Genomic DNA, 144,179 nt, shown 5'->3' on the forward strand with positions numbered 1-144,179 from the left:
AAAATACCCACAACATGGGTGTAATTATGAATTTTTACCTTTACATTTAATTATAACAGTCTGGTATCTGAAGAAGTGTGCATGCACACAAAAGCTCATACCAATAACAAACTTAGTTGGTCTCTAAGGTGCTACTGGAAGGAATTTTTTTATTTTGTAATAACAAAGGGATCTGTGTTGGTCCATAAGGGAAAAAACACACACACACAAATCTGCAGTTGGCTAACATCTATATTAAAAGGTAAAGGGACCCCTGACCATTAGGTCTAGTCGTCGATGACTCTGGGGTTGCAGTGCTCATCTCGCTTTATTGGCCGAGGGAGCCGGCGTACAGCTTCCAGGTCATTAAGATACAACAGCCTCATAGTTATACCTTCACAATTATTTGAGAGGGCAAGATTTTCTCTGGGTTATCCAAACAAGCAAAAAGGGAATGTTACGGGGGACAATAACCTCTCAACTCAGGGATCAGGGGCTACCATGTTACTCATCTTTTCCTGTTTAATAGATGAAGGTTGCATATCATTAGCACCTGCAAACAGGCAGAAAACAAGAAATGAATATAATAATAATAATAATAATTTATTATTTATACCCCACCCATCTGGCTGAGTTTCCCCAGCCACTCTTGCGAGCTTCCAATCAAGTGTTAAAAACAATACAGCATTAAATATTAAAAACTTCCCTAAACAAGGCTGCCTTCAAATGTCTTTTAAAGAGAAGATAGCTGCTTATTTCCTTCACATCTGAAGGGAGGGTGTTCCACAGGGCGGGTGCCACTACCAAGAAGGCCCTCTGTCTGGTTCCCTGTAACCTCACCTCGCAATGAGGGAACCGCCAGAAGGCCCTCGGTGCTGGATCTCAGTGTCCGGGCTGAACGATGGGGGTGGAGACGCTCCTTCAGGTATACAGTATGGGTGTAGCCAAGGGGGGGCAGGGAGGGGCAGCTGTCCCCCTAAATCAATAAAAAATACATAGCAAACTGAGGTTCTGCCCCCCCCAACAAAAGGCCTGTCCCCTTAACAAAAATCTAGGCTACCCCCATGCTGAAGCCTCTCATTGCTGGAAAAAGCTTCACCTGTTGATATTCCGACTATTTTCATGGGCTTGCCAATCAGAAGGTCAGCGGTTCAAAAACCCACGACTAGGTGAGCTCCCGTTGCTCTCTCCCAGCTCCTGCCAACCTAGCAGTTTGGAAGCACGCCAGTGCAAGTAGATAAATAGGTACCACTCCAGTGGGAAGGTAAATAGTGTTTCCGTGTGCTGCTCTGGTTCGCCAGAAGCGGCTTAGTCATGCTGGCCACATGACCTGGAAGCTGTACGCCGGCTCCCTTGGCCAATAAAGCGAGATGAGTGCCGCAACCCCAGAGTCGGCTACGACTGGAACTAACGGTCTGGGGTCCCTTTACCTTTACCTCAGACATTAGAGATGGAGGTCCAAAAGGTGCCAGAAGCTACTGTTAGGTCCATCATGAGACATCCGCCAGCTTCTAATCACAGATACCTTCAAGCAAGCAAACTTGCCTTATTATCACTCCCTAGCATCCCACTGCCAGAGGATTGCCTCCTTCCATTCACCACTTTGCCTCCTCCAAGTGGAAGAAACCTGGGCAGTGCTGATTGTCACATCCATTGCCAGGTGTGTCCTGCTGGAAATAGAAAAGGGCTTTCCCCATTGTCCTGCCTTTATATCCACTCAGTTGCCAAGTGCTTTTGTGACAGCACAAGAAACCCACAGCCAATGGCAACAGGTGGGGAGGCATCATCTTCATTGTTTTGAGTCTCACAATGGCAAGTGGACCTATCAGTGATTGTGTGCTTGTTAAACCATTAAGCCTCTTGGGCTTCCCAATCAAAAGATTGGCTGTTCGAATCCCCTCGATGGAGTGAGCTCCTGTTGCTTTGTCCCAGCTCCTGCCAACCTAGCAGTTCAAAAGCACACCAGTGCAACTAGATAAAGAAGTACCGCTGCGGCGGGAAGGTAAACGGCATTTCTGTGCGCTCTGGTTTCCGTCACGGTGTCCCGTTGCACCAGAAGTGGTTTAATCCTGCTGGCCACATGACTTGGAAAGCTGTCTGTGGACAAATGGTGGCTCCCTCGGCATGAGAGCAGGATGAGCGCTGCACCCCATAGTCACCTTTGACTGGACTTAACTGTCCAGGGGTCCTTTACCTTTACCTTTATTTTCGCAGCAATTAGTGAGGTAATCATAATGATCAGGGACATTCTTTGGAAGCTTAGTCTGTGGATTGCTGACTTTTCAATCAGCTGCAACAGTGCTTTTCAATGTAGCTTGACAGTCAGGTGATGACATTTCTCTTTCTGCTGAGAAAGGCTTTCCCTGAGAACTCCTACTTATAGAGCCATTGTGAAAGGCACAGCAAAAAAAAGCTGACTGAAACATTGACCATCCTATTATCTGTGATCTCCCTCCCCTGCCTTTTGACTCAAATTCAAAATTCATTGCTTAAAATGCTGGACTTGGATTTATAGTTAATCATAGTGAAAGCAGAACATAAAACTAGTTTGCTGTGTTATGTTGACAAAAATCAATCAATCAATCCTGTAATCACGGAACTTTATCAGTAGCATAATATAGTTGACAGTGCGATGCTCTCTGTGCAATTTCTGAAGTGGTGCATTATCATTCGTCTCCGTTTACATTCAGTCGCCAGAGTAAAGTGCTCACTCTCAAATATACATGAGAAAAGCTCATTTGAGGCAATATGACCTTTGTACATTTTGAGTAATTTGAAAGCTCAGCTTTGAAACCATAATCATAGTTCCTCGGCTGACCCAGACTGTCTGAATGTTCAAAATAATAAATCAACCCTTAGAAATCAAGAAATAAACAAAAATAACGAGATCTGCAAATGAGCTTCTCTCCTCCCCCGCCACCCTTTGCCTCCTGGGTTACTGAATCCTTCAGACGCACAACCATCAAACTTACCTCTGCAAACATGAAGGCTAGAAACTTGCATCTGAGCCTTCTAAAAAATAAAAACCAGAATGACCTTTTAGCCTTGTGTAGTAAGTGGCTCATATTGATTCATGTTGCTGTGGAAGAGGGGAATGCACAGAAGCCATGATCCAGTGGAAGACATTTCAGCTGATTTACTGAGTTGATTGGGATGAAAGGCTAGAATTTGATGTGACACCAATGGCCTCCTCGTATGTTCGGCTCCTTCTCTAATGAAAGAGGCCAAAGGTTAGCTGGTGGTTGGTGACATTCTCACTACTATGCTCAGAGTAACTGATTCTATTGCCAATAGCAGACATGGGAGATGGGGAACACAGTGGGGATCGGAGGGTTAAAGCTCCCTGTAACCTTCATGCTGGGTTCCCAATCTATATTGTGGGGCCTCGGGTTTCCTAATGACTTTAAAAACAGCAATTCATACAAGTGCTAATTGCATGCGTGGCACTGTGCCTATTTTGGGCTGTTTTACAGCTGAATAAGAAGCTGAAAGGGACGTGGGTGGCGCTGTGGGTTAAACCACAGAGCCCAGGGCTTGCCAATCAGAAGGTCAGTGGTTCGAATCCCCAAGATGGGGTGAGCTCCCATTGCTCGGTCCCTGCTCCTGCCAACCTAGCTGAAATATACTCAGAGTCGCAAAGTGATTTCATGGTCTTTATTCAGCTCATAGTGGTGAGGAGGAATGAAAGTCCCCTCAAAGTATCTGCTTTATATACATTATTTACACAATGGGCTGCACGTGATTGGCTAATTCCGGACTTCTCTCCTGTAGGCCAATCAGGTTGTGGATTCACTTCTATCTAGAGCTGGATTGGGTGGCTCCTGCCGACCAGTCATACTACTGCATTGTTCTAGGACCAATCAGACTGCTGCATTCTGAATTCTATTGTTCTAGGACCAATCAGACTGCTGCATTTTGGATCCTATTGTTCTAGGACCAATCAGACTGCTGCAGTTTGAATCCTATTCAACTCAGTACATAACCCTAGCAGTTCGAAAGGACGTCAAAGTGCTAGTAGATAAATAGTTACCACTCCGGCGGGAAGGTAAATGGTGTTTCCGTGCACTGCTCTGGTTCGCCAGAAGCGGCTTAGTCATGCTGGCCACATGACCCAGAAGCTGTACGCCGGCTCCCTCGGCCAATAAAGTGAGATGAGCACTGCAACCCCAGAGTCGTCCGTGACTGGACCTAGTGATCAGGGGTCCACCTTTAAGAAGCTGAAATCAGCAGCTGCAACTTTCCTCTGCAAAGAAATGCAGTGACGGAGGAGGCAAAACCCCTTTCTTTTTTTTTATAATGATATTTATTGAAAAAAAGAATTTTTTAAAAATTACAAAGAAAAAAGACAAAATTACAAAGAAAAAAGACAAAAGCAGAAAAAGAAAAAAACCCCATCACTTTCAAATTCTCCACTTTTTTTACCTTCTTTCCATGACCTCCTCCTCCTCCCATCTCTTGTATCTTGATTAATAACTGTCACAGCAAACCCTTTCCATAATTCATAATATTCTGTCATTACAATACCTTACTCTATTTTCATCTAATCTTATAAAAAACCTTAAAACTTAAGACTTAAATCTTATTTTTACCAGCTTCTCATAACCATTACCTTTTTACCTAATTCTTTAAACATTTTTACAAGAGCCAAGTAATTTCATTTCAACATTTTTCCAATGTTCATAAAACATTACTGATGATAAAAAAGAGAATAAAAACAATCCAATCTTCTTCCAGCGTCCCCTCCCCCCGGTCCCGGGATTGTCAGTCCTTTTTATCCCTTTAGTCTGGCACATTAACCTGGTGATCTTATGTCCGAGGCCTTCAAATCTCTTCCATGTCCCTTCCGCAGCCCTTCTTCATATTTTCCTTTCACTTGTGGGAGCTCCAGCTTGGTAGTGTTTTTGGCCCTTTTCAACAAATCAGCCCCTTTCTCATAGTCCAGACTAGACTCCATGTGGTATTTTAAGACATGTTTCAAATTCCCTCCAAGATTGAAAGTCCCAACAGCTCCAAACCTCTGACGGCCCATTGCCAGACTCGGAAAGTCCAAACATCCCTGCATAGGGGGGTCAGTCCAACCCCCCATTTCCAAATCAATCCAAACTTTGTCTTTCCAAATCTGGTTTTTCCCCAAGTTCATTTCAAACCCCTTTCTTTTCTGCCTGTTGTGCAGTGGGCAAAAGCTCGGCGCTTCAGCACACAGACAACGGTGGCAGCCTTCTGCAACAGTCTTCTGTTACAGCCCCGGCAACCTGTTTACTGAGAGTCCTTGTGTGCTTCCTGGCACAGCTACAGTACTTCACATACATTTCAAAGTGGCTGTCTCACAGATGAAGGCCTGCCAGGAAATAAAAGTTGGACCTGTTCCTGAGAGCTCTCTTTGCGACTATATCAGGAAGCACAGAACCTGCCAAGTTCAGAAGGGCAGTGGCACCTTTTCCTCTAAACAGGGAGCGTGTCTGGCCAGACTGTTTTGTGACTAGGTCCCTCTCCCCAGCTCCTGCTCTGCAACACCACTCAGGTCACCCTGTAGCCATGACAGCTGCAGGTACTTTCAGTTCTCTTTCTCATTTTCGTATTTTATTAAGAGGTCTCCAGACTGAAGGAAATTAATTTAATTCTAACAGCGTATCAAAAAACCAGAAAAAAACCAACTTGGCTTCTTTCTTCCTGGAATAACACTCTGGCACCTCTGTGTGATTTTAAATAACGCTGGGACTACAGGTCAAAGGAATGTTGTTTTTATCACCCTCGCCGAAGTGCTGTTAAGATGCTTAGCCTATTAAAAGTTCATTTCTTTTATCTGAACAGAGCTTTGCAGGGCTGATATTCTATCATGTCCATGGCTGCTTTCGAACCGCAGATCATGTTAGCACATTACAAATATAGAACATTAGCAAATCTGGAAGGCCAGTCACGCTGGCAGGTTTAAACAAACAGAGATACTGGGCTGACCAAGGGCTATGTTGTCGCTGTAAACAACCTCAGAGTTTCCAGTTTTCTTGCCACACAGGTACACCGAGGAGCTCAGAACAATAGTGCTCTTAGGTGTAGGTAAGTGGCCGACTGTTTTGCTGGCTCTTGAGATTACAGTGCTTCTGATCTGCTGGGGATCAAACATGCAAAGTCATCAGTGATGATTGATGGTGCTAGTTGTGTTTTAGTGCCTGCCAAAATGTGTGTGTTCGCGTGAGAGAGAGAGAGAGAGACAGAAAGAGAAATTAAGAAAGAAAGAAAGATATAAATTATATATATAAAGTTTAAGCCTGAAACATTATGGTTTTCAGGTACACCTGGTGTTTCATATACAATGATAAGCTAACTGAACACATTCATTACACCGACCTGAACTTGCAATGTATATAATGAGAGGTTTTTTGGTTTTAATTAAAGCATACTTGACTGCAGTTACTAGTACTCTCTATGTCTCCACTGTGGAAAACAAAACAACCCCTGCCTCCTAAAAACTGTACTATTCTATCTGAAGGGCATAGGTTGGAGTGAAAATGATTTACTATATTAAAAAAAAGAGTTTTGGGAGATTGGCTATTTATCTTCATTGCGTGTCAGGATCTTGAGTGATGTTTAAAAGAGTTATAGAACGTCTGCTTCTGAAGGCCACGTGCCAGGTATCTAATGGACGTAGAGCAGATCTGGTAAGCTGAGAGACATCTGTGTGTGAGAAAGTGTTGCTGCAGATCAAAAGGTTACGTTGCAGATGAACACGTTATCACCTGGCGCCCATCGCTGTAAGAAGAGCATGCATGTTAGTTGAAAAGCGAAATACCTCCAGGGAGTAAATATTAAGGCTGGAGGCAGATGTGGAAGATAGGGTTATCAGGTGCTCCAGGTTCGGAGGCAACATGCCTCAGTTTCTGGAGAACAGCCGGAGGAGAGGACTATTGCTTTCATGTCCTGCTAATGTGGGTTTCCCATAGGCATCAAGATCAATATTGTCTATGCTGACTGGTCATGGCTGTCCAGGGTTTAGGCTGGGAATGTTCCCAGACCTACTTGGAGATGGTGGAGATGGAAGCTGGGACCTTTTGCATGCAAAACAGATGCTCTATCACTGAGCTATGGCCCTTTCAAGGCTTGAATACAGTGTGGGTCGTGAGAGATGAGGCACAGGATCCAGTTTTGGATCTGAAAAAGTTTGGTTTTTTTGAGTTTTCCTTTTTTTAAAATTAATTTTTTATTCAGTTTTCCTTTTCATTCATTACATACATCTCATATCCATAACATTTTCTATTCATTCCTTCTTCCCTCCTCTCCTAGGCTTCCCCCAACTTCCACTTCTGGTTTGTTTCCCCTTTCACCCACCTTGCTACTTCCTAAAAGAAAAAATAATAATAGTATACTTTATACAATAACATCTAACCTAAAAACATAAAAATGAAAATAATTACACCATATTATTTCCCTATCTTCTACACACTTTCTAATACTAATGATGTGAATGTTTATTTAAATCCTGCCATCAAGTCTACAGACTTTCTTTGTTTCTGCAGATATAATATAAATGGTTCCCATTCTTTTTCAAAGTCACTGTTGTCTTTTTCTCGTAGTCTGAGTGTCATTTTTGCCAGCTCTGCATAGTTCATCAACTTCTCTTGCCATTGTTCTTTAGTTGGTATTTCTCCAGTCTTCCAGTTTTGTGCAATCAGCATTCTCGCAGCTGTAGTGGCATACTTAAATAGAGTCCTCTTTTCTTTTGGTATATCTTGACCTAAAATGCCTAGTAGAAAGGCTTCTGGGTTTTTTTTGCAAAAGTTATTTTCAACATTTTCTTCAACTCATTATATATCACTTCCCAATAGACTTGTACCTTTTTTCAATCCCACCACATATGATAAAATGTACCTTCCACTTCATACCTCCAACACTCTTTCTTTTCATTTTTATACATTTTTGCCAATTTAACCAGAGATATATACCATCTCTACATCATTTTCATATAATTCTCTCTCAATAATATGCAATCTGTAAATTTCAAATTGACTTTCCACAGTTTCGGATCCGAAAAAGGTGAATGGTATGGACTCTGGCCTGGCTCCTCACGCCTGTTATTTGAGTGAGGACTAGGCATAGTGGGGAAGGACTGGAGCTCAGTGGCAGATCATGTTTTCCTGCAGACACCCTCTGTTTCTGGTATGGTTGGGAGAGAACCTTGTCTGAAACCTTGGAGAGCTGTTGCCAGTCGTTGGAGACTCAGTGAATGAGAGAGGCCAATGGGCTGACGCAGCATACGACAGTCTTAGATGCTCCTAAGCTGCTATCAAACCATTCATTGTAATTATGATAATTATTCATGAAACACTGATATTGTGGCAATAAAATAAAGATGAGAAAGATGAAGTAAAGTCAGCAAGGAAGGAAGGAGCTTCAGCCACATGACAGAAGGAGGAATCTGTCTGCGGAATGGTTTGGGCATCTCAGTGAAGAGAAAGGGGAATACATCTGCAATAAGTCCCTCTCCGCGTGTAGCTACAGTAGCATCCATCAAGTTCGATGGGAAACACATTAGTGCTATGAGAGCAGGGGAAGTACAAAAAGTACTTTCAATTGACTACTAATTAATCCATAATTAAAGACGTAATTAATGAACATCCCAAGAGGAGCTTAGACTTTGTGGGAAAAGAATACAGCAATAAAACAGAACCTTCTCGATAAGATAATTTCTTTTGATGAGTTATAGAATACAAACCCTACTGGATTTAGGGTGCTGCAGGCGATTCCCTTAAGGGACGTGGGTGGCGCTGTGGGTAAAACTACAGAGCCTAGGACTTGCCGATCAGAAGGTCGGTGGTTCGAATCCCCGCGGCGGGTGAGCTCCCGTCGTTCGGTCCCAGCTCCTGCCCACCTAGCAGTTCGAAAGCACTCTTAAGTGCAAGTAGATAAATAGGTACTGCTTTATAGCAGGAAGGTAAACGGCGTTTCCGTGTGCTGTGCTGTTGCCGGCTCACCAGCTGCAGCTTCGTCACGCTGGCCACGTGACCCGGAAGTGTCTTCGGACGGCGCCGGCTCACGGCCTCTAGGGCGAGATGAGCACGCAACCCTAGAGTCGGACACGACTGGCCCGTACGGGCAGGGGTACCTTTACTTTACTAGGCGATTCCCTTACACAGGGCGCCGAGCTGAGAGGGTGCAAAACAGAAACTGTCCGTAATTGAGAAGATTAATTTGTGGGAACCAAATTATAGTCTTGCATACGGCGCCGTATTATGAAAGTCTAGCCCGGCCTACTGTGTGTTTGAGGAAAATGACAAGTATCCACAGGTGATGTGTTGCTCACCTTTGGGGGCCAGTGGGCATACCTGGAATTTTGTGAAAGTGCCCTGGGTGCAAATGAAAGATTGGCTGCTTTGGGGGCCTGGCATAACACAAAATGGCCGCTACAGCTAAAAGAGCGGGAAAAGAGACAAGCTCACACAATGGCGAGGGGCCTCTCTCCATTAGAACCCTGTCAAGTTGCAACCATGACATATAGTGGTACCTTGGGTTAAGTACTTAATTTGTTCCAGAGGTCCGTACCTAACCTGAAACTGTTCTTAACCTGAAGCACCACTTTAGCTAATGGGGCCTCCTGCTGCTGCCGCGCCGCCAGAGCACGATTACTGTTCTCATCCTGAAGCAAAGTTCTTAACCTGAAGCACTATTTCTGGGTTAGCGGAGTCTGTAACCTGAAGCGTATGTAACCTGAAGCGTATGTAACCTGAGGTACCACTGTATATCCCAGAGGATGTCACTACCGTCCTTTCCAGAACTGGTGGTCCCAAATGTAGGGTTGGCACCTGTCCTATATAATACAGGATTGTCCTGTATTTCAATTCAAAATGCTACGTCCTGTATTGATACAGTTTTGTCCTGTATTTCAGGTCTTCTCTCTCTGTCTCTCTCTCTGCCAAGTTAGGGATCCTGCCCAAATGCATGTGTTTTAAAGGGTGTGTGAAAGGTAATCCATTTAAACTCTGGGTAGCCAAGCACAGATAGATTTACAAATTCATGTGTATGTGCGCGCGCATGTGTGTGTGTGACAAATTCCCGAGGGGCCATCCTGTTAGGCCGCAATAGATTGTAATGGATTGCGTTGAAGTCACTTCAGCACCAGATGAAGAAGAAAAAAATCGCCCCCAACTGCCCTGCCCTGTATTTTGCCAGAACAAATGTGGCAATCCTACCCAATGGAGATTTGGTGCTAGTTTGTACAGTGGTGCCTTGGTTCTCAAACGCTTTGCTTCCCAAACACTGAAAACGTTTCAATCGTTTTTCAGAAGCCGAATGTCTGATGCGATTGTCAGCTATTGTTTCTGGGGCTCCTGCACCACTCAGAAGCTGCGCCTTGGTTTTCAAACATTTCGGAAGTCCATTTGACTTTTGGAACGGATGAAGTTTGAGAACCAGGGTACCACTGTTTCTGGCGCTTTTGTCTTTGCTATTTATTTTGCATTTTTGTTTTTGAGGCTTTTTCGGCTAAATTTCTTTTGTGACTGTGTGGATCCCAGTTCAGCTACTGATTGATTGATTGTGTGATTTTGGAAACGGATAAAAGCCCCCCATCCAAACAATGACCACCATCAGTTTCAGGTAAGAAAAAAAATTTGATTTTTATAATCTACAATACCGTCTCATTTATTTTATAGTACGGTACATTGATTATTGCTTTTATTTTATGGATCAATGGTCTCGTTAGATAGTAACATTCATGTTAAATTGCTGTTTTCAGTTGTTTTTAAAAGTCTGGAACGGATTAATCCGTTTTGCATTACTTTCTATGGGAAAGTGTGCCTTGGTTTTGGAACAGACTTTTGGAACAGATTAAGTTTGAGAACCAAGGTACCACTGTAAAGTGTTTAACTGACACAACCCATGTGCCTACTGCTTGCATACATTGCCACTATGACAGGGAGCCATGATCACATCGCAGCCACAAGCAACAAATCAGATATATTCACATGAGACACAGGACTGTGACTGTTATGCACTTCATGTCAAACCATGTTGTGGGCATTTGCTGCTGTGCTTCAGGCTGGCACTGAGAGCAGACTCAAACTTTTCTGGGAAGCCAGGGTTGCCATATTTCAAAAAGACCTCGATATTGTTGAGCTTTTTAAAGGACCCCCCAAAATTTTTTTTTACAAAAAGGCTATTTTTCAATTGACTTGCCTAAGCGCCACCTTTTGGAAATCCCCCTTTGGACGTCAATTCCGCTTTTGAAATCTGAGTAATGTTCAGGAAAATCTGGACGTATGGTAGCTCTAGGTGGAGGAAGAAAGGAACACCAGAGGAATGTTGTGGAAAAGGCTGAAGCATGATACTTAGAGACCTATCAAATCTATGTTTTCTAAGGCACAGAGTGAGTTTTCATGGGAAAAGTGCTGGGACAGGAGGGAAGAGCTCAGACACAGAGCTTTAAAGTGTGGATCTGTGCCTTGAAACACAGCACAAAAGGAAGCCTAGATGAGCTTTTAGTTAATGAGTGCTGCGATGACGTACAGTTTGCGAAAACTACATTTCAACAGAAGATTCATCTTGAGAATGTGTTAACCGTGCACATTAGATTCAGTCGAACCTCAGCACACCTACCATCTCTGGCAGAACTGGGTCTGCAGGCTTCCTTGTAAAAGTAAAATAAATGGAGGGGAAATATGTAAATTGTATTGGTTTCCACAAAACAAATACATAAAGCAAACCAGGAAACCAGGACCGATGAGACGTGCAAATAATAAAAAATCCATTTCTGAAGCCTGAAACTGTGAATAATGTTGGAAATATAAGTAACACTAATGTGGCACGCAGTGACTGTTGAATAATAAAAAAAGCAGCTCCAGATCTGGCCGTTGTGCAGATGGTAGCAGCTGCTTTGAAAATGCTCTGGAAAGCAGAAAGGGATTTTGCAGCAACCCTGAGTTATGGCTGATGCATTGACTCATTCCTTTTGTAAATCTGAGGTAGCCATTGGAGAGGCACTGGCATGATTTTAGCTCAATCTGTTAAACACAAGCATATTGATTCAGGCCCACTAAATTCTCCATGTGTAAATAGGTATTGCAAAAGCTAGGATATGGAACAACTGATTGGTTCAAAATTGGGAAAGGAGTACGACAAGGCTGTATATTGTCTCCCTGCTTATTTAACTTATATGCAGAATTCATCATGCGAAAGGCTGGGCTGGATGAATCCCATGCCGGAATTAAGTTTGCCGGAAGAAATATCAACAACCTCAGATATGCAGATGACACAACCTTGATGGCAGAAAGTGAGGAGGAATTAAAGAACCTTTTATTGAGGGTGAAAGAGGAGAGCGCAAAATATGGTCGGAAGCTCAACATCAAAAAAATGAAGATCATGGCCACTGGTCCCATCACCTCCTGGCAAATAGAAGGGGAAGAAATGGAGGCAGTGAGAGATTTTACTTTCTTGGGCTCCATGATCACTGCAGATGGTGACAGCAGCCACAAAATTAAAAGACGCCTGCTTCTTGGGAGAAAAGCAATGACAAACCTAGACAGCATCTTAAAAAGTAGAGACCTCACCTTGCCAACAAAGTTCAGTATAGTAAAAGCTATGGTTTTCCCAGTAGTGATGTATGGAAGTGAGAGCTGGACCATAAAGAAGGCTGATTGCCGAAGAATTGATGCTTTTGAATTCTGGTGCTGGAGGAGACTCTTGAGAGTCCCATGGACTGCAAGAAGATCAAACCTATCCATTCTTAAGGAAATCAGCCCTGAGTGCTCACTGGAAGGACAGATCCTGAAGCTGAGACTCCAATACATTGGCCACCTCATGAGAAGAGAAGACTCCCTGGAAAAGACCCTGATGTTGGGAAAGATTGAAGGCACAAGGAGAAGGGGACAACAGAGGACGAGATGGCTGGATAGTGTTCTCGAAGCTACCAGCATGAGTTTGACCAAACTGCGGGAGGCAGTGGAAGACAGAAGTGCCTGGCGTGCTCTGGTCCAGGGGGTCACGAAGAGTCGGACATGACTAAATGACTAAACAACAACAACAACAAAGCCAGGATTACCTGCTACTATAGACTCCAACATACGGAGCTTGTCACAGGCGATACCGTTGTAAATTAGTCATCAGCTCCCCTTTCCCCAGTATTGGAGTCTTTTTTCTCTGGTCGAAACACTCTGCTTTTTATAGTGTATTGCCAAAGAGACCAACTTTCATGATCTCTCTGAGTAATAGATCATAAAGCTGAGTGAAACAACAACGATGTATCATCTCAGAAAGGTGGCCTGTGACCTCAAAAATAATTCAGAAGCAGGCGGCCTTCAGGAAAGATGGGCTTCGCCAGCAACAGATATAGCATAGAGTCGTGCAGAAACTGCAGCTAAATGCCCTTCCACCCAGATCCTGTGAGCTGTGTGTGGAAAAGCTCATCCCAGAGAGGAGGCGTCATAAATCAGCAAGGTGCTTTCTGACAGTTTCCCCCATAGCGTGAGCAGCTAAGCAAGGAGGATTTATCCAAATATGCCTTATTCACATATACGTAATGCGAGCGCTTCCTTTGCCAGCACGGAGCTGGGTATTTATGGGAGATGATGCAGGTGATAAATTGTACATGAGTCAGAAGGTGGAAGCACGGGTGGTAGAAAACAAAATGAAAGGCTTGTAACTGGAGGAGGTCGGTGTACACATTTGTGATTTATACCTGCCCTTTCCCATGCAGTAGGAGCGTATCATACAGAAGTGACACGAGAATTAGTCTTCATTATGGGAGTGCCCTTGAGTTTCTCGTGAGGATGCCCACTAGCTTCCCCCAATCTCATGCCCTCTATACTTTTGGACTACAACTCCCATCATCCCTGACCACTGGCCATGCTGCTTGGTGCTGATGGGAGTTGCCATTCTAAACACCTGCAGAGACCAGGTTGGGGAAAACTGCTCTAAAATGTCCCTTGCAGGATGGAGTAAGGTAGTCATAGCCCTTCCTGTGCTAGCTTGCCTTCTATTTATGTGTGGGCATGCATGTGGTTAGGGACGTGGGTGGCGCTGTGGGTTAAACCACAGAGCCTAGGACTTGCCAATCAGAAGGTCGGCGGTTCGAATCCCCGCGACGGGGTAAGCGGCCGTTGCTTGGTCCCTGCTCCTGCCAACCTAGCAGTTCGAAAGCACGTCAAAGTGCAAGTAGATAAATAGGTACCGCTCTGGCGGGAAGGTAAATGGCGTTTCCGTGCACTGCTCTGGTTCGCCAGAAGCGGCTTAGTCATGCTGGCCACATGACCCAGAAGCTGTACGCTGGCTCCCTCGGCCAGTAAAGCGAGATGAGCGCCGCAACCCCAGAGTCGGTCATGACTGGACCTAATGGTCAGGGGTCCCCTTTACCTTTATGCATGTGGTTTCCAGAAGGCCACCTGCCCAGGCATTGACCATACCCATAAGAATATAGGAAGCTGCCTTATATTGAGGTAGATCATTCATCTATCCAGCTCAGGACAGTCTACATGGAGTGGCATGAGCTCTTCAGAATTTCAGGCAGTGTTCTCTCCTGGCCCTACCTGAGGATGCTGGGAATCGAACCTGGAATCATCTGGATGCAAATCAGATGCTGTACCGCTGAGCTACAGCCCCTCCTATTTTCATTATACAGTGGTACCTTGGTTCTCAAACTTAATCCATTCCATAAGTCCATTCCAAAACCAAAGCGTTCCAAAACCAAGGCACGCTTTCCCATAGAAAGTAATGCAAAACAGATGAATCCGTTCCAGACTTTTAAAAGCAACCCCTGAAACAGCAGTTTAACATGAATTTTACTATCGAACGAGACTGCTGATCCATAAAATGAAAGAAATAAACAGTCACACAATCAATCAGTAGCTGAACTGGGTTTCACACAGTCACAAAAACAAAACAAAAAAGCCGCAAAAACATAAAATAAATAGCAAAAACAGACAGACCTCAGTCTAAATGAAAGTGTGGCAGTCAATTCAGAAGCGTAACACTCAAAACGGAACATGTTCAGCTTCCAAAAAAAGTTTGCAAACCGGAACGCTTACTAACGGGTTTGCAGTGTTTGGGTTCCAAGTTGTTTGAGTCCCAAGGCGTTTGAGAAACAAGGTACCACTGTATACAGTATATATATATATGGGGCGGGGCACTAATTTTTAAAATTGTAGCCAGAAAAGTGCTTTACTGCTATCAGTTACAAAATTTAACAGAGTTATAAAGTGGTGCTCAGTGCAAAGAGTGTTAAACTGTGAGAGGTCACTCTCCATGTCCCTTCAAAGAGATGCAAAAAAAGTTCTAAAGACATAGCTGGACGATGGATTTTAAGAAAGTCGGCTTCAAAGACCCCAGATGAAAGCTGAGTTCCATGGGGAGAGATTCTGGATCACAGAAGAGTTCAAAAGGGATTTCCTTTACGTTGAAATGAGTGTAGGTTATGTAACAAGTTTCATAAATTATGTAACCCATGTTAAATAGTGGACAGAGAGATGAATAACATATTATTTGGTGGAAACCACACTGCAGCAGGATGGAAACAGTACTGAAGTCTTTACCCAGGGGTGCGGTGCACCCAGGCGCCGATTTCTGGGGGGTGCCAAATGTATTATGAGGGGTGGCAAATGTATACCTACTGTATACTGGTCCCTGTGATGGCCTGGGAATCTGATTCAGAGGCTGAACCTGAAGAATCCCAGCCTGCACAGGAGTCCCCGCCTCCAGGGCCGGCTGAGCCGGGGCAGGGGCTTGAATCTGAAGGGCCCGCACCTGTGCCGGATCCTCAGGAGCAGACACCAGATGAATCCACTCTGGCTCCGAAGGTGATTGAGGACCCATTGCCTGCAGGTGCGCCTCTCCCAGCCCTGTCAGGGGAAGGTGAGGCTGCCTCTGGGTCCAGTAACCCTCCAGCCTCTCCAGAGCTGCAGAGACTCAGGGCAGAGAGGCGGAGGGAACTACCGTAAGCTCTCGGAGGAGGAGTGCTCGCCTTAAGGCCAGGGGAGGCGAGTCACCTGTGTGCCGGGACCGCCCCTGGCCCCAGAGGAGATAAAGGCCAGTCAGCCCAGTCCCAGGTTGCGGGAGCAACATCGCTGGAAACCTGTTCCTGCCAGCACCCTGACCTGCTCTTCTGCAGTTCCTGACCACGCCCGGCTCCTTGCCTTGGACCCCGCTTCGCCCTTGTCCAGATCCTCAACCCAGGACCGGACTCAGACCATGCCGCACGGTACCCCCCCCCCCCGGGACCAGCACAGTCCCTCTTGATCGGTGGCAGTGAAAAGCAATGGAGCCCCTCTCCTCTGTCGCTCTGTTACTCCATAGCATCAAATATTTCCGACAAGTTAGGAAATAAAAGCATTTATTTCCGCTGCGTTGTCATTACAGGTGAACAATTTTCCTCCCCACGAAAAGGTCAACAACCTTGAGTTCTCCCCCCCAAAAAAATTGGGGGGTGGCTAAACTAAATTTGGGGGCACTGGGTGGATCTTTGCACCCCGGCAGCACATATGCTAAAGACGGCCCTGACTGAAGGTGATGAATACAGAGAGGAATATGGATTATTAAAACTATTGCAAATAATAACTCTAATAATTTTCTGTTTTGGTTTGATTGTCATGTCCTCATATGAAATGAGGACTGAAAGGGTTGTATGCCAATGCCTAACTATAATATCTGCTTTTTACCCTTTAAGTCATCGGCTTCTTTTTCCTTATAATGACGCCATGTTAATAAAATTGTTATTGCAGGAGAATCTTAATGTCAGCAACATGGGGCATCAGGTGATCATATTAGACTTTGCGGCCATCAGAGGATTGTGGGAGATTCGGGTTAAGAAGCACAAAGAACGGGAAAAAAAGGAGAAGCAACGAATAGCCCAAAGCGCATTAGAAAAGTAAGGAAATGTATCATTCTTTTTAATATTAATCTGATAAATTGCCTGAAAAGTGAATTATAAATCAAGCTGTCGATGAATCATTGTCAACAATAGCCTGTCTGCATTATTTTATTAGATAATTTCCCTTTTCCTAGGGGGACGCACGCTAACATCCTGCATTCTTAAACACACTGCAGAAGTTAAATATCTCTTTGCGTTTATGATACCGGAGCCAAGCTATTTCAGACTCTACCCTGAAATTACCTCCTGATTTCAGCACATCGCATTACATTTATTGGGATGGCTATAGCTGCATTAGGACATGAGCAAAACCGTGCAAACTTAGTATAGCACTGAAAATAAAATAAAACAAACTCCATGCCTGCAGCTATGGAAACTTGGAAAGAGACTTGATGAAACAGGCCAAGGATTCACCTGGTTGAGCGGTGAACAGCGGTGAGCCAGAAAGTTCCCCAAAGACTTTGACTTTTATTTGAATGGTTAACCACCTTGGACTTTTAAATGCAAAGTATCTGAAACAAACAAACAAACCTCGCCAGCCCTCCCCTATTGTTTTCCCTCAACAGCTGCTCTTGAGAGGCATGAGTTCTGTGGGTGCATTTAGGGGAATTTTTGACTCTGGTCTTAATGGTCTTTGGGGGAAATCTGCTTCGTTATGTGAGTTATTTCATTTACTTTTTAAAAAAGCTAGTGAGCAATCCGGCTGCATTTGTGGGCCCAGCTGTTCATTTGTCTGAGGTGGGGCCAGAGGTGGAGCAAGGTGGGAGTGGTGGATGCGGTCTGCTCCGGGTACAATCCCGGAGGGTTTTTTTTTGACATCGCCGCGCCGCCCCCAGATGCCGTGGACGATGCACCCCCTGGGACATGCGCGGCGGCCCTCTGGGATGCTAGAGCACCTAGCTCCATCTCTGGGTGGGGTAGAGGTGGAGCTTTGTCCTAAAGTTGAAGCTTGACAGCATTGGTAACAGCCATTTCTAGGCATTTCCTCCATGGCATCACATGGCAAGCAACTGTGGCATTCCCAAGCTTGTGGCAACTATGTCGACGGTGTGAAAAAGTACTCTCTTCTGTCTGTCCTAGCTACTGTCAACAAATTTCATCCAGTGACCCCAGGTTCTGGCATCCGGGGTGAATAGTATCACTTTCCCTAAAACGTGCATAATTCTATAAACCTCGAGCATGCCCTCCCTTAGTTGTCCTTTAAAAGAAAAATTAAAAGGTACTTACCCTTTTCTCGCTGAGGTGTTCCAGACTCTTTATCATGTTAGTTGCCCTTTCATGTATGTCAGGGAACTGACATCGGAGCTAGAGGCGGAGGGAAGGCTCTCAAATGATGCTGGAGAAGGGCCCAGCAGGGAGAGAGGCAGCTCCGCAGATGGGGAAGCAAATCAGCGCAACACCAGGGATAAAGGGGGGCCGATGGGGGAATCGGAGAGAGGGCTCCAGGACTCTTCACTGGACACCAGCGGGGAGAGCACGGGTCCTCCGCTACCCACGCCCACCCTGCGCAGAAGACTTCCGCGCAGAGAGAGTAGGAGGAGACGGGGTGTCAAACAACTTTTATGTTGGAAAAGATTTAAGAAACGCCACTGACGGATTCTGCTAGCGACTGAGGCAGCCACAAAGTGAAGGGCTGTCCAGACTGAAAGGTTTAGCAAGGCAACAAAGCCTGGAGAGGCGGCAACTTACGCACGAGCAACCCATACACATTACAATGTATCTCTGCGTTGTCATTCTTTGTCATTCTTTTAAGACAGTAAGACAGGAAGATAAACATACGAAAATGTCCTTTAAAAATGTGCTGGGATGGGGCATTATTGGGTTGTTTTTCTTTTTCTTTTTATTGTGTATTTTGTGTATTTATATTGTGATTTTACGTTGTGAACTGCCCTGAGGCCTGCAGTTATAGGGCAGTATACAAATTTAATAAATAATAATATTAAATAGTAATATATCAGGTTGGACTGATTGCCCATCCACCACATTATTATTATTATTATTATTATTATTATTATTATTATTATTATTATTATTATACCAAATTGCCTAAGTTTTAATGTTTTACCTCAGAGTATGCTAAGAGGCCTTGGCTGTAATAACAAGCAAACATTTTCACATTTGACAGGAAATATCTTTAATACCAGAAATCTACAGAAATACTTTGTTAGCTGCCACAAATCTTCTACAGAACATAGATGCATCTGATGGCCACTCTTAAATTCTGTCCGAATTACCAGAGAGCTAGTTGCATTCACTTTCCTATTACAGCTGCACAGCTTCATGTTTACTCAAACTGAACAGACTCAGGTTTTCATCAGCTATGCATGAGGAGGACACAGGCTTATATTAACATTTATTTCAATTTGCTGAAGAGTTTATGAGCCACCCAGTGGTATTTGGCATGCAAGAAGTCAAAGAGTTTCTCTGTACAATTCTCCTCTTTACGGGACTTGGATGACACTTGAGCACTTCACTCCTATAAACCAGGGGTCAGCAAACCTTTTCAGCAGGGGGCCGGTCCACTGTCCCTCAGACCTTGTGGGGGGGCCGCACTATATTTTGAAAAAAAGAAGAACGAATTCCTATGCCCCACAAATAACCCAGAGATGCATGTTAAATAAAAGCACACATTTCACTCATGTAAAAATACCAGGTAGACCCCACAAATAACTCAGAGATGCATGTTAAATAAAAGGACACATTCTACTCATGTAAAAACACACTGATTCCAGACCGTCCGCGGGCTGGATCCGGCCCCCAGGCCTTAGTTTGCCTACCCATGGTTCTCGAGCTTTCACACATTTCTCAGTCTGTTCACGATGCTCCCGGACAGTAGTTAAAGGATCCACAAGCTCTTCTTCCTCACTTCAGCCTTCCAGCACCTTCTCATCCTGCCACCCCTATTTCTGCAAATTTCCCTCAAACCTCATGCAACTTCCCCCATCTAGCACAGTATGGTCTGCTCTGACTGGCAGCTGTTCTCCAGAGCCTTTCTCATTATTTGATCCTTTTTAAATTGGAGATGCTGGGACCCTTATCAAAGCAAAGCACATGCTCTTCCATTGATTTGTGGCCCGTCGCCTGAATTACGGTATGTCCAGAACTGTGCACAGTATTTCCCAGACATATCATAGGCTATGCACATATTACCATTTACTCTGGCTCCAGTGTGCTCATGCCACTAGCATTTGAAGCTGTGTATACATGGTGTACATAATTTTTTTGAATTATGGTGCTGGAGGAGACTCTTGAGAGTCCCATGGACTGCAAGAAGATCAAACCTCTCCATTCTTAAGGAAATCAGCCCTGAGTGCTCACTGGAAGGACAGATCGTGAAGCTGAGGCTCCAATACTTTGGCCACCTCATGAGAAGAGAAGACTCCCTGGAAAAGACCCTGATGTTGGGAAAGATGGAGGGCACAAGGAGAAGGGGACGACAGAGGACGAGATGGTAGGACAGTGTTCTTGAAGCTACCAGCATGAGTTTGACCAAACTGCGGGAGGCAGTGGAAGACAGGAGTGCCTGGCGTGCTCTGGTCCATGGGGTCACGAAGAGTCGGGCACGACTAAATGACTAAACAACAACAATAACAACAACACATGGTGTTAGTCACAATCTATATCTACTCCATCAATTGCGAGAAACACTGCTGATTGATGCATTTTCCCTCAAACCAGCTTCCGTCCAATTTGAAAAAAATAAGCCACATTCACTTTGCAGCGAAGCTGAGGTGTTGCTCATGCCCAGATGGCAGCTTCAGGAGTCTGCAGGCACAGGGAAACCAAACTGTTAATGTGCATTGGGGGAAGACAGCTCTGTCCCCTCTTTGATGTGTACAGCAACATGCAAATACAACGTGAGACACAAGGCAGATGAAACAACCTCGCTGCCTTTTGAAGCAGTAATGTGTACGTATCCATTGATTGGGAAGACTGCACTTAAGCAGTGTAGTATGGTAAAAATCATTTGACAACGCTGCAGTGATGATATGCTTTTAGGCTTGACAAAGGCTGCAATTACGTTTAAAAATGCTCCATTTGAATTGAATGTGGCATATTTCATATCAACCCAAGAGAAAGAAAGAAAATCTTTGATAAATTGAGGGTTTGATGTGTCAGAGGTAACAGTGTATTTTGTCAAGTGAGTTAAATGGTTGCTTTTCATTTGATTATATTGGCTAAAAGTGGCATGTAAAATCTTGTTATTGTGAGCTTTAAATAGAAGTTGTTGAAGTTACTTTGAGAGAGGCTAAAAGAGTCCAGCAGGTATTCTCAATGGAGCAGGGATTTGTTATGTTACAAAGGCTTTCATCAATGTGTTCTCCAATCACAAAACTGTTTTGAAGACACGCTGAAGAGGACTTTTCTGTTGACAGTTGGAGTCTCTCTTCTCCAAGGCCGTGCTATTTGGTGTTCAGTTCCCCTCACTCCGTAAGATCTTATGAGATTTCAGCAAGATCTCATGATCTCATGGAAGGCTCCGGGCGTGGTGCTGCTTTGGCATGGCATGGCAGAGGCGGGTGAGGGTGGCAAGCTGATGCTGGGAGGTGCCGCGTCCAGCCTCCACCTCTTCCCTGGCGCCCTCCAGAACTTGGCGCCCTGGCACCCCGCGCCACTAGCCTCTATGGGTAAGACGCCCTTGCTCAAAGGTCCTCTCTTGGCCAGTGGCCATCACACGGCCCCCTCCCCCCCCCTTTGGGGGCAAACTCCTGAGTCATCTTTGCAGAGGAGGAGGGGGGGGAGAAACACCCCTCTACTGTGCAAGCAGGAGGGATATTGACAGGGAAGAGAGAAAGAAAAAAACCCTTTTTCCATCAGCCAAGTAGATGCCACATGAGGTTTTTTGTTTTTAAAAATAGATTATTGTTTTTAAAATCCAAAACACTGGCTGTTGGATTAGGGAGGCGAACTGACTGTGCACACTCTTTCATTTCAAATAGTTAAGGTTAATATATGCAACAGCCTGATTCCAGCATCCTCCTGGGGTTACAACAGCCGCATGGTTTCTCTTACCTTCCCGGTAAACCCAGCACTTTTCTGTGTTAGCAAAGCATTCACGAAGAGACAGCAGTACTTCCATTTTACAGGCTGACTTAGAGTAGAGCAATGAACTCCGGCTTAGACATAATGAGCTTCTACACATTCGTTTGGTCATACCTATGGCATACAAATTTCTGATCCATCTCTAGAGTTAATCAAACAACATCAAAATTCGTATCACAGTTTTTGGCTTTCCTCGCTTGTCCAAGGTTTAGAAGTACATGTTGAACGAGACGGCCGGCAATTGATTTGGTTGCTACTTTTCCGGGCCAGGAAGGCTACATAGATTCATTGAATCAGTAATGATGCTCAAGTGATTAGAGTTATCTGATCTTGAAGTGCATAACATACTTATTCAGAACAAATTAGCTATCTGCCTTTTTGAACAATCAGAAGCCTCCATATTTTGTCTCTCCTGGCACTGCCTACAATTCCACTATCAGTAATGCAGCAGCCTATTCCCCATATCATGCATAAGAAGATAGTCTTGTCTCAGAGGGACAACTACAGTGGTACCTCGAGTTACATACGCTTCAGGTTACAGACTCTGCTAACCCAGAAATAGTGCTTCAGGTTAAGAACTTTGCTTCAGGATGAGAACAGAAATTGTGCTCCGGCGGCGCAGTGGCAGCAGGAGGCCCCATTAGCTAGAGTGGTGCTTCAGGTTAAGAACAGTTTCAGGTTAAGTACGGACCTCCAGAACGAAATAAGTACTTAACCTGAGGTATCACTGTGTGCTACTGTTTGCACCCCCTTTTAAATGCAGTGGTACCTTGGGTTACAGATGCTTCAGGTTACAGACGCTTCAGGTTACAGACTCCGCTAACCCAGAAACAGTACCTTGGGTTACGAACTTTGCTTCAGGATGAGAACGGAAATCACACGGCGGCAGCGGAAGGCCCCATTAGCTAAAGTGTTACCTCAGGTTAAGAATGGTTTCAGGTTAAGAACGGACCTCCAGAATGAATTAAGTTCTTAACCCGAGGTACCACTATGGAGCTATATGAGTGCTCAAGCCTCACTGCTCTTTGAACTTAGGAGCAAAACAAGATGGGCACTTCCCCTTTTTTGGGTGGCACAGCATGTCAACACAAAGGCACACATACCCTTTTTAGAATCAGGGCCGTCTTAAGCATATCCGGCGCCATGGTGCAAAGATCCCTCTGGTTTCCCAGAGTTGTTGACCTTTTCCCAAGCTTCTGCGGGAATCGCTCTCCTCCCGCGGAGGCTTGGGAAGGAAGCTGCATGCCCACCAGCCATATGGTTGACAGGACGCAGTTGGCGGGTGTGCAGGGAAAGGGGAGGCCGCCAGCGCCGGAAAAGCCGCGCAGCTCCCCCACTCACTGGGGTGCCCCTGGGAGGGCGGCACCCTGGCGCAATGCGCCAGTAAGCCCAATGGGAAAGACGGCTCTGTTTAGAATTCATAAAATGGTGTGTGTGTGTGTGTGTGTGTGTGAGAGAGAGAGAGAGAGAGAGAGAGAGAGAGAGAGAGTTAGTAGCTGTGTCTCTTACTGCTAATGATGCCATCTATATTATTTAACAGATGCACATGACAGAAATGGGCAAAACAGGGAATATTTTTCCCCAGCAGCAAAATATTCTAGTCTGAATTCTGGGAAGTTGCTTGACCCAGGGCTTCTGTGTAAGAAATCAATACAAGCTCTCCTTTCTTACTCATTTTCTTACATTTATTCTGATATTTCTTTTATTATAAATAAATAATCTGGAATTTTGCTTAGCTCACTTCAGTGAGTTATAGTAACTACCAGTGGTGGGCAGTGAACACAAGGTTCACCTGGTATATGTAGCTTTTGGAAGGAGTCTTATCTCTTCCAGGTTAGCTCTGTGTCTTTCCAGTTAGATTAGTTATTCAGAGGAAGTGGTTGTGCATTTAATTTATGGAAAAACAGAGGCAATTCTTCCTGCTGCATGACTGTTTTTAAGTACAGATAGGGCGAACCGGCCAGCTGCAATCAGCCCTTGGGAACTTTCTTTTCTATTAGAGCAGCTAACTTTAAAGTAAAGTGCTGGTGCTGTTTTTTTTTTATTGTAACCTTCTATATGTGATCTTTCATATGTAATTAAAAAAGAAAGAAAGGAGGCAACAGAGCTACTTGGGAAATTGTGGACTGCCTAATCCCTCCGAAACCCCTTTTAACAGAAGAATTCAATTTGGCAATGTGAAAGACTTCGCAATCACCATGATTATTCAGAATAGAAGCAAAGCCAATGCTCAGCTGTACCGTTTGACGTCAGCGTAGCTATGCTTATTTAGAGACAATGAATATCAAGTTTCGACAAAAAGTGTTGCTAAGACTGCAAAGAAGAATAGACTGTTTCTGACTCTCTCTCTTCTTTGAGCATGGAGACAGTTTTCACCTGTGTACATTCAAATAGTTATGTGATAATGTGATGCTACATGGTGGTATAAGAGGACTGAGAACCATGATATTCATAGAATTAAGTTGAAAGGCATTCCAATGTCCATCTAGTTCAGTCACAGCTAAAGAAATCACAGATAAAGAATCGCCTGACAGATGGCCAGGAATCAGTGTGTTTTTACATGAGTAGAATGTGTCCTTTTATTTAAAATGCATCTCTGGGTTATTTGTGGGGCATAGGAATTCATTCATTATTTCCCCTCCCAAATATAGTCTGGCCTCCCACAAGGTCTGAGGGACAGTGGACCAGCCCCCTGCTGAAAAAGTTTGCTGACCCCTGGTTTAGGTTAATGGGCAAAAATAGGCCACAACTTTATTGGTTACAGATGTGAGCAGTTTGGCTTAGGTACTGGGTGAAACCAGACTATATCCTGACTCCTGCCCGTCTACAGGAAGTCTTCTAAAGGTAAACCACCAGTAGGGGGAGCCCTATGATATACATCAGGCTTCCTCAACCTCAGCCCTCCAGATGTTTTGAGACTCCCATCATCCCTGACCACTGGTCCTCCTAGCTAGGGATCATGGGAGTTGTAGGCCAAAAACATCTGGAGGGCCAAGGTTGAGGAAGCCTGATATACATCAAATCAGGGCACCCCCAGGGTCCCCAATGAGGTTGTGGCATGGCCCTAGCCCATGCCCAGGCTTCGGACAGAATACACACACACAGAGATCCCTTTAATGGGATACCCTTATTCAGGAGGGGCAGGCAGAGGCAACAACCTCCCCTCCCATCACAAAGGCTTAAAGGTAAAGGTAAAGGGACCCCTGACCATTAGGTTCAGTCACGGACGAGTCTGGGGTTGCAGTGCTCATCTCGCTTTACTGGCCGAGGGAGCCGGTGTACAGCTTCTGGGTCATGTGGCCACCATGACTAAGCCGCTTCTGGCGAACCAGAGCAGTGCACGGAAATGCCGTTTACCTTCCCACTGGAGCAGTACCTATTTATCTACTTGCACTTTGACGTGCTTTTGAACTGCTAGGTTGGCAGGAGCAGGGACCGAGCAACGGGCGCTCACCCCGTCGCGGGGATTCGAACCGCCAACCTTCTGATTGGCAAGCCCTAGGCTCTGTGGTTTAACCCACAGCGCTACCCTTGTCCCATGTCACAAAGGCTTATCCAATGCCTAACCTTACAAGTCCAGGTATTATACCACTTGTGTAAGATTTGCAGTATTCTACATTCTCAGCCAGTTGTAGACAGTAAAGGCTTGCACTAAAGACTTCAGCCAACTTCTGAACTGGACGAATGGCCCTGTGCCAGAAAGCACTGCAGCATAAAATTTGCTTACTTTGGTCTTTTCCTTGGATGTTGAGGATGGCAGAGTGAAAATGGTCTGCGATTAAAGAAGGTGCTATTGATGAAGGCCATTTGCAACTTGCTGAATTCTTGCAATAAATGGAATACATAGCAGCACCCACCAAACAAGCTGCCAAAAAACAAAAGTAAAGAGAACTGCGGAAAAACAAGCATGAGTAATAGGGAATATAGCTTAGGAAAAGCCAGCTACGTTATGATAGTATAGCAGCATTTGCGACTGACAATTGTGCAGACATTACTGGGTACAATTCAGCTCAATTAACATTGAAGGGGAATTTTCTCTGACAAAAATAGGTAGGTTATACCTGTTTTTAGCATTATTGACACTGGCTTTTCACATACTACCTTTGAATATTTGTGAACAAATGCCAGCAAAAATGGCATTCAGCAATAGTTATCTGGACCTACTACCCTCCAACATGGGCAACTTGCAATTCCACTGACCTGGTAACACAAAGTTCTTCAAAACACTGCGGTCACATGCCTGTAAAAGGTAAAGTAAAGGGACTCCTGACCATTAGGTCCAGTCGTGGATGACTCTGGGGTTGTGGCGCTCATCTCGCTTTATTGGCCAAGGGAGCCGGCGTATAGCTTCCAGGCATGACTAAGCCGCTTCTGGCAAACCAGAGCAGCGCACGGAAACGCCGTTTACCTTCCCACCGGAGTGGTACCTATTTATCTACTTGCACTTTGACATGCTTTCGAACTGCTGGGTTAGCAGGATCACATGCCTGTACCTATCCACAATTCCAGTGAATAATGCTCTGTGCTGTTTCCCGCACCCCAAGGCTCCAGAACCAGTGTGTGTGTTGCTGCTGTAAGGCTTTCTAAGACAGTTATAAAGATGCAGTACTTCCCCCCCCCTAAAAAAATGCTTAGGGGTACTTTCATTTTCCTACTCATATTGAAATACTGCCCCTCAATGAGGCCAAACTTAGATTCACAAAATGTTTAGGGGTATGCGTACCCCTACGTCCCCCCAGGAAAAAGCACTGTATAGATGGATAGAGAAGTTGCAGAGGAACAGGAAAATAGCCTAGTCCTGTATTTCCGTTTTCCAATACAGTGGACGCTAGTGTTGCAAACATGATCTGTGTGGGATGCACATTCACAACCCACAGCGTCTGCAACCCACAGTGATGCATCTCTGCACGCATGGGTTGAGATTCGGCACGTCTGCGCATGTGCGAAGCACGATTTACCGCTTCTGTGCATGTGCGACCGCTGAAACCCAGAAGTAACCAGTTCCGGTACTACCGGGTTTCATTGGTCCGCAACCCGAAAAAACGCAACCTGAAGCATCTGCAACCCGAGGTATGACTGTATAGTAAGATCCAACAGGATGTCTTCTGAATTTTAGAAACAGGGTATGTGTATTGCATATGATTTAGTTCAGTGGTTTCCTATCTGGAGAGAATTCTGAGAAGGCTAAGTGCCCTCAGGGACTATGGAAATTAATAGGAACAGTTAGGCTTGCAGATAAAAACGTATTCGTCTAGCGCAGGCTTCCGTTGAGCATGTATTGTTGCCTGCCAAGTGCTTCACCCTCTCGTTTCTGCAGCCTGAGACAGAAATTTGACATCTTGGGAAGGTGTGCAAAAATGCAGTGCACTCCACATGGTAATTGCAAATTGTGTGGGCTTGGTCTAGATTGAATGGCCAACATCAGAAATAAACCAGGATATCTAACTTACCCACATTGTGTAAACCCTTGACTGAATGTTTTGCATGCCTTTGACGACCTTGGGGGATAATCTGGTAACTATTACAGGAGTTGAGTGCTGCCCTAGGATTTCACGTCCTTCAACATTTCGCACATGGAAATAAGAGCATTTCTGAGTACTGGCAAGACCCTCATTCCATACCATGAGTTGCTCCCTGAGGCTCTCCCTCCCACCATATACTTTGCTGAAAGCTTTTCTCTCCCTGCAGTACATTATATTCATTAGGGATGAGCGCTGGCCGTACAATTCACCTTATATCTGTAGCACTGAGGCCCAGTTTGTCTCGGATCCACTCTGCGTATTTCCGATTTGTCTTGTTATGTGAGTCTCAGTTTGACTTGTTAAATCTGAAGCTCTGTTTTGCCTCCGCTGCTTAACTATTACAGGGAATTTGGGGCAAACGCATGTGGTCCGCTGCTCTTAAAATGCCCTGCTCACGGCCAGAAACACAGGCTAGACTTAGCTATATGACCATACAGGATCCTACTGAACTCACTGACTCCAACATCTCCCCCCCTCCAAAAAAAAAAAATTATTATATTGTATCTTGGGAAGATATTTCCCTGCAATTAAAACCTAGATCTTTCCACCAAAATGCCCCACCTCTCCAGCCCTTTCCTCGCTTGTGCTTATAGGATGTGTCAGGGAACTGACATCAGAGGAAAGGGAGGTGGTAGGGCTCCCAGAGGCTGGGAGAGAGTCAGCAGCTAAAGCAGGGACCAGCAGGGGGAGCGAGGGGTCTCTGGAGGAGGATCTCAGGAATGCTGAGAGAGACGCAGCAGCCAAGGCAGGAACTAGCAGGGGAGAGGAAGGGGTGAGAGACACGTCCAGCGAAAACAGCGGGGAGGTGTCAGAAGCAACCGTAGGGAGACCCATGCTTCGCCGGAAGCTGCCACGTCGTGAGTCCAGGAGACGCGTTTCCGTTAAGGAGCTTCTTTGCTGGAAGCGCTTCCACAGGCAGCCACTGTCAGACTCTACGAGTGACTAGAGCAGACATGTCTGAGGAGCTCTGTCACACACAGAGGTTTGTGGAGCCGCACAAACTCTGAGGGAGCACAATTTTAAGCACAAGCAGCTAATCATCCCCTCACAGCAGTCTGACAGTCTCTGTACGCTGCCTGTGCAGGAGAAAGCATCATGAGCGACCCAGCCGGAGCCGGAGGCGGAGGAGCAGGGGGTGGAGCTGGTCCAAGCTTGGAAGAAAGATACCGAGCATTGGAGGTCCAACTTGTGCTGCAGACGGCGAGGCTCGAGGAGAGAAGGGCTCAGGATGCAGACAAGAAGGGGAGAACCACGCAGTGCCCCAGAAAGGTACCAGGATTGGTGCAGAAGTTTGGGGGGGACCCCAAGGATTACCATGCCTTTAGGACAGAGATGCAATATGCCCTTAATGTGCAGTTTGATGAGTTCCCTGATGAGGAATCGCGAGTTGCTTTCGTAATTGGGCATCTTGAGAAGGGGGCGCGGGACTGGGTTCGACCCCTGATGGCAACGCACAATGACATCCTAAAGGACACTATGAAGTTCTTTCGTGCAATGGATATCATGTTTTCCAGCGATATTGAGGAAGGGGTGGTGCACAGACAGCTAATGGCTTGCAAGCAGGGAAGCCGATCTGTCCGTGAGTACTGGACTGAATTTACCATGCTGATTCACAGATTGGGGTGGGATTTATCGGCGGCACCCATTCAGATGCTATTTGAAGAAGGTCTTTCTTCGGCTGTGAAAGACGAGCTGTCCCGGAGCCCCAGGGCAGTGTCTATGGATCAGCTGACCAAATCTGCGCTGACCATTGGAGCGCGCCAGGAGGCAAGAGCCTTGGAGAGGCGGGAAGGGAGAGGGGAACGTTGGAAGGAGTTCCGCATTCCAGACATTCCTGGGCCAGCTTTCCCGCCGGCAGAGCCGATGGAAATCGGAACAGCGCGCGCTCGCGCAGTTTCAAAGCCCAGTGAGGGGGCTAAGAAGGAGGGAAAAGGAGCCCGGAAATGCTATCTCTGCCAACAGCCAGGCCACTTTGCCAGAGTCTGCCCCCAGAGGAAGGAATGGCAAGGGATGGTGGGAGCTGTTGAGGGGGGAGAGCAGGGAGAAACGGAGCAGGTAAAAGCCAACGCCTGGTTGCCACAGTCGGGGCACTGCAGCCAGGCCAAAGAGCAGTGAAAGTGCCCGTGCCAGAAGCTCCTCGACCTGCTCTAGTGATTGAAGTGTCGCTAGAGCTGCAAAATGGACACTCCCTAAAAATAAAGGCGCTGTTGGACTCAGGCAGCTCCTGCAATTTTATGAGCAAGGAGTTTGCTGCTGAACACCAGATACAGACGATCCCTTTAAGCAACCCCCTGCAGGTGACCACGATCGATGGCAGGGAACTGTTGGGAGGAGGAGTCAGCTTGCAGACCGTCCCAATGATAATGAGGGTGGCAAGGCACACAGAACTGATAGCGTTTAATGTGGCCACCTTGGGAGGCGCTCCCATTATTTTGGGAATGAGCTGGCTAGCCCTACATGATCCGCTGGTGGGCTGGCATCAAAGAGTGGTTTCCTTCGGTTCAGCACATTGCTTAGAACACTGCAGGGGGGAAAAGGGTTCAGCAGGGGCCCAAGCCACCCTGGCAGGGACTGAAGTAATGGAGAAGGTGAAGGTGCCACCACAGTATGCAGATCTCAGCGACGTGTTCAGCGAGAAGGAAGCTGACCAACTACCCCCGCATAGGCCCTTTGATTGCCAGATCAATTTACTCCCTGGAGCACAGCTTCCTGTAGGCAAGTTGTATGCCATGTCAGACAGGGAAATGCAGGAGTTGCGAGAGTTCATTGACAAGAACCTGAAGAGAGGCTTCATCAGAGAGTCCAAGGCAGCGGGGGGTAGCCCAGTGTTTTTTGTGGATAAAAAGCACACGGACAAGCCGAGACTTGTATGTGATTTCAGGCGGTTAAATGCAGTGACAGAGCCGGCGGCTTTTCCTATGCCCAGGATTGATGATATTTTGACCAGGGTGCGGAAGGGAAAGATTTTTACAAAGCTGGACCTAAGGGGGGCGTACAACCTGATACATATAAGGAAAGGGGATGAATGGAAAACCACCATGTTCACCCCTTTGGGGGCATTTGAATATCTCGTGATGCCTTTTGGATTACAAACAGGCTCCGCGTGTTTTCAATCATTCATGAACCACGTACTGGGGCCTTTGCTCTACAAGAATTGCGTGGCCTTCCTAGATGATGTGTTGGTGTATTCGGAGAATGAGGAGCAACATGTGAGAGACGTCAGAGAAGTGTTGAGCAGGCTGCAAGCCAACAGGCTGTGGGTGAAACTGGAGAAGTGTCAGTTTCATACCAAGGAGGTGGAATTCCTGGGGTACCGCTTGTCAGACAAGGGGTTGGCCATGGACCCCGGCAAGGTTCAAGCAGTGCTGGAATGGAAAACACCCAAAACCAAGAAGGATGTGCAGAGGTTCCTAGGGTTTGGAAACTTTTATCGTAAGTTTATCCGAAACTTCGCCCACCTGACGGCGCCCATCACGGACTGTCTCAGCAGTAAAAAGAAGTTTGTTTGGACGGCGGAGGCGGAGCGAGCGTTTGAGGAACTGAAAAGGGCCTTCGCCTCTGAAGAACAACTTCTGCATGTGGATTTACAAAAAAAGCTGAGGGTCGAAACAGACGCATCTGACAGAGCCATAGGGGCGGTGCTTCTTCTGCAGCCGGGGAAGGAGGAGTCAGAGTGGCGACCGTGTGCCTTCTTTTCGCGAAAGCTGAACAAATCCGAGAGGAACTACACGGTGTACGACCGGGAACTTCTTGCGATTCATGAGGCTTTCCGGAGATGGAGGCACCTGCTAATTGGTGCACAACATAAGGTGCAAGTGTGCACGGACCATAAGAATCTAGAGTATTGGAGAACTGCGCGAGTGCTCAACCAACGGCAGTTGAGATGGGCCCAGGAGTTCTCCAAATTTAACTGTGAGATTTGTTACGTGCCAGGCCCAGAGAACGTTAGGGCGGACGCTCTCTCACGCAAACCTGAATATTTGGAGGGGGAGGGAGCACCCGAAGAGACCCATGTCATTCCAGAGGACCGCTGGGTGTGTGGGGCGGCATTGGTGGGGCAAAGGGAACTGGTAGAGGGAACGGTGCAGGATGAATACGCCCAGGACAAACTCAGGGGTCTCAGGAGGGAGGGAGACAAACCCGGGGGTTTTGAGGAGAGAAACGGGGCGTTGTACTACAAGGGAGCGTTATATATACCTGAAGGGGAATTGAGGGAAAAGGTACTCAAGCAACTGCACGATAGCCCCACAGCAGGGCATTTTGGGCAACACAAAACCATGTGGCTGGTTACCAGGGAATTCTGGTGGCCCAAGGTCAGGGAAGATGTGCGGGAGTATGTGAGAGGGTGTGACCAATGCCAACGAGCCAAGGGGGAGAGGCGGGCACCGGCAGGTTTATTAGAACCACTACCCACGCCTGAAAGACCATGGGAAGCAGTGGCAATAGATTTCATGACTGATCTGCCAAGGTCCAGAGGGAAAACAGCCATCATGGTTGTGGTAGACCTGTTAACCAAGATGGCCCACTTTATAGCCTGCTCACATGCGGTCACAGCAGAAGAAACCGCTAAATTGTTTGTAGAAAATGTGTTTAGGCTGCATGGCGCCCCCTTGAGGGTGGTTTCTGACCGAGGGAAACAATTTACTTCCAGGTTCTGGAGGAAGCTCATGAGCTTACTGCATGTAGAGGTGAATTTCTCAACTGCCCGTCATCCAGAAACCAACGGGCAGGCGGAAAGAGCTAATGGTGTCCTCCAGCAATATTTGAGGTGTTATGTGAATGACAGAGAGAATGATTGGGTGGAGAAGCTGGCGTTGGCAGAATTTGCCTACAACAATGCAGAGAACGTGTCCACGGGGATGAGCCCCTTTTTGGCTAATCACGGGTGCCATCCCCGAGCCTTCCCAGGGGGGGAAGGGGAGAACTGGAGCGTTCCAGCTGCAGAACAGTTCGTTGAAGAAATGGAAGCGATCCATCGCCAGCTCCAACTTAACTTAAACAGGGCTAAGGAGGAATATAAGAGGCAGGCAGACAAAAACAGAAGGGAAGGGGAAAGCATTAGGGTGGGTGACCAGGTGTGGCTGTCCACCCAAGGGTTACCATTCAAAGGGGGTTGTAAGAAGTTAAGACCCAAAAGGCTGGGCCCATTTGAAGTCACGCAGCAGGTCAACCCAGTGGCTTTCAGACTCCGGTTACCGAACCACATGAAGCTGCACCCAGTGTTCCACAGGTCGTTGCTGTCACCGTATAAAGGGGACAGAGAAGGGAGGGTCAATAGGGGACCAGCTATGGAGGAAAAGGAACACAGCTACCATGTAGCGGAGATTCTCGATTCCAGGTGGAAGGGAGATCAAGTAGAGTATTTGGTAATGTGGGAAGGGGAGCCGGAGTCGGAAAACACCTGGGTCATGGCAGAGGATGTAGATGACGAGGTTTTGATAGAAACTTTTCATCAGAGATTCCCTCGTAAACCTCAGCCAGTGGCGAGGTTCCGGAGGGAATACTTTGCCACCACCGACGAAGAAGAAGAGTTGGAGGGGTTCTCTGATTCCGAGGCGGAGGAGGATTCAGCGAGCCGGAACGAAGACCGATGGAGGGAAATGTTCGAGACGTCTGAAGATGAAGAGGATTCTTTTCGGGGTTTTAGCTCCTCACCGCCCAGAGGAGAGAGTAGGGGCGGGGGGGAAGGGGGCCCTGGAGGGGAGGTGGATGTCAGGGAACTGACATCAGAGGAAAGGGAGGTGGTAGGGCTCCCAGAGGCTGGGAGAGAGTCAGCAGCTAAAGCAGGGACCAGCAGGGGGAGCGAGGGGTCTCTGGAGGAGGATCTCAGGAATGCTGAGAGAGACGCAGCAGCCAAGGCAGGAACTAGCAGGGGAGAGGAAGGGGTGAGAGACACGTCCAGCGAAAACAGCGGGGAGGTGTCAGAAGCAACCGTAGGGAGACCCATGCTTTGCCGGAAGCTGCCACGTCGTGAGTCCAGGAGACGCGTTTCCGTTAAGGAGCTTCTTTGCTGGAAGCGCTTCCGCAGGCAGCCACTGTCAGACTCTACGAGTGACTAGAGCAGACATGTCTGAGGAGCTCTGTCACACACAGAGGTTTGTGGAGCCGCACAAACTCTGAGGGAGCACAATTTTAAGCACAAGCAGCTAATCATCCCCTCACAGGATGTTTCTTGCAAAGCGTGTTCTCCTTCATGGACAGCACGTGTTGTGGAGGCGGCTAGCAAGACACCTCACTGTTGCTGGGCAGGAAAGAGTTTGGCAACCATTAGCAGAGGCCTGGCTGTTGCTGGAGAGAATTATATGTTGCCATTTTTTGATTGACAGCCCTAGTCTTTAAATGCCCTGCACGCAGCGTTGAGCTTCCTCTTTTCGCTACATGCATCGGATCACCCGCCGGCCCTCCCTATTTTAGGCTGTTCGCTTGACCTTGCTATGCCTGTCATGGGGTCGTCTGCTTTTGGGGCAGGGGCCTAGTAGGAATTTTGTCCATTTGGCTGATTGGCTGCTGCCATTTGGTTTTGCCTAGGGCGTAGCAAATCGTCACAACTTGTAAGGTTGTGGTTAGGCATTGGTTTGGGAATTGGTTGGTGGAGGGGTATGGATTTGGCTGTGCCTGCCCCTCCAAAAGTGCTGCTGCTGCTGCAAGGGTTTTCCGTTAAAGGAATCCAGGGGCTCGCTATGCTTTTGTCCGAACCCTGTCAAGGGGCTAGGGCCACACAAGAGCCCCTGGGAGCATTTGGGGAGAGGTGAGGCATGGTTCCCAGTCCTGTCTCTCTCCCCGGGTGTCTTACCCTTTTCTGACTTCGCAGGCGTGCGAATGTCAGACTGTCCCCATGAGGGGTCAGATAGTCGCAACCAGTGCCCAAGCAACCACTCACATTGCTTGTAATTTAATAAAGTTGAGGCCAAAATTATGCCAAAAACCTTAAACAAAAATAATGTGTCATTTATGTTTTATTGGGGGGTGTCTTGGGGACCTTGACACGCAACAGCTTGGCTTCATTTCAAAGGAGGGGAAACGCAGTGGTCTTGAATCTTTCTTTTGAGCACCCAAATCCACAGAACCTGTAGGAACCTGCTCAGCAGTTGCAATAATTTTTGGAGGCCATTCTCTGCGTTCCACCACCAACAGAGATGTGATGGGCAGAAATTCAGGACAGGGCTTTATAGGGACAGCACCTTGACTGTGTAATTTCTTCCCAAGGTTAGCACGACCCATTCTCAGATATCTTTTAGATGGGTAGTTAAGACATTTTTATTCTGCCAGACTACTTGCGCTGCATTTTAACCTTGTGAGCTATAGATTTGTTTTGCTTGATTTTAATTGTACTGAAATTTTAGGCCCCTCTAAATGTCATTTTTATTGTACGTTCATGATGATTTGTGCTAATGATGTTATTGGGATGCTCATATACAATCCTGCTTTCAATTCTGTTTGAAAAGGTTTTGGGTGGCTGCACTGCTTCATTTCCAGTCAATGCATATCCTATAACTTTCAGTTCTTTGTGACTCTTTCAGGGTTGTGTTTCGGTTTCAACTTCTCTTTCAACTTTTTCTAGATTTCCTATGGGGTTCCTCCCTACGAGAGATATCTATATCTATATCTATCTCCATGAACTTCACCTCCCACCCACCTTCTCTCCTCAGTCACATCTCAAAAACCTTTGCAGCTCATTAGCAGCACTGGCTTATTGAAGGTTTGCCAACAACATCTATGCATGACTCTCCAGGGGTCTATTTTTATCCTGTAGCTTTTCCCAGTATTGCCTGCATGACCCCTTCAAATAGCCATTGTCTTGCTTGTGTGAATTCCCAGTTGCACTGGTGATCTGTACTGTTTACATTAGTAACACCACTTGCAAAGTCATTCTTAGCAACCTATTGGATGGGTGACCTTTGGCTCTTGACTGTTTAAAACTTCTACCATTCTGTAGTATTTCTTTGGTGCCAAACACTGTGTTAGGAATGGAAAAGGTGTCCAGGTGCTGATCCCCGCCTGATCTTCTACTCTTAACTGCTATGGTAGAAGAAGTAGTACATTTCACCTACTAGAGTGACATCATACAGAAGGCAAATAGGAAATAAAAGAATAAGTGCTGGCTATAAAATGCTCCCGGTCTACTTCTAGGTTGCTGGCCTCATCAAACACTGCAGACCTTCCAATTGTCCCTATTTTCCAGGGACAATCCCAGATTTACAGTTTGGAATGTCTCAATTTTCCTCAGGATCTCCCTATTTTCATCAGAGAAATGTTGGAGGGTATGGAGTTAACCGACCCCATGAGCCAAGGAGATAAGTAACTATGCAACCTTTAGAAGACATATGAAGTCAGCCCTATACAGTGGTACCTTGGGTTAAGAACTTAATTCGTTCTGGAGGTCTGTTCTTAACCTGAAGCACTGAAACTTTAGCTTAATGGGGCCTCCTGCTGCTGCCGCCGCACCACCACCATGTGATTTCTGTTCTCATCCTGAAGCAAAGTTCTTAACCCGAGGTAATATTTCTGGGTTAGCGGAGTCTGTAACCTGAAGCGTCTGTAACCTGAAGTGTCTGTAACCCGAGGTACCACTGTATAGGGAAGCTTTTAAATGTTTATTATGTTTTTATATATGTTGGAAGCCACCCAGAGTGGCTGAGGTAACCCAGTCAGATGGACATTATTATTATTATTATTATTATTATTATTATTATTATTAAATAAGGTAAAGGTAAAGGACCCCTGACAGTTAAGTCCAGTCGCAGACAACTCTGGGGTTGCGGCGTTCATCTCACTTTACAGGCCGAGAGAGCCAGCGTTTGTCTGCAGACAGTTTTTCTGGGTCATGTGGCCAGCATGACTAAGCCGCTTCTGGCGCAACCAGAGCAGCACACGGAAATGCCGTTTACCTTCCCGCCGGAGTGGTACCTATTTATATACTTGCACTGGCGTGCTTTCAAACTGCTAGGTTGGCAGGAGCTGGGACTGAACAGCGGGAGCTCACCCCATCGCGGGGATTCGAACCACCAACCTTCCAATCGGCAAGCCCTAGGCTCAGTGGTTTAGACCACAGCGCCACCTGCGTCCCTATTATTATTAAATAGGATGTCCCTATTTTCATCAGATAAATGTTGGAGGGTATGACACTGTAGCTTCACATGATACACTGAAGCTCACTCACAGCTTATTTATTTCTTCGTATGCTGCTCAATACACAGCAGTAGAAAAGTGTTGTAGGAAGGGGAAGGACCAGAAGGAATAACTTGATGGTGCAGCCCAGGTTTGCATACAGAAGGTCACAGGATCAGTCCCTGGCATGTCCAAAATTGGTCTGTGATATTAGAATGACATTTTGCAGCTTTTCAGCATAATGCCTGTGTGAACTCTTCAGAGAGCCATTGCCCTGCTCATGTTAATTCCCAGTTGCCCTGGTGAAAGACGCCTGGTGAAACTCTGGAGCAGGGTTCAGCAAACTTTTTCAGCCGGGGACCGGTCCACTGTCCCTCAGACCTTGTGGGGGGCCAGACTATATTTTGGAAAAAAATATATGAACGAATTCCTAAATAATAATAATAATAATAATAATAATAATAATAATAATAATAATTTATTATTTATACCCCGCCCATCTGGCTGGGCCTCCCCAGCCACTCTGGGCGTCTTCCAAAAGAATATTAAAATACTATAATACATCAAACATTAAAAGCTTCCCGAAACAGGGCTGCCTTCAGATGTCTTCTAAAAGTCTGGTAGTTGTTGTTCTCTTTGACATCTGGTGGGAGGGTGTTCCACAGGGAAGGCGCCACTACCGAGAAGGCCCTCTGCCTGGTTTCCTGTAACTTGGCTTCTCGCAGTGATGGAACCGCCAGAAGGCCCTTGGTGCCAGACCTCAGTTTCCGGGTAGAACGATGGGGGTGGAGACGCTCCCACAAATAACCCAGAGATGCATTTTAAATAAAAGCACACATTCTACTCATGTAAAAACACCAGGCAGGCCCCACAAATAACCCAGAGATGCGTTTTAAATAAGAAGGACACATTCGACTCATGTAAAAGCACGCTGATTCCCTGACTGTCTGCCGGCTGGATTTAGAAGGCGATTGGACCAGATCCGGCCCCCGGGCCTTAGTTTGCCTACCCATGCTCTGGAGAGCTGCTTTCAATCAGGGCTATGTGGTCTGACTTGGTATATGGCAGATTACAGACCCTCCAAGTGTTCCTATTTTCCTTTGCTTTGTTTAGTCATCTTAGTCGTGTTCGACTCCGTGACCCCATGAACCAGAGCATGCCTTGGAAACTCTCACTTTCTTCTCAAAGCTTCTCCTTTTTTATGTCCATGGAGTTTTCTTGGAAAAATACTGGAGTGGTTTGCCAGTTCTTTCTCCAGGTGGATCACATTTAGTCTAAAATCTCGGCTATGACCTATACATCTTGGGTGGCCCTGCACGGCATAGCTCAGAGCTTCCTGGAGTTATTCAAGCCCCTTCGCCACGACAAGGCAGTGATCCACGAAGGGACCTATTTTCCTTAGGATGTCCCTATTTTCATTGGAGAAATGTTGGAGGGTATGGAGTTATCCCAAGCTGTCTGAAGGCAATCCTGTATCTGAAGGCAATCCTGTATAGGACAGGTTTTTTAATGTTTAATGTTTTATTATGTTTTTTTTTGAAATACATTTTTATTAAAGTTTAAACAAACACAGAAACACAAACAAGCACAACACAAATAACAAGTATAATTTCAAATCCTTATTTTCTTAACATCTTTCCCTGACTTCCCCACACCTCCCCTTCTTGTATTCCAATTCCAATAGTTAGCTCAGCAAGTTCTTGTCCCCAACTTTTACCTTATTATTATTCATCTTAATTAACCAATTTTAACTTATAGACCTCAATTTAAACAACAATACTCATTCTTTACACCCTTTTCTAAGGTCGACCCCAATTCCCTTCCACAAATTTCCCAATTTTTATATTTATTACAAAATAAAATAACAAAAAGACAACATATAGTTATATACCCTTTGGATTCCAAAACTCTCACCCCCCCTTTCCCGGTTTTGATCCCCCCAAAATGTCCCTCAGTCTATCAAACTATCAGCCTGGAGATCTCACGTCCGAGGCCCTCGAATCTCTCTGTCTATCTCTGCCGGTTTTTTTGGTAGTCCTTTATATTAGACATCAAGTCTCGGAGAAGCTCTGTCCCAATAGGGTCTATGTTTCTTCCAACCAGACCTCCATATTCAAAAGTGGAGCCCAAATCTTGTTTCTTATTCCTTTTAAGTCCTAATGTCCCAAATGTCCCAAAAGCTCCAACTTTCGCCTTGATCAGATTTGTAAACCATAGGTCTTCAGATCTCCCCATAGGGAGATCCCTCCATTCTTCATTCTCCGATTCAAACCAAATTCTCATAATCCAGGTCTTGTTTTCCTTAGTGTCCATCTTAGCAGGCCTCTGGCTCTCCTTTGTCATCTGTTGCATTTCAGCTCCTCCTTCCCACTCCTCTGAAACAGCATATATCTCTTCTTGTTCAGCTGCATAGGTTTCTTGAGTCAAGTCCTTGACAGATTCAGCAAGTTTGTTTACTTTTAAATTCAAAGTTGTAGCATTTGTAGCCAAAGCTTCACTCTGACCAAGAAGAAAGCTTCACTCTTTCCCAAGAGAAAAAACATTTTGTCCAGCTCAGCCTGTATTTTTCCACCTGCAGCCATTGTAATGACTCAGAACTCCCTCTAGAGGGATTCTGGTTACTTAATATTCCTTCCAACTCCAGTCCAACAGTCAAGTTAATTTGTTTCTATTCTTCTTTGTTTTCAATAGTTTAAAGTCAAATTGTAACAAAAATAACCAGCAAAGATAACAGAAGCCCAGTTTTCTTTCCCCCCCAACTTTGACAGCTAATTTGACAGCTGTCAAACTCTTTATGTCTCCTCAACAGGCTCTCTCGCAGATCGCTCCCGGGTCCCTGGGGGTTGCACTTCAGCTCTTAAAATCAGCTCTTATCCTCCAGCAAAATTACTTATACTGCCAAGTCGTGGAATTAGTAACTTTTATCCAATAAAGAAAAGAAAGTTCTCTCAACCTTAGTTATCTGCTTCTTGCTTTAATATATCTACAAGACGGGGAGACGGACTTCCTTTTAGCACCTCCCCCGATCGTGCCTAATTCAGAAAAAAAAATTTAGTTCCAATTTCCGTACTACTCACGGGTTGTTACTTTTAAAGTCCAAATGTTCCAAGAAAGAAGTCAACGCTCTCCGGCCATGGCATGCAGTTTCGCTCCGTAGAAGAAGCGGTCTACTCTCAGCACCACGCCTCACCCCGTCCCCCGCTCCGCAGCCTTTAAAAAGGCTCCTTCGTGGGTCGGGGGGGTGCAAATGGTGCCTGCCGAGTCACCAAGTCCACAGGCTGCAGCGCCTGTGGTTTCTGAGGGTCCCCGCGTCGTCGCCGCGGCAAGACCCGTCTTCTACAGAGCCGATTCCCTCCGGAGCTCGGAGGGAATCCGCCATTTGCCGTTCGCACTAACCCGGAAGTCTCCTATTATGTTTTTATATATGTTGGAAGCTGCCCAGAGTGGCTGGGACAATCCAGTAAGATGTGTGGGGTATAAACAGTAACATTGTCATTATGGAATGGGGAGTCCCTATTTTAAACAGAGAAATGTTGGAGGGTATAAGCTTACTTGTTACAGAGCATCTCAGAAATGAATGGGAGTCCATCAAGAGTGAGTTTGGCTTCCTTATGGTGCCTATTAATGAACAACAGAAGGCCCAATGGATATTCTTTTCCTTAGCCAAAGAACATTAGTTCCACATGCAGTCACAAGGTTCATATTTCTCCCTGTGTTGTGGGCACAATCATATCCACTTCCTGTCTTTTAAGCTGTTGATGTTGCTTTTTTACAGTGGCAGAAATTATACGATCTCATTTGGATGCTGAATGATCTTGTCTTTTTTGAAACATGATGTTATTACATGGTTTTTTATGGGGCGGAGAGGGAATAAGAAAGAAAAGAGAAATGCTTTCCTTTGTCCTGTTTCAGGATAAGGCAAGAATGGGACATTATCCTAGAGTGCAGAAGAAATGGCATTCCACAAGCTGCATATCTGAATAATGGTGTCGTAGATACTAACAAAATTTTGGACACGGTTGAAAACAACTCGCCGCTCATTAAGAAGATTGCCTTGTTGAATGAAACACAGAAAGAAAGAAACAAATTCATTTTTCAACTTTCAGGAGAACACTGGACAGTAAGTGGATAGAATATTTGGGTGGTGTGACACTTTGCCACAAATGATATTGATATTAGAGGATTAAATCATTCCCCCCCACCTTTTATTTAATCACATTGGTCACAATCTATCAGAATTAGTTGTGCCAAAATCCGTTGACTTCATTAGACTTAAGCATGCCTAAACTTTGTTGAATTAGAGCCTTTGCTTGTAGGCTTGCAACATTTTCTTCTCTAGCCTTAAAAAAATAATGAATTTCAGTGCCTTGTGTAAAGCAAAAGTTAGCGTGATACAACAACATTCATACTTGAAAAATAAATAAGAAAAGGGATCAAAAGAAAAGCAGAAAAAATGAATGTGAAAATATGTTTAAAGGACACTTGAAAACTTATTATGACTGGCTTTTCAGAATTGTGCTTCTTGCCATGCATGTGGCTATAGACAGGCTTATATGGCATTTTAGTGCTTGGTTTACAAACCAGCTTATGATAGGAAGTGAAATTTACACAGGCTTCCTTTTGGCTCTGCTCTTCAATTCCCTCATGTTCTTCAGTAATCTTCAGAAGCCAGCAAGAAGCTGATAAATTGTTCCACAAAGACAGCCACTAGAAAAGTCTAGTCTTCATCTTTAATAGGAAAGCAATATGGAAGTCCCCTGCATTTCCAACATAATTTAAAGGCAGGGTAGGCTGGAAAAGTCTCCAGAGTAGCTTTCTACTACTAAAGGTTGCCCAAGAGAGAATGTGGCTGAAAAAGTCACAGGGGGAAACCATTCGTGGACATAAGCACTACTCAAACTTAATTCATCTCCAAAAGATGGCCCTGTATTACAGCCAGTTCCAGGGCTGAGAATGTCCAACCCAAAGTAGCCTCCGGTGAGGTTGGGCAGGCCTATCTGGCTGTGCTGACAGCACTTACAAGCAAGGAGGGTGTCAGGTGGCCTGGGGAGAACTGTGCAGTCTGAATTCTGAGGCCTGGTGGTCTGAATTTGGGCTGAGATCTGGAAGGTTCCCTTTCCTGTTCTAGAAGATTGTCACTTCATCCCTCTGAGCTTCATTTCTTCCTTAACTCTTGACTTGTTACAGGGAGAAATGAAACTCAGAGGGATGACAATCTTCTAAAACAGGTGAGAAACCACTGGAACATGGTCCAAATCTTTGCCAGTTTTGGTTTCTCATGGACAACCTTTTGCCCTGTGCTTTTTGCCTCATGTAAATCACACCCATCTCACCTGGCTGTTTGCCTCATCAAGGAAAACAAACATGGTGTTCTGCATTGAGGGGTGAGGGTCAGCCTGAATGATGCCCTGAGCACCTTCCAGTTCTTGGCCTCCTATATCCAGTGAGAGTTAGAATCTAGGAGAGGAGGTTGCTGAACCAGTCAGACAAGCTTCTTTTTCTGTAAGACAATGACCTTAGCTGGCCCTTTAAGTGTCCTCATCAGCATCCAAAAGATTGAGGCAGAGAGATATTCCCACCCCCGGCTCTGTGCTGGACTGTGGGGCTCCCCTAGCAACCATATGTGGGAGCAAGATGTGTTAATGCTGTGAACACCTCCATCTTATGCCCAAGTTATATATGTGTGTGTAAACAAAACCATCTATCCTATGGGCATCACAGTCTCTGCTGAACTTTGTTCCAAGGAAACCAAACCCTGGAAAAGTTCTGAAACCCCTGGAGACTCTCACTGCCCGGAGATTGGGGTGGCTTGTATGTTTTCTTTAACGGGAGAAACAGCTGGTGGGGAATGATTTATATTGGGAAAATGGCTGGAGGCAAAATGACTAAGACGCCCTCCCTCAGTCACCGCAGTACCTGGGACTGTTTTAAAAATAAATTTAAAGAGATGTGAGATCTGATCGCATAGTTCCAGCACCTTCTCTAGTTCAGCACTGTGTATTAAAAATACATGTATTATTGGCATTATGAATGGGGTCAATGTGTGTAAGTTGCTGCTCTTCCTTTTAAAATACATGAGAGGAGACCAGGAGAGAACAGCCCTCTCCCCTTTGCATGCATCTTAAATTTGGTGGGGGGGGGGCACGTGGGATTGTGCTTTGATAGAAGCATCGAGTTGGAAGTGCATAGTATAATGAAACATATGTTCATAGCACGTTTAGTAACGTCAGCTTGCATCTGAAAATACTGACAAAATTCTGTTTGTGAATATTCCTCAATAAAGACCTTATGTGTATCTCCTTTTCTTAGGAATTTCCAGATTCTCTGAAAGAACAGACACATCTAAAAGAATGGCATATAAGCAATACTATGATCACAACCATTCCAGCCTACATTGCCTTATTTCAGGAGCTGAGAATACTAGAATTACCAAGCAACCTGATCACAGAGCTTCCGACTGAAATTGGTAGGTCTCCCGCTCCCCAGACATTACCTTTGTTGTTTATCATCACATTCAGGGCTGAACTGAAAGGGAGCATGCATTTCCTTCACATTTTTCGCCTCCTGTCAAATGCGCTCTCTCACTATTAGGTGACTTTTTCCATTTCTTGTTGGGGGGAAAGATGCAGTTCATCACAGTCCTGTCCCCTGTTATTTGGGAAGGAGGCAGGAGGACTCTCAGAGCCTGTCAGAGCCCTCATGCCTCCTTTCCAAAGCCCAGCACTTACTAGGCTGTAGGAAGGAGGCGGGAAGGTACAGTACTACCTTGGCCCTGTGTGGAAGAACCGGTCATGATGCCCTAATCCCACCTCTGATAATTGACTGACTGCCTAAACAACACTCAAGTGAAAGTAACACTGGTGGATGGGATGATGGCTGTATCCAGATTCACACAAGGTTTTGCAATGGCAGTACTTTTGGGTGGTTTCAAATTTGGTAATTTGGGGCTTAATTTGCATACGAGTCATTGAGATATTGCAACTGGGTTGTTGGCAACAAGTCACACTTCCTTTCCCATCCCAGAAATGGCAATTCTGGATTTTTATTTTCTTGAGTTTGAACCAAGAGAGTTATGTTTTGCTGTTGTCAACTTTTTAAACCCAAGAATCTTGGTTCATTACAGAAGAGGGAAACAGTTCATTCACTTAAAACTAGAAGTAAATAAAATTACAGTGGTCTCTTCTTTTTTTCACTTTTTTGGGGGGTGGGGTTAAATAGCAGATCATAGCGATATTAAATAGTTAACTAAATAGTATCTCATGCCAGGTTAGGTTTTCCCAACTGTTAAATTAACACTAATGCATATGATTTATTTATTTATGTACATTATACTTTATGAATATAATTTCCAGCTGATATTAGGATATATTTTATGGGCAATCTGAAAGCTAAGTGCATTAGAAAACCACCCACAAGGCACAAACATGAAATTTATGGGTATGAAACAAAAAGTCAAAGTCTGGCTGTTTTATTGGTGTTTTGATCTTCGGGATGAAACAAACCAGCAAGCTTAATTGCTTTAAGTATTCCACAAGGTGGCAGTGGAGAATAGAATAAAAATGGAATCCTCCTCCAAATTAGATTCTATCTCAAGGTCTCTTCTTCTTCTTCTTCTTCTTCTTCTTCTTCTTCTTCTTCTTCTTCTTCTTCTTCTTCTTCTTCTTTTAAAAAAGGATTCTTGTTCTTTGAGCTGATAGACGCAACAGGTGTTCTTGGAAATATGATTTGCCATATAAAAATGAAGAGCGGGGGGTAGTTAGTTGCATAAAATGCTCTTTGCTCATGTGTTACTCCCTGTCCTGAAGAAAGTCCTCTTGAAAAATCGTTGGCCTACGCACGCTGGCTAAGCTAACAGAAATTACTATGATGAAGTGCTTGTTCCAAATCAAATGAGTGCATTTGCTGGAGATGAATGAGTTGCATACTTGCAAGTCACCAGCATGGTAGCAGAGGTGTCCTTTTCAAAATGTTCTCATGTCCTGTTAGAATAGTTGATGCTCATATTCTATGCTTTGAGTTGTAGCCAATTAAGTTCAACAGGGATGTGGGTGGCACTGTGGTCTAAACCACTGAGCCTAGGGCTTGCCAATCGGAAGGTCGGTGGTTCAAATGCCCGCAATAGGGTGAGCTCCCGTAGCTCAGTCCCAGCTCCTGCCAACCTAGCAGTTCGAAAGCACATCGAAGTGCAAGTAGATAAATAGGTACCACTCTGGCAGGAAGGTAAACGACGTTTCTGCGCACTGCTCTGGTTTTGCCAGAAGTGACTTAGTCATTCTGGGCACATGACCCTGAAAAACTGTCTGCGGACAAACGGCTCCCTCGACCAGTAAAGTGAGATGAGCGCCGCAACCCCAGAGTCGTTCATGACTGGGCTTAGCTGTCAGAGGTCCTTTACCTTTACCTTTAAGTTCTACACAAAGTAGACCCATTGAAACAAATGGCCCATGGTCATGCCCATTAATTTTAATGGGTCTGCTCTGAGTAGGATTTGTGTAGTATCAATAATTGCAGCAGTACAGAATATGTGAAAACTTTAACAGGGACGTGCTGTTTATTCATGTTGGTGGCAGTCCTAGACTGTCATTGTGTAGGGAGAGGAGATGTATATGGACAGCCAAGGGCATTTGGAAAGTTTTTACTGAAGCCAATCATTGACTGAATATGGAAGTTGTTTTTAAATAGAAAAGTGCTTTTATCCCATTGTCTCAAGTGATCAGGTGCGCACAGATTTTCAAGATCCTCCTTGCGTGGCAGCAGGGAAGGAGAGCTCTAAAGTTAATGAAATTTGCAAAGGGAAGGGTTGAAGTAATAGAGTTGATTCCCTGAGATGAAGGACAGACAATAAGGAAGGAATGAGCTAGTTCAATCTTCTTCTTCTTTGGCGATCCCTCGTAGCCAAGTAAGATTGTCTTCCATAAACACGGTTTTAACAGTGAGTCCTCAAGTGATTGTGGAGACCAATTCTTATTCCACACCTCCTTCCACAGTGGGGACATTGGTTTCCAGGTGAGAGCTGATCATGATGATTGTTTGCCAAACATGACTTCCTCTTAGCACATTTCTCCCTTTCGTCCTGAGTTCGAATGTCTTCAAAGCCCATGACACCTTTGGTAAAGGCTGTTCTTCAATTGTCTGTGTTTATACTACTTTTTTTTAGATTTGCCATGTGAGAGAGTCTTTGAACTTCCTTTGTTGACCACCAGCATTATGCTTTTCATTTTAAAGTTCAGAATAGAGTAGTTGCTTTGGAAGATGATAATCAGGCATCCATGCAACATGACCAGTTCAACAAAGTTGATGTTGAAGAATCATTGCTTCGACACCGGTGATCTTTGCTTCTTCCAGTACACTGGCATTAGTTCGCCTGTCTACACAGGTCATAACCAGTCAAAAAAGGTCATTGAAAAGCTGAGCAACAGGTCCTCTACCCACCTCTAGGGAAATTGCTCAAGTGTGTGTGTGTGTGTATTTTAAAAAGTAGGATATTCTTAACTTGGAAAAAAAGAAAAGGAAGGCAAAGAAGGAAAACATGAAAGGAGGATGTTTTGCTCACAAGATCATGCAAATGTTTTATAGAAAGTGAATGAACAAAATGTGGCTATGTCTCACACCTGGTGTAAAAGCAGGTTAAGAGATCCACACTCTTTTAGGATGTTCAGTTTTGGTTTGCAATTCCAGATAATGTTGCACACATTCAGTTGCAGTCCTGTAGACTTCTTTTCTAGAGATATCATGCTTAACGTGTACATGTTGGGAACCAAAGACAGCAGCCATGCCACTACTTTCCTGTATGCTGCAGTGTTCCTGTACCCACGGACTCTAATGGCCCTTTGTTCATCAACTCATTTGCTGCAAGGAGCATAATTTTTTTCCTGTCCCTAGAGTCGGTGTAAACTTCCCCCCTTTGCGTATTCCAGCCAGCCTTTCTTCAAATCTCTTGACTAAACTTTATGCCCTCCCTGTTTCTCTTTCTCTCTTAGGCATCCATACACATCTTTCATCTTTACCTCAGCTGCATGAAAACTGAAACGTGTGATTTTCAGCTGCGCTGCTCCATGAGTTAGTTGGTTCATGCAAGAATGCAGCACAAAAAACAACAACAAAAACATATGCCAGCTCATACTCCTCTCTGAGCTCAGTGGCAGCACTGGAGGGAGAAAACCAGGACATTCCAGGATCAAATCAGAAGCTGGGTTGGCTTCTGTAATTCAGGGAATGTTCTGGGAAAATTGGGACACTTGAAGGTCTATTGTATATTTCTTTCTGGAGCCATTTTTTTTAATTACTCTCTGAGTTTCTTAGTGTTCACTCCTCCAGTCTTTCCACCAGGCTCTCCCTGTGTCTAGGACTAGGCCCAGGCCTCTTAGTCAAGCTGGCCTTTTTTTCTTTCATAGAAAATGCACCATCATCACCACCATCAACATTTATACCTTTACATAAGATTCTTCTTATATAATGATTAGGTGGTGTTGAACCTTCCGTGACATCATAGCAGCTCAGTAAATGGATTGGATGGGTGAGGTGCTCATGGGCAATAAGCAGGAAGAGTCAGTTATTAGCATTCATGGGGAGATCCGTTACCTTTCCAAAGGGCTTTATGCACAAAAATGGCTTTATAATGGTCTCTACTTACAGTTTTCTTAACAGCCACTTAGGAACTCTAATGCAGCTTTGCATTTCCACAATAATAACACCCACTGCCTATTAAAAATTAAAAGTTGTACTTTAATTACTGGTTTTAACGTGTTTAATAATGATTTTTTAAAAAGGAAGAAATAAAAATAAGAATAAATCATGACTCAGGAGTGACTGGGATGGTGCTGCAGCTACTAATTAAAAGTAAAATATTCTCAGGCATGAAATTACCAGGGAAACTGGATTTCATTACTGCTTTAACTACTTCCACTCAGAAGGCACAAAAATACATTGGTTGTTTAATTATTTAATTTAGATCTTCTTCTTTTGTACAACGACACAAACCATTGGATCAAATAACGGCAATAGTGGCCCAGCTGCACTGGCTGCCAATTAACTTCTGGGCCCAATTCAAAGTGCTGGTGCCTTGGTTCCATATCTTTAGGTCGCGAGGCAAAAATATTCCTATTTTCTCAGGCCTTTGGCCAATTGAACAACCTATGGCCTTTAAGGTGTGTGTGTTTGTGTGTGTGTGTGTGTGTGTGTGAAGGTTATTGTTCTTGTTTGTTATTAAGGCATGTATTTTTGTGTCTTTATATTGTAAACTGCATTGAGATCCTTGGATAAAGAGCGGTATAGAAATTGAATAATGATAGTAATAATTTATGTCAGAATCTTCTATTGAAACCAATGTAGTGCCATTGACCTAATTGCAGACATAGGCAAACTCCAGCCCTCCAGATGTTTGGAACTACACTTCCCATCATCCCTGACCACTGATGCTGTTAGCTAGGGATGGTGGGAAGTGTAGTTCCAAACATCTGGAGGGCCGGAGTTTGCCTATGCCTGCCTTAATGGATCACAACTCAAGAAGCATGGCTGCAGAAGCTTGTTTTTCCATACTGCAAACTTCCAGGGCTTGAGGAAGACATTTTGATATCTGAGACAACAGAGAACAGTTGCCTCCTCCCTTTTGTGGGATGGGATAGTAGCAGTCAAGTACAACATTCCTTGTTTGCCTAGAGTGGACACGCAAAGGGGATGTTTGTTCCAGCCAGTCGAAAACTTCCTGTTTCCTCCTGGCCTGGAGCATCCTTCCTCTTGCATGTGACTAGAGGGGGGCGCGACCTTACCTGTCCAGGTGACAAAGGCACTAGGCACGCAACCATCTTTCCCTCTTCTTTGACTTCCTCTCTTTGTTGGAGCAGCTTTTTTAAAGCCAGAAATGCTTTCACCCAACAGAGGAAAAAGAGACTATCTCCATATGGGATTGACTCACATGTATATATCTGTAACTAAGTCTGCCTTTAGGGATCCATCTGTGAACTGATGATGCTGTGAGTAAACTACTTTTATATATCTTAAATAAGATTGTGACATGCTTATTCTTTTAAGAGGGAAAATAGGGATCTTGCCAGGAATCTATATTGAGAAGCTTAAACAAGCTTGCAACCAGCTACCCGCTGTGCGTTAAAAGGGGAATGTTTAAAACTCTGCGAAGTTATAGAATTTGCTAGCATAAGTTACGAAGGACATTAATAAACAATATATCCTTTCCTGCCTCCCTGAACATTGCCACACCTTTGCACTGCCAGCCTCCTCCTTGCTGGGAGGTAACTTAATAATAATAATAATAATAATAATAATAATAATAATAATAATAATTTTTTATTTATACCCCACCCATCTGGCTGGGTTTCCCCAGCCACTCTGGGTGGCTTCCAACCGAATATTAAAAACAATACAGCATCAAACATTAAAAACTTCCCTAAACAGGGCTGCCTTCAGTTGTCTTTTAAAAGTACAATAGTTGCTTATTGCCTTGACATCTGGTGGGAGGGTGTTCCACAGGGCGGGTGCCACTACCGAGAAGGCCCTCTGCCTGGTTCCCTGTAACCTCACTTCTTGCAAAGAGGGAACCGCCAGAAGGCCCTCAGCGCTGGACCTCAGTGTCCGGGCTGAACGATGGGGATGGAGACGCTCCTTCAGGTATACAGGACCAAGGCTGTTTAAAGGTCAGCACCAACACCAACTTACACGTTTGAGATATATTTATTCACCCTGTGTCTAATGAATGATTTACACATGGCCTCCTTTTTTTTTTAACATTCCCTATTATCTTGGACTATATATGCACCAAATGTCAAAGTTTTGTGGGGTCTGCAAGTGGTCTATTTATGATGATTCCTTAACACTCATGAATGGCTCTGTGTGTGAGAGGTCTGCGGCTTTCCTTTTCCCTTCCGCCTTCAAAGATGTCGGGACCAGAGTGAGCGGAGGCCTTAGAGCTATTACAAAAAGCAGTAATAGCAAGCAGGTGAAAGAGCTGTCCCCCAGGGGTACAAGGGTATGAGAATGCCTGCCTCTTCACCTGTCGTTGCGGCTGCTTCCTTAGATCCCGGCTTTACGCCATCTTTTGTCAACATCTGAACTGTTGCTTCTTTGCAGAGAGAAGGCAACCACAAAGCTTTCATGTGTCCTAGAAGAAGTAGCTTGCAGGGAGTTTCTGAGAGATGCTCTGTTGAAGAATGTTTACAGAGAAGGGTTATAGCTCATTGACAGAGCATCTACTTTGTATGTGGAAAGCTCAAGGTTCAATTCCTGGCGTCTTCAGGTAGCGCTGGGAATATCCCGTCTGTTTTTTTTTTAAACAATTTTTCTTGGTTTTACAGAATAAATCACACAATTCAATTTTGAAATCAAACAAGATTCACCCAAATCTTAGGACTTCCCTTCTCCCCTCCGTGAGTCCTTTAAATATCTTAATCAACTGCATATTATAGTTCAACTGAATTATCGTTCTCCAAAATACCCAAAGTCTTTATAACATTGCAAGAGTTATTCAAAGATTAGGGAAGTTTTTAATGTTTGAGGCATTACTGTATTTTAATATTTTGTTGGAAGCCACCCAGAGTGGCTGGGGAAGCCCAGCCAGATGGGCGGGGTATTATTATTATTATTATTATTATTATTATTAATAATAATAATAATAATTCAAAGCCTTCCAAAGAGTTCAAGTGATTACAGTGTTCTTTTAAATACAATCTATATTTGTTCCATTCTCTGTTGAAGTTTTGATCCTCCTGATTTCTGATTTTCCCAGTCCATCTCTGCATAGTCAGTTACAGATAGGTAGCCGTGTTGGTCTGCCATAGTCAAAATAAAAAAAATTCCTTCCAGTAGCACCTTAAAGACCAACTAAGTTAGTTCTTGGTATGAGCTTTCGTGTGCATGCACACTTCTTCAGATACAGATGTATCTGAAGAAGGTGCTACTGGAAGGAATTTTTTTATTCTGCATAGTCAAGTAGTTTCATCTGCCAATCCGCCTTAGTCAGTATCTTATCCTCTTTCCATTGCTGGGCAAGCAGCATCCTTGCAGCTGTAGTCACGTACATGAAGAGTCTTCTCAAATCCTTCGGTATATCTGCACCTAAAATTCCTAAGAGAAAGGCTTCTGGTCTTTTGACAAAAGTTATTTTAGAGAGACCAATGGTCTGACTCACTATAAGGCAGCTTCCTATGTTCCGATGGGGCCGGCTCTGCCATTAGGCAAAGCGGTCCACCTCAGTCATCATATTTTGGATGCTGTGAAAAGGCAGCAAATAGTTACCTGCTTAATTTGTTGTTATATTTTCTTCGTCAGGGAAAGAGAGATGTGCATGTGGGATTTTCTGCCTCGGGTGCCAAAATAACTTGGCTGGACTTGGGTGCTATGCACCTTGATTTTGTAGGAGGGGATGCCATTTTACTACTTTGCATCAGGCAGCAAGATATCTTCAGAAGCCACCCCCTGTAATAGGGCAAGGGACCAAAAGGGGATTTTCCACTCTAGAATAGAGTCACTTGTTCAGCCTCATCTCTGCCTTTGGCCCTTTATAGAAGTGGATCTTCATGGAATAGATAGTTCTTGGTCATAATTTAGTCCTTCACTTCATTATAGTTGCTCCTGTTCTCAGAGCCAGAGAAGTTTAGCGCTTGGACAGCCTCGTGAAATATGCTTCCTTTTATAGCCTTAGGGATGCAGGTAGCGCTGTGGGTTAAACCACAGAGCTTAAGGCTTGCCGATCAGAAGGTCGGCGGTTCAAATCCCCGCGACGGGGTGCGCTCCCGTTGCTCGGTCCCTGCTCCTGCCAACCTAGCAGTTCGAAAGCACGTCAAAGTGCAAGTAGATAAATAGGTACCGCTCCAGCGGGAAGGTAAACAGTGTTTCTGTGCGCTGCTCTGGTTCGCCAGAAGCGGCTTAGTCATGCTGGCCACATGACCCGGAAGCTGTACTGGCTCCCTTAGCCAATAAAGCGAGATGAGTGCCGCAACCCCAGAGTTGGTCACAACTGGACCTAATGGTCACGGGTCCCTTTACCTTTACCTTTATAGCCATAGTGACCCAAATTTGCTTCCGATACAACTTTACAATTTCCCACAGCCCCGGAGTATGGTGTGCCTCATCACATGACAGAAAAGAGAGAACACCAGGCTTTTATATTTCCTCCTTTGTGCTAGTCCAGGGGTCGGCAAGGTTTACCAGCCATGGGCCGGATCACTCCCTCGGAGATTGTCCATGGGCCAGACTGGCACAGCGCAATGCCAGAAATTGCGTATGCGCATGCCCAGATGCCGAAAATCGCACCTGTGCAGAATCAATTTTTGGCGTCTGGTCATGCGCAGATGCGATTTCCAGTATCTGTGCGTGCGCAGACGTGATTTCTGGTGCCACTCGACGTGTCCCCGCACCGCACCATGTCGGTTTAGCATAGTGCGTGGGGGACTCGCCGTGCGGGTGGTTCGGTTCAGGGGCGGCTCATGGGCTGGTAAAATGATCTTCATGGGCCCCTGCGCTAGTCTCTTCTTCTGTAGTTTTTGTAGATGGCTACAGCAGGCTGATGTGGGATTGGTGAAGCATCAAATGTTGCCTTTGTGAATTAGTATATGCCAGGTAATATGAAGTATAACATTCAAGAGATGCATGGCATGTTGGACTATCGCTGGGGAGATCTGAGCAAACCGGATTCAAATCCCTACTAATACCTGAAACTCAGGAGGTGTCCTTGGGCCTGTCACTTTCCCTCTTCTGACCTAATTTAGCTCAACCTGGGATAGTTGTTTGTATCATCTTGAGCTCCTCAGTGAAAAGGCATTGTGAATAGGCAGACAGACAGACAGATCAATAATTCAAAATTAACATGCACTTTTCATATTCTCCAACACTAGAGAGAATTGTGCTATCGTGCAGTTGTCTGTTATGAGAAATGATCTTTTTTAAAACAAACAAATAAACAAAAACATTCTCAACCCACTAAGAAGACGCTCCAGGTTAACTGGGCCAGCCAATTTAATTTGGTCAGTTATTATATATATATATATATATGTGTGTGTGTGTGTGTGTGTGCGCGTGTGTGTGTGTGTGTCTGGTGTCAAGCACCATTTTATAATTAACATATTTATTATCCTAAAAGAGGTATTCCCTTCCATTAGAGAATGGTGAATCCTTCATTTAAGATAATGTTTGTGTTGTGTTTAATCTAAAAGTGTAATATAAACATGTGCATCACCTTTTTCTTTAGAACTATTCCCTCACATGGAAATGTGTACATTTAAACCGTTAATTAATTAATGCAATTTATTAGCAAATTGCATTAGGCTGCCCTGATTCCTCTCTCTCCTCCTCCATGAAATCATATCAGGTCTGTTTTCCCTGTCTGTATTAAGCTGGCTCATCCAGATTTCTAGTTGCTCTGTTGCTTTTGTCTGGGAAAACTTGCTCCTTACCACTGAATTGGAAAACCGCTTGGCCCCATGTTTTCCAGGGGCCTCTTGTTGTTAGCGTAGTTTCTCTTGTTGTTACCGTAGTCATTGGAATCACTGCACAGCTGATCTAAGCTCACTTTATTTTGACAGGTTGCTTAAAAAACCTGCAAGAGCTCAATGTGAGTTTTAATCGCTTGAAGGCTGTCCCTCCAGAACTGGGAGACTGTGAGAACCTGCAAAGACTTGATTTGTCTGGAAATCTAGAACTAGCGGAGCTCCCGTTTGAAGTAAGATTTTTGATCTCACTTTTGGTAATCAGTTTGGGTGGTGAGATGATGATGATGATGATATTTTAAAAACTCATGTGACAAAATTGACTTTCGCAACTGTAGTTGCGGCACAAAAGTGTTTCAATGGCAGTTTTAGACTCCATAAAACTGAAAATCCTTGTTGCTGGAAGAGTAGGCCAGAGCAGATGAGTATCTGTTTTATGTATGACTATGTTACGGCTCTCATTGCGCTAGTGAAAAGGAGAGCAAAATCATGCCAGGAGGTACTGGGCTAATAATAGTGTAATGGATGTCTGCCAAGAAAAACAAAATTATGCAGACAGCTGGATGCATGCAATCTACTACTACTTAGGCGTGGCCTATTAAAAGCACATGGCCAGGTTCCAAGGCTGCCATCCACAGCAAAACCAAAAATATTTGGCAGAGGTTCAGTTACATACATTTATGTCTGTGGTCCAGCTAAGATTGTTCTACAAATTACAGAGACATCTCACAATGGAACATTCAGCTCTGTGACGAGATTAGGTGTATATGCTTAATAGAAGGGGAAGGGATTCATCCTTGTCTGGTCACATCCATGGGGGAGTGTAGAATACTCAGGAATAGAAAGGATTTGCATGTAGAGAGGCCTTCAGTGCCAATCAGGAGAGGCAGGATTGAACCACATGGACCAACAGTTTGATTTTCTGCAAGGAAGATACAGGCATCGGAAAGAAGTTAAAGTCCTGAACAGAGAAGAATGGCAGATTAAGCTGATGAATTATGCCGAAATGGCAAAAATGACCAGAAGAATCAGAAATCAGGAAGACCAAAATTTTAATAAGGAATGGGGGAAATTTATAATCTATTTTAAAAATCATTGTAAACAGTTAAAAATGTTAGTAGGATTGGAACAACACTTGTAGTTTAATGGTGAATTTTGGGATATAATGGAGATGTAAAAGATTTGGATTATTATAAAAGATGCAGGAGGAAATGATTAACAATAGGACCCACAAAGGGGAGGAGGGAAGTCCTGGAGATTCTGTGGAATCTTGTTTTTATGACATATGTTGGATATGTGATTGTAAAATCTTAAAATTGAAAAACCAAATAAATAAATTTGTAGATAGATGCATCCATCTATACATGTAGAGCAAAAGTAGATGTGAAATCAGAGATATCAGATTTGCAGATCTCCAACATCTCACTTGGTATATGCTTTATTTGTGTACAATATATGTAATACATTGGAAATTTGTTTAAAGACTGACACCTTAAATAGCCTTCTTAATACCGTATATTACTAAAATTTGCTGTGGAATAACTGGTATTTTAGACTTACGCTGACACGTAGCTATTTGCGGGTTGGGGAATTCATTTTGTCAAAAGCTCCTTGATTTAATGCGAACAGTTTTTAGTTGCCAAGCATGTGGCTGCAAGCAAGTAAGATTTTAAGGAATGTGTTTGCAGTCACTACAATTACCCTTGGAACAGTGCCAGGTGAGTCTAACAAATGTAGAAGACAGCAGTAGCAGCAACAAAATTGCCATTCTGCTTCCTATTTCCACAGGGAATGCAACACACATTTTCCAAGGGTGCTAAAGCAGTGGTCTGTCTAAAACAGAGCCAACATGGCAGAATGCTTTCTTATGAATCAAGATTGCGGGAGTCAGTGCGTTAATTCCTAGAAAAATAGCATTTGCCCTATAAGGGCAGTTCAAAAATTCACCCTAGCATACAATTCTAAGCACACATCAACTAGGTGTAACAAAAGGTGTATCTTGGCTCCCTTGAACCCTTGGTAAGGAGATGTATTGGTGCTCTGAAGCTGAGACCATAGATCAGAAACTTGAGAAGTTCATTTCCCACCTGCCTTATTCACTCTACCAGTGACTTCTTCCATGGCCATTGGAGTCACATCTGCCTTGCTCTGTCCTCCTTCCTTCTCCTTTGTCAGTCCATCTGTCTGCCTGACTTCCTCCCTCCCAGCCACACAGAGCTAGAGTGTAGAGGCACAATTTTTGTGCCTCCCCCCGGCCTGCACCCTTGCCAGGGGTAACCTCGCCAACCCCTAGGTATGCCTCTGTGTGGAACACATTTCGAAGTAAACCTATCGGTCCCTCTGTGTAATTTGTGGTATTTGTAACCTTTTAAATCTGGGATGCAATTCTCCTGAATGTTGTTAATAGGCCATTTTAAAGCATTCTAGTGAGTGTGGTTCTTCCATACAGGGAATTCAAATGCTGATTTTAGAGTCACTTGTGAAAATGTATACTTCAACCTTCCCAGAATATTATTAATGTTACATAGGATCATAGAATTGTAGACTTGGAAGGGACTACCAGAGGCCATCTAGAGACGTGGGTGGCGCTGGGATCTAAACCACAGAGCCTAGGACTTGCCAATCAGAAGGTCGGTGGTTCGAATCCCTGCGACAGGGTGAGCTCCCGTTGCTCTGTCCCAGCTCCTGCCAACCTAGCAGTTCGAAAGCACGTCAAAGTGCAAGTAGATAAATAGGTACCGCTCCGGCGGGAAGGTAAGCGGTGTTTCTGTGCACTGCTCTGGTTCGCCAGAAGTGGCTTAGTCATGCTGGCCACATGACCCAGAAGCTGTACGCTGGCTCCCTCGGCCAGTAAAGCAAGATGAGCACCGCAACACCAGAGTAGTCTGTGACTGGACCTAATGGTCAGGGGTCCCTTTACCAAGGGCCACGTAGTCCAACCCCTTGCAACACAGAAATCTCAGCCAAAGCATCCGAAACAGATGGCCATCCAACCTCTGCTTAGAACAGGGGTAGGCAAACTAAGGCCCGCAGGCCGGATCTGGCCCAATCGCCTTCTCAATCCGGCCCACAGACAGTCCGGGAATCAGTGTGATTTTACATGAGTATAATGTGTCCTTTTATTGAAATTGTATCTCTGGGTTATTTGTGGGGCCTGCCTGGTGTTTTTACGTGAGTAGAATGTGTCCTTTTACAGTGGTACCTCGTGTTAAGAACTTAATTCGTTCTGGAGGTCCGTTCTTAACCTGAAACTGCTCTTAACCTGAGGTACCACTTTAGCTAATGGGGCCTCCCGCTGCTGCCGCGCCGCCACCACTGCATGATTTCTGTTCTCATCCTGAAGCAAAGTTCTTAACCCGAGGTACTATTTCTGGGTTAGTGGAGTCTGTAACCTGAAGCGTCTGTAATCGAGGTACCACTATATTTAAAATGCATCTCTGGGTTATTTATGCTGCCTGATGTTTTTACATTAGTATAATGTGTGCTTTTATTTAAAATGCATCTCTGGGTTATTTGTGGGGCATAGGAATTCATTCACTTCCCCCCAAAAAAATATAGTCCGGCCCCCCACATGGTCTGAGGGATGGTGGACCAGCCCACAACTGAAAAATGTTGCTGACTCCTGGCTTAAAAACATCCAAGGCAAGGAAGGAGAGTCTCCAACTTTCCAAAGGAGATCATTCCACTGTCAAACAGCTCTTACTTCATAGAATCATAGAATCATAGAGTTGGAAGAGACCACAAGGGCCATCGAGTCCAACCCCCTGCCAAGCAGGAAACACCATCAGAGCACTCCTGACATATGGTTGTCAAGCCTCTGCTTAAAGACCTCCAAAGTAGGAGACTCCACCACACTCCTTGGCAGCAAATTCCACTGTCGAACAGCTCTTACTGTCAGGAGGTTCTTCCTAATGTTTAGGTGGAATCTTCTTTCTTGTAGTTTGGATCCATTGCTCTGTGTCCGCTTCTCTGGAGCAGCAGTAAACAACCTTTCTCCCTCCTCTATGTGACATCCTTTTATATATTTGAACATGGCTATCATATCACCCCTTAACCTCCTCTTCTCCAGGCTAAACATGCCCAGCTCCCTTAGCCGTTCCTCATAAGGCATCGTTTCCAGGCCTTTGACCATTTTGGTTGCCCTCCTCTGGACACGTTCCAGTTTGTCAGTGTCCTTCTTGAACTGTTGTGCCCAGAACTGGACACAGTACTCCAGGTGAGGTCTGGCCAGAGCAGAATACAGTGGCACTATTACTTCCCTTGATCTAGATGCTATACTCCTATTGATGCAGCCCAGAATTGCATTGGCTTTTTTAGCTGCCGCGTCACACTGTTGGCTCATGTCAAGTTTGTGGTCAACCAAGACTACTTGTCAGAAAGCTTTTTCTGATGTTTAGTCGGAATCTCCTTTCTTGTTACTTGAAGCCATTGGTTTGGAGGTTGTGGACTTTCCTTCCTTGGAGGATTTTAAGCAGAGGTTGGGGGGCCATCTGTCCTTGCTGCTTTAGTTGAGATTCCTGCATTGCAGGAGACTGGACAGGATGAATCTTGGGTTCCCTGCCAACTCTACAATTCTATGATGCTAGGAGGAAAGAAAGTCAATCCTGGCATTATGTGTATTTAATTTATCTGGGTTTGCCTTTCTGTATTACATTTCCTTTGGAGAGAATGTAGTTCCATCTTTGTTGAACCCATATTCCCATTGCTTCCACAAAGAGGGAAGGCAGGGTCACGTAAACCATCTGCCAAATACTTTCACTTGCCCCTGCAATGTTTGCCGAACGTCTGTCAATCTAATGAAAGCAGCAGCTGTGTTCTTTTTCTGGGGGAAGGGCGTGGTTTTGGGGTGGGGGAGCGGCTGATATTGGCATAGCATACAATTCCCAATATTAGCAGGAGGGTGTGAAAATGGAAAGGGCAGGTGGTGAGGTGTCAGTTGTCAGAGGAGATTTGTGGAAGCATTAGCACTGCGTGAGCTTCTATAAATGTTTGGGAGATGCTAGGGCAGGGGTAGGCAACCTAAGGTCCGCGGGCTGGATGCGGCCCAATCGCCTTCTCAATCCGGCCCACGGATGGTCCGGGATTCAGCGTGTTTTTACATGAGTAGAATGTGTCCTTTTATTTAAAATGCATCTCTGGGTTATTTGTGGGGCCTGCCTGGTGTTTTTACAGGAGTAGAATGTGTCCTTTTATTTAAAATGCACCTCTGGGTTATTTGTGGGGCCTGCCTGGTGTTTTAACATGAGTAGAATGTGTCCTTTTATTTAAAATGCATCTCTGGGTTATTTGTGGTGCCTGCCTACATGTATGGCTCTGCTTTCCCTTGGACCACATTAGTGAGGCTTAGAGAGGCGTATTGGTTTCTGGGCAACCCAGGACCTCCATGCACGCTGCCCAGGCTTGCGCCCCGGAGAGGTCACTTCGGTGCTGCTAACACAGCAGTTTGACTTCAGCCCCACAATAATAACAATACCTTTATTGTCAATGTACAACATGTGTACAATGAAATTAACCAAGCCTCCTTCCCCCCACAAAACACTCAATCTCATTGCACTCTGTGTGCTTGTCGCACAACACACCAACCCCGAATGTCAGTTGCACTATATTATTTTCCATTCAGCAGCCTAACGGCCCACAGATAGAAACTGTTTCTTAGCCTGTTGGTACGGCTGATTATACTTCTATATCTCCTGCCTGAGGGTAGAAGATTAAAAAGGTGCTGGCCGGGGTGTGAATCATCCCTGAGACTTTTTCTTGCTCTCCTAAGACATTGATCCCTTGCGATGTCATCTAGCAGGCTCAGGGGACAGCCCATGATATCATGTGCTGTGTTCACCACCCTCTGTAAAGACTTTCTGTCTGCGGCTGTCAAGCCAACGTACCACATTGTGATACAATATGAGAGGACACTTTCTATTGTGGACCGGTAGAAGGAGGTCATCAATTGATGTTTAACATTGTTCTTTCGCAAGACCCTGAGAAAATGGAGCCTTTATTGGGCCTTCCTAACCACTTGAGTTATATTGTTTTTCCAAGTGAGGTCTTCACTAAGGTAAACTCCCAGGAATTTAAAGGAAGAGACTCTCTCCACACAACACCCCCTTGATATACAACGGGGCTTTCCATTGAGACAGAAGGATGACAACAACAAATAGATCTGTTAGTGCACTACAGAACAAAGGTGAAATTCACCTTCGTTTCTCCACCCAGTTTTGCCTCTGCTCATGCCCACCACTGGCACGCAGACCATGGAAGACTATCCAGAAGAGAACATGGCTCTCAACCTGAAAGAGCAATTCACCCCTTACCTGAGAGTAAGCACTGAAAATGGGTCCTACTTCTGAGTAAACAGGTGTAGGATTGTATAGAGACAAATGGGTGTGATGCTGACGGGTCCATTTCAACAGTTCCTTGTCAAGTTTTTGCAATTCCTATAACGGAATTCTGAATGTATTCTTTCCAATACCTGTGTGAATCAGCCGTGTTAGTTAGCCTTTCAGGCCACATACCTTTTTATTTATGGCAGGCATCTTAGAGTTGAAGTTCCTGATCTGGACCTTGTACAGAGTAGAAATGAATGCTCTCTACCACGAAAAAAGAGATCCAAAAGGTTTGATGGCAAAACGGTCTAAAACTAGTTACAGAATAAAACATTGCGAAAATACAAAGTAACACATGCACTTAAACAAGCCGGCAATACAGTCCAGTCTTCTTTAAGTCCTAATACAGTCCATCAACTTTCTTCTCTCTGGTCCCAGAGAGAGATCCTATGCAAGCAACTTGCTTGCTCAGGATAGCTGAGCTGAACCACAACTGCTGCTGCCTCCAATGCCTGCTGAGATTATGGGTTTTTAGGTTTCCCAGGGATGAGTCATCACTTAGCACACACACTGAAATGGAAATACTGCTGTAACACACCCTGGCCACTTGTGGCGAAAGACAAGTAAGAAATGATGAGGTTGCTGATGCACTTAAAATAGTTGATAGTGTCTATTAGGAGCAGAGGGAACCATCTTGAACCAGAAATCCAAATCTTAGGCATGAACAATCTGAGACTCACCAGACCAATAATATATACTGGCACAAAAATGGAAGCAAGAAGAATTACCAATGAAAGAAGAGTGGCAAATGAAATGAATGGACTATACAGAATTAGATAAATTAACAGGAAGGATTCAAAACCTGCGGGACCAGAGATTCTTAGAAGACTGGAGTAAATATTTTAATTATTTAAAAAGCAACTGTAATAAACAGATTATGCTAGTAGGATTGCAAGATTATGTGAAATATTGCAAGGAGGATTATGAAGAGAACTATTAGTTAATGATAATGAAAAGTTAGAGAGAAATTAAGAAATGCAGAATAAGTGATAAAGAACGGAAAATATTCAGAGGTTGTTGATGGAAGTCTAAAATATTGTATAAGATAAGAATTTATGTTAAATGATTGTTGGAAATGATATGTTAAAAAATTAATAAAAATGTGTGTATATATATATATATAGAGAGAGAGAGAGAGAGAGAGAGAGAGACTCACCAGACCAAACTCCACCTATCTCTGCCTTCTGGGCTTGTGCTCTCCAGCATTAAAAACCAGTCATGAAGGGCTTTTTCTCACATTCTTCTAATGTCCAAGAATTGGCCAAATTTCAAGGAGCAGTCAGGAGCACATCTCCAAGTGCTAATTTTCAATATCAACAAAGGCAAATGGAAACGAAAAAGATATTTAGAAAAAATTTGCTCAGTGCTTGTGAATATTTATTGGATCGATTAACTCCCTTTCTTTCGGGGCTGTCAAGGAACAGCTCTAGTTACGCATATCTGTGGGGAAAACTGTGCCACCCGCATAAAAGAATTCTATTCCAGCCAGGACTCTGCTTACTTAACAATGAGATTATTTCTTCTTCTTGCCAATAAATGTCAAACTTTGGCTAGTATCTTTCAGAGGGTTTCTTTCAGTCCCAACAACCATAAAAGTATAAAAGTTGGATTGAAAGTTCATCATCACGTGTTATATTCCAAAGGCACAATGCTGCTTTATGGCAAACCGAATCTGCTATTAGCTGAAGGATAAAAAAAAAGTAGCTTTCCCAGTTGTGAATATATGATTCAGTAATGCTACATGTAAGCAATTGCCATTCTGCTACACCAGCATCCATCAAACAGGCAGATAACATCTCCAACGTATCAGTCATTGAAATGTTGCTGCTATAATAGCACATTGCCAAAGATCAGTGTCTTTTAGCTATGCCTTAACATTTACCTCCCATCGTTTCCCTTGACATTTATTTAGCATCTGCCATTGCTATCCTATTCCAGGGTTCCATTTTACTGATATTATCTTTGAAAATGTTCTCAATATTTTCCACCCTGAAGTGAACAATCACTGATTTTCCCCCCTCTGAGGGGAGAAAGCAGCTAACTAGTGTTTTATAGTTTGCAACATAACTGTATCTTTTTGGGGTAAGGTGTGTGTGTGTGGGGGGGGTTATATTTATCAAATATGAATGTTTGCAAATAAAATTACCTCTGTAAGAACTTCTTGCTTTATGTTTCAGAAAGGTTTTCTTTTTTTAAATGGCAGTTTATGTCAAACGAACCAATAGCTTACATTGCAGTAGTTCCTACTTACATCAAAATATTGTTCTTGTTGTTGTTTAGCAGTTTGGTTCACTGGGAAAACAATTCCGTATTAGCTGGTTCTGCAGCCTGCAGAAAGGACACTGAGAAAAAGCAGCAAATAAAGGGCAGACAAACAAAATTATTGGCAGGCCTTGACATCTTATGCTTCATGGGTGGGCTAAAATCATTCTTGCTTACTTTGTCTGCTACATTTATTTGCATGTTTAGACCTTTAACCTTCCCCTTAAATAAATTCAGACAAGACTCAAATTTTGGTTTGGTTTTTGGCAGAATTTAGGCCACAGCTTTATTGATTACAGCAAGTGACTGGTTGCATAGGCTCTGGTTCGACTCGCTCCCTGCACCGTTGCAGGTAGCACTGACCCAGGGCACCAGCATAGGTCAGCCTAGGGTGAACACCTGGAACAGTGGAAAGCCGGGAATGGGCTAGTCCACCACCCAGAAGTCCCCCTGGACTCAGGCATGGGCAAAACCCCCTCTCAGGGTTGACCAAACCATTGAGTCCCTGGATTCCTTTAATGGAATACCCTTCACATAGGGATTGCGAGAGTGTTGTCACATCCCTATCACCTGAACCAGAGCCTATCCGCAACCTTACAAGTTGTGACGATTTCCTACGTGGCAGGTGAAACCCAAATGACACCAGCCAATCAGCCAAGTGAGGAAAATTCCTGCTGTGCCCCTGTCCCAACAACCGACAACACACAATGGCATAGCAAGGTCAAGCGCAAGCCCTAAATATAGGGAGAGGTGGGTGGGTGTTCCGATGCACTGGCCCAAAGAGGAAGCTCAGGGTCACGTGCATGGGCATATATAGGTTCCTCGATCCGTTTGGCTAGCGTCCCATTGGCCTGATTAAACCCAGCATCAAGGGACCTACCAATAGGGTGTTGTGGCTATCCAATTGTACCCACCTACAACACAGGGTTTGGTTGTCAGGTCGCACTGCAACCTGAGGGAGGACACAATTTACTGTATTTTTTGCTCTATAAGACTCATTTTTCCCCTCCTAAAAAGTAAGGGGAAATGTGTGCGCGTCTTATGGAGCGAATGCAGGCTGCGCAGCTATCCCAGAAGCCAGAACAGCAAGAGGGATTGCTGCTTTCACTGTGCAGTGATCCCTCTTGCTGTTCTGGCTTCTGAGATTCAGAATGTTTTTTTCTTGTTTTCCTCCTCCAAAAACTAGGTGCGTCTTGTGGTCTGGTGCGTCTTATAGAGCGAAAAATACGGTATGTATTACTAGAGTATCCATGGTTGATCTGTGTCCTTTAAATTTGCATACCCAGGAAGGACCACTTAATAGTTAAGGCGCAACAAATCTATGTTAAGTGGTTCTTAGTACACACTTTTACTTAAGAGCGTAAGGCGTGCTTTGTTGAATTATACCAGTGTCCCTTTAATCCAGCATTCTTTGCAAGAAACAGCATTTGCTACATGATCCACAGCTGCCTATCTCCTGCTAATCCCTGATTTAAACCTTGTGTCGGCTGTTTATCCGTGGCTTTCCTCGCAGGCTCTGTCTAACAGTGTTGGACACGAGGATAATTCACTCCTATAAAAATGTCTCTGTGCCCTACTTGGGGCCAGCTGAGTCATTACAGGCCCAGATGGAATTGGCCAAAAATTGTTACCCTGAGCCAGCACTCCACATAATGGCTTTAAACAGTTCAAAGCCACTTTCCGCCTTTTTCTACCTAATTGGGAAGATTCACTTTAAGCCAGCACTGCAAAGTCTTGCCAGCTTTTGGTACTGGCATGGAGAATCTCTGTGCAATCATGTCAAACAATGAGGAAAATGGCTTTCAAATATTTCAGCCTCTGTGTGGAGTGAAGCTTGTTGTTTGCTTGGATTCTAGCTATCATTTAGCCTGAATTGGCTCTTTTTGTTATTTCTGTTTTAATTCTGATTTTATCAAAATATCATTGCCAATCCATTGAAAACATTATTGTCAATCTATTGCATTTCAATATTTTCTGTGTTATCCTCCTGCTTCACACCCCATAGCCCAGCACCAGTCTTTTCTAGTTTTGACTGACAAAAGGCATTTGTGGGGAACTGAGATTTTACTTAGAAGCTTCCTCCATGCTACCTCTGTCCCTAAATGCTTCCTGCTCTGTGCAGCGTGGCATAAGCGATGAATTGCCCCCTAATTACCGGTAGTCAGTTCCTGCTCTGCACAATCAGAGCTTTTACTGCTGCTTTATTCAACTCCTCCCACATTTTCTTAAAAAAATATGAAATAGCAATATTTCTCACCCCCCCCCCAAAAAAGAGAGAAAATTAGCAATTAACCTTCTCTATGTAGAAAACTGTAACCGAGCTGATTCATCATTAACACCATGCCATACCATGTTGATCAGGAAGCAATTGGAACCATAAACTGCAAGGAAACTGCTTATACAGTAGACCCGCAATGTACTCTGGGGCACAGGTGAATTTAGGGGAACATGACTGGTTTGGTTACACTGGGTGCAGAGCCTCAGGGACATCACAACTATTATTTAAAATGGAGCATGAGAGCAAAATTCTGGCAAATTCTGGCATTGCACAGGGCACTGCTGAAATTTGAGACCTTTGCACCTGCCGCTGGTGGGTCTTACATTACAGAGATCATGCCTAAAGCCAAAATCACATCTAGTTAAAACCCATTGGGTTTATTGGAAGACACAAGATTTACCCACACTGGAAGAATGGCAGATGAAGGTGATGGACTACATGGAACTGGCAGAAATGACTGGCAGAATCCGAGATCAGGGAGAAGAGGTGGTGGAAGAAGACTGGAAGAAATTTAAAGACTACTTGCAGAAGTACTGTAAAATTAATGAGTGTTAAAGGGATGTTGGATTGAAAATAAGTGGTATTGGTAAAAAGATTAAGAAGAGTATGTAAATATGGACTAATAATGGTGGAAAATATATATTTATAATAGGTTAAGATGTTGAGCTAGGTCAAATGACAGAGGGTAAGAACTTGCTGAATTAAATATCTGAACTGGAATACAAAAAGGAAGGTGTGAGGAGGTCAGGAAACTAGTAAATGAAGTATAAGATATGAAAATAGGGTTTTTTTCTTTTTTTCTTTCTTTCTTCTTTTTAACTGTTTTTTATTCTGCATTTTTCATGTGTTTTGTTTTTGTATATCTGTAGCTCTTTTTTGTTATTAGGGTAATTCTTTGTTCTTATTCTTTATGTTTAAACTTTGAAACTCTTCATTGTTTGTAAAATTTTAATAAATATCATTAAAAAACAAACAAAAATCCATTGGGTTTAAGGGCAGGTGGGATTGCAGAAATAATTTTCCCCGGAACCCCATCCCCTTTCTGCCCCTTAATTTTTATATTTTTGCCACATACGTAAATCTGAATGTGCACAAGCCAAATGCACGTAAGTTGTGGTCTTACTGTAATTTATATTGCTGGGGGACTTTTGTGGAGCTTTAGTATCAGTTGTGACAGGGTGGGCATGTCCAGGATCTGGGGAGCCATCTCATCCGACAAAACCTTGCTAAGAGGACCACATTGTTACATGGCTCCAGTGAAAATCCTCCCCCAAGTTCTATGGTTTAAATACAACAGATAACAGGGTCACTTATTGTTATGTACTAAGCTTGGATCCTAGAACAATAGGCATAGCTGTCAACTTTCCCCTTTTCTTGCAAGGAATCCTATTTGGAGTAAGGGAATTTCCCTTAAAAAAAGGGAAAAGTTGACAGCTATGACAATAGGCAAGTAGGATCCTAGAATACAACAACTGATTGGCCTGCAGGAAAAGACCAATCAGGCTCCAGGAGGGAAGCAGAATCAGCCAATCAGACGGGACTCATTGTATAAATAATGTATATAAAAGCCTGAGGTTTGGGGGGCAATTCAATCACTGTTTTACAGGCTGCAATAAAAAGCATGGAATCACTACAGGACTCTGAATATATTTCACTTATATTTCAAAATTAACAATTCCAGTCCAACATTACGTTAACTCGACTGAACGGTTTCCGCTCAGCTTTTGTCAAGGGCAGATATTTAAACATCCCCAGAAACATGGCACATGGATGTGCCGGACACAGTAGAACATATTCTTTTCTACTGTGCATTGTACAACCAGCTACGCAAATGTGTGCTATCCCCTTTTTTGGATAGTCCAACATCATGGCACAATGAAAATATCAGATTCTATCTGTCTGACATTAACCTGGAAGTAACCTCAAGGGTGGCTGAGTTTTTGTCAATAGTTTCTCTTCGAGTGGTGATTGGCACCATTTAGCGAGAAGAAACTCCAGTGAAAATCCACATTATTACATATTTTAACATGGCTGTTTATTTGTATATATATTAAAATTTTATATCTGGATGTTTTAAGATGGTCTGTACTTGCAATGCCTAATAAAGGTTTGGCGAAGTAAGTATTATTACATAGTGCCTTTCTTCAGATTGACATTACATGCGGTATATTACATACAAAACATACATCACATATCTCACCTTCACCACCCCTTCCACCTACCTACCAACAAAGACACCGACATACTGTGGTTATTGACTTCCAACCAGTCTCACTGTGTAATTTTTGTCAATCTTTAATCTATGCACATTTCATATTGCTGCTTATGTTTATCCTTTATGATAATTACTTCCTTTCTCTCATCTAACTTTTCTCTTCCTCTCAACCACAAATTGTTGCTTTTTTTTGTGTTGAACATATGCTATATGGTAATTTGTGGACCTAATACTGTAGGTGTCTAAAGCCATTTGCACATAACAAAATATGTATTTTATCAAAGTAATTGTTGAACTGAAATACAATTAAGAAGAAGTATATTAATAGTGAAATACAATTAAGAAGAAGTATATTAATAGTGAAATAATTGTTAAGTCCTAACTTAAAGTGATTGGGGGCCCATTACTTACATCATAGGAGCCTATACAACACAAAACACTGTTGCTGTATGTACCGTATTTTTTGCACCACAACACTCACTTTTTTCCTCCTAGAAAGTAAGGGGAAATGTCTGTGCGTGTTATGGAGCGAATGCCTGCGGGTGGGGGGGGGATCTGCTGCAGTCGTGAGCAGAGGATCCATGGTTCCCCTTCCATCCCTCCTCCGTGGTTACAAAGAATGGATCCACATGGATCCTCAGGATTTTTGCATTGGGCTACTCCAAACTCACTGTCAGATCACATGTCTGTGGCCACAGCATGAACCACAAAAATCATATATCCACTATTTCGTTTAGAATATTTTTTTTCTTGTTTTCCTCCTGTAAAAACTACGTGCGTGTTATGGTCTGGTGCGTGTTATAGAGCGAAAAATGCGGTAGGTTTTATTTCATTTGTTTTTTATCTTACATTTTGGAAATGTACGTTCAGTTTTTTTCCCTTTAATTTTTTTGGGCCCCCCCCAAAAACCGCTTAAAAACCACCTAAAACTTTGATGAGGGTAAACGAAATTACTTGGTAACTACCTTCGTCGCCATCTTGCCTCAGTTGCAGCAGGCTTTCTTCTTGGGGGCCCCCAAGAGAGTGGGGCCCTAAGCTATAGCTTGTTTAGCTTATACGTAAATCCAGCACTAGGCTGGAGGACTGGCCTGGTGATGGCAGCATGCAGCCTTGAGGATGGCGGATGGGTGGGCGGGCGGGCGATCTGCTGCCTCTACTGATCTACTCCTTGAGCCATGATGCTGATCTTGGATCATGGTTTGGCTGGCCCCGTGCAGGTTTCAGCTTGTTGGAACATGGCGCGTGAGTTGAATTTAATTGACTATATAGCTTTGTTTCGGAGAGGTAGCCAAGAACTAAAATGTTCACAGACCTCTGCATTCTGAGATGCCACGAAATGGGCAGTTCACACTAAAACTACAAGCAGGTGACCTTATCAGAGGATCCTTTTCAATGACAAAAAATAAATAAAGCAGAACTGAAAACACACCCATTAATCAAACAACTCTTTCCGTTCAGGGACGTGGCGTCCTTTTCTCTCAGCCAAAACTTTCACTGCCAGAGAGTTGGGAAGCAAAGCAACGGGGGTCTTCTGGAATGTTGCACAGGCTATATTTTAAAGCAGAATGATTAAGATAAGCAGAAATATAGGTCGTTTGTCAAATAAAGATGACAATTTTGATTAAAAATGAGGACAGCAGTAATGGCGGCTGGGTAGTTTGACTGTCAAATGGGGTATAAAATGAAGCTTCCACAAAGCTTGCATTATAACTGATGCAGAGTTGGATAACAAAGTGCTTAAAAGGGGGGAAATATAGAGGTGGCAAAATAAACTGCCGAGGTAAAACTGATAAGCTTGGTGCACTTGTTTAAAAATAAAATGTTACCGAAGGTGCAAAAACCCATCATTCTTCTAAGGGAAATAAAATGTACATGACTTCCTTTATTAAATATACTATTCAGCTGCCATAATTTCCTCTGTGTCCCATACCTCAGGGAATTGTTGTTAGCATTTCAGGGAGGGGGGGGAGAATGAAATAAAAACTCTCCTTGGCTTCCATGCTGTACAGAAGCCAGACACAGTTTGTTAAATATAGCCCTACATGAAAGAGCCCAGAGGAGCTGTTCTTTACACAGTATAATCAGAACCCCATCTAAATTCTGAGGCACAACTAACCCAAGTTTCTCCTCTCCTGCGTTAGTCCATTTCTTCATATTTCTTTGTCACATTCCATTTCCAAGGGATTATGAAGTAGAAGGGAGGCACACTTTGTGATATAAAACTAAGAAAATTGGGAAAACCAAACGGCCCACAGTAGGTGTGTATATATGCATCCCCCCAAGTCAGACTATTAGTCCATCTAGCTCAATATCATCAATTTGTTGTTGTTGTTTAGTCGTTTAGTCGTGTCCGACTCTTCGTGACCCCATGGACCAGAGCACGCCAGGCACTTCTGTCCTCCACTGCCTCCCGCAGTTTGATCAAACTCATGCTAGTAGCTTCAAGAACACCATCCAACCATCTCATTCTCTGTCGTCCCCTTCTCCTTGTGCCCTCCATCTTTCCCAACATCAGGGTCTTTTCCAGGGAGTCCTCTCTTCTCATGAGGTGGCCAAAGTATTGGAGCCTCAGCTTCACGATCTGTCCTTCCAGTGAGCACTCAGGGCTGATTTCCTTCAGAATGGAGAGGTTTGATCTTCTTGCAGTCCATGGGACTCTCAAGAGTCTCCTCCAGCACCATAATTCAAAAGCATCAATTCTTCGGCGATCAGCCTTCTTTATGGTCCAGCTCTCACTTCCATACATCACTACTGGGAAACAATATCATCAATACAGAGTGTCAAATACTCCAGGATTTCAGATGGGGGGGCACATTACCTGCCTTCCCTGAAGATGCCGGGGTATTGAACCATGGACCTTCTGTACATCCCTCAAGACTTATATAACTAAAATCTTAAGACTAAAGACTTATATTCAAGTTAGTCTTCTGTGTGTTCCGTTGGGTACATTAACATATTGGAACTGGACAAAGATGGTACCAGAAAGAAGCAAATAGCTTTCCCCCCACAGTGCAGAACTTATCATACAAACTGGATGACCTGTGTTGGTCCCCAAAATCTCATCTGCAATGTTGTTTCCAGGTTTGGCAGTCCCTTGGGCAACATGCCCTAAGTGCACCTCTCACATTGGGTCCAATCCACGCAACTCTTGAGAATTCTATTCCACCTTAAAGAAGAGACGTGTGGAATTGTTGCATGTCACATGTCTGTTTACACTGTTTACACTCCAGGCACAGTATGCTGGGAACTTCCGTTTGTGTATAGCTTTTCCTTTTGCTGTTCTCTCCGAGACGACATGAGAGATAGACGACATGTTTCTTCGTTCTGATTTATGCTTAATAAATCTGTAGCTGTAGCATGACTTATGCCTCATGCCTACTCCTGTGTGCACAGTACACTCTGCTAATTGCGTGCCCTGGCTTTTGAAGTTCGGGTCACTGATTTACGTCGGAGCACGGGCCGATGGATGGAGACGTCTGAGCTGGGCTTGCCAGCTGGCCTCCCGGCCCCTCTGCATGTCAACAATAACCACTTGGAGATCCCAAGGAAGGATTCTAGTTTGTCACTGCTGGTATGCTTGGAGGGGACAGGTGAACTTGCAACAGCAAAGATGTTTTTTGTTTTTTTAATGATATTTATTAAAGTTTCCAATTTTTAACAAACAAAAAGAAAAAACCAACATAAAAATATTAAAAACACATAAATTTCACAACTTATTTTCTTGTAACTTGTTTCCCCGACCTCCTCGTACCTCCCCTTTTTGTATACCCAGTTTGAATTGTTTATACAGCAAATCCTTATCTCAACCTCTTAAATTATTGTAGCTTTAAATTCTTACTTACAAAAAGAAAATCATTTTATCATAATTACAGCTTGAAACCCCTTAAGATCAATCCAACATCATTCAACATTCCTTAATTTTACAATGTTTTTGTAGATAGTCCTTAAATTTTTTCCAATCTTCTTCTGCCGACTCTTCTCCCTGGTCACGGATTCTGCCAGTCATTTCTGCCAGTCCCATACAGTCAATCAGCTTCATTTGCCATTCTTCCAAAGTCTTGTGTCTTCCAATACTTTGCAATAAGTATTGTGCTGGTCCCGGGGGTAAGGTACCGTGAGTGTAGCAGAGTCCACACGAAGAGGGGCGAGGTCCGATGCAGAGAGCCGGGCGGGGAACAGGAACGCTGGAACAGAAGGCTGAGCCGGTAACAGGAACGCCGGATGGTCGGGAACAGGAGGCCGAGCAGGGAACAGGAGTACTGGATAGTCAGGAACAGGAAGCCGAGCAGGGATCAAGAACACAGGAAGGTCCGTAGCCAACAACGACGTTGCTCCCGCAACCTGGGGCCGGCCTGACTGGGCTTTTATCCTCTTCTAAGGTCAGGGGCGGTCCCGACCCCCAGGAGCCCCGTCTCCTCTGGCCTTAAGGCGAGCACTCCTCCTGGGGGCAACCAGTTCCCTTCGCCTCTCTGCCCTAAGCCTCTGCAGATCAGGAGAGGCTGAAGGGTTACTGGGCCCTGGAGGAGGCTCACCTGTGGCCACTGAGTCATCAAGCCCCTCTGGGGCCAGAAGGGCTTCACCTGGGGCCAGCTCCTGATGCACTGCCACAGGTGCAGGCTCCTCAGCATCTATGCCTTGCCCCAGTTCAGCCGGCCCTGGAGGCGGGGACTCCTGTGCAGGCTGGGATTCCTCTGTTTCATCCTCCGAATCGGAATCCCAGGCCATCACACCATCCCCCCCTCCCAGGCCCCCCCCTCAACCGAGGGTCCGGACCCGGCTTGCCGGGGTACGTCGCATGGAACTCTCGGAGGCAGGCAGGTGCGTGAACGTTGGCCGCTGGTTTCCAGGAACGGTCCTCCGGTCCGTACCCCTTCCAGTCAATGAGATACTGCAGCTTTCCCCTGCGGTATCGGGAGTCCAGGATGCGTTCCACCTCGTACTCAGGCTCTCCCCGAACCAACACTGGCTGTGGTCGGGGACGGTTCGGGTGGAACTCGTCGGGTGGGGCCACCGGACTCAAAAGGGACCTGTGGAAGACCGGGTGAACCTTCAGGGTTGCGGGTAACCGGAGACGGAATGCCACAGGAGAGACTTGGTCTACGATAGGGAACGGGCCGGTGAAGCGGGCGTCCAACTTCCGCGAAGGTCGAGAGGGGTGGAGATGGCGAGTGGAGAGCCAAACCAGGTCACCGACGCGAAGTTCCGGCCCCACCTGGCGGTGACGGTCGGCCTGGGCTTTGTACGCTTCCTTGGCCTGGTGCAGTTGCTCCACCAAAAGCTGTTGCTGGGACTGGAGCTCTTGAAGCCACTCCGTCACTGCCGGGACCGCGGATGCCGGCAGTGTCCAGTTTGTTTGATCTGGCGCGACTCCCGCTAATTGATTTACGATCCTCAATTAGCTCTTTACTGCCCGGCACACTTCTCCTGCCGCACGCTCTGCTCCGATCTCTCAGTCACGCCGTAGCAGAGATTACACAGCGGTGTAAAACTGTCATGTAGCTTGGCTTCCAGACAAACACACACAGTCCAGGTTTGTCTATTTACAGCTTTTATTCCAACATTTCTCAGGAATTTCCAGGACTATTTGCAGCCATGACAAAACTGCATCCTTTCCCCACAAAGTACCGAGTGGGACTGGCATACTCTTCCCAAGCTCCTCCCAAGCTTCCAAAATTGACGTCAGAATGGTGTGGCATCATGGGAAGAACTTAACCCGTTAAGTTCCAACCTCAACACCCCCCCTTGCTGCACCTTCTGACAAGACCTTTTTGAGCTCAACACCTTACCCTTTGCCTTGTGCTCCTTCCCAGCATCTTTCCCAGGCACCTGTTGAACCCTTTCAACACTCCCAGAATCACACTGTGCGAATCTCGCCCACGCACATGTTGCCTGGTATCTTTCAGGTGGAATGCCCTTTGTTGTGCGACTAGACCTTCTGGGCATAAACTCAGATGTTACCTCTGACTCACTGCCACCAGGAAATGTGTCCTCAGCATCACGGGATTCCCCCTCTGACTTAAAACGTTTTCGAATCCTCTCCATTACACTCACAGGGGAACTGGGCTCGCTTTTGGGTGTTCTCCTTACACCTTGTGGAGAAACTACCGATACCTCCTCCTGTTCCTGACTTTGGTCAGTTACCTGATCGTCATCATCAGACTCAGCTTCTTCTTCCTCCCCCTCATAATCTTCCTGTTCTGAATCAGAGAGACACTCTGAAAGAACATCACGCTTGACAGCAGCTTGTGTCTTTTTATCCTGCTCATAGAACTCAGCGTGTTTACTGATCAGTAACTTACTCTGATCACCTGATGGAAATGCAAACCTCCATGCACTTGCTGTTGGCTCATACCCACAGAAGATCATTTTTCGGAACTTGGATCCATCTGGCCCCTGCAAAGCAGCAGGTACCGGCACAGACGCACGTGACCCGAACATACGCAAAAAATGAATCTGGGGTTTCCTGCCATGCAACAACCCAAACGGTGTGTCCCCTACCATGGAATTGTAGGTGCGATTCCAGGTGAAGCTTACATACTTGATTGCCTCCAGCCAAAACCTTGGAGGTAACCCAGAGTCTTCCAGCAACACCTGTGCAGTTTTAACCAGAGCCTGACATTTGAGCTCTGACACTCCCCTCTCATTGGGTGAAGTCACTGTGTGACGTATCCCTTTCTTGTGAAAGTACTTCTGCAAAGCAGAACCTGTAAACTCAGCTCCTCTGTCACTTGTGACAGCTTGCACTTTGGTGGAAAACCTTTGTTCCACCCCCTCAATCCATCTTTTGATTAGCTGTGCTGCATCATCCTTGGATTTGAGACCGTGAGTCCAGGAATTCTGCGTAAAATCCTCCTGCATCGAGAGCAGAAACCTTGACCCTCCCAGACTTGGTTCCTTTATAGGACCCCACAAATCTATGTGAATCAGTTCAAAAGGCCTTGTTGTTATCCTTTCAACCTTTGGATAACTGCATCCTTTTACCTTTGCCAGTTTGCAAGTTTCACAACTTACAGCATGTCCACATTCTGAGATCTTACAACCATTGGAAACTTCTGGCAGCACCTGTAGTTCTTCAAGAGAACTATGAGCTGTACGTGTATGCCAAGCATGTACGCATGAATCATGATTGGGAATTGTAGCACGCAGTGCTTGTGCTTTCTCAACCTTCCCACCACCCTCCAGAGACGTTTTAAGAATGAAGAGATCATTCTGCCCCTTTTTAACCTTGGCAAGCATCCTCCCTCCTTTGGAGATTGTGCACACATCACCCTGAAAACAAACCGTAAATCCCTTTTTCAGTAAATAAGGCACAGATAAAAGACAGTGTTGCATCCCAGGAACAGTACAACACTCCAACGTTTCCTGTAAAATACAAAAATGCAAATTTACAGCATTAGTCATATTTCTTTTCTGTCCATTTGCAAACAGTACAGTTTTCCCGGCAGGAATTGCCGTGCAGTTCCACCTCTCGACAGCAGGTGTCTCTGGAATCAAATTGCGATTAGCTGCAGAGTCAATAACAAAACTTAGCTTTTGGCTTGTCCCACGGCTGTCTTCAGCCAACGCCAGACTAGCCGTGATTTGATAAGTCTCCTGACGTTGTTTTCCTCGTCCTTCTCTTGCGTTCCCACGCTGACCTCCCCTTCCAGACTGGTTCCCATGGAAACCCGACTGATTTCCATGGAAGGTGTCCTTGAAGCCTTCCTGTGCAGCTGCTCTCTGTGGGCAGTCTCTTTTGAAATGACCGTGAGATCCACACACGTAGCACCGACGAAATCCAGTGGAAAAACACTGCCTGGGGCTCCTCCCAGCTGGCCTGGCCCTCCTTCTCCTTCTTCCGGAAAAGCACTCCTTGCCAGATCCGCCCCCCCTGAACTGCCGCTCCATTCCAGCAGATTCAGTGGAAAACTTTTCAAACTTGCCTTTGGAACTTTCCGCCCCCCCGACTTGCTCACTAGCACTCCTTGAGGCTAAATCATCAGGAACAGGGGCTCCAGCCATCTCTAGGCTTTCAGCTTCCATCTGCCCTAGGCCTCCTGCTGAGCCTTCACACAGACGTTTCAGCACACTCCAGGCCTCACACGCAGATTCAACGCCATCCAGGTGATGTTGCAAATTTGCATGAACACCTGCTCTCAACATGCAGACCTCAGCTCTCATAGCTTTCTCCCTCTGCATCTTCTCCTCCAGAGAAACAGACTTCAGCTTTCCTGCATCTCTGTCCACCAGTTGCACTGGTTCCCTCTGGGAAATGTCCCAAACCTCCGTGGCTATAAACCACGCTCTCACCCATCTTGCCCAGGTATTCCACGCTTGGGCGGTGAGTTCCTCAAGCTGTTCAAACGGAGCTTGAATCACCTCCTGGCCATCTGCCATCTTCCCCCGGGGCCCAGCGTACTCACGTAAACAAACAGCCGCTCTCCAGCTCCCGGTCTAGCAGGTCAGCTCCCAGCTGAGATCGACTGCCTCACCACTTCAGGCAGGACTCAAAGCTGTTTCAGGCATCGACACCAGCTTGCCTTCAAACGCTAGGCACAGCTCTCAGCTCTAAGCAGCCTTTTTTCAACAGGCTTTCTGTCCATAGTCTCCCGTTCTTCCCAGGTGCCCACAAGCTTTACTCACAAGCTCTTCTGGCTCCTGTGCTCCTCTGCTAGACACCGCAGATTTCTCAGCTCCCGGCAGCTCTTCCGTGACAGTTTTACGATAGGTGATTTAGGGTACCCATAACCTGTCCAGTTTGTTTGATCTGGCGCGACTCCCGCTAATTGATTTACGATCCTCAATTAGCTCTTTACTGCCCGGCACACTTCTCCTGCCGCACGCTCTGCTCCGATCTCTCAGTCACGCCGTAGCAGAGATTACACAGCGGTGTAAAACTGTCATGTAGCTTGGCTTCCAGACAAACACACACAGTCCAGGTTTGTCTATTTACAGCTTTTATTCCAACATTTCTCAGGAATTTCCAGGACTATTTGCAGCCATGACAAAACTGCATCCTTTCCCCACAAAGTACCGAGTGGGACTGGCATACTCTTCCCAAGCTCCTCCCAAGCTTCCAAAATTGACGTCAGAATGGTGTGGCATCATGGGAAGAACTTAACCCGTTAAGTTCCAACCTCAACACCTCTGGAAACAGCCGTGGATGATAACCATAACTGGCCTGGAACGGGGTCTGCTGGGTGGACGCATTCACCGCGTTGTTATAGGCGAACTCTGCCAATGCCAGGTGGTCGACCCAGTCATCCTGCTGGTAGCTGCAGTAACACCGGAGGTACTGCTCCAGCACCGCGTTCGCCCATTCCGTCTGGCCATCGGTCTGTGGGTGGTAGGCTGACGAGAGGCAGACCTCTGTCCCGAGGGTCTGGTGTAATGCTCGCCAGAACCGGGATGTGAACTGAACTCCCCGGTCGGACACCACGCGCTCAGGTAGTCCATGCAGGCGGAAGACATGCTGAAGGTACAGCTGAGCAGTTTCCTTGGCTGTGGGTACAGATGGACAGGGAGCGCAGTGTACCATCTTGGTGAAATGGTCGGAGAAAACCAGAAGGCAGGTACAGCCACGAGACGAGGGTAAGTCCACTACAAAGTCCAACGAAACTGTGTGCCAAGGGCGCGGTGGAACTGGCAATGGCTGAAGTAGGCCGGGGGGTCGCCCGGTAGAACCCTTGGCGCGGCGACAGACATCACAACCAGCAACGTAGCGAGCCACGTCAGCCTTCAGGCGGGGCCACCAAAATTCACGACTGACCAGATGGGTGGTCCGATACCGTCCAAAGTGCCCCACTGCTGGGGCATCATGGGCCATCCGGAGAACCTCCAGCCGTAGTGGCCCTGGCGGGACGTACAGCCGACCGTGGTGCAGCAGAAGGCCCTGATGCAGGACCAGCCCCGGATACTGTGGGTTGGACCCTTCAGCCAACTCCCGGAGACGATCCTGGGCCCAAGCGTCGACCCGCTGCTGTTCCCGCACCCGAACCTGCAGTGGCTGCGCCTCCTGGGTGGCCAGGAATGCAGCCGGAGGTAGGATCGTGGTGGGTTCTGCTTGCTGTACCGTGTCTGCGTTGTCTTCAGGTTTCCGGGACAGGGCATCCGCCTTCTGATTCTGAGAGCTAGAGATGTAGCGGATCCGAAACTGGAACCGGGAAAAGAACAACGCCCACCGGATCTGTCTTTGGTTCAGCTTGCGGGTGGTCTGGAGGTACTCCAGGTTCCGGTGGTCGGTTCTCACCTCCACCGGATGTCGTGCCCCCTCAAGATGATGGCACCAGACCTCAAAGGCTACCTTGATGGCCAGTAGTTCCCGCTCCCACACAGTATAGTTACGCTCCGCTGGTAGGAGCTGGCGGGAATAGAAGGCACAGGGTAAGAGTGGCGCTTCAGGACCAATCTGTTGAGACAAGACGGCACCGAGAGCCGTACTGGAGGCGTCGGTCTCCACCACAAAGGGTCCAGAGGGGTCAGGATGTTGTAAGATTGGTGCCCTCTGGAAACAGGCCTTCAACCCCTGAAACGCCTCCTCTGCCTCCTTGTCCCAGGAAAACGGCGTCTTTGGGCGCAGTAGCCGGGTCAACGGGGTGGTGCGATGAGCATAATCAGCGATGAAGGTCCGGTAGTAATTGGCGAACCCCAGGAAACGTTGTAGGTCCTTGCGGTTCCGGGGTGCCGCCCATTCTTGAACCGCTGTCACCTTCCCCGGGTCCATTTGCACCCCATCCGGGGAGAGCCGGTGACCAAGGAAGTCCACAGTCCGCTGATGGAACTCGCACTTGCTGAGCTTTGCGTACAAACGGTGCTCACGCAAGCGTTGCAGCACGGTCCGGACATGTCCCTCATGGCGAGCCGGGTCACGGGAGTAAATCAGTATGTCATCCAAATACACCACCACGTACTTGTCTAACAAGTCCTGAAACACGTGGTTGATGTAGCGTTGGAACACAGCAGGCGCGTTGCACAAACCAAACGGCATAACCAAATATTCGAACTGCCTGTACCGGGTCCCAAACGCTGTCTTCCACTCATCCCCGGCTCGGATCCGAATCAAGTTGTAGGCCCCCCGGAGGTCCAGCTTGGTGAACACCTGTGCCCCTTGCACCCGCTCCAGCAGCTCCGAGATAAGGGGCAAGGGGTACCGATCTGGGACGGTAATTTTGTTCAGGGCTCGGTAATCATGGCAAGGGTGGAGTTCCCCACATTTCTTCTTAACGAAAAGCACTGGTGCCGCGGTAGGTGAGGTGGAAGGCCTAATGAACCCACGCTCCAGGTTCTTGCGCAAGAAGTCCTGCAAAGCCTCACGCTCTGGCTCTGTTAGAGAATATAAGGGACTCACTGGTAAAGGCGCTCCGGGTTGGAGGTCTATGCCGCAGTCAAAAGGCCGATGCGGCGGCAGCTGGTCTGCCCCTCGAACACGTCCTGGTAGTCCTGATACACGGCTGGGAGCGTGGGTGCTACCTCCTCTGAGGGCGCGGCCGCCAGCGTCCCAGATTGAGCATGGGAACATGGGTCTGGGAAGTGCACGGTCCGTTTGACCCAGTCAATCTGAACGTTGTGGGCTTCCAGCCAGTCCATCCCGAGCACCAGGGGGAAGCGGGGCATAGAGGCAATGTCCAAAGTTCGCAACTCCCGGTGCTGCTGGAAACACAGGACCAGGGGCTGGGTCTCCTGAGTAACGGCACCTGAACACAGAAGTCGTCCGTCAATCGCTTCCACCTGGACCGGTACTGGCTTGTTCCGAAGTGGCACCTGATGATGGGCGGCAAAAGCAGCATCCATATAGGAGCGGGTTGCCCCTGAATCTACCAAAGCATGGGTGTGGATCCAGGGCCCACCTGGAGGGTATAAACGTACCGAAACCATAAGATGTTGCAAGTCCATTGGTGCAGGCCCATTCTGCGCGGTTTGGGACCCCCGGTAGCTAGGGCCATCAGCTACTGGGGTTGGCGGTTTCCCTGCGGCTGGCGTTTCTCAGGGCAAGACCGAGCGAAGTGTCCACTTCCGCCACAGTAAAGACAGAGATTTCCCTCCCGACGCCGCGCCCTCTCTGCGGGGGAAAGGCGTGGCCGCACTGCCCCGAGCTGCATAGGCTCCTCCGTTAAATCAGTCGTGACCGTGGGGCTGCCGGAAAACGCTGGTGCCGTGAACTGGGAGTGTCGGCGACCCCGGGCCTGACGACGATCCTCCAACCGGTCGTCTATTTGTAGACTCCGTTGAATGAGAGTGTCTAACATGGTGGGGCGTTCCATTGTGGCCAACTGATCCAGTACCTCGTCCGAAAGCCCTTCGAGATACTGGTCCCGCAGTGCCGAATCATTCCAGGTCAAGTCCTGTGCCAACAGCCGGAACTCCGTGGTATATGCGGCCACCGTGGACTTGCCCTGTTTCAAACGCCGAATCGCCCAGTTGGCTTGACTCCCTTTCTGGGGGTTGCCGAACGCGGCCTCCAAACGACTGCAAAACCCCGCATAGTCTGCCAGCAAGGGGGAGTCTTGCCTGAGTAGCGGCAACGCCCACTTGGCCGCCTGGTCCTTTAACAAACTAATCAAAAAGTGCACCTTGGTGCGGTCGTCAGGGAAGTTCCGGGCTCGCCCCTGAATATACAGCTTGGCCTGGGCCAGGAACATGGGAAAGCTGGCCGGGGCTCCATCAAATTTCTCAGGTAAAGCCACTGGGTACTTGCCAGGCGCTGGGGCGTCGGCCCCAGGAGCCGGTAGGGCTTCCAAGCGTTGCTGAAGTGCCACAACCGCGTCACTGAGCTGCTGCACGGTGTGAGTCAAGGCCTGGTTCTCCTGGGCCAAAGTCACCAGTGCAGCCGCCTGGTCAGCCATGGCCTCTGGCTCCTCCCGAACGCACCCCTACGAAGGGGGAGTGCGGGTGTGGCGGGAGCAAACTGTGCTGGTCCCGGGGGTAAGGTACCGTGAGTGTAGCAGAGTCCACACGAAGAGGGGCGAGGTCCGATGCAGAGAGCCGGGCGGGGAACAGGAACGCTGGAACAGAAGGCTGAGCCGGTAACAGGAACGCCGGATGGTCGGAACAGGAGGCCGAGCAGGGAACAGGAGTACTGGATAGTCAGGAACAGGAAGCCGAGCAGGGATCAAGAACACAGGAAGGTCCGAAGCCAACAACGACGTTGCTCCCGCAACCTGGGGCCGGCCTGACTGGGCTTTTATCCTCTTCTAAGGTCAGGGGCGGTCCCGACCCCCAGGAGCCCCGCCTCCTCTGGCCTTAAGGCGAGCACTCCTCCTGGGGGCAACCAGTTCCCTTCGCCTCTCTGCCCTAAGCCTCTGCAGATCAGGAGAGGCCGAAGGGTTACTGGGCCCTGGAGGAGGCTCACCTGTGGCCACTGAGTCATCAAGCCCCTCTGGGGCCAGAAGGGCTTCACCTGGGGCCAGCTCCTGATGCACTGCCACAGGTGCAGGCTCCTCAGCATCTATGCCTTGCCCCAGTTCAGCCGGCCCTGGAGGCGGGGACTCCTGTGCAGGCTGGGATTCCTCTGTTTCATCCTCCGAATCGGAATCCCAGGCCATCACAAGTATTCTTGCTGCTGTTGTAGCGTACATAAAAAAAGTTCTATCCTTCTTTAGCACCAATTGGCCGACCATGCCCAGGAGAAAAGCCTCTGGTTTCTTCGGGAAGGTATATTTAAATACCTTTTTTAGTTCATTATATATCATCTCCCAGAAAGTCTTAATCCTTGGGCACGTCCACTAAAGGTGAAAGAATGTACCTTCAGTTTCTTTACATTTGTAAAGCAACAGCAGAGATGTTGAGGAGCAGGGGAGGAGGCTCTGGAGACTGGCTTAGACCCAGAGAGGGCGTACACAATGAATCCTGGCCTTGCTCATATGCCCTATGAGTAAAAAGTTAGGGGGTGACATCTGACTCCAAGTAAGTTAGCAAAAAAATATAAGACAGGTACAAATATCTATTGGAAATGTAAAGAAAAGGAAGTCACCTTTTATCATGTGTGGTGGTCTTGTAAGGTAATAAAAGCATTCTGGGAAATGATATATCATGAGATGAAAAGAATGTTTAAATTAACTTTTGCAAAACAACAACAAAAAAACCAGAGGCTTTTTTATTAGGAATTATAGGTGCAGATATTCCAGGGGAGCAGAAAAGACTTTTTATGTATGCGATGACAGCCGCCTGGATGTTATTAGCCCAGAGATGGAAAGAAGATAAAGTCCCTACCGAGGAGAATGGCAAATTAAATTGTTGGACTATGCTGAAATGGCAAAACTGACCAGAAAGCTCAGGGACCAAGAAGACCAAAACTTTAACAAAGAATGGGGGGAAATGATAATTTACCTTAGAGACCACTATAAGCAGGATTGCAATAACACTTATAATGTAGCAAGTACTATGGAGATAATGGAATTATATAAAGTATGGATAACTGAAAAAGATGCAGTAGAAAAGGTTAATAATAAGACTCATGGAGGGGAAGGTGAGAGATTCAGAGGAATCTTTAAATGTGGATGTATATGGTTGTTTAGTTATAATTCTATACTTGTAAAATCAAATAATTTAATAAATCAATAAATAAATAAATAGGGTGTGGCAAAAGTCCAGCATCATCTAAAGCCATTGAACTGCTTTGGTGACAGAGGAAGCTCAGAGGGATAATATATGGACCTTAAGGCTACCCCTCCTTCAGAACTACAAAGGAAAAACACAATATAAGAATGCTACTGGTTTTGGAACAAAGTACAATGTTACTTCGGGTTAAGTACTTAATTCGTTCCGGAGGTCCGTTCTTAACCTGAAACTGTTCTTAACCTGAAGCACCACTTTAGCTAATGGGGCCTCCTGCTGCTGCCGGAGCACGATTTCTGTTCTCATCCTGAAGCAAAGTTCTTAACCCGAGGTACTATTTCTGGGGTTGTGGAGTCTGTAACCTGAAGCATCTGTAACCCGAGGTACCACTTTATGCCCCACTTTGGGCAAAAGATTCCAGGTTGGACTAGAAGATCCTTGTGGTCCATTCCAACTCTCCAACTCTGTGCCATTCCAACAATCTTCCCCTTCTTCTCATACCTATTTGTATTTCATTTCCCAGCACTAACTGACAAGCTGTTGCAGTGCATTCCATGTTGCTAATCCAGAAAACCTCAGACTTGAGGTGAAGTTGCTTATAGAAATGGTGTCATTGGCACCCAAATAATTCCATGCTCTGCAACGGAGATTACTTAAAAGGTGTAGAAGAGAAGCATCAAAATACATTGTGAAGCAAGAAAAGATTTTGAGTACCAGAGAGAAAGAAACAGGAACCAGCACTGATACAGTGGATTCTCGGGTTGTGAACATGATCGGTGCGGGATGCACATTTGCAATCCGCAGCATTCGCAACAAGCAGTGCTGTATCTGCGCACACACGGGTCACAATTTAGCGCTTATGTGCAAAGTGCAATTTCGCGCTTCTGTGCATGCGCAAAACACCGAAACCCGGAAGTAACCCATTCTGGTACTTCTGGGTTCGGCGTGGTGCACAACCCGAAAATGTGCAACCTGAACTGTCTGTAACCTGAGGTATGACTGTACTTACAGATCCCCTTTATTGCGGTGGCACTGTGTTCCAGTGATTCTGCTCCCACCTCTGGGACTATTCCAGAAAACAGCTATTGTGGGAGAGGGACACTAGTATCAGACTAACACCACCAGGGTTTCAATTTCAAATCCATAAATCTCAGCCATAAAGCTTACAGGGTGACAAAGCTTATTACTCCCTTCCAGGCTAACCTGCCTCATGGGGCTGTGATGACAAAAAGGGGGGAGGAGACCCCTGAGTAATCATTCAGACCAATCAGTCAATTATCCATTATATTTCCCATGTACACCCTGTCTATTTAGTGAGTGCCTTATTAGTCATGAAATATTATTCACATTGTTACACCTTCATATTCACATTACATAATTTTTTTGCAGTCTAGCAGTTGGCCTAGGATGCTGAAATACTTGGCAGCTTCTGAAGGACATCATGACTGACCAGGTCTTTTTGAGATAGGAAAACAGGGATCTTCTTACAGGGGAGGAGGTGGCAACTGGTCCACTGACATCTGCTTGACCTTTATATACCTTTGCTGCTGATAAAGTCCTTTTCTGCCGTTTGGCATTCAGCTTGAAATATCTCTGTGGCCATCTTGCTACCAGAAGTCTCTTACTGCGGACTTCCGGTCGGCGCCAGTGTTTAATGGCGGTCCTTACCTCGAGCTCCGAGGGAGGACTGCTCCGCAAGTTCGGGTCTGACCCGCTACGGCGAGCGGGGGACCCCTAAAATCACAGGTGCTGAAGCCTGTGAACAAGGAGACTCGGCAGGCACCTTTTGCGCCCCCCGGTACTGTGAAAGAGCCTTTTTAAAGGCTACGGAGCGGCATCGGGTGTGAGCGCGGTGCTGAGAGTCGTCACCCAGCCTGCGGAGTGAAGCCGCGTCGCCATTGAACAGAGAGCGCCGATTCCTTCCTGAAACTGAAATTGGACTACAAAACCCGTGAGTAAGATTGACAGACGGAATGGGACATTAAAAGTTGAATTTGAAAATTTGGCTGAAAACGGGAAAGGCATAAAGTAAGGAAGTCTGCCTCCCCGGACTGCATGTAAATAAAGCAACGAAAGAACAAAGCTGCATTTAAACGAAGGCACCTTTAAGTGTTAAAACCTGACATCGGACTTAAACTTCCCTCCAGTAAGCAGGAGAAGGGGGGGAGTGAGATTGGAAATTTACAAACCTGCCTGAAGGAGCGGAGGGAAAGTGCTCTTCCACTGTCAAAACCCTGAGTCGGGCTGCCGGAGCAAGGCACCGGGCAACTGAACTGTCAACTTAAACTGGATATAAAGTTGGGGTTTTGACTGAAACAAAGTTATAAGACTTTAATGGAGTTACTTTGTCAACATTTGAGGATACTGAAACTGTAATAAGTGTTTGTCTGTGGATTGTTGGACTCTGTTCTTTGGATTCTTTGTTCTCTGCCTTATGTGTCTCTGACTGTTTAAACTGGATACAATTAAATGCTCCCTCTAGAGGACTTAAAGAAAATTTGCTACTCTGAGAGGGAAAGAGTGGAATTTTCCACTTCCAAGTCTTTCCTGTGAGAACTGACCTTGAGGACATGAGTAGCCAACCAGATGAGATAACAACTAGATCCAAAGCAAAACAAACTCAGCAAATTCAAAAGAAAAGGGGTTCGATGCAAGGCACAACACCAGCTGGACAGGAAAAAGTACCAACTGCATCTATGGAGTCAATGACACAGGCATTGCTCAAAATAAACCAGTCTTTGGAAGCACTGACAAAACAGTCAGCGGAGAATACAAAAAAATTGAATGATCTGACAACAAGATTGGACTTGAACACGGCAAGCGTAGCCTCTAATACAGACTCTATAAATAAACTTATTCAAGAAAATTCTGAAACAAGAAAGATCGCTCAAAGTGCAAAAGATACAGCAGAAGAAACTAAGAGGGAGCTTGCACCAATTACAAAAAAGGTGAATGAACATGACGCAACTTTGTCTCTGTGGGAACTTCAGAGAAAGGAGAAAAATCTTAAATTAAGATCAGTTCCAGAGGAGGAGAAGGACAGTCTGGTAGAATTCCTCACAGAAAATATCTTGGAATTTTGGCAGGACGAATTTCAGGAGGAAGAATTTGAAATAACAACGGCCTTCCGGTTGGGCAGAAGGCAAGGCAAGAAGCCTAGGGATTGTCTGATTACACTGAGATCTAAAGAAGAAAGAGACAAAATACTAAATCTACATTACCAAAAGGCTCTTGTAATTCAGAATTATCAAGTCCAGATCTTCAAAGACATCCCAAAATATATTTTGGAGGTAAGGGCCTTCTACAAAGATCTGGTTTATCTTCTGAAGAGGAACAGTATACCTTTCAGGTGGGAGTTCCCACAAGGACTGTCCTTTAACTACAAAGGAAGGAAGATTAAAATAAAAACAATTCAAGACAAGGAGCTGTTTTTGGAAAGAAATCAGGAGGACCTACAGAAAGGAACAATAGACACAACAGGAGAGAAAGAACCGACAGACATAGCAAATCTCTCATTTGGACTTTTACTACCATCAGAGGAGGAACAAAAACTTGGAGCAGTTGGAGGAGTAGGTACATAGTACCAAGATGTCTCTGCAACTTCTCAGCTGGAATTGTAATGGCCTTAACCTCCCCAGGAAGAGACGCCAAGTCTTTCATATTTTGAAAAGAGAGCAATTGGACCTAATATGCCTACAAGAAACCCATGTGATCAGGACACATAGGAAATTACCTGTAAATAAGAGGCTTGGACAAGAATTCATTTCATCAGATAAAGTCAAAAAAAGAGGCGTCGTGATTTATGCAAAAGAAAAATTGGCTCCTAAAATGATTTTTAAAGACGAACAAGGAAGATATTTAGCAATAGAAATACAAGTTCAAGGGGAAAAAATTATGATATTGGGAATATATGCACCAAATGAGGGGAAGGCGGAATTTTTCAAGAAGTTGCATGAGACTTTAATGGACTATCTGGACTTTAAAATTATAATGATGGGAGACATGAATGGTGTTGTCTCCACTAACATGGATAAGGCACAGAGACAAACAATCTCCAATGATGGAAGACTTCCAAAGACTTTCTTTGAGATGACTGAAACACTGGACTTGATTGACATTTGGAGAGTAAAGAACCCTCTGGAGAGGGAGGGAACTTTTTTCTCTGATGCAAAAATGACCTGGACAAGGATTGATCAAATTTGGGTAACTAGTTGCATGGCACCGAAGATAAAAAAAGCAGAAATCTGTCCAAAGACTTGCTCTGACCACAATGCAGTGAAGATAGAGATGAAATTAACAACAACTGGAACCTTCAGATGGAGGATGAATGATACCCTATTTAGAGATGAAGAGATCTACAAGAAGGCCCAAAAAGCATTGAAAGATTACTTTGAGATAAATTTGAGAACTGATGTGGAAAAAAGAACAATCTGGGACGCTAGCAAGGCCGTGATGCGAGGTTTCCTAATACAACAAAACTCCATAAAGAGGAAAAAACAGAATGAGAGAAAAGAAAAACTTTTGGAAAAGATAAAAGAAGCCGAAAAGAAATTGAGGTCCAAACCAAAGTCTCATGAGATTTTGAGAGAAATAAAGTATTATCAGACACAATATATGGAACTGATGAATCAAGAGATAGAATGGAAGATAAAGCAAATGAGACAAAGAACATTTGAATCGGCAGACAAATGTGGGAAACTCCTGTCATGGCAACTGAAAAAGAGACAAAAATTGAATACTGTGACAAGTCTGGAAATGGAAGGAAAAATTATCCACAAACCAAATGAGATAAATAACTGTTTCCAAAGTTTTTTTAGGAAACTATATGCACAAGGGCCGGTTAATGAGCAAGAAATGGAAGAATTTATTAAAAAGTACGGACTACCAAAGATCTCAGATCAAAGTAAAAGGATTTTGAATGAGAAAATAACAGGACAAGAAATAGAGGATGCCATCCAGAAGATGAAATTGGGAAAATCTCCAGGACCAGATGGTTTGACTGCTAAATACTACAAGGCATTGAAGGAATGGATAATACAACCATTGAAGGAAGTTTGTAATGAAATTCTGGAAGGGAAAAAGGCACCCGAATCGTGGAAAGAAGCTTTTATTTCACTTATACCGAAAACAGAGACTGAAAAGAATCAGGTTAAAAACTACCGCCCTATATCATTACTCAATGTGGATTACAAAATTTTTGCAGACATTTTAGCAAAAAGACTAAAGAGAGTTTTGGTGCAGGAGATTCATAAGGACCAAACAGGCTTTCTCCCAGGGAGACATATGTCAGACAATGTAAGGAATATTATAGACATTTTAGAGTTGTTGGAAGTAAATATTAATAGAAAAGCAGTGATAATTTTTGTGGATGCGGAGAAAGCCTTTGATAACATTTGCTGGACCTTCATGAAGAAGAATCTCCAAGGGATGGGGGTAGGCCAAGGATTTGAAAACGGTATAGGTGCTATATACTCTAAGCAAAAAGCTAAGTTGATTGTTAACAATGTGGTAACGGAAGAGATTCCTATAGAAAAAGGTACACGACAGGGATGCCCAATATCACCCTTACTTTTTATAACAGTCCTGGAGGTCTTGCTGAACATGATTAGAGGGGACCAATTGGTCAAAGGCATTCAGCTCGGAGCTAAAGACTATAAATTAAGGGCATTTGCAGATGATTTGGTACTGACTTTGCAACAGCCAGAGACTAGTACTAAAAGAGTTTTAGAACTAATTGAGAAATTTGGTCAAGTAGCAGGATTCAAACTGAATATGCAAAAAACCAAAGTGTTAGAGAAAAATCTAACAATGGCAGAAAAAGAGAAGTTTCAGAGTGAAACTGGTTTAACAATAACAAAAAAGGTGAAATACCTGGGTGTGAACTTGACTTCTAAAAATGCAAACCTATTTAAAGACAATTATGATAAATGTTGGTCAGAGGTGAAGAAAGATTTAGAAATATGGTCAAGGTTGAGACTTTCCTTGTTAGGCCGAATTGCTGTTATTAAGATGAATGTATTGCCTAGAATGTTGTTTTTATTCCAGACTCTCCAGATCTTGGATAAGATGGATTGTTTCAAGAGGTGGCAAAAAGATATATCAAGATTTGTCTGGCAGGGCAAAAAGCCCAGAATAAACTTTAAGATTTTAACTGACGCAAAAGATAGAGGGGGTTTTGCCCTGCCGGACTTGAGACTTTACTACGAATTGGCAGCTTTTTGCTGGTTGAAACAATGGCTACTTCTTGAAAATACAGACATTTTGGATCTGGAAGGGTATGACAATAGATTTGGTTGGCATGCATACATATGGTATGACAAGGTAAAACTGCATAAAGGCTTTAAAAACCATATTGTTAGGAAAGCACTGTATAATGTTTGGATAAGATATAAGGATTTACTGGAAAGTAAAACACCCAGGTGGTTATCACCTATGGAGGCTAAAGAGATAAAAAAACTAAATATGGAGTCCAAATGGCCAAAGTATTGTGAAATTTTAGAACAAGATGGTGAAAGAGTTAAACTGCAGAGCTTTGACAAATTAAAGTCCAAAGTACGATACTGGTTGCATTACCATCAGATAAACGAGGTATTTAAACAGGACAGGAAAATAGGTTTTCAGATGGAGAGGTCGAAATTAGAAACAGAATTGTTAGAACCCAATACTAAGAATTTATCAAGAATGTATAACTTGCTGCTGAGGTGGAATACACAAGATGAAACGGTAAAACCAGCAATGATCAAATGGGCACAAGATATAGGTCATGACATAATGTTTGATGACTGGGAACAGTTATGGAATACAGGTATTAAGTTTACAGCTTGTAACGCATTGAGAGAGAATATAATGAACATGATTTATAGGTGGTACATGACCCCAGTCAAACTTGCAAAAATTTACCATCTGCCCAGTAATAAGTGTTGGAAATGTAATGAGACTGAAGGGACCTTTTATCACCTTTGGTGGACCTGCCCGAAGGTAAAGGCCTACTGGGAAATGATCTATAATGAAATTAAAAAAGTCCTTAAATGGACATTTTTGAAAAAAACAGAGGCCTTTCTCTTGGGCATGGTGGGCCAATTGGTGTCAAGGAAAGACAGAACATTCTTTATGTATGCTACTACAGCGGCAAGAATTCTTCTGGCAAAGTATTGGAAGACACAGCAGCTACCCACTCTGGAAGAATGGCAAGCGAAGGTGATCGAGTATATGGGAATGGCAGAGATGACCGGCAGAATCCGTGACCAGGGGAATGAGACGGTGGAAGAAGATTGGAAGAAATTCAAAAAATATCTTAAAGACTGTTGTAAGATTGATGATGGCTGAGATGTTATGGTTATAAGAAATAGAGATTTGCAGCTGTAAATCATAACTTTAAAGAATGTAAAATGAAATTGAGTGAATTAATTGAACTAAGGGTTGCTGAGAAAGGGTTAACATAAGGATGCAGAAAAAGGGAGGTATGGGGAAGTCCGGGAAATAAGGCGAATGAAAATAAGTTTAAGAAATTATACGTGTTTATTTGTTTGTATGTTTTGCATTGTTTTGTTTTACTTTTTGTTTTATATATGTTGGAAAATTAATAAAAATTATTATAAAAAAAAAACAACAGAAGTCTCTTACTGCTTGCTTGCTTTTCCAGTTCGATATTCAGAGTTCATGACACAGCTTCACCGACCTAGCAATTATGGGTGATTTTATTTCGTTTTTTGTTAAAATCAGTGCCGTACCTATCGTTGGTAATTTGGACCTGTTGCTCATAAAGACAAGAGTTAATGCAGGATAATCAAAATGGCATAAGCAAGCTCTTCTTTCTCAGTCTTATCCCAATATTTTCAAGGGTTGATTTATATACCATCATCTTTGGTTGTTTTCTTTCTGCGTAAGAACTGCTCCCAGTAATCTGAATGCATGGAGCGAGTAGCATGTGATCCACTGGCACACAGGTACACTTTGAAATATTGCTGTGGTTCCAGAAATGGTTGCAAATGTTACTTGTGTGCTATTGGTCCATAGAGCACTTTCTGTATGGAACCTGTAGTCTCCATTTCCCATCACCTTCAACCAATATGGCCAATGGCCAGAGATGATGGGAACTGCTAAACTCCAACAACACTTGAAAAAATAGTTTGGATTTGATACCCCGCTTTATCACTACCCGAAGGAGTCTCAAAGCGGCTAACATTCTCCTTTCCCTTCCTCCCCCACAACAAACACTCTGTGAGGTGAGTGGGGCTGAGAGACTTCAGAGAAGTGTGACTAGCCCAAGGTCACCCAGCAGCTGCATGTGGAGGAGCGGAGACACAAACCTGGTTCCCCAGATTACGAATCTACCACTCTTAACCACTACACCACACTGGCCACAGGTTCCCATCCATGCTGTGTACTGTAATGGTTGGGTCTCTCCCACAGAAGCAAGAAAACAATTAACTCTGGCTTATTGCTCAAAACACAAATCACTCTGAAGCTCAGTCACTCAGCATCTGCTTCCAATTTAGCTGTTGCCGAGTATGAGTTCTGCCCTTCCTCTTCCCACTTTTAAAGCCCCACATACACTTCCTTTCCTGTTCATGCCTCTCATTAATTCTTGCGAGCCTATGCATCTTGGGATAGGCTATTTCCTGTGCCCCCCCTCTGAGTCCGAGCTTAAACTGTCAGTCTGTGTCTTCTCCCTGGAACTCTTCCCTTCCTTCTCCTTGTTCTCGGAGCTCAGACTTCTACTGCAACCTGGCTGCTCCTCCCTCGTTCCGCATTCCTGCCTAATTACCTCCTCCTGTCTCTCCAAGCTCTCCCCCTCTGTCAGCAATGGGATGCAGCTGACATGTACCATGTGATATAAGTTTGATGACCAGCTTTGAGGACAGGGGCCACCAATTAACTTGGTTCACAAGGTGGTAAAGTCCAGAAGTTCCTGAGGCCCCGAAACCAACAGCTCTGAGGAAGTTGAACACTCTTCAAATAGCAGTATCACATATCTTAGCCTTAAATTAGGCTTGTTGTTTTTTCTTAGTTAAGGAAACATATGTAAAAAAAAAAAGTAGCAATAGACATTTAGAATAACACTGGGTTGGTATACAGCTTGGTTTGCTTGCCTGAGGAAGAGGAAAGAGGGCCTTCTTGGTAGTGGCACCTGCCCTGTGGAACGCCCTCCCACCAGATGTCAAAGAGAAAAGCAACTACCAGACTTTTAGAAGACATCTGAAGGCAGCCCTGTTTAGAGAAGCTTTTAATGTTTGACCAAATATTGTATTTTAATATTTTGTTGGATGCCGCCCAGAGTGGCTGGGGAAACCCAGCCAGATGGGCAGGGTATAAATAAATCATCATCATCACCACCACCACTCAGTTTGTACATCCCACACTTTCCATTCAGGTTAAAATAATACCTTGCTGGTCTCTCACCCACAGCCCTTCAAAATCATTTCAGTGCTCATGAGAGTTAGTGACTGAGAGAAAAAATTATACAGTCATACCTTGGTTTTCAAACGGCTTCGTTCTTGAACGTTTTGGCTCCCGAACGCCACAAACCTAGAAGTGAGCGTTCCGGTTTGCGAACTATTTTTGGAAGCCAGACGTCTGACTTCTGTGGCTTCTGATTGGCTGTAGGAGCTTCCTGCAGCCAATCAGAAGCCACACTTTGGTTTCCTAACATTTTGGAAGTCAAATGGAGTTCCGGAATGGATTACGTTCGATCCCCCTGTCCATCCCTGGCTATGCCCATGGTGGGAAGGATCACCCTACTGCCAATCACCTGATCTTGTGAATCACCCCAAGATCTTTTGATGAAGGACGGTATATAAATCTAATAAATAAAATAATAATGACATGAAGTCACCCGTTTTCCTTTGCCCACATGGTTTGAAATCAAACTGGTGATCAACTGATAGGTGGCTTGCAAAGCCCAGTGCCCTTTCAAGAGCTGCCATGATTATCTGTGCTTACAAGGGCACAGTGCAAATTTATATGCACACATTAAAATTTAGAAACAATTACTTTAATTTAAAAAGAAATGCAGTGCTCTCAAACTCCAGCAAATCTGTTTTTAAATAGTACCCTGATTCCTGTAGGTGAGCAAGGCTGACCTCTGCAATCTAATTATTTAGCAGTATTATCTGGTGACCCGGGAGGGTAAGAAGACATCCCAGGGTACACAACTTGGGCTGGAAGAAGCACATCGCTGCATAAAGGAAGCTCTGATTTCAGCACCACCTATGCTTGGAAAAGACGCAGGTGGCGCTGTGGTCTAAACCACAGAGCCTAGGGCTTGCCAATCAGAAGGTCGGCGGTTCGAATCCCCGTGACGGGGTGAACTCCTGTTGCTTGGTCCCTGCTCTTGCCAACCTAGCAGTTCGAAAGCACGTCAAAGTGCAAGTAGATAAATAGGTACCACTCCGGCGGGAAGGTAAACGGCGTTTCCGTGCGCTGCTCTGGTTCACCAGAAGTGGCTTAGTCATGCTGGCCACATGACCTGGAAGCTGTCTGCGGACTGTGGGAGTCATAGCCACGGTAAAGGCTTGTAATATTGCAGGGTGCCCCCTGACCTCGGCTGATCAGCACTCTGACCTTTACAACATATTGGAATGTATTGACCTTATAAGGAGTTATGTTCCCCCCCTCTGGGCAGTGTAACCCTAAATGGTTTGTGGGTGGGTTAAAGCCAGGACCGGGTGAGGTAACGTGAGACATTGGAAAACGGCCATGCGGCTGGAGAGGAACAAAGGGTAATAAAAGGACTGGAGGAGAGGAGAAGTCTGAAATGAGCTGTCCTCCATCCATGGAAATATTGCTGGCTTCTGTGTCTCTATTTTATGCTAAAAAAGCACCATTGTAACGGCTGGCTCCGACAGCGGACAAACGCTGGCTTCCTTGGCCTATAGAGAGAGATGAGTGTGCAACCCCAGAGTCACCCACAACTGGACCCAATGGTCAGGGGTACCTTTACCTTTATCTATGCTTGGAAAACAGGCTAAAATTTAGCAAGAATTGCTACTGGCAACTTCTGTTTATCTCAAAGATCTTCTTTGAATTAAATATATTGGAGTCATACAGGTGTTATGCAAGGCCGAATAAAGCAATGTCACACAACATTGCTATGATGTTTCTTCCACAAGAGCTCATGGATTGTACCCCATAAGCAAAATAATATGTTGTTTAAATTCTTTCCCATATTTCCCCTGCTTGTTTACTTTTATTGTGCCTTTTCTAGGAAACAGGATTAATTTGATTTCTTGGCTTTCAGGTATCTTTTGCTCTCCAGGAAAACTGTTAGATTAAAGCAAAGCATCATCCTTTGCCAGTCTCCTAAAGAACTGGGGACATTAACATTCTGATCCTTAATCCATTTCTTGAAAGCAAGCCTAACTGATTTTAATATAATGTGTGTGATCTAGGCAAAGTTAGGCTCTTTTATGTCCCACTGATTTCCATGAAAGAGAAAGCGAAGCACATTTAATTAATATATGCAAGTGAGCAATTATCATTTTTTACCCTCTGGGGCATGTGAAGCTTAAATGTGCGTGCCTGTATCTGAGTCTTCCTAATTGTACTTTCAAATATTTGCAGTGGAAGCCCAACCCAGATTACTGGTGGTGGCAGCCTTGTGTGAAGCATCTCTCCTCTAGCTGCTGCCATTGACTGGAGAAGATTGGAGGATCCCAGAAAAAAGGAAGGAGGTTTCTGATCTTCTTCAGTGTTCCCCGAGTGGTCAACATCTAGTGAATGTGTGCAGAACTGTAGACCCAGGCTACAATCTTTCCCCACCTACTGGGGAGTTAATTCCATTGAAAATGGGTCTTACTAATGAGTATTAATTATAGGATTGCACCCTTAGAGCAGTAGCCTGAGCAATATTTTAAGTTTCTAGCATTGCTTGAAGTGAGAGCTGGACCATAAAGAAGGCTGATCGCCGAAGAATTGATGCTTTTGAATTATGGTGCTGGAGGAGACTCTTGAGAGTCCCATGGACTGCAAGAAGATCAAACCTCTCCATTCTGAAGGAAATCAGCCCTGAGTGCTCACTGAAAGAAACAGATCCTGAAGCTGAGACTCCAATACTTTGGCCACCTCATGAGAAGAGAAGACTCCCTGGAAAAGACCCAGATGTTGGGAAAGATGGAGGGCACAGGGAAAAGGGGACGACAGAGGACGAGATCGTTGGACAATGTTCTTGAAGCTACAAACATGAGTCTGACCAAACTGCGGGAGGCAGTGGAAGACAGAAGTGCCTGACGTGCTCTGGTCCATGGGGTCACAAAGAGTCGGACACGACTAAACGACTAAGTAACAACAACAACAAGCAAAGTCAGGAAGAATGCATAGGGTGGTATAAAGTTTTACCCACAGCACTCCTATTGGAATTAGTGGATCTAACGTTTTCAGGTTCATTCATTTCAGTGGGTCTGAGTAAAGTTTAGTTTTATAAAACCAATACAATTTTAATTCTTAGATACCTCTTTGTGCTTATATTGGGGGAGATGAAAACCCCAAGCTCCGTAATTAAATGCATTCTTTCCTCACTGAATTCTTCATAATTGTTGGTTTGTTTTACAGCTAAGTAACTTGAAAAAAGTGACCTTTGTCGATGTGTCAGCAAACAGTTTCCCCTCAATTCCAATATGTGTGCTTCGGATGTCGAGTTTGCAGTGGCTGGATATGAGCAGCAACAACCTCAAAGATCTCCCACAAGACATAGACAGGTAGTCCTTTATATTGCCTTTGAAATTAAGTTTGGTTGTAACAAACGAAGCATTGACTGACTATCCTGCCTAAATTTGGAGGTGGCGTGGATCGGGAGCTTGTCTAACTCAGTGGTGGCTGGTACCCATTAGCAAAAGGGAGGTAGACCACCAGTAAGAAGAGAAGAAAAAGAGTTTGGACTTGATATCCCACCTTTCACTCCCCTTAAGGAGTCTCAAAGTGGCTCACAATCTCCTCTCCCTTCCTCCCCCACAACTACATTCTGTGAGTTGAGTGAGGCTGAGAGACTTCAGAGAGGTGTGACTAGCCCAAGGTCACCCAGCAGCTGCATGTGGAGGAGCGGGAAAGCAAACCCGGTTCACCAGATTACGAATCTATCGCTCTTAACCACTACACCATGCTAGCTTTCTAAGTGGAGAGGCGGAGACAACAGATTCTCGTTCTTTCCCCATTCTCCCCACTACTGAATTCTGCAAGTGGAACACTGAGACTAAGGACTAAGGACTTAGCCACACCTTCATTTGCTCCACTGCTTTCCACTGGAGAAACCTGATCTTTAGCGCTGAATTGGCTTTTCTGTGGATTGCCATTTGTTCTGATTTAGCACTAAAGAGCAAGTGTTCCAGGGGAAAGTGGCAGGGCAAAGGGAAAACTGCTCAGACCCATGCCTGAAAAGTGTCAGACAAGAAGGAAGCCTCTCAGATGCATGTTTTCTATGCATGGGATATAGTGTAGATGAGCCCTAAGAAGGAGGAAGCTGCAGGCAGTGCCACTCCATGAACTGGTAGCAAGTAAGATGGTAGGTGCCTTGGGGCTGGCTGAGGGTGGATAGAGGCTGGTGTGGCAGTGCTTCATTTGCCCTTGTAGACCAGCCCCCACTGATCTAACTATCATTTGCATTGGAAGCTTTGAAACCTTGGATGTGCACAAATATTCTGGTCTATGAGCTGGAAGGTTGGTGGCAGCTAAGCCACATGTCTGCTGTCCTGCTTGGAAAGTAATTATGGTTAAGACTCTATAGCCATCTTCAGGTGGTAAAAAGAATGTGTGAAGGCTCAGCTTGGGTCAGGGGCATGGCTCCACCAGCCCTGCCCACAATTTCCCCTCCTCACCCAACATTTACATATTCAGCATGAAGTTCAACAGAGAGGTTCTAAAGGCATCCAGAATCTTCCCAGTTTCAGTCCTTGTGTTCTTTTGCATGCCTGAAGGAGGTTTATATCAGGGATGGGGAACCTGTGACCCTCCAAAGGTGGTTTGACTCCAGCTTCCATCAGGCCCAGCTAGCATACATGATGGTTCGGGATGGTGGGAGTTGAGTCTACCGACATCCTTGGTTTATAGTGTATTTAGCTTAAGGCTGTGCCTGACATTTCTACACACTCTCACGCAAACACCATTCTCCATCAGTTAATGAGAAACGAAATTGCATTCCGAAATTATCAAATGGGAAAGAAAATTTCAGTGACGTTCTCATGAGGGGTGGGAATTTTGCTACAACCGCCTTGCTCTTTGGCAGGTGTTTTCTGGGTGCCTTTACTTTCATTCTGCAAATCATCTTCCCAGTGGTCTGCTTTCTTCAGCTCTCCTGAGTGCATGCATTTCCTGAAAACCTTCTCATTTCCTCATGGCCTGGCAAATACAGATTATCATATCAATAGGACGTTTGCTAGTATATAAGCAAACATATCAGCTATGGTATTAATGCATTTAACTATGGAACTCTTTTTGATCTCCCAAGGCTGGAAGAATTACAAACTCTTCTCCTGCAAAAAAACGAGCTTACTTATCTTCCACAAGCTTTGGTCAACATGTCGAAGCTCACTTTACTGGCAGTGAGTGGCGATAAGTTGGTTAAGATGCCCACAGCTATATGTGAGTCAACCACAGGTTTAAAGTAAGTAATCAATAACTTCTTCAAAAAATGTTCTTCCTTTTCTCTTTCCTGGATCTATTCCCCTAGATTCTACAATGGATGGAATCTAATCCTGCATTTTCTTCACATAATCTAACTCCCAGCACACACACACAATATTACGTCCAGGTTACAAGGTGTCACAAACAGAAAGCAGAGGAAGCATCTTGACAGATATGCTTGTAAAACAAGGGGTGAGGGGATAAGGAAAACTCTTTTAGGTACCCAAGAAACTATGTTCATGGCTTGCTGTTGGGGAATAGGAGCAATGAAGGTCACACCCACACTAAGCAATTTCCCCAACAATCCTGGCAACTGTAGTTTGCTAAAGGTGCTGGGAATTGTAGCATGGTAAGGATGGGGAATATGGTGAGTAGCGGCACCTGTTTTTCTCGGAAAAAAGCACTGATCATAACCATATTTACAGATAAGATAAAGCCTCCTTTAGCCCAATTAATTCCATAATAATCCCGCCATGTTAAACAAATTCAGGACAACTAACACAATCAGTGTGTGGGTGCAACCATTATTGTGTGATCTCCACAATTAGAACATATCTAACTTCCTATGGTAAGCATAAGATTGTCAGGGTTGGTCATGTGCTATGCCATGCTGTCTGTGGCAGCTGTTTTGCATTATGCCACCCCGAGCAGCTATTTTCTGATGAGCACCCTCAGTACTCTCTCAAAATTCAAAATCTGCTCACTGCTTCTAAAAGGTTGCTGGTTTAAGGCCTTTGCTCTCAGAACCAGTAATTTTGATCATGGTCTCATGGGGGCTAGTAGGCACCTGAATACTGAGCCATGGAAGTGTGCCAGGAGGAGCAGAGCTCACATATTGTGGGAATGTTAAGGACAGTAGGAAAGGATATAATGAATAAGTATCCTTCCTTCACTCACACTAGTGAGTAATAATAATAATAATTTATTATTTATACACCGCCCATCTGGCTGGGTTTCCCCAGCCACTCTGGGTGGCTTCCAACAAAACACTAAAATACAATACAGTGGTGCCTCGCAAGACGAAATTAATTTGTTCCGCGAGTTTTTTCATCTAGCGAATTTTTCGTCTTGCGAAGCACGAAATCTCATAGGAATGCATTGAAATTCAATTAATGTGTTCCTATGGTCAAAAAAAGTCCAAACAAAGCCAAATTTGGTACAACAAGAGTTTATTAAGTGCTCTTTAAAGTCACACATACTGTAAAGAGCATTTCAAAAATTGAAGGAACAATAAATTAAGTTTCTAAACATGACAGAAAAACATTTAAAAATCAACAAAGTGTACAGTACATTTTCTAAGACTCTGGGGGACAACTCGAAGAAGGTTCCTCTTTCACTCTTTGCTTCTTGCTGAAGAACCCCCTCCTCAACTGTTCCCCCAGCTACCCACCACACAGAAATTCAAATCCAGATTTTTTTTAAAAAAAAAACAGCAGAGTGGCCCAATGGTCACAGAAAATCATAAAAATGCAGGAAAAAAACACACAAGCTTCCAGATTCTTGCAAACCCCTCCCCAACACCAAGTCCTTGAATTCCAAACACCCCCAACCCAAAATCCAACCCCCCCAAAAAAAAGTTTTAAAAGTTTAAAAGAAGTTTTGGAAAAGCTTCAAAAATCACCAAAGTCTCCAAAAACCTCAAAAAAGGCTACCACACCACGTTCTATAAGTTGCTCCTCGAAGTCAAGTCGCAACTGTATTAACGGTGTTAAGAAAAAGGAAACAAACGTTTTCGTTTTTCGTCTTGCGAAGCAAGCCCATAGGGACATTCGTCTTGCGAAGCAGCTCAAAAAACGGAAAACCCTTTCGTCTAGTGAGTTTTCCGTCTTGTGAGGCATTCGTCTTGCGGGGCACCACTGTAGCCTATTAAACATTAAAAGCTACCCTAAACAGGGCTGCCTTCAGATGTCTCCTAAAAGTCTGGTAGTTGTTTTTCTCTTTGACATCTGGTGGAAGAGCATTCCACAGGGCGGGTGCCACCACCGAGAAGGCCCTCTGCCTGGTTCCCTGTAGCTTTGCTTCTCGCAGTGAAGGAACCGCCAGAAGGCCCTCAGCGCTGGACCTCAGTGTCCAGGCAGAACGATGGAGTGATGTAGCAGAGCAGATTCCCTTCAATATAGCAGGAAGCTAGTTTGCAGATTCATTTGAATCTCTTTAGTTAAGTGATCCAATTCGGCTTGCCCAGGTGGATTATTCCTGGTGTCCCCTTTTATCCCTCTTAAAAGAATAAAGACACAAAAGTCTTTCCTTAAAAGTAACACGAAATTTACTCACATTCAGTTCACAATTAGACCCCCGAAAGGCAGGTTTTCCTTAGTAGTTACATAACAATCTGTCAGTTTATCTCACATGCTAACGTTTATTCTAGGGACGCGGGTGGCGCTGTGGGCTAAAGCCTCAGCGCCTAGGGCTTGCCGATCGAAAGGTCGGCGGTTCGAATCCCCGCGGCGGGGTGCGCTCCCGCTGCTCGGTCCCAGCGCCTGCCAACCTAGCAGTTCGAAAGCACCCCCGGGGGCAAGTAGATAAATAGGTACCGCTTACCAGCGGGAAGGTAAACGGCGTTCCGTGTGCGGCTCTGGCTCGCCAGAGCAGCGTTGTCACGCTGGCCACGTGACCCGGAAGTGTCTTCGGACAGCGCTGGCCCCCGGCCAATAGATGTGAGATGGGCGCACAAACCCCAGAGTCTGTCAAGACTGGCCCGTTCGGGCAGGGGTACCTTTACCTTTACCTTTACCTAGCCAATTAGCATGAAAAGTGTGTGGCTTCTATGCCCACGAAAAGAGTAGCAAACTTTTGCCCATAGATAAATTGACTTTGCTCAGTAACCAAGTAGGAAGAACAGAAAATTTATAGGGCAATAAATCATTTGGCATATAGCAAGTTACAGTCTGCTCATGATAAGGAACATTATATAACCCTCTTCATGCTAATATTTCATTTTTTTGCAGATTTATAAGCCTCAAGGATAACCCTCTTGAAACAACCTCATTTCAAGAGATTGACGAAATAACAGAAAGTGACCGTGATCGTGAGCTGTTTGAAAAAGAATTTATGAAAGCCTACATTACAGACCTCAGAGAAAGAGGTACAGACATATATCAGTGAGATTGCAGCCTAATTTCCTTTTCATCCCAGTGTATTGAGATGCTAATTTCAAACTGATTTCTTCATCACATTAGGGAGGAAAGTTAGTCAATTATACACCGCGATCCATGTGAGGTGTTTCATAGAGGATCTGGAATCTGGCACAGAGTCAAAATCCTTGAGAATAGCCATTTAAAACAGAAAGCGAGTTTCTCAATCATGTTATGGAGTTGCGCTTGAAATCTGCAAGAAGTGCACATAAAAAGGAGAAGGCTGGGAATTAAAGATTTTCTTTTTCACCCTGTAAGGCTGCCTTCCTCTCATTTTCCTTTGTCACTGTCATGTCATTTGGTACATAGCTGCGTACATCACCTTGAGAGGTGTGTGGAAGAAGAGAAGTCAATGAATAATAACAGTCCCTAAAGCAGCCCTGTCCCATTATTTAAAAACTCTTAAGGTAAAGGTAAAGGGACCCCTGATCATTAGGTCCAGTCGTGGCCGACTCTGGGGTTGCGGCGCTCATCTCGCTTTATTGGCCGAGGGAGCCGGCATACAGCTTCCGGGTCATGTGTCCAGCATGACTAAGCCGCTTCTGGTGACCAGAGCAGCGCGCGGAAACGCCGTTTACCTTCCCGCCAGAGTGGTACCTATTTATCTACTTTGACGTGCTTTCGAACTGCTAGGTTGGCAGGAGCAGGGACCGAGCAACGGGAGCTCACCCCGCTGCAGGGATTCGAACCGCCGACCTTCTGATCGGCAGGTCCTAGGCTCTGTGGTTTAACCCACAGCGCCACTCTTAGCCAACCATATAACCATTCTTATCTGAACTTAAGAAAATCTTGCTGGATCAGGCCAATGGCCCACATCCTGTTCTTACCCAGATGCCTTCTGGGAAACCGGCAAGAGGACCTGAGCACAGGACCTTAGTACGGTTTCCAACTGGCATTTAGAAATCTGGCTACCAGATTTTTTTCAATGAATCTGGGGACACTTTTTTTTGAGTAGCAACAGGGAGTCAGTAGTGGGGATGGTGAGACAAAAGACCTTGGGCCCAAGCACACATGCATATTGTATAAAGGTGCTAAGCCCTTCTTTCACACCCTGTAAAACATAAATGCACAGAGTTTTTTAAAAACTGGGCAATGGTGCGCCGCACACACGCGACTCCCGAGTCTTCCCCAATCTCCTGCCCCCTTCCCCCTTTGTTTTGACTGATCGGGGGAGGCTCGGAAGTCGTGGGCGGCTGGCCATTGCCCAGTATTTAAAAAAACCCTGCACATTTATGTTTCATACGGTGCGAAAGAAGGGCTTTGCACCTTGCCTGGCAGAGAAACCGTGCGCCTTGCACCCCTCCTGGGCAATGCCCACCTGGCCGCAACTCTCGAGCCTCCCCTGATCTGTCAAAACAAAGGGGGAAGGGGGCAGGAAATCTGTACCGCCGGACATCCCTGGTTCCCCCTCGGCAGTGGCGGTGGCAGTGAGCAGCTCCTGAAGCCAGCCAGAGCCAACTGCGCTACCAGGCTGGCTCTGGGCTGCTGAGGCTGCCGCTGCCACGTTTCCCGGGGACAGATTTGCAAATCTGGGGGCATTCCAGGGATGGAATTTGTCTGGGGACAGATTTGCAAATCCAGGGACTGTCCCCGGGAACTGGGGATGTCTTGTAACCCTAATTAGAAGCATCTCTGCCTCCAACCATAGAGGCAGAGAATAGTCATCATGGCTAGTACCCACTGATATCCTTGCCTTCCACGAATTTGTCAATCCTCTTTTAAAACGATCCAAGTTTAAAAATGTGCCAACAACTACAAAATTATAGATCATTAAACTCATCTGCCCCTGGCTCCACAAGGCCCCAATTATTTCCAAGAAAGCCAATTTTGTGCTAAACCATGTATAGAGCCTTGGCACATATTTGTCTTGCCAATAGAATTATTTCTCATATTATGTCCTGGAGCCAAAGAGTTTCTACTCAAGCAGTGGTACTTCTGAAGCTGCTTTCCCTAGCCCAGCACCAAGCCACAGGAAAAATGATTTTATTGATACAGTGGTACCTTGGTAGTCGAACAGCTTGGCTCCCGAACAATTCGGCTCCTGAGTGCTCCGGTTTGCGAACATTTTTCAGAAGCCCAATGTCCAACATGGCTTCCATGGCCTCCGATTGAGTGCAGGAAGCTCCTGCAGCCAATCGGAAGCCGCTCCTTGGTTTTCGAATGGTTTTGGGAATCAAACGGACTCCCGGAACAGATTAGGTTCAAGAACCAAGATACCACTGTGCTGCCATAATGGACCAGCCCTCAGGTTTACTTATATTCAGGAATGCTGCATGTCAGAGTGACCTTGGGCCTGCTGGATCTGCCCCTCACTTTCTCAAGAGTCCTGTGGATTAGGCTCCTTAACTACGCCAGCCTGGAACTTTATGGTTTCAATGGGAAGGGGGAATTTAAAAACTACCAATGAGAAAACAAATGGTGAAAAATGATCCCATCTCCTGCTTTGACCAGTTGTCAGAGCTTTTGATGTGATGGAATGTGAACTCTCCCTCATTTAGGCTTCCTCCAACAAAGCCCACTGAATATTTGACCAAAACTAGCCCTCTTTTTTAAGGGATGCGGGTTAAACCACAGAGCCTAGAACTTGCTGATCAAAAGGTCACCGGTTCGAATCCCCACAACGGGGTGAGCTCCCATTGTTCGGCCCCTGCTCCTGCCAACCTAGCAGTTTGGAAGCACATCAAAGTGCAAGTAGATAAATAGGTACCGCTCCGGTGGGAAGGTAAACGGCGTTTCTGTGCGCTGTTCTGGTTCGCCAGAAGTGGCTTAGTCATGCTGGCCACATGACCCGGAAGCTGTCTGCGGACAAACGCCAGCTTCCTCAACCAGTAAAGCGAGATGAGCGCTGCAACCCCAGAGTTGGTCACGACTGGACCTAATGGTCAGGGGTCCCTTTACCTTTACTTAGCCCTCTTTTACTTCCATTCCATATAAACAAAATTCACAAGCCATGCATTTCAAACCAAGACTCTGAATAGATGGTAACTTTTCATCCCAAGTGTTGTTCTTAGTATCATTTGTGAAAACACCCCAAGCTGGATCAGACTGCAAGAATCCAGTTGGGAGACATCCCTGTAATTCACAGAAGGTAGGAATTCAGTAATGATCATGTTGGAGGCATCACACTTATCGAAGTTAGTGGATTTATAGACAGATAACTCTGTGCTTGCTTATCTGTTTTGGAAGCTCCGTGTGGACTCAAACTGCTGGATATTGGTTTTTATTGTCAAGTGGCCAAACACTGCCATAATCTTTGCCATTTTTTAGGGCAAGCAGCCCATTCATGCTTCTTGAAAGTAAATAATTACTCCAACTGGGAGCCATTGAAGGATTGGGTTAACAGCTGGATTACAGGAAGACAGTCTGAGGCAGACGCTTTAGGGGGAAAGATTAGGAAGGTTGTGTGTATAATTGTGTTAGGTCAGGAGTAACTATACATGGCACTCTAACAGACTTTATGACTTGTCCAAGCACATAAAAACAGAGGCCTACGAGAGTCTGACTTGAGACGAGTCATGAAGTTTGTTAGAGTGTCATGTACAGTTACTGCCTTAAACAGTACATTGTTGGTTAATAATGAAATATTAGGAGAACAAGCAAGACCTTGACTTTTTTTGGAATTAGACTATGTGGAAACTGAAGCCTCATATATGCAGGTGAGACTAGTTCCTGACCCAGAGACAACATCAGTTGCTTTAACACACGAAATGGGCACCTGTGGCCTTCCAGATGTTGCTGGACAACAAAAAGCCATGTGGTGTAGTGGTTAGATCAGGCTTCCTCAACCTCGGCCCTCCAGATGTTTTTGGCCTACAACTCCCATGATCCCTAGCTAGCAGGACCAGTGGCCAGGGATGATGGGAATTGTAGTCTCGAAACATCTAGAGGGCCGAGGTTGAGGAAACCTGGGTTAGAGTGTTGGACTAGGACCTGGGACATGAGGGTTCAAATTCCCACTTGACCATCATGAAGCTCATTGGGTGACTTTGGGCCAGTCACTGCCTCTCAGCCTAACCCACTTCACAGGGTTGTTGTGGGGATTAAATGAGGAGGAGAGAACTATGGACGCCACCTTGTTAAAAAGGCGGGATATAAATGCAATAAATTAGAATAATAATATATGGTAACTGCCGTCGTCCCTGACCATTGGCCATGCTGACCGGCCAACAACATCTGGAGGACTACCATTTCTGTTCAGCTCCTGGATGGTGAGGCATTGTTCAAAAGAGTGTTTCCCCTGATGCTATCATGGTCCAGCCTCCTCCTCTGTCAGCAGAACATGATTCTTGGTTGCTGCAGCTCAGGGGATGGGGAGGGTAAGAGAATGGCTTCTGCTTCACCATGGAAAGAGTCAGTGTTCCTGAATTATGCCTTATTGCCTTAGAGCTCTTCAAGCAACAAGCTTTGTCTTTAGTTCAAGGACAAACAAGTCAAGGAGATCACAGTAGCCATCTGGCTGGCATAGGGATGGGAAGCATTGATTAGGCCACCAGAATGTCACAAGGGGCCCAATGAGTTGGGAAAGCCACTTCCTTAGGGCGAGTAGAGCTTTGGTGTAAAGCAAGGATGGGAAACCTGCAATCTGGAAGAAGCCACTGGCTCCTGGCTCTCACCAGCCCCTGTCAGCACGGCCAACATGAGGGGTCGGCAAGGTTTACCTCGCCTGGGCCGGTTCACTCCAGCGGAGATCCCTCTGTGGGCTGTATCACATGCGTGGCCATGATTTCCGGCATCTGCGCAGACATGGTTTGACATGATTTCTGGCATCTGCATCTGCGCAGACACAATTTTCGGTGTCTAAGCATGCACAAACGCAATTTCTGGCACTGTGGAAGTGAGTCTCCGCACTGCGCAGGTTTAGCACAGTGCACGGGGACTCACCGAGTGGGCGGCTCGGTTCAGGGGTGGTTTGTGGGCTGGTTAAACAACCCCTGTGGGCCACCTGTGGGCCTTAGGTTGCCTACTCCTGGCCAACATCGTAAGCTGATTGGAGTTGGAATCCAACAAACTTTGGGGAGCTACAGGTTCCCCACTCCTGGTTTTAAGCTTTTTAAATTATCTTTCCTCCCCTAACTTCTTGTAACTTAAGATCATTTTTTCTTTCCTCTCTGAATAGCATGATCAGTTGTTTTCTTTCAGAATTTTTTAAAAATATGGATACTACATCTTTCCCACATCCTTAAACATATTATTTTCTCATATGGGATGTCTTCTAGGGCCATTATTAATTTTATTATTATACTTACTATATATCTGAAATGGCGGCCCTCAGAACTGAACCTAGAGATCAGATAGATTGTAGAAAACTGTGTAGAATACCTCGATTACTTCCCTTTGTGTGTCTGACATCTTGTGTGGAGCTTATCATGTGTATTTATTCATTTCATAAAATTTATATACCATTTGATTGTAGTGATTTACAACACCTCAAAGTGGAGACAGTATATCCATGTGTAGGGAACGCTCCTTGCAACAAAAGTTATTAATTTAAAACGTTTGGAGGATTTGGGTGGAGGGTGTAGCTTATTCTCGCAATTGTTTCAAGACCTGCCTAACCGAGTAAGCTACGAGCATTCAGAGATTGACAACTAACATAGTATACTTCTATTTTTCTCTTTGCAGAGACTGTTCCTTGCTACACTACAAAAGTATCACTTAGTGTCCAAATATGAGGTCTGGGATTCATACATCATCAGAGAACCCAAAGGTTTAATTTTGCCATAACAAATGGGAAAAAAACCATCTTTAGTATTAAGTGCCAATATAAGCTCTTAAGAAGAAGAAGAAGAAGAAGAAGAAGAAAAAGCTATCAGTGTTTATGGGAGTTTTGTTGCATTAGCTTCAAATGACCAGGCTATGATGTGATAGTTGTACTCACCATGTGACTCTGTCTACCATTGCAAAATGTTTCTTATGTGAAAATAGTCGATTCTTTAAAATGCGTGAGACACTGTAATTTTTTTAGACCAAAAACAGGCTTCTGAATTAAGATCTTCCCTTCTGTACTGACCATTTCTGTGTATGTGTCTGGTCTACTGCAGCACTGTAAGAATCAATGCCTAATTAAAGCTGTTTTCCAGGCAGAGGGTTTGCTGCAAATGCCAGGTGTCCAAGACTAGTGTATCTGACACTTACAGCTCACAAGAGGACTATCCCAATCCCCCAGCTGGGTGGGATCAGCACACCATCACTATCAAATCAGTGAGTGTGGTGCTCAGTTGGTACCATTTCCTAGAAGTACCTTCTCCCACTTCCTATTTAGTGGGACAGTCACCAGGGAAAGCTTCTGTCTGAACAGAGCCTTGGCTAATGGCAATTTCCCTGTAATTGTATCCTCGGAGAAAAGGTGATTGCTTGCAGTTAACGTGTTTACTCTGCTGTTCAGAACTGTCTTTTCCCCATGCTGCTTTACAGCTGAAATTACTGTCAGAAATATAGAGACTGCAGCGCAGAAATCTGCACGGATATGCCAGATGTGTGCACAGTTCTGGGGTGTCGTCCCCCCCCCCCCGAGTCTTCTCACAGCAGCTTCAAAGCTTTCTGAATGCAGGAGGGTTTAAGAAAGCAATTTGCAGTTGAGCATGGCTCTGGCAAAAGTAAATTAGAACAGAGTAAACAAAGAAACAGGGCCTTTTTGCTGTGATTGTTGGAGCAAGAGTTTGCCTCATCCAGTTCTGCTTCCTAAACATCCCTAGGTGGCTTGGGATATAGAGCACAAACGGGAACTGCCATTTGGGAATGTGTTTGATTGTATTTTCAAAATCTTCATTAAGAGCAATAGCTAAGTGTGCCAACTGAGTAGAAAAAAACTAGCCTGGCCTGTTCTTGTGTATTTCACAGCAACTTGATATGCAGAATTCAGCTGGTAATGATTTTTTTCTTGTTGCAAACAGCTTCAGCACTTGCCAGTAACAGGTGTATATGAAGCTACTGCTGAAGACATAGTTATAGCTGCCAGTTGAAAAGTTGGCAACCCAAATTATGACACAGCGGCAGTTCTTCTGACAAGTAGCTTATTACAATTTGAGAGATTTGTTAGAACTATAAGAGAAAAAAGAGCTCAGGAAACACGTTTCAGCTTTTAAAAAGCTAGAGTAATGTTTTAAAACTAGGCACTTTTCATTAGTATTGTTAATTCTGAAATGGCAGTATTTTCCTGTTATAAAAATATTTTTATTTTGTTTCACTGTCACAGCCGTAAGTTCACTTTCTCTTATGACGGTTTAGTTGTTTTGTAGTCTGTCGTAACTTTTTTTTGTATGTGTACAGTAGACTTTCAAAATGATTTTGTTTTGCATAGTTATTTTTTTCATTCGTTCAATAAACCATACTGATAACCTGCGCAGCTGTGAAGTTGTTTCATTTGTATGACACCCAGCAGATCTAGGCAGGTAAAAGGTTGAACAGACAGCTTATACTCCCACATAAACATAGCAAATACCCATGTCATGTACAATGAAGGCAGCAATGCTATAAAGACAGACCTGGTTTCGCCCCATCATCCTCAAGCAGCAATATCCCCCTATGGGATTCTGATGCCTCCCCTCAGAACATCGCACTGAGCTATAAGTAAACATCATTTTAAATTCCTACAATTTCCAGAGTCAAGCTATTCAGGACAACCCAGAGCACTGTGGGGAATTTTAAATGGTGGCTCATCAGACCAACCAGCCATGGCCAATAGGAAAGTCCAGAACATGGAGGTTTTTTTTGGCAAGGACCCCTTCAACTCTGGAGCCAGATGGTATAGTTGGTGTTATAGATTTGGAAGGCAGACCCCCCCCTAAACGCTAGAACATGGGTAGGCAAACTAAGGCCCAGGGGTTGGATCCGACCCAATCACCTTCTAAATCTGGCCCGCGGACGGTCTGGGAATCAGTGTGTTTTTGCATGAATAGAATGTGTCCTTTTATTTAAAATGCATCTCTGGGTTATTTTGGGGGCATAGGAATTCATTCCCCCCCAAAAAAAAATATAGTCCGGCCCCCCACAAGGTCTGAGGGACAGTGGACCGGCCCCCTGCTGAAAAGGTTTGCTGACCCCTGCCCTAGAACTTAATAAATGGTAGGATGTTGATTATTTGGGATGTGAAGGGAGAGAAATACAAGCTGCAGTTGAATTCCTGAGCTAGTCTATGCAAAAAGACCAACCTGGCCAAGCTAGGGCCATTAAGAAACAATAGAGGGCCATTGAGAGCCATTGGTAATGCAAGAGAACTGTCCTTCCCCCTTGCCCTGAGGTGTGAACAGAGACAGGGGATTTGGAAGGTTGCCAGGGCAACTGAGGGTGAGGTGACAGGAAAAGAGAATCTTGAGCAAGGTGTTCTGGAAAGGAGGAGAAGGAAGGAAAACTGGGATCCATCTTGGGCAGACTGGCTGGAGACTGGCGGGGGGGGGGGGAGATGCCTTGGACTCCATGGCTGCACTGCTGTGGGAGACAACTGAAATTGAAATACTTTATCGTCACTTGTACAACTTGTATACAGTGAGATTACACAAGCACCCCCCACTCAGCTCTTTTAGCCTTAATTCCCCTCGTTTACTGACGCACACCCACCAAACCCGAAAGTCAGTTGCCCTGTTCTTATATTTTCATTCAGCAGCCTAACAGCCCACGGATAGAAGCTGTTCTTTACCCTGTTGGTGCAACTAATCATGCTTCTATATCTTCTGCCTGATATAGAAAGTGCCGGCCAGGGTGTGAATCATCCCTGAGAATTTTCCTCACTCTCCTGAGGCAACATTCTTCCGCTTTTTCATCCAGCAGATTCACAGGACAGCCCATAATATCTTGTACTGTATTCACCACCCTCTGTAGGCACTTCCTATCAGATGATGTCAAACCAGCGTACCACACCGTGATGCAGTATGAAAGGACACTTTCTATTGTGGACCAGTAAAAGGAGATCATCAAATGTTGATTGACATTGTTCTTCCACAATACTCTGAGGAGTTAGAGTCTCTGTTGGGCTTTCTTAACCACCCGGGTTGTATTTATTTTCCAAGTAAGGTCTTCACTGAGATAAACTCCTAGGAATTTAAAGGAAGAGACTCTCTCCACACAGCCCTCCCAGATGTACAGTGGGGCTAGTTCTCCTCTCTTCCTCCGAAAGTCCAACAACATCTCCTTTGTCTTGAAATTTTAAGCCTGTCTTGAAATGGTGGTGACTGAAATTAGTGGTACTTAAAAGAACTTAATTTTGCCTGGATTGTGCCTTCAGGATTTGCAAGCAAGCAAGAATGTAAAAGGTAAAGGTAAAGGTACCCCTGCCCGAACGGGCCAGTCTTGACAGACTCTGGGGTTTGTGCGCCCATCTCACATCTAGAGGCCGGGGGCCAGCGCTGTCCGGGGACACTTCCGGGTCACGTGGCCAGCGTGACATCGCTGCTCTGGCGAGCCAGAGCCGCACACGGAACGCCGTTTACCTTCCCGCTGGTAAGCGGTACCTATTTATCTACTTGCCCCCGGGGGTGCTTTCGAACTGCTAGGTTGGCAGGCGCTGGGACCTAACAACGGGAGCGCACCCCGCCGCGGGGATTCGAACCGCCGACCTTTCGATCGGCAAGCCCTAGGCGCTGAGGCTTTAGCCCACAGCGCCACCCGCTGATTTATGTAGTCACCAATAAATCAGCCTTTATGTAGTCACCAATAAATCAGCCTTTTTGAGGGGTAAATAACAAAGTTAGTATGTCTTGGTTAGTCACATACCAAGAATGCTGAAAAAGAAAATACAATTATCTTTCCTTTCCTCTTGACCAGTGACATTTAAACGCCATCTGGAACTTGAGAACTTTTCACTTCAGGAAAAAAGAAAAGCATCCATTTATCATATGTGCTGACAGCATTTCATATAACGTGATTTGCTATGAACAGCCCTCTGGTACAGGTTGCATGCACCAAGAGGCCACGGAAAGATGAAATCAGTTTCAGTTGCAAGAATTTAATTGTTAATACAAAGCACCCAACAGGAATTAGGGTACGGCGAGGGAATAATTTTACTTCCAGCACCTGAAACAGTAGAACTTTGACTGGCATATGTTCCATAAACTCCAGCTGTTTTTTTCTTCCACCTTCATTTATATATTTATACTTATTGAATTTATATCCCAACATTCAAGTTTCCTGGGGGCCACTGGGTTGTTCACACACACACACACACGAGCAATCACCCTTAATTAAAACCTTTCCACAACTTAATCGTATTAAACAGAGGTAGGCAATGCAGTGCGTTCCAGACATGGACTACAACTTGATCAGTCCCAGTGGTGCAAGGAGAAAGATTGTATTGGAGCTGAGAGGCAGAAGTGATTCATGTGGGACATGGAGGAAATGGGTGGATTGGAAGAAGAGGTGCAGAGAGTTGTACTGCTGGGATGAGCAAAAGATCTAAGCCCCGTTCAGGCCTTCTGCTTGCACCTAAAACCTCCACACAGTCAGGGAGTATGTTGTCCAAGTCACCATCCCATATCTGGTGAAGCAATATAGCCATGGAAATTGCTTTGGAAATTAAGGGCAGTTTTGTGTTATGGCAAAAGGGTAGTCACCAAGCATTCAAAGAAAAAGAAAAAGAGTTATTGGACTGGTAGTGACTATGGTGCCTTCCATACGATTTAGGACAGGGGTGCCCAAACCTTTTTCAAAGAGGGCCAGATTTGATGAAGTGAACATGCGTGAGGGCCGACCAAAGTTGTTGAGCTTCTTTTAGGATTGAAGTTGCGAGCTTTTTAAAGGGTTTTGCCCCAGGACATATACTGCCATGGGGGCCGGATTAAATTGACTCCCCCAAAATGGACTTTGGACATGCCTTGATCCCTGGTCAAGGGTCATTCTGCCTGAGGCTGAAGGGAATTGTGGTCCACCAGCATTTTGTGCAGGGGTAGGCAACCTAAGGCCAGGTGTGGCCCAATCACCTTCTCAATCTGGCCCATGGACGGTCCGGGAATCCGTGTGTTTTTACATGAGGTGAATGTGTCCTTTTATTTAAAATGCATCTCTGGGTTATTTGTGGGGCATAGGAATTCGTTCATTTTCCCCGTTCAAAATATAGTCCGGCTTCCCACGAGGTCTGAGGGACAGTGGACCGGCCCACGGCTGAAAAAGGTTGCTGGCCCCTGATCTTGTGTGTACTACTCTGGCTACCCCTGTCCAAGCTGCTAACTCCATTCATTATCCCTTTACAAAACAGAGCTCATTACCTTAGTAAGTGAAGTTCATTATCTATTGCTCTCCTCGTGCCTTGGGTTTTACATTGAGCTTGTTTCGCTGGGTAAGATTAAGTGCTCATTGAAGCTTTTTTTTGGGCTGACCTGGCCACTCAGAGGTCATATTACATCTAGACTGTGCTGCGCCTGGATGTATAAAAGCTTTCCTATTATTTAGTGCTGGCTTTATTTCTTACATTTTATGGATTATCCTGAGACATTTAAAAATGGGTACATGGGTCAGACAGATCATTTATAATTTAATTGCTGTAGTTACAGCTGACTACGCTTGGAGGAAGTAACAATCTTTATCATGCTTTGTTTAGAAAGAAAATCTGTATAATTGAGTTCTGGAACTACCTTTTGGCTTCCTTGTTTTTGGTGTCTGTAGTAATTAATTTCTCTCTTGAAGCACTAATTGCCTTGGGGCAATTATCATACATCTATGTTCCTTACACTCCTTGGCGTACTGTTATTGTCAAAGAATGTTAATACATTTCTGCTCCTATTCTGACAGGACCTTGTTGTGAGAGTTACAGATGATGCAGACCCATTATTCTTGCATTCTCTTGCAGTTTCCAGTCAGATGAAAGTCATGTCAGCCTCTTTCCTTTGGGTTCCAATAAATAAATAAATAAGCCACTTGGCAATTCTAACCTGGGTCCCCCCCCCAGATGACCTATTTCTCAAGCATTCCTTCTGATTTGCTGGCACAAAGCTTATGTGGCGGTAAGATGATATCCGGCCTTTATTTAGCATTCATTCTGATTTGCGGGTGGCGCTGGGGTCTAAACCACTGAGCCTCTTGCGCTTGCCGATCAGAAGGTCGGCGGGTCGAATCCCCTTGACGGAGTGAGCTCCCGTTGCTCGGTCCCTGCTCCTGCCCACCCAGCAGTTCGAAAGCACGTCAAAGTGCAAGTAGATAAATAGGTATCGCTCTGGCGGGAAGGTAAACGGTGTTTCTGTGCACTGCTCTGGTTCGCCAGAAGTGGCTTAGTCATGCTGGCCACATGACTCGGAAGCCGGCTCCTCAGCCTATAAAGCGAGATGAGCGCCACAACCCCACAGTCGGCCACGACTGGACCTAACGGTCAGGGGTCCCTTTACTTTTACCTGATTTGCTTATGGGGTGTTTACATTGACAATGAGCATTCTCCCTGCATCAGTTCTGATTTGCATGAGGGGTGCTTGCCTGTCTTCCCATTAATAACTTGTGCCTCCCACACTTTTGAGAGCGTTTTCCCAACACATTCCGAATTGCAAAAAGTCTGTTTGTTGTGCTAGGGCAAGAGAGCCCTTTATAGGTAAACAGAGTCCTTTAATCCACTTTAAATGCTCGAGCCTCAAGTTCTGGTATGTACAGCCTAATAATCTAGAGGTGCCCCTGGAAGCATTCTTTCAAAGTAGAGTAACACTGTAATCCAGGCACATTTATCCAAAGGTAAGTCCCAGTGAATTTCCACTAAGTATGCAAAGATAACCAATGTGGTACCCTCAAGATGTTGTGGACTATGAACCCCATTCTTGTTGGCAGTTGCCTCAGCCCCAGAGGAGTTGCTTGCTTGCAAGTGTGAACCAGGAACTGTGGCAGATCCTGCAACATTAAACAGTTCAGAACCCCCAAAGATATTGGAAGTTCCTGTAGCTGAGACCATTAACTTCCTTGCTTACAATCTTGGCTGCTCCCATGCTGGAATGACTTCCAGAAGTGAAAACAACACCATTGATATTCTGCATGAATCCACTCCAGGGATGCAATCCATCAAGCATTTCTATTGTACAGCTTCCTTTCATCTCTGTGGGCTATTCACAAGGGTCACATTCAAAAAGTTATGTCCTGCCACAGCAATGTTCCTGCACGGTACTTTTCTTTTGATGTCTGAAGAGTCAGCAAGGATCACTTGCAGAATTTTTAGCTTGAAAATCTAGATTAATAATTTTTTAGAAATAATTTTTAGCTTTCCCCCTTGAAATCTGTTCACTTTTGTTTTAACTTTTTCATCTGAAATCCGCTATTTAGAGAAGCATCTCTTAGAAAAAAAAGAAAACAAGTCACTGGCAATGTCTTTTTAAAAACATTTCTGCAGAGAAAAGATCGGGAAGTGCCGATAAAATTTTAAACAAGTCAGTTATTGAGTTTCAAGCTCATTTATTTAATAATAATAATAATAATAATAATAATAATAATAATAATAATAAAATTTTATTCATACCCCACCCTTCCTGGTTTAAAAACAGGGCAGCTAGCAGCAAATATAAAACATTGATTAAAATGCAACTTAAAAACAGCATAGAATACAACATAAAATGCAGCATCAATATCAATAAAATTCAAAAATTCAGGGGTCATTTTTTGGGGGTACCTAGTCAGTAGACATCAAATGATCACCAGGGCTAACTGGCCAAGTTGGTCCTACTAGGGCCAGCAAGGAGACCAGGGAAGACTTTAAATGTGGGGTTCCAGAAAGGGTTTCTTCATAGAAGAGGAAAGGGAAAAGGGAATAGAGGATCAGGCTAATTCAAATTGAAGGCCATGTAGAATAGCTCTGTCTTACAGGCTCTGCGGAAGGAGATCAAGTCCTGCAGGGCCCTAGTCTTGTAGGACAGAGCATTCCACCAGGTCGGAGCCATCACTGAAAAAGTCCTGGCCCTGGTGGAGGATAGTCTGGCTTCCTTAGTGCCCGGGACCTTTAAGCTATTATTATTCATGGACCTTAGGGTCCTCTGCAGGACATACCAGGAAAGGCGGTCCTGTATGGATGAGGGCCCTAGGCCGCATAGGGCTTTAAAGGTCAAAACCAGCACCTTAAACCTGACCCGATACTCCACTGGGAGCCAGTGCAGCTGGTAGAGCCTTGGGTGATATGCTCCCATGGCAAGGACCCTGTGAGGAGCCTCGCTGCAGCATTCTGCACCTGCTGGAGTTTCTGGGACAGTTTCAAGGGCAGCCCCACGTAGAGAGAGTTACAGTAGTCAAGCCTGGAGGTGACCATCTCATGGATCACTGTGGCCAGGTCAGGGCAGGAAAAGTAAGGGACCAACTGCTTGATACGGCAAAGGTGGAAAAATGTCGTCATACTCATAAATGGCCAGCCAGATGTTCCAGTTTTGGACCAGCCTGATGCAATTTTGACACCTATGGCTTGATTTGGATATAAAGGAAGGCTGTACAGTGGTACCTCGGGTTACAGACGCTTCAGGTTACAGACTCCACTAACCCAGAAATATTACCTTGGGTTAAGAACTTTGCTTCAGGATGAGAACAGAAATCGTGCTGCGGCAACGCGGCAGCAGCAGGAGGCCCCATTAGCTAAAGTGGTGTTGCAGGTTAAGAACAGTTTCAGGTTCAGAACAGATCTCCAGAACGAATTAAGTTCTTAACCTGAGTTACCACTGTACGTTTCAAAGATAAAGACACTTGATTGGAAAGACCTTGCTCCTCTACAGTAGCTGCAGTTCCAAGCAAAGTGCCGAATGCCACAGCTTGTTCATGTGTTGTGCAATCTCTTGCCATTCATGCAGTCTGATGATGTGGACAGGTGCTTTCTATTATGTGAGCTTAAGACTGTAACCATAGTAATTGGGGGGATGGGACCAAGTCTTTTGTTATTACTTTGTGAAAGGAACAGGAATATGTCTTTGCAAATATAAATTGGAAGCTGAAAAGGCTTTGGTCTCCTATGAAATTAGCTTCTTTCTCCCTAAAAGTACTGTTTGCCTTTCTCTACAAAAAAAATCTCTCTGTAACCTGAGACTTAGAAAATTATGATTAAAAAAAAGCCATTTACAGAAGGCGGGGAAAAGGATAAGGGAGAGCAAGGTGAGGAGATATGCCCGAAAGAGAGAAAGGGAGAAATCAATCGGGGTCAACCTGCCAGAAGAAATGTATTCTCAGTAATTTCAAGATGGAATACAAATTCTTCCCGCTTTGGGGATTAGAGGTTTCGAAGAAAGCTTTCTAAGCTTCCTTTGCCATTTGTAAAGCAAATCTGAAAATTTACCATAATTGAAACCTGTTTGATTGCTGACTTCATTTTTATTGTAGTCGGACAGGAGTCTGTTGAAGGAGATGCTGCGTGGATCAGAGAAGATGCTTTCAAAGAGGCTAATTGTATCAAAGGGAGGTAAGAATTGGATTATCTTTGATATGAAACCTCAAAGATTGCTTAGACATGCTTTGCTCTGACCAAAAGATGGAGAACAACAATATTATGGATGGATTGTAGTTTATGAAATGCTCTCCCCAGAGAGGCCTACCAGGTTTCCGTGGCAAGCAAAGACAGCTTTGTTCTCCTGTGCAGTTTGGCAGCACCAAAGGTTTTAATCTGTTTTTGTATTTTTGTATTTTTCTATTTTTTACTTGATGTAAATCACTTTGGGACATTTTGCTTGGAAGTGGTGAAGACATTTAATAAGCCCACTTCCTGGTTTCAGCTGCTTCTGATTGTGCTGACCCCGGACTCAGCTATACAGCTGCAAATAAAACGTTTAAAGTGTGTTGCAAAGTGCAGTATACAAATGTCACACTAGATGGCGATGATAAGCTATGGAAAATTCAATATGTTTTTCAAAATGTTTTTTAACGTTTAAGCGCTCCTCCCCGGAGCATTTCCTGCTGAGCGCACGGCTGAGTCTGGCGTACAGTAGGTGCTACAACTTCTCCATCCAGGCACACTTTGGAGTGTGATGAGGTGCTCTCGGTGGCCCCACAGGGAGGTTCAGTGGGTCCCTTGGGCTGCCTGCCGGGATGAGGCTGTCCTGGGCTAGTGAGGCAGTGGGCAAGAAAGGCTTATCCACCCCGGCTCAGTGGGCTGTTATAAGTAAAAAACCCCCTGCTCCTTTCCCCTTATGGGGTTCCCAAGAGCCAACATAGAGTCCTTTTGTAGGTTCTCGATTGGCAGGAGAAAATAACAGAGGCCAACCAGAGAATATTGAGAAGCAAAGCAGCTAGTAAGTCTGATCTTTATTAAAGCTGTTGCAACAGGGTGCTCCCCTCACATGCAGGAGGATGGAGGAGGACCCAGAACAAAAGTGTGCCCGCCCTTATATATAGATATATAGATATTTGCTTTCGTATATAGATATATAGCTATATAGATATATAGATATATAGATATTTATTAACGTTTCACAAACAATAAAAACCAATTCCAACATTTAAACTACAACAGCAAGACAAATTAAAAATACACAGTAGAAAAACTGTTGATAGAAGAAAGAAAGAAAAATAAAGAATAAAGACAGAGAAAAACACCAAAGTTCATAGCTAAAAACAAAAAATAGATTAATATTTTCAAATCTTATATTTTCTTCACTAGTTTCTTGACCTCCTCACACCTCCTATTTTGTATTCCAATTCAAATATTAGATTCAGCAAATCCTTACCCTCTGTGCCCGCCCTTATATAGACATTTTTTTTAAAAAATAATTTTTATTAACAGGCCAATTACATCACATTATCCATATCACATTAATTCCAAATTATACAGCCAAATTTTAAATTTTGTTGGGGGTACCCTTATATCAAGCTCCGCTCGAGTCCAAAACAGCATCACTTATCTTACTGCTTTAATTAGACAGTTCTGTCCAGTTTGATCTGGATAGTCCTTTATTACTTCCTTTCTCTTCTTGTTGTTATCATAAATTCCTTTCTTTGTGATCTCTGATGATTTTCACAAGCAGGTTAAAAGCTGGCCCTTATATAGACATTTTAAATTGCCCACCCTGCAGTCCAAGACCACCCCCAGAAACAGGCTCTGGTTATTAAATAATAATAATAATAATAATAATAATAATAATAATAATAATACATTTATTTATACCCCGCCCATCTGGCTGGGTTTCCCCAGCCACTCTGGGTAGTTCCCAACAGAATAATAATAATAATAATAATAATAATAATAATAATAATGTGATAAAATATCAAACATTAAAACTTCACTAAACAGGGCTGCCTTCAGATGTCTTCTGAAAGTCAGATACAGTGGTACCTCGGGTTAAGAACTTAATTCGTTCCGGAGGCCCGTACTTAACCTGAAACTGTTCTTAACCTGAAGCACCACTTTAGCTAATGGGGCCTCCCGCTGCTGCTGCGCCGCCAGAGCATGATTTCTGTTCTTATCCTGAACCAAAGTTCTTAACCTGAAGCACCACTTTAGCTAATGGGGCCTCCCGCTGCTGCTGCGCCGCCAGAGCATGATTTCTGTTCTTATCCTGAACCAAAGTACTTAACCTGAAGCACTATTTATGGGTTAGTGGAGTCTGTAACCTGAAGCGTATGTAACCTGAAGCGTTGTTTCCAGGCTTTAAACTTCACAGTGAGGGTCCCACAGACCTCACTACAAAATCACAAGTGAAAAGGTGCCTGTATCAAGCAGCTACAAGCTAAACTTGCTGGAACTGAAGAGGTATTTCAAAATTAAAAAAAAGAGAGAGAGAGAGAGAGAGAGAGAGAGAGAGAGAGAGAGAACGCACTGCTGCAGTGGAAACAATTAAAAATTGGAGACTTTGGAGAATCACTTTGGAAGTTACAAAATTATGAATGCGATGACCAAAACTTAGAATAATCATTCTTGCAACGCATTCAGGGTAAAAAAAATATGCAAAACAAAGCTAAGGAATTAATTAAGATCTTTAAGAGCTATTTCCACTGGGCTTGCCCATTTTGAATAAAGTCTCACCATCACGCACTAGATCCCCACACCTATTTCAATCCACATTTTGAAAAAGTTGAAGGTGTGTTAAGTTTCCATTTGAACTTTGGGGGTGGAACCATTCACAAAACTGGAAGCAGTTCTGCGGTTCTAATGAGGAGAAATATTGATGTGTAAAATATACCCATAAAAGCATACGGTTCAAACATTAAAGTGAGCCTATTAGAAGAAGGAAGGTGAGTAATCAAGACAGGTGGGAGTGAGGGAAAAGACCAAACTTCATTCTTCCACTGTCAGAATGATTCATTTTTATCACTTTATGTTAGCCGAGCCAATAAAGGCATCTGATCTCTTTCATCTGGTTTCTCATCTCCTTCCTAAAATGCCATTAAGGAGTCCCTATAGTGGACTGCAATATGGCCTGCATAGTAATGAGATGAAAATCTTCTTCAGCTCTTCCAATTAGTTTAATTTTTAATTGACCTAAGAGAGTGTCTTGTTTGCAATTAGTAAGAGGAGTTTATTCATGGTAACATAAGCTGTTTCTTCTTCCAAGAGGTATTTCAACCCAAAGCACATAAGAAAAGTAAATGTGAGAAATCTACTGTTGTTTTGTTTGTTCTTGCTTGTGCTTTTTAAATGTTTGTGTAGCAGAATGTACTTTGAAATGAACTCATTAACACCATAGGTGGCCCTTTTAGAAAAAGAAAAATGGCATATTTTCTAATATTGTAAAGACAAGAACAATAGAAGACTTGCTGGGATAGAGTAAATCATGCTTGGTGCAATTTTGTGGTGTTAGTTTTCCCCTACTGCTTTACAAACTGCTGTGGGTAATTTTCTCTAACCTCCAGCCTGCTCTTCGTGTCTCCATTAACACTGGGGCTCTAACGGCATGTTTCTGGGGCTGTGCGGTGTCCCTCAGTTTCAACTTCTCTTCTAACAACTTGCACAAAAGACACAGTAGGCATTATTACTACTGAGGCGAGTCCAAGTGGCTTTGAAATGGCAATTTGCCTCTTGTGTTCTGCTCTTCTATTAACAGAGAGATCAGCATAAAATGGTCATTAGCTACAACTGACTTGTGAATTCGTTTGCTCCGCGTGGCCTTCTGGATGTTTCTGGACCACAGTTCCCATCATCTCATGTGGTCCAGAAACATTCCTCATCCCTGCTCTTAGTGACAGTCTAGCTTTTTGCTTAGTGAGATGACTAACTGAGAGGAAATTATTTTCGACTGGGTTATTTTTGTAAAGGAGTCCAGGTAAGGGCCTTGATTTGATGATACTATCTCTGTGCTGGCGTTGTGGTCTCTTGGTCTTGCCAATCATAAGGTTGGCAGTTCGAATCCGTGTGATGGGGTGAGCACCCATTGCTTTGTCTCAGCTCCTGCCAAAATAATACTAATAACAACAACAACAACAACAACAACAACAACAACAATAATAATAATAATAATAATAATAATAATAAATTTTATTTATACCCCGCCCTCCCCGGCCAAGACCGGGCTCAGGGCGGCTAACATCAAGTATAAAAACAATTGATTAAAATACAACTTAAAAACAAGATTAAAATACATCTTAAAATGCAGCCTCATTTCATGGGAAGCCAAGATCAAAAACTGTTTGGGGGGAGAAAACATCAAATCTTCACCAAGGCTGCCTATCCAGACTCGTCCTACATGGGCCAGAAAAAAGCCAGGGAAGTCCCCAAATAGGGGTTCTATCACAGAAGGAAAAGGAAAGAGGGGGAGGGAATCAAATTGATTCTAAGCCAAAGGCCAGGCAGAATAATTCTGTCTTACAGGCCCTGCGGAAAGAAATCAGATCCCACAGGGCCCTGGTCTCATGAGGCAGAGCGTTCCACCAGGCCGGAGCCAGTGTCGAAAAGGCCCTGGCCCTGGTTGAGGCTAATCTGACTTCCTTAGGGCCCAGGACCTCTAAAGTGTTCCTATTTATGGACCTAGACATAGCAGTTTGAAAACATACCAGCGCAAGTAGATAAATAGACACCATTGTGGCAGGAAGGTAAATGGCATTAGCATGTGCTCTGGCTTCCATCATGGTGTCCTGTTGCTCCAGAAGCAGTTTAGTCATGCTGGCCACATGACCTGGAAACAGAGCCGTCTTTCCCATACGGCTTAGTGGTTCGTTGCGCCAAGGCACTGGCCTCTCAGGGGCGCCCTAGCGAGTGGGGGAGCTGCGTGGCTTTCTGGGAGCTTCCCCTTTTCCTGCATGCCCACCAGCTGTGCCCCGCCAACTATATGGCTGGTGGGCATGCAGCTTCCCTCCCAAGCCTCTACATCTGCTAAAGACGGCCCTGCTCCTGGTCATTGTCCTTCTCCTCCTTCCTTTCAAAAGGTGGTGCACAGCCTTCCCGGGCTTCCTTCTGGGGCGCCCTGACACCGGAGAGCATGTCCGCAAGCACATTTTCCTGCTTGATCGCCACCACCACGCTGGGGAATTTTCCATCGCCCCCTCCCTTGTTCTGGAGTTGCTGGGGGGGGGTGGTGCCAGAGGGATCTTTACACCATGGTGCCGGATAGGCTTAAGACCACCCTGCCTGGAAAACTCTTCTGCAGACAAATGCTGGCTCCATCAGCCTGAAAGCAGAGATGAGCACTGCACCGCATAGTCGAATTGAACTGGACTTAACTGTCCAGGGGTCCTTTCCCTTTCCCACCTCTGCTTTGCATGCAGAAAGTCTCATGTTCAATCCTCAGCATCTCTAGGCAGATCCTCTGCCACTAAGTGTAGTGTGTCATCATCATTTAGTCGTTTAGTCTTGTCCGACTCTTCGTGGACCAGAGCACACCAGGCACTCCTATCTTCCACTGCCTCCCGCAGTTTGGTCAAACTCTTGCTGGTAGCTTCGAGAACACTGTCCAACCATCTCGTCCTCTGTCATCCCCTTCTCCTTGTGCCCTCAATCTTTCCCAACATCAGGGTCTTTTCCAGGGAGTCTTCTCTTCTCATGAGGTGGCCAAAGTATTGGAGCCTCAGCTTCAGGATCTGTTCTTCCAGTGATCACTCAGGGCTGATTTCCTTAAGAATGGAGAGGTTTGATCTTCTTGCAGTCCATGGGACTCTCAAGAGTCTCCTCCAGCGCCATAATTCAAAAGCATCAATTCTTCGGCGATCAGCCTTCTTTATGGTCCAGCTCTCACTTCCATACATCACTACTGGGAAAACCATCGCTTTAACTATACAGACCTTTGTTGGCAAGGTGATGTTTCTGCTTTTTAAGATGCTGTCTAGGTTTGTCATTGCTTTTCTCCCAAGAAGCAGGCGTCTTTCAATTTTAAGTGCAGTACAATGTAATTTTCTATGTTCTTAACTGTATATATACATATGCATTTGTTTATTTTTAACTAGTGTAATGACATTATTAAAAAAGGTGTAGAGAGAGTAGAGGGAAATGGATTTTTTTTTTTAAATGTAGTGACAATGTAACAAAAACGTGGTTAAGAGAAAGAAAGAAAAGCAATCTCTGCAGAAGGAGAAACCGGAGCAAAAGTCTGAACCAGGATTTCCAACTCAAGAAGGCAGAGGCAAACCAAACTGTTCAGGTGAGATTTTTTCTAACTATAAGTTCCTGTCTTGGCAACCAATTTTGCCTGGCCTTCTTAATTTCTAAAACTTGGAGGCAGTTATAATGAGGAATTAGTGAATCTATATGTTATCTGTGTACGGATCGGCAAATCTATTAATTTCAATTTCTCTCATTTTTCCAATTTGAAGTTCCATTCTCCACATTTCCACATCAGTCTTTTAAAAAGTCATTCTGAAAATTCCCAATGTGCACGTTTGCATGCAATTTTGCCAAATAGACACGTTTATGCAATGCAATTCCCATTTTGTATTCTTGCTTGCTGTGTTCAATAATAAATTTATTTGCATGCACACTTTACCCTAGTGTGCAAATTTGTGTGCACATTACCTGTCTGGAGAATTGCTTTGCAAAATTTGGATAAATTTGGAGAAATATGAAGGATGGCTGTGTTTTGTGGAAACTGCGAAGGTTTGCCTTTCAGAGCAAACCAGATCAAATTCTCTCTTATCCCAGTTCCTACCTCCATTTCCCTCCTTTTCTTGTCCCCTTTGTTTTTTTCCTTTTATATTGCAACCCCTTTACAATCATTTTCTGTAAGCTCTCATTCATTGTAAAGCACCATGTGCATAAATGCTACTATGCAAGTAATAATTTGGTTCTTTTTTTCTTGCAGAGGGCAAAGAGGCCCAAGATTCACATTTAGTTATTTGTTTTCAGAATGTCATTACTGTTCCTCGACTTTCCAGTTGCAAAAGCAGCTGGACCCCCCCTTGCAGAAGTTGGAAGAAGGCTAACAACCACTGAAAACTAATGAGATTGGTGAGCAGAAGAGAGAAGACACCTTTCTCCAACTTGTGATGTGCGTGGCCTAATGAGGCAAGGTTTTCAACTGGAAAACACTTTGTGTTCCACAGGGGATTTTTTTTAGTTTTTCTGCTAGTTCACTGCATTAAGAAATTTAAATGAGTGTCATGGATCATAAAATGGGTATTGAATTTCAGCGTGTGCAAGACTAGGAGACTCAAATCTACATTAGGTAACTGTAAAGATGAAGCACTGAATGCAGTGGCCGATTAATAAGTATGTCCAGTATACACAGAATTCGACCAACCCCCCCTGTTAAATGAGGGGGATACCTTTGAAAAAATGACAACAAACAACGCATTGTCAAATTCTAGCATTTTAGTGTGTTGCATTGCTTTCAATAGTCATTTGGTCCTGGCGAGTATTAACCGCTTTCAATTTTAACCTGAGGATTGTCGTTTGTTCAGTTTTAACTTCAATTTTAATTTATTTGAATTAATTTTGGGATGCATTTTAATCGATTGATTGCTCGGTTTTATGCATATTGTATTATTTATATGATGTTAGCTGCTCTGAGTCCAGCTCCAGCCAGGGAGGGGAGGGTACAAATTAATAATAATAATAATAATAATAATAATAATAATAATAATAATAATAATAATAATTTCTCCTACTCCCCAATTAAAGTCAGTGGAGGATGGTTCATTTGGCCTGTGAAGGCCTTCACTGATACCCATTAACAGGGCCAGTCTCTGAACTTACATTTTACAAGTGAGTCTCTAGACCTTCGAGAAAGAAAGCTATGAAACATAATGTGAAGGTACCCTCCTTAAGCAATTTCTGTTAAATGAGCCAGTCTGGCTACTCCCACTTGTAAGTGCTTATAGTCAATGAGTGAAGTACAGCTGTGATTGATAAATTTGGACGCCAGGCTATAGGAATCCCCAAGGATTCTAGCAGGGAGGGATTTATGATGGTGCAATTGGCTGAAGAAGTTTCCAGAATGGTGGAAAGGAGAATCTGATGCTAAACCTCTCTCTCTCCAACCTAAGAGAGGGTGATCCAATGCTTCGTATAGACCCTGGAGATGCCCTCTAAGATACCATAGGATATCAGGGTAAGCCTATAATCCCATCCTCACTTCTAAGTAGACATAGATAGCTCAGCTGGAAAAACATGAGACTCTCAGGGTTGTTCATTCGAGCCCCATGGTCTACAAAAGGTCCCTGCATTGCAGGCAGTTGGACTAGATAATGCATTGATTCTATGATTACAGAATTGCACTGTAAATCCCATAGTACAGAAAATAATGAATTAAATGTCATCTCCCTGCGCCTCTGCCCGTGGTGATACTTTGGGTTCGTTGCTGTTAATGGAAAGTTTTGAAAATGAATGATAGAAGGACAACTTGCCCCTCTCATAAGATACCAAATGTAGACATGTTAGCAGAATGCAGCACATCCACTTTAATTACATTGTCTCATCTCATTGTTTTATGGGGCGAGCGTCACAAGTCAGCAGGAAAAGATGTGTTGTCTTTATCCAGTTGGCTCTGTCTTTACAACGCAAACAAGATAGGATTAAGAAATGTAAGTAAAACAGTGGAAGAAACCTTTTAATGAGCTTTCTGATTGTGTTGTGCTTTCCAAATTATGCACACGCAGTAGGGGATTTATATATATCTAAATTATCTTGCTGCAGATAATGGAGGTGGTGTTCAGGAGTCCTGAGGTTTGTAACAGATGGCACTAAACTGAAACTGTGGATGGCACTCAAAACAAGGGGGGGAAACCCTTAAGATGGTATTGACAGGTGGTGCAGAGGTGAAAATGCATCCCTGTGGCTCAGTAAGAAAGAGAGCGGTGCAGTAATAGGCAGCTGCAGTATGGAAAAAGAGACCGAGAGGACATGTTTAAAAGGAGCTATAACTAGCTTCTGAAGTGGGTGTCTGCTAGCTGATGTAAAAAAGGGCAAATCAATATGCTTGTTATCTCCTAGACTTCAGTACTCCTTTCCAGTTTTCTGCATTCTCCTGTGAAATCATTAACGAACAGCGTATTCTTGAAATTTTGTAGGGGCTGTATCTTTTGTTAACCTAACTGATCTTTCCTATGTAGCTTGAAATCGCTTAAGAACTAAGGTTTACATTCAGAACCTGGTTGTCACGGGAGCTCAGCTTAAACCGGAGCAGAGGCATTTGAAATTCTGTTTTAAGTAAATATTAGCCCATGTACATAAAGTTGGCTGCAGAAAGAACCACAGGACCACTAACAGTTCCTCATCACCTTTCGATGCCATTCTGTAAACAGTGCCTTCACCTCTGAGCTAACAATTAGCTAGTTTTCTGTTTTTTGCACTCACAGCTCAGTGTGAAATCTGGAATATGACACACATTTGAGGTTCGTGAGATATCTTTAGCTTATGTCTTTGAGAGTGAAAGAGGGTCATTGTGGTGTAACGCAAAGAGTTGTGTTTGGTTGGTGACATCTAGCGGCAGATCTACGCTCATGGTTTATAACGTTAAGGAAGCGTTAAGGAATGGTTTTCATAATGTAGATGGACACATTACATTTTGCTTGTGACCTTAAAAATGCAGGGCCACCAGGAACCGGCAGCAGGGAAACTGCATTGTTACAGACAAAACAAGGTAAGGAATGTTTTAAATTTACCCGTATTCCCTGTGACATTTTAGAATGATATCCAATATCATCCTAATAATGTTAAGAAAGTCAGTGTAGATTCAGCCTAGGTTCAAATCCCTACTTAGCCGAGAAGCTCACTGAGACAATCACAATGAAGTTATGCACAACATACATTTAAAACACTCATATACCGCTTTAACAGTCATGGCTTCCCCAAAGAATCATGGGGGCTGTAGTTTATTAAGGGTGCTAGGAGCTGTAGCTCTGGGAAGGGGTCTCCTAACAACTCTCAGCACCCTTAGCAAACTAGTTCCCAGGATTCTTTGAGGAAAGCTGTGCTATTAAGTGGTATAACAGCACTTTAAATGTTTGGTGCGGATGTCAACACAGCCTGGGCAACCTCCCCGTGCTGCTGTGGAATAATATGGAGGTGGGGCACCATGTACGTCTCTTATAATCATCTATTAAAAGGGTCAAGTACATGTAAGTGCTTCTGCAAAATTGGTGTGCGGTCACAGAATATGTACAAAAGGAAATGTTTCAGTACCAGGAAAACAAAAACAAAAAGCAGGTGTAATGTATTGGTTAACAGTACGAGTGGTGAGCCAGGAAGTAGCTACATGCTTGAATTGAGTGTTCTGGATATCTAAGTATAAGGTCTAATTCAGGGGTCAGCAAACATTTTCATTTTTTTAAATCATATTTTTTATTTGCTTTTTTCCAGGTACCAAATTCAAGTACATCATCATCCATAGCACAACAAAAGCATTTTTACAGAAAAAAAGAAAAGAGTTAGAAAAGAAAATATTCATCTTTCCAGAACATTTTTTCATGATCTACTGGACTTCCCCACATCTTCCACACCCTGCATTCTTTACAATAAAAATAACAGCAAATTATAACCTTGTTTCATGCGTTTTTTATACTTTCATTTAATTATAATTTAGGTTTAGAATACTTATTGTTAAATCACCTTTTATTTTTCCATCAATCCTAAAAAAGTTTTACTCTAAACTTTGGTCTTTTCATAGTTATAACTTAATTTCCACCATTTTCGAATTTTATTTGCTAAAGCTAATTCTTCGACAACTTAGCAAATTCTCAGCATTCAAACAACTTATAGTGTTTTTGCACATAGTTCTTAAATTTTTTCCAGTCCTCTTCTATTGTTTCTTCACCCAGATCTCGGACAGGGGTCAGCAGACATTTTCAGCAGGGGGCCAGTCCACTGTCCCTCAGACCTTGTGGGGGGCCTGACTATAATTTTTTTTTGGGGGGGGGGAATGAACGAATTCCTATGCCCCACAAATAACCCAGAGATGCATTTTAAATAAAGGCACACATTCTACTCACGTAAAAACATGCTGATTCCTGGACCGTCAACAGGCCGGATTTAGAAGGCGATTGGGCCGGATCCAGCCCCCGGGCCTTAGTTTGCCTACCCATGGTCTAGTTGTTTCCCCATGTTTCAGTGGTTTCCAACTTTCAGCTTCATTTATTTCTGTGTATTATCAAAATATCCGGAAAGAACAACAGTAAAATTGCCTACTTATGGCAAGAAATAAGAAGGGGACTCAAGCAATGGAAGCCTAGACTATTTCCCTCATGCAGTGGGACCCCATGCATTGCCTCTTTCCCCTGTGCTCATGTCACTGTAGGACAGCCTGGGCGTTGAGTTCGAGGCAACAGCTTGGAGATAAAAGAAAGGACCAGCACACTTGAGGTCTTCCCCTCACTGACATAGCCTCTGAGCCCCACCCTGTCACTTCACTGCCCATTGGGTTATGAGGTGCTGAGCAGCAGTGGCATAGCGTGGGTTGTCAACACCCGGGGCAAGGCAAGTAATTTGCGCCCCCTAACCCGTGGATTTGCGCCCCCTAAGCCTAACCCCCAGATGTTGCGCCCGGTGCGGCCGGCCCCCCCTGCACCCCCCACGCTACGCCACTGCTGAGCAGGTTTCTTCTTTGAAAAGTAGGTAGAGCTGAAGAAGGAAGTTGGAAAAATGCCTTCCCACTTCCTCTTTCAGCTCTGTGAGATTTTCAAAGCTCAGATGAATTCCACTGGGTATGACTTTTACCCAGATCCCTTAGTGAAGCCTTTGCATATGCGGTTTTTCCTCCTCTTTCTGGCAACTCCTGGCCTCCACTATAATAATAGTTTTGCTTTCTCTTCTGTGGCCTCTACTTGCTGATTGCTCTGTTTCTCTAAGGACAAATATGCCATCTGTACCTTCTAGCGCTGCTGAAGGCAGCTCCTTTTCCGCTCCTCTTTGCCTGAATGCAGAAGTAGAAAAAGGAGAATGCATCACTAAATTTTAAGCAAACAGTATATGGTGCTGCCCCTTAAAAAAACATGACTATTGGTATCTCCCAGGCTGACTGCGCTGTCCTGATTGTTGCTGCTGGTATTGCTGAATTTGAAGCAGGTACGTTGAAGAATGGGCAGACCAGTGAACCTGCCTTCCTGACAAAAACAGACCCTTTCTCCCTTCTCCAGGTAGCACCATCTGGTTCTTATGATCTGTGGTAGAGAAGCACAGCCTCAGAATAATTGCACGAAATTGGCAGTAGTAAAATACCAAATGTGAAGATGAGTAAACAAGCGGTTTATAGAATTTATAGAATTTCTCTACTGCTGTTCATCCGAGGATCACAGGGCAGTTTAAAAACACAAAAATACATAAAATAGTAACAAACGAAAACAATGTCCCCCTCCCCACAGTTTAAAAGGCCGTAGATTGTTTAATTAGCCAAAGGCCTGAGAGAAGAGAAATGGTTTTTCCTGGCACTTAAAGATCTCAAACCCTCCAGCATTTCTCCAATGAAAATAGGGACACAATGGTAATTTTATTGTTTATACCCCACACGTCTTACTGGGTTGTCCCAGCCACTCTGAGCAGCTTCCAACATATATAAAAACATAATAAAACATTAAAACCCTTCCCTATTCAGATGGCTCAGGGGTCGGATAACTTCATACCCTCCAACATTTTTCCAATGAAAATAGGGACATCCTAAGGAAAAGTGGGACATTCCGGGATCAAATCAGAAACCGGGATGGCTTCCCTAAATCAGGGACGTCCCTGGAAAATAGGGAGACTTGGAGATATGTAATGAATGCGCTAGACAAGTCTCTCTGGGGAGAGCATTGCACAAGTGGGGGGCTACCACAGGAAAGGTCCTTTCTCTTGTTGCCACCCTCCAGACCACTCACGGAAGAGGCACTTGAGGAATGGCCACAGATGGTGAGGGTCTGGGTTGGTTCATGTGATCAGAGGTGGTCCTATATGTGAGTGTGGAAGAGCGAACACAGACCTAACAATTGAGCAAGAGCCATTGCTGAAAACTGGCAATATCCCATCCAGCACCCACAGCAAATTTAACAACAACAACAACTTTTATTATTATTTATACCCTGCCCATCTGGCTGGGTTTCCCCAGCCACTCTGGGCAGCTTCCAACAAAGATTAAAAATACATTAAAACATCAGTCATTAAAAACTTCCCTAAGCAGGGCTGCCTTCAGATGTCTTCTAAACATCAGATAGTTGTTTATTTCTTTGACATCTGGGGAGAGGGAGTTCCACAGGGCGGGTGCCACTACCGAGAAGGCCCGCTGCCTGGTTCCCTGGTTTTAGCTATTAGAGTTAAGAACAAAGTAATAGCCTTTGGGAAAACAGTGCATTCAGTTATTGAGAGGTGCTGCTGTCTGACTGCGATTTGTCGAATGTTTTATTTATGGCAGGACAGTGCTTTTTGTTAAATGATTTATGTTTTTGTTAAATGTGTCTGTTTTCTGGAACACCCTAGCTGTGAGGTAAACTTACATCCACTTTCAGGCACACACAGAGCTGCTTTTTTTATTTCATAAAATCCACTAGACACAATAAATGTCATTTTTCACCCAACCTTCTCTGAACTCTGCCCTGCTAATCTATCTCTGCTGGGATTACTTTTTACAACCCAGTTTCTAAAGGAAGACTGATGCTGAGATGCACTTTTGCCCTTCACCTCCTCCTGTCCTCGAGGAATATTCTTGCTACTAGAATTTATATCTTTCCAAACAGTAACACTGTAAAAAAACACCCCAAAGAACAAACAATTTATTTATTTTTGGTAACAGTTGTGGGTCCCATGCAACAAAAGCTGCAACTTGCCGCTGACAGAGGACTCTTTGAAACCTTGGATAAAAACTTGCCAGCTTCCTAGAAACAGTTACCTGGAGTCTTGGGAATGTTCATGTTTCAGAAATAATCAGTTTTGTCAAAAGAAGCATCCGGGTGATATTTCTCCTCTAGGGACTTGAACTCCCCACCCCCTTTTGCCGAAATCTCTACAACTTACTTCATGATGAAGGTTATAAGGAAGGATATACAGTGGTGCCTCGCAAGACGAAAAGAATCCGTTCCGCGAGTCTCTTCGTCTTGCGGTTTTTTCGTCTTGTGAAGCAAGCCCATTAGCGGCTTAGCGGCTTAGCACTATTAGCGGCTTAGCGGGCTTAGCGGGCTTAGCGGGCTTAGCGGGCTTAGCGGATCAGCTGATAAGCGGCTTAGCGGATCAGCTGTTAAGCGGCTTAGTGGCTTAGGATCAGCTGATAAGCGGCTTAGCGGCTTGGGAAAAAGGGGGGGAGGAAAAAAACCCCGCAGGAACTCACAAGACATTTTCGCCTTGCAAAGCAAGCCCATAGGAGATTCGTTTTGCAAAGCACTTCCAAAATGGAAAACCCTTTCGTCTAGCAGGTTTTCCGTCTTGCGAGGCATTCGTCTTGCGGGGCACCACTGTACCAGTTTGGGTTCTCTGTGTTTCTCATTTATCCAATCAGTTATCCAGGTTTCTGTGGAAATTTGTAGGGTTTCTTTTAGTCTTTTTTAAAATCCTCATGAAAACTCTTCAGCAGAATCTCCACACAGAGATTGTATTAAAAGCTGCTACAGATTGATTCTGATGCAAAACCAACCTACATATTTGGGGGGGATGGGAAGGAAATTTTCGTACATAAGATCTCACCAGTTTGCCCAAGTAAAATGTATATTGTAAGTATTTAATCCACTAGACAGATCATACTTAGGCATGTCTCCAATGACCAACTACCAATGACCAAATTTCTTTGCCAATGTGGGCTAAGCTTACAATGGAGGAAGTCTATTAAAAAGCCCCACCTTTACCCCTCTGTGATCACTGTTAATATGAAATAGAAGCTCAAAAAGTCATTAGAAAGTGCTTTGTCTCTAAAGAATCACAAAGTACTATCTATTTCTCACAGACTGCTTTCACAATTGGGCTATACAGTGGTACCTCAGGTTACATACGCTTCAGGTTACATACGCTTCAGGTTACAGACCCCGCTAACCCAGAAATAGTGCTTCAGGTTAAGAACTTTGCTTCAGGATGAGAACAGAAATCGTGCTCCGGTGGCGCAGCAGGAGGTCCCATTAGCTAAAGTGGTGCTTCAGGTTAAGAACAGTTTCAGGTTAAGTACGGACCTCCGGAACAAATTAAGTACTTAACCTGAGGTACCACTGCACATGGTTTCCCAAGTACAAATCAAGTTGGGCAAGAGGAAAATGTTCCATTATAGGCTATTGTCCTGTAAGTTTTTTCTCCCCTCAAAATATTTTCCTGTGCATCCTTAAATTTGTGGAATATGCTAAAGGACCACTTTCTCCCACATGAATCCATTCTCTAAGATTGCCATCTGAGGCCCTGTTCCGGTGCCAGCACATTCACTGGGTGAGCGGCACCTGGAGAAAAGGCATTTTCTGTGGTGGCAACTCATCTCTGGAACATCCCAGGAATGTTCCTCGCAACACCTTCTCATTTATCATTTGCATTTCTATGGCCTTTGGTTAGTGATGTCATGATGCTTTGCATGATTCCATCTGCTGAGTTGTAAAACGTCTTTGCTGATTTCATGTCGTTTGGCATCACTGTGTTTGAAATTGGTGTATATATTTTGATTTTTTGAAAAAATGAATGAATTCCTCTGCCCCACAGATAACCCAGAGATGCATTTTAAATAAAAGCACACATTCTACTCATGTAAAAACACGCTGATTCCCAGACCGTCCTTGGGCTGGATTGAGAAGGCAATTGGGCCGGATCTGACCCTCAGGCTTTAGTTTGCCTACCCATGACTTAGAGCAGTGTTTCCCAACCGGTGTTCCGCGACACACTAGTGTGCCGTGGAACGTTGCCTTGTGTTCCCTGGGAGGGAGGCGGGCGAGTCGGGCGGCGAGAGGCGGGGCGGCGGCGGCAAGCACACGCGGGGCGGCGAGCGAGCTCCCTCCCACATCCCATCGCCGGCTCTGCACCAGGCGGTAGAGCTCGGCGAAGTCGCCGCGCTGGAAGGCCAGCAGCGCGCGTGCCTTGGCCAGGCTCTCGCCCGCCTGCGCCTCCAGGCACGGCGCCTCGGCGTCGGGCGGCAGCGAGCCCAGGAAGCGGCCCAGCCGGCCGGGGTCGCCCGCCTGCAGCAGCGCCTCGCACACGCACGAGACCTGCTCCGCCAAGAAGCGCGGCGAGCGCGGAGGATCGGGCGCGGTGGAGGCCAGCCCCGCGCTTGGAGAGGACGCAGCAGCCGTCGCCAAACCCGATCCTCCTCCTCCTGCTCCGCTGCCGTCCTCTGGCTCTCGGCCGGGAGGAGCCTGCGGCGACGGGGCGGGCACCGAAGTTGGCAGAAGTTGGCGCGCCTCCTCGGCAGCGCCTTCGTCCTCCTCCTCCTGCCTCTGCTCTCCTCCGGCGGCGGGGGCGCGCCGCCCTCCCCGGCCGGGGGGCTTGGCAGGCCTGCGGGGAAGGAGGCCATGTTCGCGGCGTGCGGGATCGCGGCCCCCCTCCCCCGCCTCCGGCCCGCTCCCCTCCCCCTGCGCGCTGCCCTAGCCGTGCGGGTCTCCTCCCCCTGCGCCGCCGCCCCCTTTCCACATCCTAGGAGCCGCGGTCCGCCTTCCGCCCCCGGGCCGTGGCACGGCTCCCAGCCCGGGCTGGCCTCCGCCTCCTGGGACGCGCACCCACCCCCTAAACTTTGGAGCAACTCTCCAGACGCTTCTCCCCCGCCTCGATCTCCCTCCTTTCCACATCTCTTCCCCCCTTCCTTCCCTCTTTCTTTCTCTTTCTCTCCCACCCGCCTTTCCTTCTATTAACTTTCCTTTCCCCTTCCCATGTAGTCCCTGCAAATAAAAACCTAGCATATTTGGAAGAGGGATGCTAGCCTAACCATTACCTTCTATGCTGTTACTAATTTTTTTTTTTTTTTTTACATAAGTAAAAAGTGACCTTTCCCCATCTGGCATGGTGGTGTGCCTCGAGATTTTTTTCATGAAACAAGTGTGCCTTTGCCCAAAAAAGGTTGGGAAACACTGACTTAGAGGAATGTTTTTAAATTGTCTGTCACAAGCATCAGGAATAAAAAAGTGTTTATTTTTCATATTCATTATGAATGGGAGTTCATATTGCTAAATTAGTGTTATTTTTCAGGTGTCGGTTTGCTTCCTTACTGTTGTGACAGGAGCCGACTTGGTTCAGATGTGAAATATCTGATGATAAATGGCAACAAAACCCTTAAAAGACTGAAATGCTCACCTGAACAAAACCCAGGGCAAAATGTTTGGTTTGAGTTCCATGCTTGATAGATGACATTGATCTATTTTCACCAACTATTCATGTGTAGCTGGAAGGTTAACATAGTGTAAATGCTGAATATTTATATATATAGAAAGAGAGAGAAAGTTGTACAGCTTTAAAAATTAATGTATTGAAACCACTTCTTAAATGTCATAAGTTGTTTGTTATTGTTCAGTAGACCTGGAAAAACCACACATGCTAAAAAAATTATAAAAAGAACTCCAAAAAGAATGCTGGAGTTTGATAAATTATTTGTTGATCTCATGTTTGTTCTCAAATAATTGAAATTACTGTTTCAGGTGTTTGTTTTTTACAGTGATAAAGGAAGAGAAGTGAACTGTGGTGTTTGGGTGACTTGTCTATAGTTCTTGGACATATTTACCTTCGTATGATTCATTTACTAAGAAGGGTTTTTCTTATCTAACTATAGGATAATTGGAGCATTTCCTGTTTGCTCTGAGAAAATGCTGTGGCAAGCGATGATTCACCACACCACCACAGATAACTAGCTTTCTCTGTTGTGGTATATTCACATTATCTAGTGATAATTAGGCTGCTCAAGTGAGTAACCCAACTTGTGAATTCATCCTAAATGTGATGGCCAAGCAGTTTCTATTGTCTGTAAATCTATGCAGCTAGAGAGATTAGCCGCCTACTTAAAAGCATCTGCACATCAGATGAAAAAGGATGGTGAATTTGACACTAAGCTTATCTTTTGATTCCCATTTTGGCATTTATTTGAGTCAGGCTGCAATCCTCTGCATACTTACCTGGGAGTAAGCACCACTGAATGCAATGGGATTTACTTCTCAGTAAACATGAATAGGATGGCACTTGGTGATTTTCTTTTTGTATGTATTGGTATCTTAAAAAATGTATCTTAAAAAGCAGAGACATCACCTTGCCAACAAAGGTCCGTATAGTTAAAGCTGTGGTTTTCCCAGTAGTGATGTATGGAAGTGAGAGCTGGACCATAAAGAATTGCCAAAGAATTGATGCTTTTGAATTATGGTGCTGGAGGAGACTCTTGAGAGTCCCATGGACTGCAAGAAGATCAAACCTCTCCATTCTAAAGGAAATCAGCCCTGAGTGCTCACTGGAAGGACAGATCGTGAAGCTGAGGCTCCCATACTTTGGCCACCTCATGAGAAGAGAAGACTCCCTGGAAAAGACCCTGATGTTGGGAAAGATGGAGGGCACAAGGAGAAGAGGACGACAGAGGATGAGATGGCTGGACAGTGTTCTCGAAGCTACCAGCATGAGTTTGACCAAACTGCGGGAGGCAGTGGAAGACAGGAGTGCCTGATGTGCTCTGGTCCATGGGGTCACGAAGAGTCAGACATGACTAAACGACTAAACAACAACAACAAACATGAATAGGATGGCACTTGGTGATTTTCTTTTTGGTAGGGAAAAGGGAGATCATCACACGGAGGATCAACAATAATATTTCATATGTTGTCTTGAATAAGGTATGAAAGGGAGTATGTCTATCTTTTAATTCCTTCTGCATTTTCAAAGCCTGTGACACTCAGTCAAGGGAATCCTACTGTGATATTTCTCAGAGTAGCAGCAGCCTAGATGCCTTAGCTAAACCATTTTGCGTTATTCTGGAGTAAAGTTCAGTGTGCTTAGGAAGTGTGCTGGCAATACTATGAGTTGCTATGACTTGACTGAATTGTATTAATCGTTTTGATGAATTTGTTGTTTGCTTTATATGCCATAGTGTTTGATATTATAGTGATTGCAATGTTTGTTGCTGTTTTTAATGCTGTTGTGGTTATTGGGAGCTGCTTTGAGCTGAACAATTGTTCTTGGAAAAGTGGAACACAAATATTCAATCAATGCAATGCAACCCCCTGTTTGTTCTCTTCCTGTTGCCTGTTAAGGGCAACATTTAGAGCATGGGTAGGAAACTAAAGCTCAGGGGCCTAATCCGGCCCAATTGTCTTCTAAATTCGGCCCACGGACGGTCCGGGAATAAGCGTGTTTTTACATGAGTAGAATGTGTGCTTTTATTTCAAATGCATCTCTTGGCTATTTGTGGGGCATAGGAATTCGTTCACCCCCCAAAAAAATATATAGTCTAGTCCCCCACAAGGTCTGAGGGACAGTGGACTGGATCCCTGCTGACCCCTGATTTAGAGGAACAGAAAAGGGTACAGCAGCCATCCCATTCCCGAGGGCATCTGGTTCAGGGCACCTCAGGCTTGGCAGCCCCACTGCTGAATTAACTGCTTCTTGTCCTACATGGATATTTTTCATTCACAAATTGTTGTTGAAAGCTCTGTGTTTGGGGAATGACTCAACAATGTTCTAGGCATACACATGGAACTCAGATTATGCTAGATGTTATTATGCTACAAGGGACGCGGGTGGTGCTGTGGGTTAAACCACAGAGCCTAAAACTTGCCGATCAGAAGGTCGGCAGTTTGAATCCCTGCGACGGGGTGAGCTCTCGTTGCTTGGTCCCTGCTCCTGCCAACCTAGCAGTTCGAAAGCACATCTAAGTGAAAGTAGATAAATAGGTACCACTCTGGCAGGAAGGTAAATGGCGTTTACGTGCACTGCTCTGGTTCACCAGAAGCGGCTTAGTCATGCTGGTCACATGACCCAGAAGCTGTACGCTGGCTCCCTTGGCCAATAAAGCGAGATGAGCGCCGCAACCCCAGAGTCGGTCACGACTGGACCTAATGGTCAGGGGTCCCTTTACCTTTACCTATTATGCTACAAATCATTATGCTGGGTGTAGTCTTAACAGCAGCACAAATATTTCAGGGTGGCTTGGTTCTGATTGATGCTAAGTCATTGTATAGCATGATGTGCCTGAACTGCAGTGAGCTTTGGGCTTGCATGTTCCCAGTTTAGGATGGTTTAATGTTGCATCTGAACTGTTCCCTTGTGCCTGAGTATCACTGTATTGAGGCATCTTTTTTACATAGCATATTAAAGTATCTTTTATCAATTTTACTTTGCAAATAGCATCTGTGCAGGAAGCCAGTAAAGACCAAAGAACAGGATTTATTTTTAACCCTTTCCCTTGTATCATTTCCCCAATTATAAAAATTGTTCTCTACATGGAAGCTGCCATTTACCCAAGTAGGAAGACATGTCTACATTTATTAGTTTTAGAGTTTTCATTGTGAATTAAACATGTACCGACTCTCATTTTGTATTCTCCTTTCTACTTAAATGGAAGTACAGCAAAACTATGTAACCAATGGTGGTTGCAGTCTGGTAGCACACATTTTTTTATGTGGTGTTTGTCTCTGGAGAGCAGAACTGGAAAGCCATGAGATGAACAGTAAATTAGGAGAGGATTTGACCTCCACAGTGTTTTATAATTGGTGACAATTTGGGAGAATCACAGCAAAGCAAGCATGGGGTGAGAGTTCCATAGACTCATTAAATGTGAAAGCCTTGTTGAACTTAAAGTTACACTCCAGTGATGTACTGTGTGCATAAATAATCAGTTTTCGCCACAGAGAGATGTGTGGTATCTGAGAACTTTCCTAGGGACCCATCATTTTTCATTAATGACTTTGACAAGGATGTGAAGGGGGAAAACATGCAGTTAACATCACATTTTATTCATTCAATTAAGGTTGCTGTCCTATGTGCTCTAACTTGCGTGCAAAAGCTCCATTCAACTCAGCTTCCAGATTCTCGAGAACAATTATATGGACATGAAATTACAGAATACGTCTATTAATGAATTGTTATGGATGGCAATGAAAAAGGAGAGTCAGTGCATCCTATAGGTGTAAAACAGTTTGTCACCAATAAATGAAAACTGTTGATATAGTTTTTCCTAAGATTCATAGCTACTGTTTGATGTTGGAAAAAGAGAAAGGAAAGAGGCAGCAAGAAGTGGAGGAACGAGGCAAGAGTTCAAAGCAGGGAAAGGGTTGTAGCACAGTGGTGGATTTTTTTGTACAGGTTCCCAGGTTCTTGTCCTCAATTCTGTATAGTGGTACCTCGGGTTAAGTACTTAATTCATTCTGGAGGTCTGTTCTTAACCTGAAACTGTTCTTAACCTGAAGCACCACTTTAGCTAATGGGGCCTCCTGCTGCTGCCACGCCGCCGGAGCACAATTTCTGTTCTCATCCTGAAGCAAAGTTCTTAACCTGAAGCACTATTTCAAGTTTAGTGTAGTCTGCAACCTGAAGTGTATGTAACCTGAGGCACCACTGTATGTCCAGAATCTAAAAGTAGCAGACACCACTGCTATTGTGTTACCTTTTGTAGATGTTATAAGTATGGTTCCTTATAAAGTTACACAGTATACGTAGGCAAGATAATCTGTCACAGTTGTTAAGCAAGGTAAATGTGAGTAATTGTGAGTGGAAAAAAAGATGTTCCAGTTCAGAGTCATGGTGGAGATATGAAGGAGGGAGAAAGAAAGAACGAGTACTTGAAAAATAGAAGAGTATCTGTGATTGTCAACTAACAGCACAATCCTAAGCATGTCTTCTTAAAAATAAGTCCTATTGAGTTCAGTGGAGCTTATTCCCAAGTGTGTGAGGTTGGGATTGCAGCCTTACTCAGAGTAAGTCATTTTAGTACATTGATTTGAATAGCTCTACTCTAAGTTAAGGTTACCAGACGTCCCCATTTCCCGGGGACAGTCCATTGAAGTTGAAAAGTGTCCCCAGATTCATTCAAAAAAATCTGGTAACCTTACTCTAAGTATGACTAGCAATGAATACTGTCTTACACAATAAACCTGTATAAAACAGGCTCATTAAATGGTGTCACATATCGCATCATAGAAACCTTTCAAGGTTACTGCAATTAGGCTATTCATAATATGGCATTTAACAAGTACGTCATTTTCCTTGTTTGGATGTTTAATAGATAACATTGCCCTTTAAAGTGTTTAAACTGTTGGCATTATAGTGTAACACTTTCAATTTTCTGTGCTCAAACTTGGACAGTGAAATCTAAGTTTAGTTAAAATAGATTGTCCTGGCTGATGCAAAGTTCATTGCCTGTGAATATCAGGGCACAAGTTTGTACGTTAATTTATTTTTAAAATAGAAATTCTTGATGAAAGCCAAGCTTGGCACCACACAATATTGGAAGATCAATGCCTTCTTATTTTTATTTATTGTCAGAGACTGGCAGGGCTCTGATGAGCGTGTGCAGAGACTGGCGCAGGAGAGGGGACGAGTGATTTATGGGGTTTGGTGCCACCTGTGAAGCAGGACTCCGGGGGAGAGGAAGGGTCGGAGCAATCAGAAATGTGCAGTGGTGGTGCAGGAGGTGTTGGTAGCAGAGAAAGAGGGCAAGCAGGTCAAATCCCAGCCATTTCCTGCCCCACCGTCTCCTAGAACCAGGAGTGACTTGAAGATGGAAGAGAAGTGATTACCATACTTCCATTCAGGAGATGTCTCAGGTAGTGAGTGCACACTCCATCAGTTGAGGACACATAAGTCTGGGAGAGAGGTGTGGTCCCATTGTTGCTTCAATTGCTCCACAAGGCACAAACCTGGAAAAGTTCAGGCCAGCTAAATGGTGCTGTTGTAAGTGTGTGGGTTTGTCAATTGACAATCAACCATCAGCTGGTTTGCTTCCTGGGCTAGGTAGCCACAGGACATATATTTTATGGACTTGTTTATTGTGCTGGGCCCAGGGGGTAACCCAAGAACCACGGTCCAGGTCTGGTCCAGAATCCATAGGTTCTGCTAGGAGTCGGTCCGACAGGGTCAAGGCAGGACATGAGGCAGGAAACCTGGTACAGGATCTCAGGCAGGGTCTCGCATACAGCAATGTTGCTCCCGCAACCTGGGGTGGGGTCCGACAGCCTTTTATCTTTGTCGGGGTAATGACTGGTCCTGATCCCCTGGTAACTCACCTCCCTGTTTCACCCGAAGGCAAGCACTCCTCCTGTGAGTACTCAGGTCTCTCTTTCTCTCAGACCTGAGTCTCTGCAGCTCGGGAGACGTTGGTGGGTTACTAGACCCAGGGGCCGCCTCAGCCTCCCCTGACCCAACCGGTAGTAGAGCAGCTGTAAGTGATGGCCCAGCTGAAGGCAATAATGTAATCCCCGCATCTGGAACCAGGGCAGGCTCAGGCCCCTGACTGAGCTCAGCTGGTGTTTGTTGCAGGGGAACCTGTGCAGACTGGGACTCTTCAGGATCAGGCCCCAGACTAGGTTCAGATGCTGCCTGAGGCAAAGGATCCAGTGCAGACTGAGACTCCTCTGGTTCCGAGTCCAAGCCCGAGTCCCAGGCCATCACATTTATCATGCTTCAACAGATATTTCCAGAGCGCTTTTCAATGAGACAATAAAATCATTAACGAACATTGAAAACCATCTCAGCAAATGTGTGGAAAGGTCATCATCTGGGGCTTCATCTAGGTGTCAGGTGAAGTTTTGATGGAAGTCCGACACCACAGACTCATGAAGCATCAGATGCTAAAGGATGCTATGGGGAAAGGCAGTTGTAAGAAAGCAATTGTCCTTAAAAAAAAACCTTAAAAAAAAGGTCCAGCCAATGATCTGGGAATCTATAGACCTATTAGCTTACTGTCCATTATGGGGAAGTTATATGCTAGGTTTGTAAGGAGTAAACTGAACCCCTTTTTTTTAGAGTTGGAGGATTTACTTACTCTCGGGAAGCATTTAGAGAGAATCATTCTACTCTAGATCATGGTTTGGTGCTTTCCCATCTTGCTGGAAAATATACAGGGCCTCCGAAAGGGAAACCTTTTATGGCCTTCATGAATTTAAAGGCAGCCTTTGACTCTGCCCCAGGATTAAGTTACGGCAGAAATTGAACAACATTCTTGTTGACAAAAGACTTCTAAGTAAAATCTTATTAAGGCTCTTTGGGCGTAATAGATGTGGTAATCAGGGAAAGCTCACTAAGCATATCCCTAAATCAAAGGGAGTCAGGCAAGGTTGTATTCTTGCACCTGCTTTGTTCTTAAATTATCTTGAAAATGTCTTAAATGGGCCTGTTGGGCATTTGTATTTTACTTCACATTGATGATACAGTCATTTCCTCCTGTCCTAGACCAGGAATTAGGTGCTTGCTATCTAAATTCTCTCCTTACTGTAAGCTTAATTGTGTCAAGATTAACTATAGGAAATCAAAGATCGTAGTACTTGAGAAGAAGTTAATTCAGTGTGTTTTCTAGATGCTCAAATTAGGAACAAGTTATACATTTTCAATATATGGGAGTGATAATCCATTCTATCTGACCAAACATAGATATTTTGTTTCTCAGAAGGCTTCAGCTAGCCACTCTACTATGCTTCTTCTGGAGGAAGTACCATATTTTTTGCTCTATAAGACGCACCAGACCACAAGACGCACCTAGTTTTTGGAGGAGGAAAACAAGAAAAAAAATATTCTGAATCTCAGAAGCCAGAACAGCAAGAGGGATCGCTGCGCAGTGAAAGCAGCAATCCCTCTTGCTGTTCTGGCTTCTGGGATAGCTGTGCAGCCTGCATTCACCCCATAAGACGCACACACATTTCCCCTTACTTTTTAGGAGGGAAAAAGTGAGTTATAGAGCAAAAAATACGGTATATTCCTATAATTTTCAGTGCTAAAATAACTTCTCAGCTCTTTTATGGATCAAGGGAGTGCCTTGGGGTCTAAATGGTGTTCAAGCTAGTTTCTTACAGTCCCTTTCACATAGGCTAAGACGTGTTTCTAATGCAGCTATGCTACTGGAGACAGGGCAGCGTTCCTTTGAGGTAGGAGCCTATTGCAACCCTGAAGCTTTGATTCAATATTTATATTTTTAGGATGGTTATTATTGTATCTTCCTGGTGATCCTTGCAGTATCCTCCTGATTATAGTTATTGCAGCTTTTGAACAAAATCTGTTGCCCAAAAAGTTGGTTGCATTGAACTGTCACCCTTCTTCAGTTGAGATTAACTCCATGTTTGTTTTGGTAAAGCAAAAACATTTAGGTTTATTCATGCACAACTTGCTCAGTTATTCTTTACAGTTAGGTGCTTATTTTAGAAATGTGCACATATTTAAACACTATCACTTTTACTCTGGCCAGATTAAATGAATTGTCTTCCCAATCACTTCAAGGTTAGATATGCTGGGTGATTCTCTCACCTTAAGGAGCTGTTCATGTAATTTTTATTCTGCAGTTCACCATCAAATGATTGTCTGCTTACTGAACAAAATTCAGGGAAGGTCAACCCAATTTCCTGTTAAATGAGATAAAATCCCATGGGTGTAATTGACCATGGCCCTTTAAAAATCATTAGCAGTGAAAATAAGTAGGCATTTATCCATCTGAGGAATCATTTTTGGGGACAACTTAGGTAATTTGGTATCATGTATACAAATATGCATGAGCCAATGACAGTTACATTATTATTTATATTTCACTTGGTACTTGCATGGTTTATTTTTGCTCTTATTTTTATCTGTTGGCTATAATAAATTGATGATGAGCAATGGAGGTGGGGGAGTTGAGAGTTTAATGTCCGAAAAAACGGAGGGCACAGAGCAAATTGGAAACTTAAGGGTCCCCAGAATTGGCTGGAAACAACCTTGTTAATGGTGGAATCCTTTCCAGGAACGTGAGACCATGATCCAAACCACCCCAGTTGAACTTATTATTCAGGGTTAGCACAGAGCCAAGGTGCACTGCATCTTATGATATGAAAAAGGTGTCGGGCTGTGGATGAGTTTAAGTGTGAAAGTCTTTAAAACAATAACAGCAAACACTGTGAGATGTGTACACATTTATTGTGGTGGTATAACTCAACTGCTAAATGAGTAGGGTGAAAAAGTTTAAAAAGCAACCTTATGGTAGATACAAAAGTTATCCATAAACTAGTAGTGGAAACAATGATTTTGGATTTTTGCAAGTGTCTGATGTATTATTCTGTGTTTGATGTTTCCATAGCAGCCACCTGTAGGAAAAAAAGAGAGGGAGAAGCGTTGACTCAAATGAGCATCCTTAGTAACTGTGCCTGGGTGAAGAAGGCAGTGGCTGTTTTATAAATCATGTAAACTAGTATGATAGAATGAGCCAGCTTGTTCAGAGTAGTGCTGTGCTGAAGATTTCTTCTCTGTTTCCCCCACAACCATTCCCCACCAGTTAATGAGGGAAAAATTGCAGCTGAAAATTAACAAAGGGAAGAAAAATCTTTATGAAATTCTCTTGTGTTTTTGTTGTTGCTGTGTATACTTTACTTCCAATGTGGCTTAAGGTTTTTGTGAGAGACATTTCTTCCATTCTACAGACTATCTGCATTCTGCAGCCTTCCTCTGATCACACTACCAGAAAACCCCATTGCACCGTCATCTAAGCTTTCATGTAAATGCAGGAAGGCAGAGGGGCTGCGTATGATGTTCCCGGGCAGATGATCCTTGTTTCTTTAAAGTGAAATCTTTTAACTTTCAAAGAAATCACTGCATACCATTTTTTTTTTTGTTAAGATAAAAGGAGGGAGTTCCCATAAAAATGCAATAAGCAAGACCATAAATCTCAGCTGGACCATAAAGAAGGCTGATTGCCGAAGAATTGATACTTTTGAATTATGGTGCTGGAGGAGACTCTTGAGAGTCCCATGGACTGCAAGAAGATCAAACCTCTCCATTCTGAAGGAAATCAGCCCTGAGTGCTCACTGGAAGGACAGATCGTGAAGCTGAGGCTCCAGTACTTTGGCCACCTCATGAGAAGAGAGGACTTCCTGGAAAAGACCCTGATGTTGGGAAAGATGGAGGGCACAAGGAGAAGGGGACGACAGAGGACAGTGTTCTTGAAGCTACCAGCATGAGTTTGACCAAACTGCGGGAGGCAGTGGAAGACAGGAGTGCCTGGTGTGGTCTGGTCCATGGGGTCACGAAGAGTCGGACACGACTAAACGACTAAACAACAACAACAACAACAACAATCTCAGGCCCTTCATGGCCAGTCTTCCTTGTTTCATGAGGTGACTCCTCCCATAAGGATTTATTTCCAGGTCAGGAAGTGTGAGCAGCCTGGGAGGCTGCAGAGCAATGGTGAACTATTTAGGAGAAATGAGGAGTACACAGACCCCACCCTCAGCTGCCTCACAGTTGAAAAGTAAACCCAATTCGGCACTCACTGAAGTTATGAAGAAACATAGCGCTCTCTGGATGAGGGAGGAAAATAGAAGGTTCTTTCCAGGGGAAATAAATACTTTAAGAAAATTTAGGACTTTTTTTTGGCACAAGACTGGTTTATAGCGCTAGCATCTGGAAGGAAGATTGTTCTAAAGGAGATACAGGTCTGAGGTTTTCTAATGTTTAAAGAATCAGGGCTTGCATTGTCCTAACTGGAGTGAGCGTTGGAGCATGGGTTTTAAAATGAGTTTGTTTTCATTAATGTCTCCTTACCCACTGAGCATCTGAGTTCACTGCTGTGAACAATTATGCATTTTAAAAACAGGGGAAAATGGACTATTGTGATTTGCATTAGCACATTTCACCTTTTGTACCAACTGCTTATGCAGAATATATAGCCTTTTCTGCTTGGAAAAATAATTGCTAAGACCTACAGTTATGAACAATTATGAATTCTGTGCCATAAGATGGAGAAATGGCAGGGGATGATTTTACCATTACCTGAAGTAAAAGAAGAACTTGAGAGCTGCCTGTGAAGGTGACTTGGAAACTGCAATTAATCCAGAATGCAGCAGCTAGACTGGTGACTGGGAGTGGCTGCCGCGACCATATAACACCAGCCCTGAGAGACCTGCATTGGCTCCCAGTACGTTTCTGAGCACAATTCAAGGTGTTGGTACTGACCTTTAAAGCCCTAAATGGCCTTGGCCCAGTAGACCTGAAGGAGCATCTCCACCCACATTGTTCAGCCTGGACACTGAGGTCCAGCTCCAAGGGCCTTCTGGCGGTTCCCTCACTGCAAGAAGTGAGGTTACAGGGAACCAGGCAGAGGGCCTTCTCGGTAGTGGCGCCTGCCATGTGGAACGCCCTCCCATCAGGATGTCAAGGAAATAAGCAACTATCCTACTTTTAAAAGACATCTGAAGGCAGCCCTGTTTAGGGAAGTTTTTAATGTTTAATGCTGTATTGTTTTTTAATATTCGATTGGGAGCCGCCCAGAGTGGCTGGGGAAACTCAGCCAGATGGGTGGGGTATAATTCTTCTTCTTCTTCTTCTTCTTCTTCTTCTTCTTCTTCTTCTTCTTCTTCTTCTTCTTCTTCTATAGTAGGGTTTTGATTCAGGTCAGAATCAGGGGGCATAATTTGAGATGCTGATTGAGAAGATTGGCTATAGGTTTTCAGTGGAGACGGATATTATCAGCGGTGGGGAACTGTTTTCCAATCATGTTGCTTTCTGGGTAACCTTATCCAGGAGGCATATGACAGTGCTGGGTGAGAAGTTCTCACCCTGGGCCAGCAGGGGGATACTGTAGATAGTTTTCACTCAGGTCCACATATGCAAATAAGGTATTGAAAGTGACGTTCAGTGATTGGATAGTTACAGAAAGTGGCTACTGTTGCATTGTAGTGGAGCTCTATATAAGCAGGCTGGCTGAACCCTTCAGTTCAGTTCTGTTCTGGCCTGTGAATAAACAAGAGCTGTTTGAAGAATCTCTGTGTCGTCTGATATGTTCACCCACAACTTAACATGACTAAAGGCAATAGTGCACAGAGCAACAAATTTACAAACTCACAAACCCCTCTATGGCCTCCATCCAGGTGTCAGCGCTCAAGGATGCATTTCAGTCAGATAAAAACAGAAGGTGCAATGTAAGACTAGTGAGAGTTGTGGCCTGAGGAGGAACCTGAGAAGAGTCCTGAAAGTCAGAAAGAGAGACCTGAAGGGGCAAATTTCGCTGTGAGGCCTGAAGTTCTCCACCACTGCATTATAGGGTACAGTCTAAGGCTAGAAGGTGATGACTGGGCATCTTTGTATAAACACAAAACCAAGCCGAAAGGTAGCTGCTGAGGTGTGATGAAGTTTGTTGCATTAATGGAGTTGCATGACACCTGAGAAAGAAATGCAAGTACAATGTAATCCCACCTATATTGCAGGAAACCTTTGGGGATATTCAGACCTTGTTTGTATCTGGAAAATACTACTCTGCTAGTTTTTTTTAATGACTGAAGCAAATACCACTAGATGGCACAAGTGTTGTTTAAAAAAATATTACTGAGCCAGAGCCATTTAAAGTCATGTCTTACAGAGCTTTGAGAAGGCAAAACAATACACAAGTCATTCAAAGCACTGGCATGTTTTGTTATTAAGAGTTCATGTCTTAAACTGCAGAAGCATAATACATTTATGTCTAATATATTTCTTCATTTAGTATTTTTTTTAAAAGTGATGTTCAAAAATAGTGGAGTGGAAGGGATTGTGGGACAATGGTAAAAAAAAGAATGGTCTAAAATTCCTTGCAGGTGTGGTATCATATCTAAATAATTGGGACAACCTCATTAATAGTAAGAAGCAGAATGGGCTTTCTAGGATGTTTTTCATTTGTATTTTAATTCAATGTTTTATCAATTGCATGGAAATGAAGATTGGCCTTGAAACCTGAGACATACCTTGAGGATATAGAAACGTTTCAGCATCAGTTGTAATAGGATTTGTTATTGTCTTGTTAACCTACTCAAAGGAGCAAACTCTTGAAAGTGTGTTTCTGCGAGTGCTCAGCAGAGACCAAGGTTGATGATATTTTTGCAAGGTGGAAGAGAGATTAATTTTGTCACTGTCTGCATGTCTGGGAAGTCTGCATAGCTGACATATTTCAGTAAAACTAGTTCATCTATATATCTATATATCTATATCTATATATCTATATATATATGATTATAATTTAAATATTGATAGATCCAACAATAAATAGAATAAACAATCAATGAATAAAAGTTCAGCATAGCACATGGACACTTACTGCCTGTTGATAATACTCAATTTCTTAATAACATTTAAAATAAGTAAAAAGGTAAATTGAAGAGGATGTCAATGTATTTTATATTTCAGTTATTTAAATAATTACAAAAATGAATATAGAAGTCCTTACAACTGAAACCTGCCACATAATGCCTGCCACGGCTTAAGGAGTGCTCTTTTTAAAGGATCCAGATAGCTTGGAACAACAGCCTTGAAATGCTGTTTTGTGAGTTACCTGCTGCTGCTCTGGCAAGCAAGTTCCTACAACTCAACAGCTCAACTAGAGCTGATACTCCGGCTTTGTCCAGGACACCCTGGTCAGATTGTGATTATTTCATATCTGGAGTGTTGAGACATTGGAGAGGATGAGAGATCTCAGGCGGTGCAATGGGTCTGGCTCTTAACCAGAAAGCTGGTGGTTCAAGCCCACAAAGGGAAAGCTGTGTGCCGGATTCCTGCATTGTAGGATCAAATGAACTCTACAATTCTA

The 144,179-nt window shown here is 44.5% G+C and overlaps 1 protein-coding gene and 1 pseudogene across 3 annotated transcripts; one reads left to right on the plus strand and one right to left on the minus strand.

The window, feature by feature from the left end:
- Positions 1-5,442: 5,442 nt before the first annotated feature.
- On the plus strand, positions 5,443-105,689 carry LRRC2 (leucine rich repeat containing 2). Of its 2 annotated transcripts, none has more exons than XM_082241650.1 (9): positions 5,443-5,527; positions 16,677-16,822; positions 40,411-40,618; positions 42,808-42,964; positions 53,031-53,167; positions 93,151-93,296; positions 95,039-95,194; positions 98,163-98,299; positions 103,971-105,689. In XM_082241650.1, exons 2-9 carry the CDS (start codon positions 16,698-16,700, stop codon positions 104,018-104,020), a joined length of 1,116 nt encoding a protein of 371 aa, XP_082097776.1. In that variant the 5' UTR covers positions 5,443-5,527; positions 16,677-16,697; the 3' UTR covers positions 104,021-105,689. The 2 variants fall into 2 exon arrangements, with proteins under 2 accessions (XP_082097776.1, XP_082097775.1); XM_082241649.1 differs by lacking the exon at positions 5,443-5,527 and adding an exon at positions 5,878-6,033.
- On the minus strand, positions 19,072-20,002 carry LOC309542633 (cytochrome b-c1 complex subunit 6, mitochondrial pseudogene; annotated as a pseudogene). Its single transcript has 3 exons — positions 19,983-20,002; positions 19,603-19,690; positions 19,072-19,274 (listed from the first exon to the last, which is right to left on the minus strand). The product of its transcript is annotated as a cytochrome b-c1 complex subunit 6, mitochondrial pseudogene (transcript).
- Positions 105,690-144,179: the final 38,490 nt, after the last annotated feature.

The sequence above is a fragment of the Podarcis vaucheri genome, assembly GCF_965113315.1.
Source record: "Podarcis vaucheri genome assembly, chromosome: 11".
Classification (NCBI taxonomy): Eukaryota; Metazoa; Chordata; class Lepidosauria; order Squamata; family Lacertidae; genus Podarcis; species Podarcis vaucheri.

Excerpts from the sequence above, each read along its gene's own strand:
- LRRC2 (XM_082241650.1), top strand. The coding sequence starts at position 16,698 with ATGGGGCATCAGGTGATCATATTAGACTTTGCGGCCATCAGAGGATTG. Across the intron at positions 42,965-53,030 it reads AGAGCTTCCGACTGAAATTG|GTTGCTTAAAAAACCTGCAA; the intron begins GTAGGTCTCCCG and ends TTATTTTGACAG. Across the intron at positions 95,195-98,162 it reads GAGTCAACCACAGGTTTAAA|ATTTATAAGCCTCAAGGATA; the intron begins GTAAGTAATCAA and ends ATTTTTTTGCAG.